At 46.8% G+C, this 113,057-nt stretch overlaps 1 protein-coding gene across 1 annotated transcript; it reads left to right on the forward strand.

Annotated features, from left to right (window-relative positions):
* The first annotated feature begins 16,108 nt into the window (after positions 1-16,108).
* Positions 16,109-83,833, forward strand: TAF4B (TATA-box binding protein associated factor 4b). The gene is given in 19 exon segments (XM_086472765.1): positions 16,109-16,412; positions 20,256-20,322; positions 20,421-20,500; positions 30,235-30,383; positions 31,168-31,275; positions 35,535-35,702; positions 35,810-35,932; positions 38,078-38,167; positions 41,416-41,994; positions 47,160-47,295; positions 47,884-47,989; positions 52,853-53,050; positions 53,220-53,252; positions 53,755-53,768; positions 55,586-55,716; positions 60,921-61,046; positions 62,069-62,125; positions 73,122-73,241; positions 83,666-83,833. Coding segments are annotated over 19 exon segments (2,757 nt in total).
* Positions 83,834-113,057: the final 29,224 nt, after the last annotated feature.

Here is a 113,057-nt window from a genome sequence, read left to right on the forward strand (position 1 = left end):
CAGTTGGTTGCACCGGCGCAGCCCGCGCTGGCGGCCGGGCGGGACGGGCGCCTCAGGGCGGCGGCGGGGGCGGCCGGTCCTGCGCTCCCCGGGCGGGGCCGCGGCACCGTCGGGCAGCGTGAGGGGAGCGGACATCGCGGGCCCGGTGCTCCCCGCCGGGCGAGGTGCCGCTGCCGCCGTTTTGCCTTTCCGCTCGGTCGGCAGCGGCCGCGCTGCCGCCGCTGAGGGGAGGGGCAGAAAACACCCCGTGAGGAAGAAGTTGTTGAGGGGGCGGCTTTCCCGACCCGCCTCGGCGGCCGCAGCTTCCCCGAGCGAGAACGAAACGGAGCAAGGAGGAGCTGTGGCTGCTGCAACTTGAAATTACAGACGCTGAAAGGGCCAGAATCGGCCTTGGATTTTTTTTCAGTGCGGCCACTGGAGGGAATATCGGTTTCGCCAAAGAGTCTCATGTACAAGTTTGCGAAGTATAAGACTATTCTTTGCAAGGGTGAGAGTTTCAAAGGGTAGTGGTACAGGAAAGTTAAAAATCCCCAAATAAAGCATTTAAAACCTGCTTTTTCCCAGGCACGTCCCCTGCTCAGGCTGTGTGCTTGCCGGTGCCACACCACGGCTGTGAGGGGTGTCTCCTTGCCAAGCTGCGGCCTTTTGTAAACTGATTTCTGCTCTTGAGGTTGACAGAAGCGTGTGTTGCCGTGGCCGACGGGACATTCACTACCCGGTGACATGAGACCGCACCACAAAATGTGACTCTTGTTCCTTCCTGGGTGCATTGCTTGCTCTGTTTCTCAGCTGTTGCTGGCTGAAGCCCTGGCTCTTCTTCCCTCAAGACCTTTTTGGTTACAGCACATATTTGTCAGTGGCATCCGTGGCCACCCCGTGGCTGTACAGCTGCTTCCCAACTGGCATGCTCTCTCCTCAGACTGTTTCTAGCCTGGCTCCATTCCCCAGCCCCATGGAGACTCCTGTTCCTGGCTCTGCTGTCCTAGGATTTACTGCAACTGCCCATCACCCCTGCTTTCTTCCCTCGGCAGCCAGTTCCCAGGCTCCTGGCTCCAAGCTGTTCTTGCGTTCCTACAGCATCCCTCTCTCCAGGGGCCTGCCACCTGGGCCTGATGCTCTCCCTTACCAGAATGGCACTGCTTCTGCCCCGTCTCTTCGTATTATACAGGACCCCGAGTTGATGTGATGCTAATCTGGCTTGCTGTCCTCTCCAGAAAATGTCTCTGGCCCAGTCCTTGCACTGTAGGTCATGCTAAGGAGGAGGAGTGATGCCAGCATATCCATTAGGCTGTTTGTGTTTCTATCCATTTCACTCATCACTATGGTATCTGGGTCCATTTTTTGGACTAGTTGAGTGTCTACATTTACCGCATACCCAGGGCTGAACTGTACCAGCTGCTCTGTCACCCACTGACCCCTCACCAGCCGGGAAGGGGAATCAGGAAAAGGAGACCAGACCCATGGGTTGAAGTGAAAACAGATTTAAGGAAACAGCACCAATACCAACAGAGGTGCACACAGTTATACTCGGCCAAAGGAATACGCAGCAGCCACAACCGACAGGAGAGCAGTCCTTAGAAGCAGCAGGAACCCCACAGGAGCTCCCCTGTCTCCCCAAACCTCCCCCTTTACAATGCCCACGACGTTACGGTACAGGTACCCCTGCGGCTCGCTCAGGGCAGCTGCCCTGGCTGACTCGAACTGCTCATGGCCTGCCTGGCCTGGCTGGGCTGGGGTTCTGTCCCAGCCAAACCAGGACATAGGGCTGCTTTTTTCTGTCTCTCACACACTTTGCTTAGTCATCGCTATCATACTTGTAGAAAACAAAAAGAAAAAAAAAAGAAGGGGTTGAAGAAACCTGTTTTTTCTGAAGTTGATACACTTCATGGTGATTCATGGTTATTGTTGTATCATGTGGGAGTGAACTCACAGGATAACCCTTGTAATAACTCTGTGCTCAAATTGATACTATTTCTAGTTACTGCAAACGGCAGCAAAGAACGCCGTGAATGAAGAATGCAAGATAGCCGTGGCCAAACCAGCATGTAATCAGAAGGTACCATCTCCTGTCCAGTTGCAAATAGTATTACAAGGACTTATTTCCTTAGCTTAAGTATATACTTGGCTCTGGAGAACTGGTGAGGTGCCTGAAAGTGTCCCAAGGCTGCAGGCATCTTCAGCAACTGGAGGGCCAACAGGTTCTCATTAAATACTCTGAACGCTGGGAAATCCACAAAACATTTTTCTCTTCCAGCAAGTATAACTTATCTTGCTCTTATCCTCTGGTTACCCAGCCACCATTTATAAAATATTTTGCATTGGGGTGTCTTGATGATCACAGCGTTTGGGACAACGTGCGTTAGATGTCAGCCACATACATACTGCCTTTAAGATCTGAGTGTTCCATCATATTCTCCCTCATTTTCAGGTTGGTTTTGAGTAGAGGAAGAAAAAAATAGGTTTGCGGGATGCCACAGGTGAGGAACCTTAACATGAAAGGAGTAATCTCCCATTGTATTTCTGCAAATGGTCCAAATTAGATATGTGACATTTTTTAGTACATTTTGATTTCCATGCAAAATACAGGAGAACACTGTTTGGAATTCAACTATCACTTTTTAGAGGAAGAGATACACATAAGCTTATTTGTTGATAGTAACTAAAACCATCTCCTTTGCCTGATGATTAAATGAAAAAATCCATTTATTCCCCTTTGTGATGATTTTTCATTCATACATTTAACATTTTGGACTTCCACACTCACAAATAGCAACAGATCTAAAGAAACGTTGAAAAGAGAATCCGCAGCTCCATTTTTTTACCATGGAAAGGGAAATTCACACTCAAGAATCAACAAATAATGTCACAGATGGATACAAGCAGGGAAATAGATAGCTACAATGGAAATGTGCCACATGTCTCAGAACACATAACCACAACAGGGTGTCTCTTTTATGACTTCCTTAATGCACTGCAATATGCCTAGATATCAAAGGACATATGGTATATTTTCTCTTTAATTGCACATTTCTTTGCTCTTGTGAGTTACTCGCAACCTTAACATTATTTAATTGTAATTTAGATGCGTAAATCTAGATCATCACCAAGAGTTTCAAATGCAAATATGTTTCAATCAGATCTTCTTCCACCTCTGTTCCAGTGATCCAGTCTTCCAACAATTTGGAGAAAAAATGGTAAGCGATCTTCAGTTTCTGTCTGTGTTTTCTGCCATTTCTATTATCTGAGTTTCCATAAATTCTCTCGAGTAGGAGAGAGAAGTAAGAGAAGGAACCCACAGACATTCCCATCAGCAGGCAGGATAATACAGAGTGCTGATTCATCATCATGTTCAAATTTGCAATTAAAACTTCAAACTTGTCATTTACGAAGCGATACATACCGGAAAGAGGACAGCAAAGAATTTTATGGTAGCACCATCTGCTTAAACTTGCTTGACTAAAGGTCTTGGTGTGAAAGCTGAGAGTCATTCCTGAGAGTCAGACGTTTCTTAGAGAAAGCCTTTAACAAGTTGGTGACGGCACCTCATTTGGTGCATTCACTTCAAGCTGACGAAAACCCCACCCGCTTTCTTTACTCTGATAGAGTATGAGAGCTCAGGCTCTGCTGCTAACAGGATGGCAGGGTGAATTTGAGCCTCTTGTTCAGGGTAGACTACTTTTTCATCTTGCAATTTAAAAAACCCCAGGTGTATATGCAGAGTTTTGTACTATCAGCAATACAATCAGGTAACAGAGCAGATCCCAAGGAGGATGGAGGATCCCATCTCTCAGTGGATGAAAAAGGAAGACAGCAAAAGGAAGGAACGCTATTTGTGTTTGGTGTTTCTTCACCAGCTGAACCTGGTGTGATCTCCTGACTTTGGTGGCATTTCCCACATGTCCAGTCTCCATGTTAATTCACCTTGTTGCAAAATGGCACTTGCACCAGGAGGTCTGCCTGTGTACATGGTTGAGTCTTGAAAATGGTTCCAGTTCTGCTTATTTAATAAATAGTCATTTATTATCAAAATACGCGACAATATTGGGATATTGGTAGGGTAAATGGTGCTTTTTGCTTCCTAGAAGAGTTCTCACTAACAGGATAAATTTGTCTTGAATTTATTCTATCAGCTTCTTGTCTGTGGGTTGTTTTTTTTTTTTTTTTTCCAATTTTCTTATTTATATTCTGCACTGGCTGTTGTAGAGAATTTTAATAAGAAGTAGCACCTGAAACGCAAGCCTCTGTGTTCTGGTATAAAGTGATGGGCTCAAACAGCACTGCACGCTACAGGGATGGTGTTGGCTCTGCCCTGTTCCAGAGGGGCAATAACAAACAGAGAAAAAAATCATTGGGTTACTAAATTTTCGTTCTAGTATCTGTCATTTTAGTCTGCAAATATAAATATTTAGAATAAAGAAGTTCACAGCAGGCTCAGCAGTTTGCTCTAAGGGGAGCAAGTGCAACAGCTGTGGTGAGGAAATCTTTCTGTGTCCTGATTTTACTCTTCAAAAGGGAATCTCCAGCTACTAGGAATGTATGCCATAAATATAGAATAGCAGAACATCCAATCTAAGCCTCCTTAGAGCTGAAAATTCTTCAAGGATTCTTAGGAGTTTAATATTCTGGGACACAGAAGCAAAGCACTGCACTAACTTCCTCGTTGTTTGAACAGAAAGCTGAAAAGATAAACATGAGAAGGCACTGCCCTACAGAGCAGCAATTGTCCTGATGGTGTGAATATTCGTGTCTGTGAAAGGCAACGCAGTGTGCGACTGTATGAACCCCATAACTCAGTGCGGGAAGGGGGGAGTGAAGGAAGGAGTTGGTGGAGAAAATGGAACTGTCCTTTTTTGTTGGTCAAACCATTGCTATCACCCACTGAGGGTGCAGTTTGATGTTACACCTAACCAGCTGCTACGGAAGAAAATAGTCCTAAACTGACTGATGGGATGCCACGTGAATTCTGTCTTTTCGGTGAGTTGCCACAAAGTCGTGTGATTGTTAAATCCGGTTCAGGGGAAGCTGCAGGGATGTCTGTGTGGAAGTGGTTGGGAAGAACACAACTGCTTTTTGTGGTGGTCTCCATTTAGGTCGTGCTATCAGGATATGAATCCGTCCTCTTTGCATGCATTCCGAAGGGGTGAAAACAAAACTCAGTTTGTCAAAAAAAATCAAGTTTTGAGTTGGGCCGACACACTGATCTGACTTAACAGCTGCAGGACAGCTCGTCCCAACACAGGGAGAGAATTAGAAGATGTGGTGAGGGACAGGAGAATCTCCTCTTTTGATACCACTGTGGTCTTAGATTGGCTGATGCTGAACATGCTCCCCAAAAAGGGGATTCCATGTGACAGAAGAAATTTTCATCTTTTTGTAGTAAATGGCTCACCAAACTGATCCAACTTAAAAACCCAATAATTAAAATTATGTTTTACTTTCGGAAGCTGACTGTTTTCACTGTCAGTGGACACAGCAGAGTGCTTCTCACAAGCAGGTGGATTTGAGAGAGAATTGGAGATGAGTGAATAATTGACTAGGAATTGGGAAATCGGGAACCTACTCACCTGGCTTTACCGTCAGTAACGTTACAATGTGAAGCTATGCCTTGGATTTTCTTGTAAGGAAGAACTCCCCCAGACCTGTAAGTGTATGTGCCTCGGTGAAGGCGAAATCAAAGATCACATCTGCTTTGAGGCAAAGGACTGAAGGCCGTAAGGATCCTTTACAGTTTTACACTGGTTTTATGTATGTTCTGCATATTTTATGAATTTCTCTCTGTTCACCAATGAAATAAAAAAATCCAAAGAGAAAATTGAATGGTGAATATCACTTCTGTACTGACCTACCTTTGTTTCCAAGTGGATAGTTTTATTATATAAGTATTTCTCAGTACTAGTTTTTTATAAATTCTATATTTTTGCCCTTTTTCTTACACCTCTTAATGCTATTGATGGCTTTACCGTAGCTGCTAGAACTGGCAAGTAAGTAAACACTTTGCATTGTCTCTATTTAAGAAACTTTATGGGGTAAGTTGCCTTTTAGATAATTTGTCAGGTAACAGCCATTCTTGCTGTCAGCATTATCTCCCTCCCAGTTCCCTTTTGTACTGAGATTTGGGTTCTTAACTTGGAGGTTATGGACAAAAGGTAAGGAGAAGTCCTAATTCCTTCTTTCCTCCTTTCTTAATTATCGCATGTTTGGTCGGTTGGTTGTTTTTATTTTTCCCAAGGTGAGTGCACAGTAGCAGAGTTACTTACCGGTGCAAGTGGTAGTCTTTTTGCTTTGCAGCCTTTTATTGTTCCACACTGTGAAGTGCACATCGCGCCTTGGTTCTGTCCTGCTGGGACCTGCCTGTAGTTGCCTCTTATTCCCCGTTTTTTTGCCTCGAGGGTGTAGTTAATTGGATTATGGTTCATGTTCTCTGCTTGATTCCCAAGAGCCAGAAAGCAGGGAAGCCCTAGCCACCATCTGCTTTCCCCCCGTCCTGTGGATTTCTTTCATCTCTAATGAACTCGGACCAAAACACAGACCACTGTGCTCATGAGCTCTCACAATACTTCAAAGGCGGTTTTGAGTTAGCTGGGAAAGAGTTCTGGGGCACGCAGATAGACACTGGATAGATCAAGCAATGAGCCCGTGAAAAGCTGAGGATTTACAGAAGCTGACAACAGGTTTATTAATGACAGTGTTGTAAACATGAAAAGAAGAACAACTTTCTGAATGTACTTTTTTCACTGTAAACAGTGCAAGACACCATTCTTGGCATCCTCATTTTAATTTCATGCTGATGGAACCTTGTCTGCAGGGTTGGCAGAGGCCACCAGGGAGACAGTTAGTTGACAAAGTCATGGCACGGGCGGAGATCGTCGTAATCAGCTCCTCGGTAAACCCAGCTGAAACTTCTGCCCACCTTCCACTTCCCTTTTAAATGAACAAATGTTAGTGATGTTTTTACTATTATTAAACTTCAGAGAGGGAAAGATAATCCTTGAATCACTACAAATATTTATTCACTAGGTACTGCAAGAAAAGACACTTGCCCCAGCACTAGAAGCCAGTCTGGCACACCAGGTCACATGGACACTCTTCGGTTCACCAGGAAGCCGATTTTGATGCCTCTGAAACTGAAAAAAGGTTTTAATTCCAATTGAGAGAAACCCTGTGCATGCCTTTTTTTTCTCCTCTGATGTAAAGAAATAGGTACCTCCAAACAGAACTTCTTGGCTTTTTGCAAAAAAAAAAAAATTAAAAAAAATCCAAGCCATGGCGTTTGTGAAATGCTGAATATAGCTCTGTGTTCATTACTGAAATATTCTACATGCTGGCTTAGTCGGAATGCTTCTCCCATGGACAGAATTTGAGTTTCTTCAACTATTGCTCACAGGACTGTGTTAAAGGGTTTTGAAATTTCTGTCCTTCCCCTAGTTCTACATCAGAAGAGGTTTTGGCAAACACAGAGTTGCTGGAATAATTTACATAAAGAAAAAGACGTGTGGCAGGAAAAAGTAAAGAACTGCTGTTCTCATATATTTATATTCCCAGAAACCCCAAGATCAAGTATTGAGACATCAGCAGAGTCCAAGTAGAAGCTGTGAGGGGAAATCATTGACCTGGCAGAGAGGCATCGTGGTAGTGAGGGAATCCCAGTCTGAAACGTGCACAAGCGTGTGCAAGGCTGATTACAGCAGGTAAGCTAATGTATGTTGTGGTGAGATTTACAACTTCCTTTCTGTCCTCCACAGGCCAATGCAGGTGGTGGCAATGCCAAAACTGGGCAAGGGTTTTTGGGGAAGAATTACCCAGAAGAAGCTACAGGAGCTCAGAAGCTAACTAGCAAGCAGATTTTCTAAGCAGTAATCCAGTGCAAAGCACATGATAAATGCTTCAAGGAAAGCTTGGGCTTCTTTCCTTCATGAAAATGTAAAATGCTTGGTAAATATACTGGTTCTAATGAATTCATTGTGTGCTGCGCTCTGAAATCTGGCGGAAAAAGCACTGGGCTTGCTATTATAAGGAGAAACCAGCCACCACAGGTATGTCTTAATGACTTTGTAGGAAACAAGTATATAACTGGTACACAGAATCCTCTCACAAAAATTATTCCAGGTGACACCTGTGCATTCAAGCTGATGTATGAAATCTCCCCTAACAGCTGGTGGTATGATGTTAGGTGCCTTTTGTAGTGTCTCTCTAGATTGGTAGTGCTGGGAGCTATACTGATTGCTGCTAATTCCTGACACTGTAAGGCACTGCTGGGAACATTCCGTGCAGGAAGCAGTGTGGGAAGGTGTACGGCAACATCCTACTTGCGTGGGTTGTGTGAGACATTATCACTGGTTTTGAAAATGATGAAAATGATAGCAATGTTTTATCCTGTAGTGATCCTTATCACAGTATTTCTGACACGCTGTGGTCCCTTCACAGCTTAATAGCTTCCGTTTCTATCACAAGAGGAAAATACAGGCTTTAGAGCATATACAAAAATTTGCATTAAAAATATTGTCAGAATACAGTATTTTCATTTTTTTGGAACAGTTACTTTAATACTTACTACATACTAGAAGGTATTGCCAGCAGGCTGAGGGAGGTGATCCTTCCTCACTGTTCAGCACTGGTGAGGCCAGCCCTGGCGTGCTGTGTCCAGTTCTGGGCTGCCCAGTACAAGAGAGACATGGACATACTGGAGAGAGTCCAGCGAAGGGCCTGGAGCATCTCACCTGCGAGGAAAGGCTGAGAGAGCTGGGGCTGCTCAGGCTGGAGGAGAGAAGGCTCCGGGTGCAAAGCGGGCAGAGCCAGGCTCCTGGCAGTGGTGCCCAGTGGCTGGAACTGAGGTGCAAGAGGGCACAAACACACGGGAGGTTCCCTCCGAACATCAGGAAATACCTTTTTTTTCACTGCCGGGGTGCCCGAGCACTGGCACAGGTTGCCCAGAGAGGTGGTGGAGTCTCTCTCGTTAGAGATGTTCACAAGCCGTCTGGAGATGGTCCTGGGCAACTGGCTCTAGGTGGCCCTGCTTGGGCAGGAAGGGGTTGGACCGGAGCACCTCCAGAGGTCCTTTCCAGCCTCCGCCATCCTGTGTTTCTGTGATAGTTTGTGGAAAAAATAAAAGACATCATCTTCAAAACTGTGTTCGTTGTTCCAGCTCATCATGTTTGGGGGTTGGTTTTGGTTTTGGTTTTTCTCCAGTAACTCTCAGGTGTGGATGGAGAGGAGGGATGGACTCAAATTTACCTGGCCTGCCTTCAGGTTCCGGGGGTTGCCTGTTGACTGTCTCTAGGCCTTCAGCTTGAATTTCAAATTTTAACATCGAGTGTGTGCTTTGGAATTCAGCGTGCATCTCATCTCTCCCAACGCAACAGCACAGTGACTGCCGCTGGGGCGTTCAGGAAAACAGCACGGAGGAAATGGGGGAGGGAGCAATAGGTAAACACACTTTCCCACATATGTCAAGAAGTTAAGCAATTAATTTGCTCTGCATTAATGCTTTTGACATTAATTGGACTATTTTTTTAGTTTTAACATTTGCTCAAAGTTTAAAATATCTCTCTGCTCCTTCAAATATGAGAACGAGGGGGGTGGGGAAGGGGAGGAAGAAAGAAATCCTTGATCTTTATGTTGTCCACCGAAAGAAGGAAAATGAAAAATCCAGGTGTTCTTTGCAGGCACTTTTTATTTTTGACCAAGTAAAACCGCTGGTTTGAAACACCTGTGGAACTAAAATAAGGAAGGCGGATTGCAGTTCCAGGTTCAGAAATGGTGTATTTCCCTGCTTTTATGCTGTGTGTGTGCTGAGGGTGAATCAAATTGTGAATTCCCGGTGGAAGGCCAACAGTTCAGCTGAAAAACATGCACTTGCTTAATCCAAGATGATATGCAAGCACAGGGAGGTGGAAATTAAATGCACCACTCCAGCAATTGTTTCCTACAATGTGATGCTTCGGAGGAGAAAGGAAAACAAGGACACAGCCTTGTCTTTTGAAGGCGAGCCATGATTTGCCCTGATGAAACTGATTTGCTATGTCCCTTTTCCAGTCAGTAGTGGCCTTTATCTTTTTTTTTTTCTTTTTTTTTTTTTCCCCAGAGAAAAGACAACTGTACTGCACGGAGTTGCAATACTGACCACAGTGTTAGTTCTGGAGTTCTTTTAGAAAACTCCTTAGTTCTGTTTTCTTTTAGAAATAACACTTTCCGATAGCTGGCATAACTACTGATGTCTTTATAAAATGCTGATGAACAAAATTAAATCTAGCACTTTTATTTTTAATTTTGAAAGTACCTAGTGGAGTATAGTCCCACCTGACATCTGAGCTTGTTTCCTACAAGGCCACAGCATGACAGAACAGGAAGATACCCTAGATGCTACAACAGAATTCCAGTCTGGTGTTAAGGAGGTAAATGAACACTCACATCAGCTGTGACTTGTGTGCAGCTGGATTTCAGATGTCACCGGTGTAGCCTGTGTTGCAGCTTCCCCTCGGCCTTGTCATGGCTGGCGTTACGCGGTGGGCAGGGGGCGTTCAGCCCCTCTGGTAACTCTGCCGTCGGCTGCCGGTGGTCTCTGAATTCGCCGGGGTCTGGTTCTGACTGTCTGCATCGCTGTGCACTGCTCTATAAATATACAGCAGCACAGCGTTTGCTGTGGAACGTAACTAAATAGGTAAGAGTGGCACAGATGGAAATCAGTGGTATTATCATTTTGTCTTACTCAGATTTTTACTGCAAAAAATAACTGAAAGTGCAAGGTGCACAGATAGAGAAAAGAATCTGGAAAGGAGAAAAATACCTAGGTCACAGAACAATTATGAATGCTGTTGTAATGTTTTTGAAGTTCTAAGAGGCGGTAATTGTGCACAGATTAGGTGAATGAGCTTGCGTCTTCCTCAGATGAGTTCTGCAGTTTCCCTCAAACCGGATGCAAACTTTCCCTGAAACAGTTGTGCGAAACCCAACGTGCTTCTCCGTCCTGCGCTGCGCAGAGAGGCATATAGTCACATATTCTTCTTTTTCTTCTTGCACGTGTATTTGCTGAAAAACTTACTGACGTTTCCCAGGAGCTGATGATTGCCCTGGTTAGTGTTGGTGCAAGATACGTAAAATCTGTCAGAATCCCTGGTTTTTTTCCCTTTCCTACTGTAACTTTTTGCAGTGGGATAATTACTGCTCAGTGGTATTGTGAGTCCAGTGAAGTTCTGGTTTGTGTTCTCTCTCATTTACTAAGTGTGGCAGCCTTGTACATTATTCATGAGAAACAGATTAGCAATGTCACTTCACGTAATGCTGTATTATTACAGGCCACTGCAGCTTCAGCGATAAATCCGCTTGCTTTCAGTGGACTTTAACAAATAGCAAATGGTATCCAGTACTGCATAATACAGGTATGTGATTCTTAAAATGTTAAGTCTTAGATTAATTTTTATCACTCTCTGTCTTCCATTGAGAATCTATTTGTGCCCAATGGCTAAGCCTTTACTACTGTGAATCTTTTTGCAGAGGCATTTTAACTGTACCTGCTCCCTGTTTCCATTTTCAGCTGCCCATTTCTATTGCTTGTGCCCATTCCTCTCTTCTTTCTCCCTCTGTTCACTTGGTCTGATCTTTCTTCCTCACGTAAAGCCTAGCCTGTGAGGTGTGTGTGCTTCCCCAACCTTCCCACCTCATTTATCACTTCTGTGGCTTTGAGAAGCAGCTTTGGGTTCCCCAGCCCAGCAGGAACTGGTGCCCAGCCAGCCAGGCTGTCCTCTGCTGGGACCTGAACATGCTCCGTGTCCCGTTAGCTCTCTCGTTATCAGTAGTTCAGTGTAATCAACCAGCTTTGCAGCTTAGGACAATATGAAAGTATCTGCCTAATCCTGTTGTCGTACCTTCCTGCTGTACCTTTAAATGTTCCAGAAGGTTTCAAAGCTGCAGCGTATTGTACCTCATGGAAGAGAGAGTTTGACTTATTTCTGTAAGTGCCATGTTTAGCTTTGCATTTGTGACCTGAATTGTCCAAAAGAAGAGGCGCCTCCATAAAAGATTGTGAGTCAAGAGAGCAAAACCAGGGAGGACTGTAACCCTGACTATATATTTTTTTTTTTTTTAAATCTACTCAAATTGTAAACTTAATGTAGAGGTGTGGTTACTGAGGATATTAAATAGCCAGTTGTGATCTCACTCGGTCGTTTTCACTAGTAAATAAATTCACATTTGCAACTGTATTCCCATTACTTAATCTTTTTGCTCATCTCTTCTATTCCTGCATTTCCAACTAACTCATTCTCGCTGTTTTTTAAAATGAAATTTTCTGTTCCTGATTTCTACTGCTCTTATCCACAGTATCTCCTTTCTTTCAGCATCCTTTCCTGAAGAGCTGGTGTTCTTTGTTACTATTTAACTTGTTTCATGGTAAGATTTTAATATTTCCCATTGAAATTGACTATTTTAACTAATGACATTAAATCTTTACTCATATTTCTTCCTTTCATGTTGCTGTTACACGCATAAGTTAATCTTGTAGTGCTGCCAAGTCTCTGTCATTTAAGAAAAGCTTAAGGCAAATATTACAAGTTTCTCATTCCAGCTAATTTGCTGGTTGTGTTTAATTGATGATTTATCAATCAGAGAGAAAATAAAACTTTTGTAAAAAGGACCACTGACAGCTTAAAAACCCTAAAGCATATTAGACGGATGTTACAGGGTTGTAGGAAGCTGAACCCTGTGTTGGATGGGAAAGTGACTGAAGCCCTAAGGACTTTATAAAGGCCTGTCTTTGGAAGAGTCAAGGCCTGCTGCCTGGAGAGAAATCTGGAGGGTGGGGAGCTGGTTTGTGCTTTAAATGTGCTGTTTGAGAGCCTCAAGAAAGCTTAGACCAGCAGAGACCGATTGAGTGTGCCCTGGTAAGTCTGGGCTGCTGGGACCCAAGGCCAGGCAGCAGATAACCGAACAGCTCCTGGGAAGGGAACGTGACCTGCTGTTTGCAGCAACACCTTCCTCTGCCCGGAGGCAAAGGAGATCCCTCTGCATGACTGTCCGGTGAGCCCATGCACGGCTTATTTGAAGCAGCAGAGCAGGTCAATTTGCCAAGGCTGGGCATCCGTGGAACGAACAGCTAGATGTACCTTCCGCTGGCCTTGAAAAGCAGTTGCCATGCTTACCAGTATCTCTTGGACACTTTTTTCCTGTCTTTGGGGGAAAAAAGTTGTAGCTAAGAGCAATGACTTTGAGAATTTTTCAACGCATGGGGTTTTTTTGGTGGTAGCAGTCACCCAAGAAAATAAAGATTTAAAAAAACCCCCAAACCTCCAGGCAGTGACGAAAGCAGCTTTCCTTACATGTGCTGTAACCTGTTCAGTTACAGAAATAGTTTTAAAATTCCAGATTCTTTATTCCTTGTTATTCTCACCAACTTTTTGCATTTCTCTTAACTTGGGTAATGAAAACTGCATACTGGTCATATCCAGTCCTCTATAACGATACATTTTTCCAGGTGGAAAAAGGACTTTTATTTGCTGGGCAGTTTCATAGAATGATGGGTGCACCTGCTTTGTTTGGAGAGGACACCCATGGCACTTTAATTTAGGCCAGTATTTTTTTTAAGATACACATATTTCTAAATCTTCTGGACTTTGTTCATTGTTATTTTTCTCTTTATTATCATTGTGCTACAACTTCTCCTTTGTTGTCTTTCGTATCACTTCCTTTGCTCCTTTCGCCGCCTCCGTATGTTTTTCTCTCACTATGCTCTATTTTCTACTCCCTTTTTTCAGGCTCTGCTGTGCCTCGCAGCTTTAGTGCACACACTTCTGTCTTCTTCAGCTGCTTCTTTGTGTCTCTTCCAGATCCGCTTTCACTCCCAAGCGTTTGCAGGGAGGTCTCAGAGATTCCTCCAGAAGTTAAACGACCCAAGTAATACGCCAACTCCGTTCTTCCCAAAGCCCAAGAACAGCGCACAGCATGCTTTCCCCTGGATCCTCCTCCTCCTGCCCTCGGACACTGTTGCTCTTTGCTGGAACTGAAGTTTCCCTGTCTCCTGGTCTCCGGGCATCCCGTGGCACGCAGGAGGGAACTCGCTGAACCCTGGTTGTTACTCGGTGTGTGCAGCACGGCTCCGTATGCGTCAGCAGTGAGGTAATTCGCTCGGACTTGGCAGAGCTCTTAGGGGTGCAGGCTGCCTCCCTCCCGTGTTACCCCATCGCCTCCTCTTCCACCGCCTCCCTCGCCTGCTCTCAGACTTGGGAACTGCAGCCGCCGCCTCTTTGGGATTTTGGGCTGAGTTTCTTCTGGAACGGGAGGCGCCGTGACCGCCGAGGCAAGGTGGGAGCCGCGGCGAGGAGGGAGAGGGGATGCTGTGTGAGAGAGCAACTGCTGTTTGGATCCTAAACCGGGGCTTTTGGCGTCCCCGAATACAGGCTTCTGTGGCACGGTGTTCCCTACCTGGTACGTGGCCAATGCAGGTGCAAGAGCTGTGCTTTCTGCCGCCTGTTACAGGTACCAGAGTAACAGCAGCGGTGAACGCATGGTAGAAGGAGCCTGACATGTCTGCAGGATTAAGGCACTTACCCAGCTCGTCCGTGCGACTGATCTTCACGCCTGCTGTTCCCTGTGCTAGTGGAGTTTGGGAGGGTACAGCTACCGGTGGCGTGACCACGCTGGAAATTGAGCTGTGGCCACATGCTTTCAGTCCTCCTCTCAAGTGACTTCTGTTCTGCAGCTGTTCCAGTTGCTGCTGACGGCGTTTTAAAGCAGTAGCCCTGTGAAATCAAGCAAGGTTGTGAACTGAAACGGTCAGCAAGAGGAGTGTTTCCTTTGCTCCTGCAGTCTGACAAACCTGTGGGCAGTAGCGCGTGGAACTGTCTATCAGGCCATGGAAGAACAGTTGCCTGTTTTTTTGCATTCTGTTCACATTTTACATGATTTTCAGTGTATCCTCAAGTATTAGAATTTCTTGTCTACATTTCTACCTGAAAAACATGGTTGCAAAGGATGTTTAATACAGGAGTAATTAAAATGAAAGTTATTTTTTACTCTTACAACATTTCGTTGGATTTTGTGCATCTTGTACCACTATAACACACTGCACACCGGGTCTGGTTTTGTCATCCCTTGTGCTGTGCTCAGCCTGGTCAGATGAGCCAGGGAAGTTTTATGGGTAACGTGAAGCACGTGCATAAGCGAGGTTCAAAACCTACTGAAATTCAGCCCAAACTTAGCTACGATCCACAAAAAGCCCTCAGAATTCCTGAAGGTCGCGCTGACATCCCTATCCAGCGAGCAAAAGCGTTCAGTTACGCTCTGAAGAACCGTTCCGAAAAGCTACGCCGCGGGTACCCCCTAACGACCGCGGCTTCTCCGCCAGGGGAGCGACCGGCGCGTCCCGCCTCGGCCCCGCTCCGGGCCGGGCCCTGGCGGGAAGGTCGGACCGGGCAGCGCTGTCCCCGCCGCACCCCCCGGCCCGCCAGCCGGCCCAGCGCCGGTCCCCGGCAGATCGCCACCCGGGCACGGCCTCCCGCTTGCCGGAGCTCCCGCCGTTCCCAATGGCAGCCCAAGGGCGCCCGCACAGTCCCCGGGGGCAGCCGGCGGGCGGGCCGGGGGAGGCGCAGCGCCGGCTCTGCCGCCGCCACCCGCGCTGTCCCTGCGGACCCCGGCCCCCCACACCCCCCCCACCGCCGCGGGGGGGGCCCTCGGGGCGCCGCCGGCTCCCTCCTCAGCGCCGGCCGTCCCCGGTGCGGCGGCGGGGCGGGGGAGCCGCGCCTCGGCGCCTGCGCGGGGGGGGTCCGCATGGCGCTGTAAACAGGGCGGGCGGGGGCGCGCCGCGGCCGGGCGGGCTCGGAGGGGCGGCGGGGCCGGGCCGGGCGCCGCCGCAGTAGGGCGCGCCGGCGGCGTGGGCCCGCCCTCCGCCCGCCCTCCGCCCCGCTCCCTCCCGCCGCGGGCAGGGGAGGCCGGGCCGGGCGGGCACACGTGCGCGGCGCCCGGGAGCCGGCAGCGCGGGGCCACCATGTGTTTCCGCGAGCGCGCCGGCGGCCGCGGCGGCAGCAGCAGCGCCTGAGCGTCTCCCGCCCGCGATGCTGCGGGGCGGCGCGGAACTCGACGCGACGCCGCCCCCCCCCGTCCCCTCGCCGCCTCCTCCTCCATGAGCACCTCGGCGGCGGCGGCGGCAGCCCCCGTCAGGCTGATGCCCGGCGGGCAGCCGGAGCAGGCGGCCGCCGCCGCGCCGCCCGCCAGGCTCCTCTGCGCCCCTGCGGCGGGCCCGGCGCCCGACCGGGGCAGCCCCGCCGGCGAGGTGCCCCGCGGCCCGGCGCCTTCCGCCGCCCCGCAACCGCCGCGCCTGGCGGCCGGCCCCGGGAGGGCCCTGGTGGCGCGGGTGGTCGCCCCCGGGGGCCCGCGGCCGGTGGCGCCCAAGGGGCCGCCCGCGGCCACCCTCCAGCTGCCCCCAGGTGAGTGGGCGGCCGCCCCCCCCCCCACCCCCCCCCCCCACCCGGCTGCCCCGGCTTCGGGCTGGGTCCCGTGTCGCGACTTGCCTGGCATGTCGCGCTCCCCGCCGCCTGGGAGCGGGTCGGGAGGGACGGGGTGGCCGCCGGGCGTCCCGTCCTTGCTGCGGGGGGCCGAGCCGTAGGGAAGGGCGGGCAGGGCGGCGGGGGGAGCGGCGGCTGCCGCCGCAGGAGGGGGTGTTGCGCGGGGGTGCACGAAGTTTCGGGGCGAGCTGCTTTTTTTGCCCCGAACTTGTGGGAGCTGGGGTGTTGGTCTGCCCTGCGGGGCGTGGGAAAGCTCCGTGGGTGCAGTCGGTCAGCGCTGGGGATGCTCGCAGCATCGGGGATGCTTGCAGCCTGTCTGGAGGATGGATCTGGAAGTCTCTGGATTAAGGCAACTTTTTACTTTGCTGGATAGCACGAGGAGCAGGAGGACCGAGTTACCTTAATTTGCGACTTGGAAAAAAAAAACGAATTGAGGCTTTCGTGGAACTTGGATGAACGAGTAACGCGGGAAGCGTGAGCGTGGGTGAGCGGCTGCAGAGAACTCCCGCTCACGGTGCGGGTCGGGCTGCTCCCGCTCCCCCCGAGGGCTGTTCTGGGGGAGTTGCCCTCTCTGCTGCGACCAGGCCGACGTGAAACGTTTCTGAAACAAAATATCACCCGGCATAAGGAGCGTAATGGTGAAATTTCACTAGAAGTTGCCCTTTGGAACGCTTTTTTCTATAAAGCGTGCGTGGGAAAGGACTTTAGAGAGATCCCACACTGAGGGATGCACCTCCTATAGCGGCAGAGGAGATACCAGTGTAGGAATTGCGTGGTGCTGGTGAAGGCGGCTTAACACTTTGGGGAGCAGCAGGGCGTGAGCCAGGGCTCCTGCTGGCGCTTCCTCCCGAGGGGGAGAAGTTGGTTCTGAACTCCCCGCTCTTCCCTGTCAGGCTGTATTGAAATGCTTTATAAAAAATAAAGTGGCTTTGATTCCTCTGGTCTTGGTCTCGCTGCATTGAGACCCCAAGATATGTAATCGCTCTATTGCTGTTGTTGCTATAATTATTTCCTGCCAGGACAGTTCCTTTGGAGCATCTGTTGCAATTACTTTAAGGTAGGATGTTGCCGAAAAGGATGACTGGCTTTACATTAATTCGTGTGCTGCTGGTGCATATTTGCATTTTTTCTTTCTTTCTTTCCTCTTTCTTTTCCCCATGTCTTTGATAAAGACATGCACCTCTCAAGCAAACATATGATGCTAATGTAATTTTTAAAAAAAAAAATACTGTAATCAGTTTCACTGTAGATTTCCCAGCACTCACATGATGCTATAATGTCTGGGCACTCAGCAGTCAAGGATGAGTCTAAATCCTTGCCAGCTGTCCTCTGAAATGAACCGTGATGGAAATATATTAAATTTTGTAGCGGGGCCCCCCAGATCTTCAGGTTTTCTATCTTAATATTCTGGCTTTCTGGAATGTATTGGCATTCAATTAAAACTTCTTTCTGTGAAGGTGAATGCTCCTGTGAGTTGGCTGTAGTTTGGAAACTGCAAGTTAGCAAAACTTTTGTTGTTCGTAGTAGTTTGGGTTTGGATTCATCAAGGTGTACTGCTGAACGTCATCTGACCTGTACGGTGGCAGTAACATCAGCTTGTTTTCCTTGCTCCTGGGATAAGAAACAAATCAAGCAGACTTGGTACTGGAAGTTCAGAGTGCCAGGAATGTGCAACATTGTGCCTAGGGAAGTGTTTGAGTTCCCACCCCTGGAGGTATCTAAAAGACATGTAGATGCTCCCTTCAGGACATGGTTTAGTGGTGGACTTGGCAGTGTTAGGTTGATGGTTGGACCTGATGGTCTTAAAGGTCTTTTCCAACCTAAATGAGTCTGTGATTAAAAGTAACTGCATGGAGGAGTTTAATGCTCCAGAAGGAGCATAGAAGTTGTCAGATTTCAAATGGATCAGTGTTTTGGGGAAACTTGTCTAAATACTTGTCCTAAGGATGGTTTAGAAATGCATTCTGGCTTGAGTAAGTGTTAGTATTCTACCTCTGTCTTCCATGTGAATTCAATTTATAATAAATAATAAAATCATTCAGAAAGTTAAATGCAAATTGAATAGCATTAAAGCTACAAGTATCCTTAAAAAACAAAGTGGAATAAACCACCAAATTCTTAGGCTTGAAAAGTTTGTATTTCAAATAAATTGCAAAATCCAGCCATGCAGGATAAAATACAGAAGGGGGAATGCACTTGGCTTTAAAATCATGGCATCCAGGCAGTGGCACCTGCTAAGAAAAAATGCCTACAGAAAGCGTCCTCCCCTTGAGTTTTGAAGGGAGATACTTGAACTGGTTTGTTCTGGGGAAGGCTGGACAGCACTGCCTGGAGCAGGCATTGCTCCTGTGCTCCTGCAGGGCTGCAGTCTGGGGAAGGAAGGGTGCCAGGGGAGCTGCAGTTCCCCCCGTGGCTTGGAGAGCAGCGGAGGTTCATGGCAGTCATGGGTTTAGGCCATTCATTCTCTTCCATCTCTACCTCCCCATCCCTCTTGCCCGGAATAAAGCCAGGAGGATGGAAAGGCAGATGACCGGGTATGACTCCTCATCTCTGTGAGCATGGGTTGTCCCTCTGCCAAGTGACACTTTACCTGGTTACCCAGGAAGGACCATTGAGCTTTGCAAGCTCTCCAGGTGTTGCAGAACGCAGGCTTGCTCGTGAGTAACACGGGTTTTTCATCACCTTCCTGTGTTTTCCTCTACAAAGTGCTGTTAGACCACTGCTGGTACTGAAGGCCTTCCTCCTTCACCCTCAGGGTTATCTCCTGTACTAGCAGTCAGGAGGAGTGAGTCCATCCCTGGCTTACGGCTGAGCACCAGTGGGGCTTTTAGCACACAGTACGACTCCAGCTGGGGACTGTGTCCTTTATACACCATCAGCTGGACAGATTCTGCCTTGAAGGTTTGGTTGTGGCACTTTGACCTTACGTACCATCAGCTCTTAGACTTCCTAAATGGAGGGGACTTGTGTGACCTGCCAAAGGGACCCTTCCTCAGTTGTCCTCTGTTGACAAGAACACGCAAGCAGCGTTGCAGAAGGCTTTGCATGTAGCAAGGTGGTCTGGGGGACTGGCAGAGAGCAGCCCAGCACGGCAAGAGCAGGGCTGCCTCAGCCCAGAGCCCTGCTGGTCGTGTGCTCTGAACTGCTGCTGTCTCGTGTCATGGACCATCTGCTTAACAAGAAGGTGTGTCCTTGGTTAACTTGAGCTTCGTGTTGGGTGGAAAAATGGTTGGGTTGTGCTGTTAACAGGAGGAAATAGTGAAAGGCTTGGGAAGGGGAAGGAGCGAGAAGGTTTCCATGGACTGTGACAAATGTGTCTATAGCTCACCTTAGTGTCTTTGGGACCCACGCTGCTTTGAAGAAATGGAGAGTAGAAAAAGAGCATAAAAATAACAAGGAGAATATTGTTCCTTGCTTTCCTTTCTTCTTTACTTTTCTTGAACTTAGTTTTTTGTCACTTCTGTGTCTGTTCTTGCAGCTTTCATTCTATCCCTGGCCCTGGAATGCTCATTACAGGCAGGCAATTGGCAGATGTATCTGCTTGTCTTGTGGAGGGATGAAAAAATACAGAGCTCAACCAGGTGCTAGGGATCCTCTGTTGTTACCTTCGGATCTGCTTACAGCAGGAAACTCTTCAAAAAGCTGGCCTGGTGCTGCTGCTGCTGGTTACAGGGCTCTGACAGCGTCTGCCGGCACTTTTCCCTGTAGCATCAGCTGCCTCTGGTGTCTGTATTTCTGTTTGACGCTTTCCGTTATTGCTGACAGCCACGGGCCTGAACAAGCGTGGTGTCGGCAAAGAGAAGTTGCCCCAAGTCTGCCTTGATTTGCACGAGTAAGCTGGGGCAAGGCATGGCCTCCGTATGACATTTGCTTTGCACCCGACTTGGAGGGGCATGGCAGCGGGTACAGGCTCTTGGGTTCTGTTTGCAGCTCCCTTGGCTTTGCTGGGATGTTTTGGCTTGTCCCTGTCAGGTTTTCCACTGCCTACGGCTTATCTGGGCCGGTGGTGGGTAACTGCTCAGGAAGCACAACCGCTGCTCGTGGCAGGTGGCCAGGGCTGCGTGGCAAGAGGCAGGCGGTTGGCGTGCGGACACCTGGGGGTGGGAGGCACAGAGCTGATGGGGGCGTCCCAAAACTGCTTTGGGCTGGTGTGGAGCCTGATCTTGTCGGGTTTCTCTTCATTCGATATAGAACCTAAGGTAGCCTGAGGAGGTAAGGGCTGGATGCTGCCACCTTCTGCTTTTGAAGTTGGCACTTCTGTACTGTACAAGTACAGTGCTCTGCATCTCCCTCTTCGTGTTGTAGTTGTTGTTTCTTGGTTGTAAAACTGCAGGAGGAATTTGATATTGTTGTATTTGCATCTCATCCTTCACTTGGAATAGGTGGAAGTGCTGATTTCAAAATACTTCTCAGTTTATGTTGTGTTTGGGTAGGAGGAGGCTATCTAAAGATTTCTTGTCAAGAAGACAAAAAGACCCTAGAAATGCCTTCAAAGGCTGCAATTTCTGGATGCCGATAATCTCATGAAGTCTAAGCGTAATTCTTGGGCTGTGGGATGACCAGTAGGGGCTAAATGAAATATGGCTGCAACCTTTTATATCTGCTAGTGTCCTCTCTTTAGCAGGTTTATCAGGATGGATTCTTTGCAAGCTTCTCCACATTGAATGACACCAGTCAACTTTTTTTTTTTTTTTCCTGAGGGGTCAGCAAAGCTTTGGCAGGCTTGAGGAACTACGTCAAACTTAAAAAATAGTGAACAAATGTCTTCCACTGTAAGCAGTAGAAATTTCAGCTGCTCCATAGGACTTGATTTTGCTTTCAGGACTGAGTGTGTCTAGCAAAACAATGCCTTCATATCATTAAATGCAAACCCCTGTGGGAATTAAGATTTACATCTTGGCAGAAGATATAAGGCTAACTTCTAGATTTACGATTTTCACAAAAAAAAACCCTGATGCATTCTGAATACTGAAGCACTAAAATATGATGCTCAGTAAAATTAATGTTAAATGCTGTTCAGACTTTACAGTCAATTGGAGTGTATTGCAAAGAATTACAGCTACAGGCTGGTGAATAGTAAACTTTTTTTAATCCTTAAAGAGAAAGAATGTGAGCTTGACTTGCGTTGCTTTTGCAGTATTTAAAGGACACTTCAGCTTGTAGCAGTAAAAATAGCATCATCCCCACACAAATGACAGCTGGAAGAAATCCTAATTGTATTTCAGTATTCTTTTTGCAAAGATGCTAATAAAATAGGTAAGCTCATGAGTTGTTGTTCTGAGTATTTTGCAATACCAGATTTTTTTAAAGTTACCTTGGAGAACCAAGTATTTGTCATGCCATGTGGTAGAAATCTGTGCTGTGCTTAGTGGGTAGGATTGTATGTGGCAGTTGTAGGTGCAAGTTTTGCTCTAAGTTGCAAAGTCTCTGGTAACTATCAAAGAGGAATAATTAGTACTGCCTTAACCACTTTGACAAAAACCCAAAGGCAAATACTTTTTTTGGAATTCTTTTTGTATGAAGCTACTTCTACTATGTAGAATCATCAACCTACTGTGATGATTTCAGAAGAAAAACGTATATAATTTGCAAAGTGGAAAAGATCACAATGGAAGTTTCTGAGTGGCTTGCTCTTCAAATTGTCAGGACTAAGGTCGGTTCTGACATCTGGGTCACCTTGAGAACAAAGTCCACCAACGGATCTTTTCCACCAGTGTCTGGAGGAAATAGTCTCTGATCACAACTGAAGTAAGGTGAAAATGGCAGCAGGTGGAGGATCCTTGTTGCTGAACAAATCTAGGGGCTGTTAAGGCTGGAGGACTTGTGAAGCTCAGTGATCTTACTGGGGTGGTTTGGTGAACTAGGAGTCAGATGTTGTGATGGCACTTGTTTTTCAGGGCTCGTGTTTGCAGACCTCTTCTAGCGCACGCTGCCAGTTTGGTGGAGGCAGAGGAGGTGCCTTTGTTAGTACTGGCTGCTCCTTGGAGTTGCCTGGGACATCGAAGTTCTTTGTGTGTGGATGTCCAGCCCAGACTGACAAGTGGGTGAAACAGCACGCCCTGGTTGGCACAGCACCTGAAGGTTTTCGCTTGCCGAGTGGCAGTTGCCATCTAGTTCAAGTGGAGCCCTCGAAGCCAGGCCCAGCTGACCGCTTTGGTGGTGCGTGGTGTATTACTGGGCAGTCTGCTTGGGGCCCTCATGGTGTGTAAGTGTATTCAGAACACCTTTCTGTATGGCTTGCACACTGGCCACTTGACAAATATCACACGTTCGGTGACTGTTTCCACAGTATCTGTGTAGACAGAAGTTAATGCTTCTGTGAAGTTTTTGCTGTCTTCTACAAGGATTTTTGTTGCTCAGTCCTGCTTAAAGCAAGGTGGTAATCAGTGTTAAAATTAAGCCCGTGCTTGCCCTTCTGAAATGAGTGAAAATCCATCCAACAGAGGGGTGAATATGTACTTTTAGAGGAAATTAAGTAGAATTCAACCTTCTACTGGTCCCCATGTGAACGCCAAGGAAACAGGTGTCCCATTGCAAAATTGATCTGTATTAATTGAGCTGATTCTGCTTGTATTTAAGGGAGACACAGATTTAAAGGGGGCTGATCTTGTCCATTATTAGAACTCTACCAAGACACCAGTTATGTTTTTAGCATCTCTTGGTTTAAAATTAAGATTTATAGTTCAACACTCTTGTGTTTGATTTCTCTGTAACAGCTTCGTAGCTCACAGTGTTCTAGAAGTGGTAAGTGCAGGGTATGGCATGCCTTCTGCTCCTTAGAAAGCCGTGTGCTGTATATACATGGCTGCAATGTGCCAAGCATCCCACTTGCTATTTAAAGAATTTAACTCCAGTGGATACGAGGAGCACACAGCAAAGTAGAAGAGGGTGTGGTGTATAGATTCGGTGCCTGATGCAGTGCAGTAGGAGTTGTCTTAAAATTAAGGAAGTGTCACTTTGGCTCCTTGGAGGTACTATTTCACTGCCATCAGCTGAGTCCTCTGCAAGTACTTGAAGCTTCTTCATGAAGTAACTTGGGTTCTGGAGAACTCTTCATCAGATCGTCTTATCTGTAGACAATCCTGGAGCTGTCTGATTGCTCAGATAGGAAAGCAACCAGGCCTCAAGTAGCAAAGCTGAAAACCACAAAGATTAGATGGGGAAATGCCGATGGGAAATGATCCTGGGTGCTGAAAGATGTGGCCCAAGGACAAGAGCTAGATGTGCTTACGATACCAAATAAGACTCTGCCTTGTGGAATGCAGTGTTGGCTGGGAATCCAGTATGCCTATCTACAGTAAAAACAAAAAAAATCTTGGGATTCAAGTGTAATAAAAACACTTTGAATTCAAATAGAAACAGTAGTGCCATCTTGGAATTCTGCCCAGAAAACATTCCCTCCAAGAATCAATGCAATGGCCAGATTTTCTTTTGACAGATGGATGGTATGGCCATCTCTTGTTCGCTATAAATAAAAGGTATGCTACCTTGCAACTGGGACAGTTATGTTTCTGCACAAGAGTTCTGCTACAACTGTAAAATTGCATGGATATAAATGTATTCTCAAGTAATGAAGCTCAGCTGTGCATGCAGTCGAGGAGTACTCTTAGGTCTAAAACCTGGGCGTGTATTCTGCGAAAAGGCATCAGCACTATGGGGGCCCAACTGCTGGTCTGTTAGAGAGATCCGCCTGGGCACCAGAATGCGTTGGTGAGCAGGTAGCCTGGGTAAGACTGGTTAAGCAGTGTGTGAAACTTGGCTTCAGATTTTTGCATTTTCAGCACTTTGTGTCTAGTTCCTGGAGGAAGGGAGAGAGAAGGGGTGTGGTTAGACTCTCCAGAAAGATGCATGGCGTCTGTTATTCCAGACTATTTGAAACAATAGGTTATCAGACTCTGCTCCATCCTTCTTAGAAGAGACATCTTCATCCCTTTCCTCACTTCCTATGCTTGAAAAGGCTGTGCCTGTACTGGGCGTCTCAGGAGCTGGTGCCCACTGTTAGCACAGAACCTTGCTAGAGAAAAGTTAGCGTTACTGGAGGCAGCAGCCTTCGCTGTGAGTGTACGTCCCTCGAGCTGTTAGTGTGACCGACTTGTGGGTGTGTGGTGGTTTAAAAAGCTGCTCACAGCAACCCAGGCAGTCTGGGAAACAGTAATGCTAGTGAAATGGTGCTGTCACTGGTCAGTGATGTCTGCAAGTAAGGCTGGTCCCTGGCTTTGGAAAGGCGAGATGTCAGACATCCGAGGCTGATGCAACCTTAAAAGATGTAGACCAGCGTCCACAAGAATCTGCAGTGTGGTGTTTGTGCAGTTGGCAAAGGTGCTTTCAACTTCTTTAAAGAACTTGAGGGAATAACATTGAATTGTATTTTATTTGGGCTGTGTTCTGTTGTACATACATGTTGGGATTATGCCCTTTGAACTTTTCTCCTGAAGTTAGTAAATTCCATATCTGTGGGCAAAACAAGGTGCTTTTCGTTGGAATTCAAAATTGGGCCTTTCATAGTGACACTACAATATCTGCACACCAGTCACTGGTCCTGAGCCATTGCTACAGAGGCCCATTAGTACAGAAACTTCCCTGGAACAGAGGGAAAAGGTGCAGAGGGTGATTTCTGAGATATGTAATTATTTGGTTAGTGAAACGACATATGAACAGAATGAATTGGTTGAGGGTCTGGGTATGAGGCAAGTGATTCTGGTTGCTGCCATAACAGTGTTGATTATGGGCTGATCATTGCTGAATTCCTCTTGCATCAACTAAAATTGACTGCCAAAGGCTGGAATGATTTGTTGTATGGAGTAAAATGCTTTGTGGGTGTAGTGTACAAGCTGAGCAACTCACCTTGACCCATATGGTGTAGATGAGCCCTCTATCCTACTTGTCTGGGATATCTAAGAGCAATCTGATGTTTTCCCAAGAAAAGCCCCAAACAGACCATCTTAATGACTTCCCAGAATATCAATTGTCGGAAGTTAGAGTCCATCATTGGGAGCCTGCGGTGAGGCGACCTTGGGTGGCTGCCAGACCTTCATTGTAGCCTCGTTCCTAAGACAGCGAGATGTTGCCTCTAGATTGGGCTGTTTTCATTTCTTCATCTTAAATACATAAATCTGCAGTAGACATCTAGGAAAACCCGGGTGCCAAGTGAGGGCCATGGGGAATAAGTAGTTCTCCTACGTGCGGTACAGCCCCTACTTCATCTGAGAACATACGGCCCCAGCGTATTAGAAGGATTATGCGAGTCATGTAAAAGTTAAGTCACTTTGGTATCAGACTTACCGATCCTGTCTCTCACGGTGTTCCATTAACACTTTTTGCCTCTTTAGCAGTCTTTTAGAGCCAGTCTACAACATAACGCACCTTGATCTGATCACGGCCTAAACAGTGTATGTCTCTAATAATGCCCATTCTGGGTCTGTCTCAGTCCTGTAACGGGTTTTTGCAACTTTTAAGTGACCTGTTCTGTTGGCTCAATAAATGGGGCTGAATAAGAAAAAAAAGCGCGTTTTTTAAAAGGATACCTTTAGAGAGAAAAACTATTTTCAAAGCTGTTGCATGGATTAGTCATTACTTTCTAGCTGCCATTCAGTTTCCTACTAAAACATCCCCTTTAAAGCTTGGTCTTGCCTTGTAACTGCCTTAAAAGCTATCCCTTTGTTTTGAGTAGTTGAGTGAAAGAATGAGATTTGTTTAGGAACAGAGAGCACTGAACCATTACTGTTGTTTTAAAACATTGTTGTTGTTAAGCTATTTGCTTGCTGACTGGGGACCTGAAAGTCTCATTTAGCTCTGTATTTTCAGTTGGTGTTAAAGCGAACCTTACTTAGGTTGGCAACATGCCTGATGCAGGCACCCCTTGTCTTGAAATAAGCCTAAACGGACCCTTCCTTGAAAGCGGCTTTTGTAACTCGTGTTCTCTTAAATGAGTTGGGTCTAGTGCCGTTGGTTCTTGCTTGGATTTTGTTTTAGGAGCAAGACTCTTCATTTTGTCACGTTGCTCCCCAGCCAGCAGTTCTGAAGAGCTGTCATGTTGAACCAGTTGTGTTGGAAACCAAGTCATTGAAGTGGTGGCTTAACTTGACAACTTCAGCTTCACGTGTAACAGCATGTGGTGTATCTCTACTGGAGCACACCTGGCTGGTTATCCCAGGAAATTCCTTCTGGATGTTCTCCTTCAGAAATGGCTTCAGCCTTGTCTTACGTGGTAGAAATTTAATGGTGGAAGTTGCCCTTATGGTGGGATGCTTTTAGCATACGTTGGTGTTTAGTGCTGCTGGAGGAAACCCCGAGCTTTGGTTGGCAGCGCAGCTTTACGTTAATAACAGTGTGGTTTCCTCGACGCTGTTCCCCGAAATACAGTGAAGCCCATGCAGGTGGCCTTATGTGCAGTGGCATAAACAGATCTGTGCCATGATCCCGCAGCTTCTTGTCCATATCTCTGGTGAGGTTTTTGGTTCTTTGTCTGTAGTTACAATGAAAAGGTATCTGGAAGTTGCTCCTCCTGCTAACCTGTGTTTCTTGATTCCTGGGTTGGATGCTAAACAGAGCTACAGCTTAGAAAATTTGGAGTGCATTCTAACCATTTCCTTGGCTGGTGGTACTGGGAAAGCAAACATTTACAGCGGGGGTATCTCAGGTGTGAGCAGCAAATGGAATTTTAATAGAAGGCATCTCGTTTTGCATGGCACGTGCTGGTGGCGTGCCTAGGTAGAGGCTGTTCTGGGTGGTGGCTGCCTGAGCTTTGCAGGAGTGACACCGGGCGCTCTTTCTGGAGGCATGGTTCCTGGGGCCCCTGTTCCAGGAGAAGGCAGGCCACTGGGGAGAAAGGGTGTAGATCTCAATGAGACCCCTTCAAGGTGAGAAGCTATAGCGTGGCTCCTTCTGTGTAGCTTTGGAGGAAGCTGAGCTGGGTTTTGGTTGTCAGTTCCTTCCCCCCCAGCCTTCTCTGGCAGTCAAGAAGAATAAATAACTTTACAAAGGATGTTTTTGGCAGGACAGGCAGAATATCTAGAGACAGAAGTCTATATTTGTTGTAAACAGGGCTGTTTGTTAATCTGCAAGAGACACCCACGTCCGCCAGTGAAGCATGTAAGAGCTAATCCCTGCTGCTAACTGGTCACTCGGGTTTTCCGTTTGTGGTCTGAAAAGCAGAACAGCCTTGTAGCCTCAAAGGGAGGGACTGTGCCTTACTCCTCCTGTCAAAGTGCACGAGTGGTGAGAAAGTATCTCCTGTTCTCTGAAACAACTTCAGTGAAGCCGTCAGGCTGTGTATCCTGTAAAGGGTGCTTGCTTGGAAGGGCTGCCCAAGAGAGGGCTCCTTTGGTGTTACAAAGCTGCTGGGCTGCTGTTCAGTAACTACAGTTGTGCTGATGTTTTGGTCGGGTTGCAGGTACCTTTTCTATTTTTAAATGCTGTGTTGAGCGGCATTATCTGAAACTTCACTGTTTTGGCTGTTCAGAGGTTCCCCCACTCCCTGTTTTCTTGTGGAGTTGCAACAACTGCGAGACCTGATATGTTTTCACATTTAGTTTATCAAAAATTGCCTTCTAGTGAATGTGAAAACAGCTCTTGATAACAAACATCTTTTTTTTTTCTTTTTCCCCTCAAGTGAAGAATATGGATGCTCGCACTTCATTTCTGATAGTAGCATCGATTCTGTGTACGTGACCTTTCTATGGAGAACCTCAAGGTTATCACCTGCTGTTCCCTCATTTCACACTTGTTCAGCTGTACATGGTGTATGAGACTTCGGGCCTTGGTTTTGAGTGCTGTGGAACCTTTTCTTCTGGCAGAGGGCACCTGTGTCTCCTCTTGGAGTCTGCACTATTGACTTCAGAGTTGGGTAGTTGCTTTTGTTTCAAGGCAGAAAGGGAGAACAAAAGGATTTTAAGTTGTGAAAAGTATAAGTAAATTTGGGCATCCAGAAGTAAAACATAAATGTTGTTTTCAACAGCGGAGTTGTCAGATGGAGTAACAGTATTTTTCTGGATATGCAACTGTCTCGTGCATCTGCCCCATGTAGTAAAGGCTGCTTGAGAAAGGAGGGACTCGTGTAGATGCTACTCTTGCAGTCTCAGTTGGTGTGCTAAGTAAATGGCAATATGTTGACGTTACAGAATTTTACACCAAGTTTTGTGTTGCCTTGCAATATCCTCTTATGCTTTTAGATGTGGAGGATGAAAAGCTGTTTCTAAGCATGTGGTTACAGCTTGATCTTTTTTTTTTAAGAAAACAAAACTCAACTCATGGAGCTTGTGGCTTTTCTTGTTGAATTCATTTGAACTTGGACAGAAGCAGTGTTTTAGGCTGTATTGTACAGCAACATTTTGTCAGCTTCCAGACAAACCAGGTAGCAAGAAGACTATTTCATTGATGCAGTCTTGTTTTACACTAGGAAAGATCCTAAGCATGCACAGAAGATCTGGGATTCTTCAGCTACTGGGTAACTTCCAAGAAAGTTTAATGCAGTCCTCTGAAAATGTTGAGGTGCTCTTATTCACAGATCTGGCATTGTCCTGTTCTTCCTCTCTTTCTTTTATGTGAAAGACCTTTGTGAAGCGAGGTGTTCGAGGGTGATGGTCTTAGTGGTGGACTCTGCAGCAGCTGCTGTTGAAGGTGAAGGAGGGGAGGCACCAGCAAAGGTAGGGGGCTCTGTAGCTCCCTCGAAGGATCTGAAGCCGTTCAGACCAGGGGTCCAGCTGGCATTTTGTATTTGTGAGCCTGGTGAAACGTCTGGATTTTCCAGAGCCAAGCCCTTAGGGGGCTGGGGAGGAGGAGGAGGAGGCATTGGCAGCTGAGTGGTTTCCAGGCTCAGGGGAGACAGGACTGTGTTGTGGCATCTGACTGATTCCCCTTAGGGTGATTTTAACTTGAAAGCTTTAGTAAAAATACTCATTGTTTGTTAACTGTTTAATTGTTTGTCGTTACAGCTGATGGGGTAGGAGAGAGGTGGTAGGAGTTGAGTCCTGATGGGCTGACATTGTTGTGGGTTTGAAAGGAAACACAAAAAAGCAAGGAGACAAGGCAGAAGGGTGTCCTCTTCCCCCTCCCCTTTCTTTCCCATTGCAATCTCCCTATTTGGCTGTAAGCCACTTTGATTAAAACCGTGCGTGTTAATGCTTTTGGACAGACCCTTGACAGAGGGACAGCTTCAAATGCCCTTGACCTTTCTTTGGAGACCACTGCCCTCTGACTGAGGGGTATGGTCTTGATATAGGCAGGGGAACTGGTACTAATCAGGCTTCAGTTCCTGTTGCAGGTTTTCTGTAAACCATATCTTCATCTGTAAGTACGTGCCTAAATGCTCAGAAAGTGAAGATGTATAGAGGCAGCCACGTGTGGCAGTGGGGATTAATTCTGCACGTTGAAGAACTGCTTAAAGTTACGCTTAAAGTAATCCCAGAGTGTGGGTGTGGGATGTGTGTCTGTCTTTTTAATGCCCGAAATATCTTTTTGACTCAAATGATGAACTGCTTTGCAATTTGCATCTTGTATGCACATAGTGTTTTGATGTGGCTGTCTAGTTAAGTTTTTCTCTTGACTTTAGGAATTGTTTTCTGTCATAAAATGCAGAGGAAAGCTGAGGTACGCTTCGCTCTTATGTTTCTTTGCAGCTGTTCCTTGGAGTGAGAAACTAAATATTACATTATCTTATCGGTGTCGTCTAGTTATTTCTTCCCCAGAAGCATAGGAAAGCAATAATATTGCTTTTTCTAACAGTCTGGTTGTTTTTCTCCAACAGGAACTGTTCTTATCAGAAGCAGTAGTGGCCAACTAATGCTAGTATCTCAACAAGCAATAGCACGAGCTCAGAATCAGCCACAAAATAACACAAACGTGAGACCATCTGTACCGACCAGCACACCTGCAGTCAGAATATGTGCCGTACAGGTAACTGCTCTCATCGCTTTCATTTTTCATACAGCTGTATGTTACGTAGTTATAACAGGGTTTGCAAGTAAGCTATGGAGGGTTAAATAAACATTGGGATGCTTTCTGAATAGCATGATGGTGTTTGGTTTTGCACATAAATATCACTAAGTGTTTTACTTTCTCAGTTTGAAAAAACTGCTAGGTGTTACGTATGATATCGTTCAAATTAAGGAATTAATCTCTGGTGATGATGATTTAAAGAGTTTTAAGGAGAGGAAAAAACCCCACTGAACTGAACAACCCAAACCCAAAAAACCTACCTAAATGGTTGCTGCTAGTAACTGCAACCTTGTGCTCCCCTGGTGGGATACTTCTCTGAAGCTGAGTGAAGCTGAGGACCTTTCACAAGTCCCATGTCCATTCCTTCTTCCCTGAGCTCTGCTGGCTTTTTGCTTCCATCTCTTGTAATGTGCTCAGCAGAGAAGAGTAAGAGTGGGTACAAAAAAGTAACCATCTACGTGTTTCTTGCCAACATTCTTATCCTTGAACTGTTTTATGGTGATTAGGCATTGTGTCTAAATGTCTCTGAGTCTGTTGTTGAGTATTAAACTGGTAGACAAATAGCGTTGTGGAACTCTGTTTAAACTCTATGGGCTAGGTGAATGATGCCTGTATTGTTACTGCAGGAGTGGGTGTCTTGGTTTATGTTGGTCAAGAGCAGGTACTAACTTCAGTGTCTGTTTTGTCATTGACTTGTCTGACAACTGTTCTCTGCACATGTTTAATTTAATTTTTGTTTTAGAACTCTGGCACCCAGTTATTAAAGAAAGTAGCAGCAACTCCTGTGAAACCATTATCTCAAACAACTAATGCTGTGGCTTCTACTGTTCAGCCACCTGCTGCAATACAGGTAGGTGGCAAGCTTTAGAGTGTGGTGGAGTAAGAATAAGTGACAGAGGGAACTGAAGGAAGTACGGGAGCATTCCTGTTATTTCTAACTCTAATTGGTTTTCACTGAGCTGAGAACATTTGTCCTCATGATAAATTCTTTCCTGAATGTCTTTTTTTAAATGCATAATTTAATTATGCTTCTGCCAGTGTGTGTCAGCTCATCGTCTCTCACTGCATGAACAGTGGATAAAATAAATAGTTCAGAGAGCCAGTTCCAGTGCTTTTGTACCCTATGATGCAGCTCCTTCCAGCTCTAGCTGATGCTTTTCTGGGAGATGGAGACTTTCTAATGCTCGCTGGTTGCCTGATTCCATAGGGGGGGAAAAAGTATACCTGGGACGTTGTTGAAGGGAAAATGTGCCGTCTGTACTGGTCGAGCTGTTTTTCAGATCTATGTGTTTTTCCCCTCATTAAAAGCTGAAGGAAGGTCATAGCTGAAGACCTCTCTTCTCCAGTTTGGTATCGAGGTTCAACAGATACGACTGTAAATAGACAGTGGTTGGAAACGCGGTGTTATTTTTAGGTAGTGGTTTTTGTCTTATTTCCTAGGTCTTATTTCTCTTTTTCTGGCGAAAAATGTTGTAGGACTCTTCTGAAGAGGATCTTGCTACCTGTAGAGTATGACACATCTCCTAGATACAGTTCATCCTCTGTTCTTGGGGCCTAGAGTTCTGGATAAGCAGGTGTGATGAAAACAAAACTGCTTCTTTCTGCAGCTGAAATATTCTGTCCTCCTCATAACCCAGAGGAGAAATCGGGAAGAAGTCTGGCTTGTACGTATCTTTGGTGAACACGCGCTTGAAGGAGCCTGGGTTGACCAAGCACTCGGTAAATGGGCAGGATCAGTCATTCAAAAAACCATGCTTGGACATATGTTCTTGACCCTGGGGGGGTTTGAACGACTCGGGGATATGTTTGCTGACAGTGGTAACTAACAGTCGGACTTACAAGTTTGTCATCCTGCTGTTCTTCTGTATCAGGAACTGAACACTACTCACAGCTCTGACCTTTTTTTCTCTTCCTTCTCACTACAAATGGATAATATTGGGGCTAAAGGGGAAAACCCAGAGGCCCCTCTTAATGCATTTTCTGTTTTCCTTAGAATGGAAACAACATATGCTTTGTGTCTAAGAGCAGTGACGGGTATTCCTTACCCACTGTTATTTTGGAATGCTAGCTTGCAAACCGTGTGCTTGTCATCTCTCCATAGAGATCTTTAAGGGTATAAAAGCAGTAGTCAGGCAGTGGACTACCCTTGCACTGGGGAGCACAGATGAAGGTGAAGATTTCTTCCATCAGACGGGTGAAGCTGCGTGCACCCTCACACTCTGATGTGGATAAACGTTGAGATTCATCATGCTATTAACTTCTACTTTTTTAACTTACATCTGCCTGTGACTCAGTTCTGTACTTTCTTAGTTTTGATGTAATTAATTTAAATGTTGTTCTTCTGAGATACTTCAAGAGGTAGACATGGAGTATTTTTTGTAAGCTGTATTTTTTTTTTGCCATTGTAGAATCTTGAACACTTCTAATAAGCCATAGGGCTGGATTTAAACAGCAGGAACAATGACTCTAGGAAAAATTAATGGCGCTGTTTTGTTTGGAGTGGCTTCCTTGGAGCAGAGGATTGCCAAGCCCTCTGTACAACCTCCTCGTACAACAAAAGAGAAAAGAGGCGCGATAGGGATACACCCTGCCATTGCAGGGCCACTTCCCTCCTCACCCTGGGGTGGACAAGGGAAGGAGTGCTGACAAGGGAGCCTGTGCTTGAAGTTGTAGGAACTGTCTGGGGAAAGGAAGAAAGAGCCCTTGGCTCTGATTTCCTTGGCACCGATCCATTCGTCAGTCGTGAAAGAACTTGATGTTAGTCTTGACAGTTTTTGAGGTCAGAGGAGAGGAGTGTTGGTGTGGAAGTATGATGTCATCACAAAAAAGCAGGGGAGAGTGGAGGGGAAACAATCCTTGGCTTGGTTGTGTATGTCCTACCTTGTGCAAACTACAACTTGGAACGCTACTACCTGCAAAACTCTCTAGTAACTGACTCCAGGATTACTTTCCTCATCTACAAAAAACATTTAAATTTCTTGATGTTCCTGGATGTTTTTAAGTTCTGAGGTCAGACAAAATACCTGCACGTTTTTATTTTTTACCTTCTTCCCAGATGGGGTAACAAAGCTGCAAAGTATCTAATTAGCATCATGCTGGGGCGCTTTCATTTAGATGCAGAGCGCTGCTTCTCTTGAAATTACTTCAAAATATGCAGGATTAATGCCATTTCTTTGGCGACTGTTTCTCTGTTGTTCGAAGTGAGAATGAGAATTGTCAGTAGTGAAAAAGGTTGAGGGCAGGTGACAGAAGTTAATTCCCATATAGTCATCTTCCTGGGAAAAGGGTCCAGCAGACGTCCTGTTGTTCCCTCCCTCGGCTGATAAAATGCCGTTCCAGTCTTGATGTGTAAACATGCTGGAATTTGCAAGAGATCAGCTCCTGAGAACCTCATGTTTTCAACTTTTAAGAGCCCAGGGCATTGCAGCTTGACAGATCCGTTCTCCGTCCCCTTCCATCTTCCTCCCGTCCATCTGTTTGTGGGATTCTTGTGCCCAGTTTGCCTCCCCGTGGTCTTAGAGCTGCTGAGCCTCATCCTGGAAGAGGCAGTGGTGGTGGCAAAGATCCTGCAGAGAGCTATTAAAGTGTTACCAACGGTGGGAGCCTAAGCTGGAAAGCTTTCTGGTACCTGCCTGCTTCTTTCATGTCAAGCTGGCAGCAGCTTGGGGAGGGGGGACACAACTCACCCTGGGCAAAAAAAATATTATAAATAAATGACAAAAGTGCTAGTGTTTTGTTTTAGCTTTAAATGTTTGTTCATTCATTTTCCCTATCCTGAAAGACTTAAAAGCCCTTTGATATTCTATATGATGCCTGTCCAATTCTGATTAGTTTTTGTTTTATCCATGGTAGGGTAAGTTACGCTCTTGTGTTACTGTCTTGTTAATGCAATTAACAAGTATTAATTTGGGATTGTTGGACTAAACTGGGGTGTTTAAATGTGTTAAGAGTTAGTGAAAACAACTGCGTTGTGCAAATGTGAGCCTAGAATTTGGCCTATGAACCCAGACTTTCCCTTTAGCTTCAGAGGTTTGGAGGAAAAACGACACCCAACTTTGGGTTTCAAATGCTAACCTGAAACTTGCTTTTCTGTAACCTGCAGGTTCAATTTCACTTTTTAGTTTTCAAATTGAGAAATCGAAAGTTGTGGCTTTTGTAGAGGCAAAGTCTTTTACTCCTGTTGTATTCTGTTGTATCAGAACAACGGTATTGGGTTTTTTGGGTGGGGGGGTTGTTGTGGGGGGGTGTGGGGTTTTTTCTTTCTTTCTTTCTTTAAAATCTGAAGTAGAAATACTTCAATTTAGTAGGTTTTCCTCCTGAAATTATTATTAGGCCTGATTTGCAAAGGAGAGAGGCAATTGTGTTGTTTTTTCCTAAACCACCATTATTCTTTCACTGCTGGAGCTTCTGAATCTGTTGGAAAATTCTAATGAGATGTTAAAAAGAGATCTCAAAATAACTGAGTTCTGTGACGATTTGTGTCTGGGCAGAGGAGAGATGGGTCCAAATTGCTGCCCACAAGGAAAAAGCAGGGAGCACTTCTAAGGTGCATTTGCTCAGCTGTCTGCTTCTGCTGGCACACGCGGCCTTCCAAGGTGGACACAGTGTCTTCTGCCTGCTGTGCATGTGATAGGCAAAGTGAGGGATATTGCAGTTGGGAGAGGAGATGCAGGGGAAGGAAGGAAGACAAATAATCGCTTAAGGACCTATTTCTCTTCAGGGTGGTATAACTTGGCTTAGCATTGTCCAAAATTCATTAGTCTTAGAGTGTAGGAGCATGGCAAAGTTAATGTGTTGGTTTCCTCAGGACACCTTTACCTTTCTCTCTTCATTTGAAGTTGCAGGCAGTGCTTCCATCTGGGTGAGCCTTTGTCATTTCTTCCCACTGCCCTTGATTTAAAAACAGTTATGGCTGGGGGGGGGTTCTGTCACTCACTGTATTAAACAGAGCCTCTCAAAGCAAGTGAATCCAAACTTTTAAAACAAAGATAAAAATAATTTATTTTTTTAGTAGTAGTGTGGAGGGAAGGTGCTACCTGACACTCTGGCAGAATATAGTATGTTTGTCACGTTAGTCTTTGGCTAAAAAGTGTTAATTTTTCTTTTCAGCCAGCAGCTGCAACAGCTAGTGTTCCTGCGGTTGCTGCTGTAAAGCCTTCGAGTACTGGAACACCTGTAAAACTTCCAGTTACAGGACCACCTGCACAAGCTGTCTCCCAAAAGGCAGTCTCTGTGAAAGCAGAGGGCACAACAGTAGCACAGACCAGCGCTTCGACAGTAAGGGAAAAAAAAAGTTTTTAATTAAAAATTAACATTCTCTATATTCATTAGAGGTTGGAGAGCCAGTGCAACATCTAACAGTCTTCTCTTTATTTCCGTGCTAGGAGATGCTAGAGAATGTGAAGAAATGCAAGAATTTTCTTGCTACGCTAATAAAACTGGCATCTAGTGGAACTCAAGCCCCTGAGATGGGGCAGAACGTGAAGAATCTGGTGCAAAATCTGTTGGTGAGATTTTTTTTTTTAAACAAAGTCTGCTTAATTTGTGGGGTTTTTGACATTGACTTCATCATAGTTCTTGTGTCTTCTTTTAAACAGCTGAAGAGTTGGATTTGTGCTGGCTGAGTACATCTTGACTCTCTCAAAGCCTTACATTATACCTCTTATTTTAACTGGACCCCATGCTGTATTTTTCCCCCCTCACATTCCTGTTTCATTTTATGCACATGGGTAACTGACAGCAGGAGGAGCTGATAGTGTTAACACAGCTTCTGGGGCTGAGCTGCCTTTTTTTTTTTTTTTTCTCGATATTAGGGTAGTTTTGAGTCCTTGACGCAAGAGCATTACCGCGGAGGTGGTGGTACAGTGCTGAGTCCACACCGCGGCTTTACTGCAAGGTGGAACGGACTCTCAGGTTGACAGGGAAGCTCCAGTGGAAGCAGCATGACGTGACCTAGGTGTTTAGACAATGGGACGGAGAAAATAACGTGGTGGCTGCTGAGCTCGCTCTGTCCTTGCAGGTGGCTTCCGTGTGCTGCTTCACGCTGTACCCCCGCCCCGCTGGGTTTTCTGGGTAACGATTTCTGCTGCCACTTCTTGTCTTGGCGCTTGACCGCAGCCGCTGTTTTGTTGTTGCTCCGTGGCAGAAGGCTGTGGGCTGGTGGAAGGGGGTGGCTTTGCTAGTAGTACCAAAGGACTTTTCAGTCTAGAAAAGCGTGGGGTAGACAGGGGTGCAGTTTCAGAGAGCAGATTGTTTGAAGATGCAGCCTTGCAAAAACTTGATTCCTCTGCCTCTGTGTCCCTGCTGGACTATGCACCTTGCTTCTGTGAGAAAATGCTGGAGTTGTTCCTTCTTGTGCTTGCAGTACTTTTTGGGGTTTTTTAGGAACTATTTTTGCCAGACACTACTATGTCGTTACCTGTGCATTTGCTTGCTTTTTGTAGTATTTTAACAATGCTGTTCTTCTGCCATTCAGTATGTGTATATGATTTAAACACAAAATAAGTTGATGTTTCGTGTGTATGAGGGAAAGGAGTCAATGGCAGCTGTGAAGTAAAATGGTCCTTAAAGCAGCATCTCATGAAGGGGGTGTCAGGCGCCCTGTGTGCCCTGAGATGTACCAGATCACCCCATCTGTATCGGTGAGACCTCGGTGACCTGTAGCCACAGCTGAGTGGGACCTAATGGGCAGCAGATCAAATGACTAAACAGGAGAGCCGCTCTAAGTTCTGTTTGTCTGTGCAGCCCTTAAAACCCCTGCTCTGGTCGTGTGCCTCCTGGGAATGGTTACAAAGGAGAATGTGGGTGAGAGGAGTAATGTCTCTGCAGGACAGAGATGGGTGCTGGGATCCCTCTTCAGTGACTGGCCCTTCTTGGAGGGCGTAATGTTCTTGGTGGGGCAGAGCCTCACCTGGAGGATGAGAAAAGGCAGCAGTGTCTGGGGCTGCCCACCACCTTAGCCCCGTGGTAGTGGCACTGAATTAGTGAGTGAGGGGTCTCAGAAGTCTGCTGCATCTTCCTAACCCTCCCAAGCCCTTGAGTCGGGTGTTTGTGTTTGGACAGAGTGGAAGGCGTCAAGGAAGGAGGCTGTACTCTGCAAGCCAGAGGGCTGTTGCCACAGTGGTATGCAGAAGTGATGCTCTGATGTTCAGTTTCTCCTGCTTTTGAAAGACAGTGTTAAGTGGTCTGCTTTATTATGCTGTGTATGCATTAGGCTAGAATTGTCTTACAAACACTACCGAGTTGTCTTTTGTCTCTGTCTCTTTAAATTGATCTTTATTCAGGTAAACTACCTTTACAGGAAAAGAGTACTTGTAGAGGATTTTAAGTATCTCTCTATAAGGATGAGGTACTCAAAAGGATCAGTACTACTTATAAACTTGTTTCTATTGGTTCATTTCAGTGTTTCAACAAGTATCCTTAAGTATGTTAACTGTCTGTAGTTGAAGAAAGTAATTTAATTTGATAATACTATAAATTACAACATTGTTCTGTCCTAAAACCTTTTGTTTAAAAATACAGGAGAGAAAAAAAGCATTTGAGTACTGAAATTGAACACTAATGTGAATTTCCATGAATTCTTGATACATCTGTGAAAAAATGTGGTAGATTCATTATTATAACTGACTATTGTAATTATACTTTCCTCTTAGGAAGCAAAAATTGAGCCAGAAGAATTTACAAAAAAGCTGTATGTAGAACTCAAGTCATCTCCACAACCGTATTTAGTTCCTTTTCTCAAGGTAAGTGTCTGATTGTGGATATATAATATGTAATGAGGGGAGGGAGGAGGACCCAAAAAGGAAAGGAAAGAGAGCATTCAAATAGATATTTGCTCAGGTCGGTTGGAGAAATGGTGTTTAACCTAGCACTGTGTGACTGTTGCTCTTGGAAAGACAATTTTTTTGGGGGGAGGGAGGATCTCGGAGGAGTAATTTATGCTGTGTTCTTAAACTGGAGAGTAATTATCCTCTAGTTGTTAGTGGAGGCTAATGTTTTGGAAGCTGGTGCATCTACAGTAGAGCAGCTATACCAAGATGATCTCTTTCTCATCAGAACTGCAGCTGTTCTGTGTTCTAATACATCAGACTGACAGCAGTGGCTGTGCACAGCTTATGCAGTATTTAAGCTCAAAGAATCTACATAAAGCTATTCCTCTGTCTGCTGATTTGTGTTTAACTGGAGGGAGGAAAAACCCCACCCCTTTCTCTGGAAAGGGTCCGACAGGACTACCGCAGCGTAGGAAGAGTAACCCAGGACAACTACCTCCGTTCAAGCACATGCGTGTAAATTAAAATCTGTTCTTGTCACACTTTTCATCATGTGGTAGAACAGTGTTAACAAAACAAAAATGAACGTCTTTGTGGTACAGCAAGCATTAAATCCTAATGCAAACATGGAAAACTTGGTTACGTTTACTTAGTTGCATTGTACTTAGTGTTCTTGAGCTTCATAGACCTGTACTTTTCCTGGGCATTCGTTATAGACATGGTGGAGAATCAAGGAAGAATAGCTAAGGGGTAAAGCTGGCACAGAGGTTTTCTGGAGTTTGTCCTCTTCCTTAGTATTTGACAGCACGTGTAACAATATAATGTTGATATTACTTTGGATGGCAGGTCTTAATGTGTTCAAGGGTGGGATAAATATTTTTGTTAGAGGGGCAGCCTTTAAATGCTTTGCTGGCAACTTTGCCATGAGTCTAGAAGACTACAGTCATCTCTGCAGGGCTTGATACACCACTGTCATGTTGGTCAGTTCCTTGTTCTCTGTTTAATTCCCTGGAGGCTTCTTAAATGCCCATGCAAAAACTAGGAAAAAACCCCAGACAGCTCGGAGTATGGTCTGTGCTGCTGCAGCGCAGCTGTGGCTGCAGGAGGAGCAGGCTGTGGGTGCAGGGTCAGCGCTCCTGGCAGAGGTTCCTGTGCTCTGGGCAGAGCCTCGGCAGAGCTTTCCTAGCGACCAGGGCAAGGCTGACTCCAGAAGCAGCGCAGGGCCCTGGCTGGTGAACCCTGCTGGCCGTGCCGGCGTGTTTCCAGCTCGGGTGCCGCTGTGTGGCCCACCCAAGACAGCGTGGGTGACCCTCAGTAGCTCTGCGCGGACCCAGCCTCAGTCTGTCACCGCTGGACCTTGTGGGGCTGGTGAGCCCTGGCAGCCCCGGACGAGCTGCTGCAGGGGAGCCGGGGGGTGGCTGCGCTGCACTCGGGGCTTCCCTCCCTTCAGGTGCCCCAAGGGTTTGGCCGGTCAGGCGCAGAGCTGCCCTCGCAGAAGGGCTCCGCCGGCGGCGGTGAGCCACCCTGCAGCGCGGAGCGCTGCCCCGCTTGGGCACAGACCTCGAGGCGGTTCCACGGGGTTACCCTGGGCTCACCAGTGCGGGTCAGGCCTTGACCCACCGCAGCAGAGCTGTTGCGTGTTTCCCCTGTGGCGTGCTGGCAGGTACTGGTATGGTCTCGGCGTTCCTGTTTGGGGCAGCATCCACGCCCCGTAATCCTCGGCAAGGTGCGCTCTCCCCTTTGCATGCTACGTTAACGGAGAAATACTGGGACTTCAGAGCCGTTGTTTAGACATCGTCAGGGTCAGTTACCTGGCGCTGCAGCGTTACCCATCCTTTAAAACATCTTGCACCCTCGTTGCTTTTTTCCGAAACACCTTAAGGATGTGTAGTTGGTACGCACCGGTTCGGTCTGGTCTGTCGCTGAGCAGCTGTGACAGGACCGAGGGCCAGATGGAAGCTGACTTCAGGAGCGCTTCTGTAACGTGGCACGAGGATCGGTGCTGGCCTTGTTTGTTGGGGAAATGCTTGCAGCTCGAGTCTGGAAAGAAACAGGACACGGCTTGTTGCCAATTCACTTTTAGCTAGCAAAGTGGAGTTCTGGGGAGGACTCTCTGGAGCTGTCTCTTATCTTTGAGCTGCAGGTTTTTGATGAAGTGGTTGCACATGTTTTGTTTTGTCTGTTCCAATAGATAGAAAAGTACAGTGACTTTGGCTGTGAAGCCTGCTTGATTTTCAAATCTGCACTGAGTACTTCTGGTAAATAAATTGCATCAGGAGCGTGAGGAAAGCGGAGCAGCCTTTTAAAAGAAAAGGAAGTGAACAGTAAAGATAGGTGTGCCACAGAAGGTCCAGATCTGCGTTTACTCCCTTGGTATATTAGCCTGAGAGACCTGTTCCTTTTGCATGAAGCCCAGAGAACAGCGCTATGCTGGAGACTTACAAACTTTGGTAACTGCCAAGGAGGGGGGGGACGAAATAGAACATACAGGTAGCTGCAGAACTGATTTCCCCTGGTTCTGAGCCGTAACAGATTGTACATAGTCAAGGAGAAAAATCTGTAGAGGGCTTGAAGATTATTCTGTCCATTAACTTGCTCGAACACAGCTGTAGTAAAAATGAACCGTTGCCAGATTCCTTTCCTGAAGTTCTCCTGCTGGAGAGAACTGTCTGGCTGAAGTGGTGCTGCTGCAGCTCTGCAGACATTATTAAAGTGGTATCCCCCCCTAGTGTGGATACAGCTGTATTGGTGTAGAAGTGCTCATATCTTCAGAGCTTCTTTCTGACTTTATTGGATGAGTTGTAGTTCTCGGTCAGACAGGCTCATGGAATAAACACAGCTGTTAGGATAGCAGGTTTTTTTTGGAAAACAAGGGTTTTTTTGAGGTAGCAAAGCAGTTAAAATGGTCTTATTCTGAAATAAAAATTTCAAACTGAAAAATCTGAACAAAAAGTTATGGGTGCGTTTCTCTATAGATGGGATTTGCTACGTGCAGTGAAGCTGTGGTGACTGTTGACCTTTGCTCAGCCTGTGTTGGTGATTCAGTATTGTTGTCAATTTAAGAGTGCCTGAATGCTAGTGAAACTTGTTTGGAATAAGCAATTAATTGTTTCATGAAAAGCTAAGTTGGAAGATGAGGAAGAGAATTCAGTAGCTCATGTATCAGTATTGTGGAAGACTCTGCTGATGTTACACCCAATGTTTTTTCTTTTTTCACCTAGAAAAGCATGCTTGCCTTACGGCAGCTGATGCCCAACGCTCAGAGCTTTATCCAGCAGTGTCTGCAGCAGCCAGCTCCAACCCAAGAAGCTGTTTCGACCTGCACCTCTGCAGCACCAGCTCCTTCCATAGCAGTGGCAACCTCAGCTGTAGCAACAACGTCTCTTCCAGTTGTAAAACCAGTGTCTGCCGCTGGAACAGTCACAGCCTCCCCGGTCATAAAACCAGCCCTTGCCAGCGTGTCGGCGACGGCGTCAGTGCCGGCTGTGAAGCCTGTTCCTGCCTGTGCGGGGGTGACAGCATCCCTTCGGCCTGCGCCTCCCGTCAGCACCACCGCGACGGCGACGTCAGGACTGACTGCTCTGCAAACGGGCAAGCCAGTCTTCACCTCTGCGGTAGCAACGTCCTCTCTCCAGTCTGCAAAGCCGGTGCTGGTCTCTACGGTGGCATCTTCAGCCACAACCCCTCTCCAGCCTCTGAAACCAGTCCTGGGAACCCCAATCAGTATTAAAATCTCACAGCCAAGCTCCATCGTTGCGCAGTCAGTGGGTGCTCGCCAGGTGGTTAAGGTGAAGCAGTTGGTAAGATGAGTTTCTCTGCTGTAGTTTGAGTCTTAACTATTCTGTAAAGAGAATATCAATTTGGACGTTGGGGGGTTTTTAACGTATGAAGTTAGTCTGTCAGGAGTTAATCAGTTATGTTTGCCATAACTCAGGGCTACTGAGCCCTTGCTGAAAGGTGAATCTAAAGCCAAGCTGTAAGCTCAGTCTCTTGCAAGACCTGCTGACCACCATTCCACCAGGCTTAACATCACCTTGAGACACAAGGAATGCGAGTTCTGACCCCTGCTGTGTGTGCAGCCAGGCTAGGGTGGCATCTGAAGGAAAAGGCAGGAAATGCTCCTGTCAGAAACAGATTGCTGATGGGATGCTTACGCTGTTAGATGCTGTGTTAGGGCTGTGCCTCAGCTAGCCACCAGGGATTCCAGTCTCTCTGCCTTGGTAGTTCCTACCCTGGATACTTCGGCTGAGTGATGTTTAGTGATACGTTAACCGAAATGTGCAAACTGGCCCAAGGAGCTTTTCGGAGCAGAGATCTGACCTTCAGATTTACTAAGGCATGTTAATTATGGAGTCATCCGAAAGTGAGCTTTTTCTATCAGGCCTCATCAGCTAATAAATTCCAAGAGGAATAAATGTCTTATTAAAACAATACCCTCAAAAGCAATGTGTTAACATTTTTTTTCTTGGCACAGGTTAACTTCTTGCTAATGTTAGTGTTAAATACTGACAAACTGTGGATCCCAAGTACACCCAAAAGAGCAACGTTGTGAAATACATTATGTTTGATTTATGGGTGTTCGAGATACTGAGTAGTATGCTCTCTTAACTGGCCTACCTGTACGTCATGTTCTCAAGTATTTTGAGAGAATAGTCTCCCTTTGGCAGATGAAGAACTTAGTTCTTGGATAGGAATTCCTTGTGAAGATTTCTTCCTTAAAAAAGAGCGTTTGACTTCCTATGAAGCTAGGTTTGCTTTCCACAGGTATAGTAGGGCTTCTAGTGTGTGAATTTCCTTTGCAGTTTGTTTATTGTGCATACTTGTTATAACAGCATTCAGACCCCTAAAATGTTTTGCTTTTTTAAGTTTCTTCCTTTCAAAGGGTGTAAGGTGGATGTAGTACGAGAATCCAGCATTCCAAGTGAAGAGCTTATGCTACCAGCTTTTCACCTTTCCAGACTTGCTTAAAAAGAGCAATGCCCTCAATGATATGGAGGGGATGGCAGGGGTCCTTTTTATAAGTGCTTTTCTTTGAAAAAAAAACAAACAAAAAAAACCCCAAACAAACAAACCAAAAAACCCCCACAAACCAAAAAAACCTCAACCAAAATGAAAAATAACCCATGCATTCCCCCCCCCCCAACCCCCCCCAACAAACCCACAAAAAACAGTCATCAAGCACATGCACTGACAGTCTTTGACAGCAGCAGCTAAAGCCAAATTGGAAAAGGCATTGGTACCCTTACTGTCTTTGAGGACTAAATCTGAAATTCCAGCCAGAAGAAAATGAGGGCTTCTTAGGTTGTGCAAGGGCTGCAGAGCAGTTTGTTGGCTACACAGCAAGCACTGTAATCCGGGGGAAAGGTTGACCATCTGTACAAATAGACAAGGAAGCTTAACTCGACACTGGGGAGTCAAAACACTTCTTAAATATGATACTGGTGAACTCAAGAAATGGCTTCTGCCTCCTCCACTACTGCAGTGTGGCAGCCAGTTGCAACTGCTTTTCTTTGCTGTCCCTTACAAACACTGAATAGCACACAAAGCATGTTTTTTATCCTCGTTTGAGTAGATCCCAGGCACAGTGATTAAAATACTTGCTTTTAAAATACCTATTTGATTTTGTTCTTGGATGTAGTTGAAGGGCTGGGTTGACCACTTTGCAGCGTAGCCGTATCAGGAGCTTGTTTGTTCAGACAATCTTGTTAGCGCAAAGAGAAAGTTAGTAGAGGTGGCTGCATCTTCTAGGGCTTCTCTGATGCTTTTCCTTGAAAGGACAGAGGGTCTGTTTCCTCCCACAAGAGAACAAATCTGGATCTCCTCTCCCTAAGCAGAAGGGTCCTGCTGCCAGCTGAAAGGAAGCACATGCCAGCTGTGCAAATCTGCCCGAACGATGGTGCCAGCAACTTCTTTCCCTTTCCAGCCCGCAGGGCTGTCGGATGCCATCCGCTCCCTGTGCGTGCCCATTTCTAATTTAGGTTCCTTGTGCTTGAGGAACACAAAGTGAACTTCCACGTGCCAGCTCCGCTGTGCTGTTGGTGGTGCTTAAGAACGCAGCTCTGCAGTAGTTCGGTAAGAAACTGTGACCAGAGTGATGCCACATCTAACGTTCGTTTCTGTAGCATGGTTATTGGAACTGTGGGTTTGTGTGGTGGACACCGAGGGACCTGTTCTTCAGGGATGCTGTTGGGGTGGAGTGCACGCCTGTGCTGTGGGAGCTGCACGTTTGGAAGGGTTCCCTCCTGGTGACTTTCTTAACACAGCCTCATTTAAGGGCATTGGCTTACAAAGAAGTTTCATCTTAGAAGTAAAGCTTGTCTTGCTGTAGTATTGCTTTGTCTACTGATAAAGCACAATAGCTGAAAATTTATGTTACCAGCCGCTGGCCTCCAGTGGTGAGGAAGCTGCTGTGAGACTCCAGCTTCACGTGGTAAGCGTAAAGAGCAGGAGTTTTATGTGAGATGCGCTCCCTGGACATTGCTAACAGTTGAAGCAAGGAGTGAAGTGCTTGTGCTGTTCCAGCTGCTTGTTCTTAGTGAGTTGTTAGTGTCAAGCCCCCTCAGAGCTGAGCTTTCTTGAACACAGAGTCTCCCGTTATTTTTCCAGAGGTTTTTTGTCCTGGATGTGTGCTTTTGCATGCAGCTGGTGAGGCTTCGTTCATGAGGCAGTACGGCACTCGTGATGATACACCTCAACACCTCTCTGCTGATCTCTGAACTCTGCTTTTTGAATGTAAAACAGGTTCAAGTAAGGCTAATCAAAGTCTCTCTCAGGCAGCCGCCTCTCTCTATGCTGTCAGCGGGATGCTGCATTGCATATTTTTTACTTAAGAGTGTTGGGTGATTTTCATTCTGATGTCTCTGTCAACCTACTTAGCAGGGCACGAAGAACAGTCTCTTTTCTTTATTACTCCGTGCTACTAATCTGAAGAAAAGAGACAATAACTTTTTCTCACAGATACTACCTATTTTTGTAATACTTCTTTCGGGCATTAGATCCTTGTTGAATTCTCTAGGGTTGTTGCCCTCTCGTGTTGCAAGTCCCAAGGACTTCCAGCTTTTGTTAGTCTAGCAGCTAGAATGGCAAACAGAAAATCGGCTTTACTGCCAACACATCCTTTTGGTTTCTCATTGGTCTGCTCTCCTCAGTTGCTTGACTGACTTCCCAATCTTCACCTAGACTATTGATTTAGCATGGCCCGTCTCTGTTCTTTTGTCTGCGGTGCCTTAGTCTTGAATGTTTCCTCCCGTGCCATTTCAGTGTGCTGCATGCTGAAGCATCGTTCTCGCTGGTGGCAGGGAGGACCTCTAGGTACGTGTCAGCGTGGGGCTGGTGGAGCCTGCGAGTCGTTCGTCCAAGCTGGTCGGTGGCTCGGTAATTACCTGGACGCGTAAATGATGCCGTTACCGTTGTTTGCGACTTCCAGCGTGTGGAGGCTGGATCTTTCAGACAGATCAAGCTGCGCTTTAGTGAAAACACAGAAGTAAACGTTGGTGTCTGTACCGCTTCGTGAGGCAGTGCTGCACGTGTGAGGGAGCCTTGACTCTGTCTGCAGTCTGTCCCTGTGCTCCTGTGGTCCTTTGCTCTTATGGATCTTACGTTTCTTCTCAAGAACTGTCTGCTCGTTATCTGGTTTTCAGACACCACCTTCAGCTCAGTTGTTCTACATTACCGCTGCTGTGCCAAGCCATGGTGCTGTTAATTTGGGGATGGGTGGGGTGTATCTTGACTAATTGATACACAAAGTACCTCTTTTGTGAATGTGTGATGCTTATACTGATGATGTTTACTGATAAATCTGAAGTTAGATGACAGAAGGAGACAGCCTAATTTCTGAAGTATAATAAATGTCGCATCTTGATTTAATTAAACTTGTGCAGTGTTGCTGTACAAGCACTCTTTAGACTTTCTGCAGTTAGAATAAAAGATGTAGAGGAGAAAAAGTGGTTTCTTGACCCTGAAAATTCCTTTGTATTAGCTCTTTGCCGCTACAAAAATAGGATTCAACCTGAAGATGTTGATAGCTTTATGGTAAAAGCACATCTTTCTACTACCTATAATCAAGAACTTTTCTAGAGGATGTATCAAAAGCTGCAGACCACGTTCTGCTAGCTAGGAGGCTTAGAAATGAGGCTTTTAGGGATGCGGCAATTTTATTACTTTCTTGCATTTTAATAGCTGCTGCTGAAGAGGAAGAATTAGTATTTATGGGCTGTGCCTGTAGGTCTGTGTTGTGATGACATCCTGCTGTCTGGCTTTGTTTCTTTCAAGAGCCTCTTTAAACAAAACTATCAGCCCCCTTCCTTTTTTTAACCCTTCGGCAGTGTGCTGGTGTTTGTGTGTGAAGGCTCTGCTCGCTGGAGGCGTTGCTAGCTGTTCCTTCGTGTTCCCCCGAACTGGTGTGTTCAGGGTACTTTTGCTTAACACTTCAAAACTCAGCGTCTCACTGTGCAACTGCTGTTGGGGCTCCAAAAATACGTTAGTAACTTCATAGTCTGTACTCGTGGTTCTTGACAGGAAAAGGCTTTCGTGCAAGGCTGCCGACTTTGTTTTGGTGTTCTGCCTTTGTAGCCAGGTGTAGGTGGTACTTACCTTTCAAACTTCTCGGCAGGCAGACTCAATATTCGGTTGTCCGTTAAGACTTGGGGAGAGGAAAGCCTTTTAGTGAACGGGTTGTGTAACACGTGGTGAAACTCATCAACAGGGTTATCAATGGAGAGCAGGGACGAAGCATGTGTTAGAGCTCGCTGAGTGAGCTGGAGCTTAAAGCTCACCACCGGTTGTTAATATTTCTCGCCATGAAATTAAAAAACGAGGTTTTTCTGAGCGTGCTGCGTGCTTCAAACTGAAAGCTAGACGTACATGCATGTCCAGCGGCACTTCTGCTAAATGAACACTTTGATACTGTTTACTTCTCTGTATGTTTAGCTCTCCTCAGTCTTGATGTTGGATATTCTACTTCCAGGTGGTCCAACAGCCATCAGGAGCCGTTGTAAAGCAAGTGTCCACGCTCCCGCAGCCCTCGGCGCTGGCCCTGCAGACGTCGGCTGAGGAGAGGATGCCGGTGAACGCGCTTGTTCAAACGAAGCAGTTTCCTGCAGGTACAGTGGAACCTCTTTGGTGGAGAAGGGAGAGGACTGCAGAGGTGTCGGAAAAAGCGCAGGCTGTTGGTAGATGGTAGGGATGTAAGGAGGTGGTTGTCTGTCAGGAGCAACCAGCGCTGTGCGCTACGTTGAACGTCATCACTGCCTGCTTGGAGTTCTGATGAGAAGCTCGGGGCCATGTCTGCTGCTGGTGCCCGCTAAAGGGCTGTCAGTCAAGCTTTTGTACTTGTTTAGGTACTGTGAGCTCTTGGCAGTGAACTGCCTTTAAACCGTGACGCTTTGGAGAGTTGTTTCGTGAGACTTTGCTTTTTCCTTCAACAGGTCCAGGTTGATGCATGATGAGAATTTTGTCTCACATGGCCAGTTTTCACTAAAACTTTTCACTGGTCAGCACAGAGGAGGTGTTTGCTGAGAGTGTGTAGGGGCTTGGCTGTGTAGAACTAAGACCTCTAGAGTGTCTGATTTTCAGATGGACCTGATTACTTGTTCCTGCATCTGCAGCAGCTTTTGCTAGAAGTATGAGCTGATTAAACAGTTGTCTTAGCATTTTGCTTTCTCCTATGGCATGTTCTTCGTTTGTTTTAGGTTCCATTCTGAAACAAATTACCCTGCCAGGAAATAAAATTCTGTCGCTTCAAGCTTCTCCTGTTCAGAAAACTAAAATAAGAGAGAATGGAGCAACATCCTTCAGGTAAAAATAAACAATATCAGAAGTTTACTATAGGAAGGAAGAAAAGGAACAGACAGCAAGTATAGAGGTGGGAACAGAGCCCAGATAAAACCAACTTTCTTTAGAAACTTGGTTTTGATAGGTGTTTTTGATGTTATGCTACTAATTGGCAAGGGGGAACCTAAAAATTTGACCTCATAGCAGATGTTAATTATTCTTAGTATAAGAAAACTGTGCTGGTGAAGTTGGATTTTCATTGTGCTATCACAAGAGTGTAACTAAAATTACACAAGAGTGTAATAAAAAATAAAACCAGTGTGCATCAATATGTATCAGTTTCACTTGTAGAGCCAGTGTATTGATCTCCATCCTACGAGTACCATTAACTAATGTAAAGCAAAGGTACCTTGTATTAAAAGCTCTCCATAGGATTAAAGCAGATATAACCTCTGTTTTTTACAGCTGGACAGATAGCATTGAACTGTGATTCGGACTGGCTTGTAACCTGTCTACAGCTCTGTGCTGTATTTAAAAATCTTTTATTAGCTCCTCTTACAAGCTTGTTCCTGTATGCAGAGGTGAAAGTCTTTGACTACACCTTTAATTATGGCTTCTGGCATGTTCTCCAGGCCTTTACATTACAAGAGTGCTTAAAGCTTTTAGTTCTGGTAACTGATTAACTTTTCAAAAGCAGAAATTAGTTTTGTAGCCCTGAAATGTAATGTTGGAACAGAGGTACAGGCTGCCATACGCATTACTGGCCTTATGACTTGAAGCTGCTTTTCCAGGAATAAAAGCAGACATGGCATCTTTGTCTTGTGACCAGTTGACTTCTCATCTCTTGAAAGCTGCAGCTTTGTGTGCACTGATACAGACCGAGCTGTTGTTTACAGTAACATACAGCGAGTGCTTAAAACACTGGTAGCCAGAAGTTGAGAGGAAAAGCTGATGTTAATGCAAAATCTCTGTTCAGCTGCCGCAAGCTTTTATGAAATATACTTCAGAATATAATTTGGGATGTAATTTTGGGTAGTGGTGTTTGGAAAAAAAAATCGCATCATAAATATCATAATTAAAAAAACAAAGAGTAACAAGCAAACTAACTCCTACAAAAATTAGAAACTTTTTTCTGTGGTCTTCCAATGAGATATATCAGTTGTCTTATGTGAGAAAGTTTGAATTCTTGATGTTCCTTCCCTGCATTGTTAAATTCTTAGTGTAGGAAAAACTGTGCTTTTACAGTGTGATCCAAGATGGATTTCTGTTCTTCCTTCTGCATTACAATTTTCAAAGTAGCTTAAGTCTGTGAGAATTCGGATTTGAATCTCTAACGTGCCTTAAATTATTCTAGCAATGGATGTCTTTGGATGCAGCCCCCTGCTGAGCTTCTATTCACTGCTACAACCGAGCTTTCTGAGTTGGAAAGCTACATGCGAGAATCTTCGTATATATGGACCTGGCCAGCGGGTACCTGAGCTTTTGGCTTCCCGAGCTTTTGGCTTCCCGCAGTCGAGGCTCGGTGTTCTCGGAGCAGGTCGAGCCCCGCGCAGTGTTAATCCGGGTGTTCCCCAGTCAGCCGTGGTTTGCTCTCCGCACTGTTCCCAGCACAGCTGTTCCGTGGGAGCTGTGGTCCCTCGGCCGCTGGTCACGGGCGAGGCAGCCAGGAGCGCCGTGGCCCGTCGGCTCCGGCGGGGTTGGTGATGGGCAGAGCGCGCGTCCGGTGCTTGCTGGGACTGCGCGGGTGGCGCTTCCGACTGCGGCTCTCGTTGCAGCGTGTCGCCGCGCCTGACTGCCTCTGCCCTGGTGTGACTGGGTTGGGTTAGGCTTCGAGGCTGGGATACTCACTAAGCTGTGCTCAATCAGCTGCAGTTGACCTTGTCTGCTCTTTAATGAGCTGTTTCAGGTTGAGATGAGCAGTGGGAAAAAATGGTGATTCCCCCTCCCCCCCAGTTAGAAAAAAAACCTCCCAAAAATTATTTCAGCTGAGTGTGGGCATCGCTGGCACTTGGCTGCCCCATGGCATGCATTGCAAAGGGCAGTCTGGTTTAAAAGCATCAAGATTTTTATAAACTGCACTGTGTCCTTCTGTAAAGTATATGCTAGAGCACGCTGGAAAAAATAAGACATGTATTGGCATCTTCCAACATTTGTCTTGCATCTATTCTGTTTCATAGAGCTCTTCTCCAAAGCACGCACAACTGAGTTGTGCCTTTTGCCTGGAATGTGCTAGCAAACAAACAGGAGTGAGACAGCAGAGTGGAAAACATCTGGGCAGCTGCTCCTCCTGCCCCGCGGTGGTAGTGAGTGCTGGTGGTTCTTGCTCAGCTGGGGTTGTTCTGCCCCACGTAGTTGCCCGTGGTGGTGCACGGAGGTTTGTGTTCTGGTTTTCCCTTTGACTGTTGTATAAAATGGAGTAAATAAACAGATTCAGAGGAGGACACGTGCGTTGGTCAAACACCAGAGGGTGCCACAGACTCGCTTTTCAGCCAATACAGGGAAGGAAATTCGTAGCTGTAGCACTTTAGTAGGATGATTTTTATAGCTTACTTGAAGTACATGATAGTGTATGTAAAATGGTTGAGGCTTGTTTGAACAGCAAGGCAAAAAGAATAGTAGAAAGTACAAACTTAACGTGGCTTCTGAAACTTAGGTTAATCTTTGGTAAGCACTGCTTCTGAGGAAACGTAGTGATGGTTTCTTTGGGTGAAGCAAAACAAGCGCAGCAGTGTTTTCAGAGGTGCAAATCCATCTTTCATCAAGCCTAGTGACTCACTGACTTAATGCAAACTTAGATCCCACAGTGAAGAAGTTAGAATTGGTCCTTAAAAACAGTACAGGTAGAGATGTCTACTTGCTTGTAAGCTTTCGTGTGTGCGTACTCAGAGAAACTGTGTGCATGGAACTATTAAAGAAAATAGTAACCTGATAAAGGTTGGGTTTAGAGAACTGGAACTTGTGTTTGAGTATTTGGAGCACGTGGCCAGATGAAAAGCTAAAATGATTTACTAAAGCTGTGTGCTGTACAGTTGTACCTGAGGTGTAAGCGTCCTTGCTTGGATTCCATAAACAGCTCCATCAGGGTAGCATCAGGTTCAGCATCTGTAGCTTTGATAGCTTGTGATCTGTGCTCTTGGTGTGCTCATTGTGCCGATTTTGTCATCTCCTTTATCAGCAGATCCGTGGCAGTCACTGCGCTTGTCTGCCACCAGCAAAGACTTCTCTGTAGTGGCTGTTAAGAAGAGGAAGCTGGAGTGTGCTTGTGAAGATCAGTTAGCACTCAATTAGCGTTCGGTGAAGCTTCATTCACTTCTTGAGAGATCAGGGTCTCTGTTCGGCTGATAGAGCATGAGTATAGCCTGGAACTGCTCGGCTGCTGGTTGGGCAGGGGCAGGCGAGGGAAGCTGTTCTGGCAGCGGTGGCTTCGGCTTTGAATCGTGGCTGCGGTCAGTTAACCATTCGGGTCGTCCTGGGGCTTAATGCTTTTCTTAGCGCGATGGAGGGGGGGCAGAAGCCTAGTCAGGAGGCAATGTCTAGTTAGACTTAATGAATTCAGTTATTTTGAGAATCTCTTGGGTCTCCTTTTCCCTGAATGGATCTGGTAGAAACACCTAGCTGTGAGGGCACACAAACGAGCGGCAGGAAGAGTAGGGGAAGGCTGGGCTCCTCTCCTAGCCAGCCTTCTCTCTAGAAGTTCGTAGGAGAAGACTTGTGCCCTAGAAACCTCTTGAAGCCCAAAGGAGAAAATGCATCTATAGTTTAAGAAAATATCCCGACACTCTGTCTTTTGGGTATTTCTCAAACCCAACCCATGTTCTGATAACTGCAACTTCTACCTGTTGCTGGCCAGAAGACAGCCTCCAAAAGATCCCTTTTTGCCTAAGAATGGCAAGTTTCTGACTACCCCCTTGTTCAAGAGTTATGTAGGCCACGCAGTGTTTCCTGAAGATGGACTTTATCGAATCTTGCCAGCGAATACTTTTCGGGAGAGGTGCGTTTGTGGTTTGAGTTTGATTTTCTTCTGTTTTCTGAATCTAAAGGCCCTCAGATTGAGTACTGCTACCTGTCTGTGTTAAGATGGCATCCTGTGTTCTGGTTCTAAACCCCTGAAGCCACCATTAGGGCCTTTGTCTCTTTGTGAAGCAAAAAAGGCTTTCTTTTGATGATCTACACTTAATTGAAAATAACTTTGGTATTTTCATTGCTAAAATCTTGCAAAAAGTTTTCCCATATAAAATTAATTCAGTATTTTACCTAAAATGGTATTTTCAAAAAACAAAACAAAACAAAAAAAAAAACAAACAAAAAAACCCAAACAAATAAAAAAAAACCCTGAGGCACATGGGCCTAACATGAGCTTTGCCATGAATTACAGCTGGTCTTAGTTGTGTTAGCCCTAAGCACGCCAGACTTAAGTTTTTATTTTGAACATGTAGACAGAAGCTGCTACGGCAGAATCCGGTTAATGGAGGGATGTTGAGAACTGGGGCATAAGTTCAATGTGTCAGTATTCAACTTTTATTCCACGCTTGGTTCTACCTGGTGAATTAGCGTTTTAGAACAAATTTCAGGCTGCAAGAGTGGTGGTGCAGGGTGGGGGACTTTTACTCCAGGTTTACCTCAGTCCTCAGTTTCTGAGTTTGCTCAAAATTTCAGTTTCATGTGAAAGGTTTGCACGCCTAGCAACTGAGGCATTAGTCAAGCTAATGTTTGAGGGAGGCACTTCACTGACGTGTGAAAGTCGCCTGTCCCTGCCCACACTAAACATCTGTTGTATAGGGGTAGCCTCCAAGATACGTGAATGTTGCTATTTGTTGGTAGTTGAGAGGCTTTTCCTTTGTGTCCATTCTGAATGAAGCATAAAATGTTGTTTTTTCTCTTTAGTAGGGATGAAGAGGACATAAACGATGTGACTTCTATGGCTGGGGTCAATCTTAGCGAGGAGAGCGTGTGCATTTTGGCCACAAACTCTGAAGTCATTGGTACAGTGATCCGCTCTTGTGCGGATGAACCTTTTCTCTCCTCGGAAGCACTTCAGAAGAAGATCTTGAACATAGGTGAGAACAAAGCATACCTTACAGATAGGTATGGATGTCGCATTTCCTCGCCTTGTTTCATCAGCCAGCCTCCAATCTTTGAAGAAGGAGCTGGAACTATTAAGAGATGCCATCTCAATTAGTGTGTTTCTACTAAACTATACTGAGTTTTTACTTCCCCTTCTGGAAACGACTGTTCTCTAAAGTTCTTAGAGAAGTAGTCTGAAGCACAATCAGAAAAAATGAAATTGGTGCCACTTTTACCTGAGAGACCTGAGCAACTTTATTACTCTTAAAGTTAATGGAACACGTAACAGTCACAGAGATGCTAGTGTCAAAGCAAACGCTTAAGCGTTCTTTGCTGCTTCTGCAGCTCCGAACTTGATGCGTTACACTGACTTTCCTTGCAGCTTTTGCGTTCCTCAGCCTGCTCAAATAGAAGTACTCTATTGACCAACATCAGAGATCTTGCCCTTGTGATTAGGAAGAAGTTTCAAACCACCAGTATGCACAGGGCAGACCTTTGTGACTCCCTCTGTGGAAAAATCTTTCATTAATTTTATGCAAAAGAGATATTAAAGCTGTTTGTATCAGTGAATAGTACTGTGGAGTGGATGTTGAATGGCTGAGACTAACCTGTAATAGGAAATTTTTAGTGTATGTATCATCTCAGCTGTTAATTTCTGAGCAGAATAGTAACTATTGCTTAGCAGTGTTGTGTTATGTCAGAGCAAGGAGCATGCGCTTGTGTAGCACCACACTGACAGGTGCCATTGCTGTCTGCAGCAGACTGGATGAACGTTGCGCAGTTGCTTGCTCCTGCTCTGTGCCTGGTGGCTTGTCACACTGGGACAGTGAGTTTGGCAGCTGAGCGTCCAGGAAAGCTGCAGTTCACACATCCAGTCATAGTTCTGTCCTAGTGGTTTAACTACACGATCGCAGCCTTCCTACGTGCAACTTGTTCTTAGTCCAAACTAAGCAGCGAGCCTGGGATGAGCCCGTAACCTGCGCCTGCTGCCTCCATGCATCCCGCCCTAGTTAGCCAGGTATGCCCCGTACGGCTCAGGTGGCTGTTGGGTTGGGTGACATAAATGCTGTGCTGCTAGTGGAAAAGGGAAAATATGCATTGAAACTGGTGCCCAGAAGCTGCTCTCAAAATCCAGTAGAGGGTTAACTGGTCATCCATGGGAAGTAGATCTAAGGAAAAATAAGAGCTCTACTGAAACATACAGACAAAGTACTTCTAGAGCAATTGTCTGGTTTGGGGTGTGGAGACAATTCATTGAAAGGTGGAAAATACAAGCCTGGCTGTTTCATGGCTGGCGTGGTTGCTGTTCCACATGAATAATAATTTGTGTCATAAATGAGAAGTGTTTTGATTGCAAGGAGAATGAATGCTTCGACTCTTGAACCGAGCCCTCTTTGGCTTAGGAGCTGTGTGTGTGTGTGAAGGCAGGTCTCGAGGTTGGGGGGATTTTGGTTTGAGTTGACGTTTCTGTATTCTGATAGTATAGCGGGAAACCGCTGAGGAAGCGTTGAAAGGTGCTTGAGCAAAATGAGCTTTGCACTCAGCTAAGGTACAGGCCAACGCTTGCTGGCCAAGATCACATAGCGGGAACACTTTGATCATATTTGGGAAAATATCGTTGATTCTCCCTGTCTGGTGAGGTTGTTACTCGCTTTCGGTTAGGGTAGCAAAGGCAAATGAAATAGGTGATTAGTTGTTTTTTACAGTGTACTGTTTATCCATTCTTAACACTCCGCTTGTCAATAAATACCGAAATGGGTTTTGAAGGCGTGCTGTATATTGCACCATAAAGTATTACAGCCGCTGTAAAGGCGGCGAGGGCCGAGGAAGAGCGACAGGTACTGCGTGGGAGGCGTGGGAGGCTGCTGGCCAGGGGTCAGGACGGCTTCTCTGTCCCAGCCCAGCTCCGGGCAGCTCTGCCTGGGTTGCAGCCGCTGAAACGCGGAGAGGCAGCGGCAGCCCGAGGGAAAAGGCTGAAGGTGATGGCGTGGTGACCCCATCTGGCCTCGGACTGGGCTGTCCGAGCTGCTGCCGCGGGAGCGTTGGGTCTGTCTGCCCTGTGCCGGTCGGTCAAGGCAGGTGAGAGGGTCCCGTGTGCCGGGACTGTGCTGCAAAACCCATCCCTGTTCGTCAAATAAATGTCATGAGTTGTTAACAAGCACAGTGTCAAGCAGGGCAAAATGTAATTCTCTATTTTTTTAATTACTGGAATTAACAGAATATGGCACTAATTTCTACAGCTACCACTTCTCCCCCTCCCCGAACATGAAGCTTGATTTGTGTTCTTATTAACTTTGTCCTATAAATGACCTTGCAAGGAGAGTGGTTCTGGAGGCTAAGTGAAACAATGTCTATATTTTCTGAAGCTCCAGGCTAAGTTTTATTAATGTAATGTCTAAGATCTTTGAAGTTGTGACTTTACCAGGAAAATCATAATCTCCAAACCTTTATTCATAATGGGTATGACTTCCAGGGGGAACAGAATACCTGCTGTGCTAATTATTTCAATTATCAGCTACTACTAAAACATGTAATGGATTTTCTCTGCTTCCACAGGTAAAAGGCATGACATTATGGAACTTAACTCTGATGTTGTGAACTTGATCTCCCACGCTACACAGGAGAGATTACGAGGGCTCCTAGAAAAACTAACTGTAATTGCTCAGCACAGAGTATCAACCCACAAGGTAAAGGAAATCATTAAGCAAGTTTTGCACCAAAGTTTTCCTGCTTTACAGCCTTGAAGGTAAACCTCTCCCAAGTACAGGCACATCATATGCAATATGTGCCTTTTCAGTATCTACCAAAGGCTGGGTTTGTTTTAAGTGTTTATAGCCTCTAACTGTTCCTTACAGCTTCCCTTCAACTTGTTGGATAGGTGCTCTTAAAACCCAGCATAAGAATAAATGTGTGTGTTTCTCCTCTTCCGTAGAAGTGGTGGCTGTTAACAAAATCTGTCTTGCATGCTAAATGTAGAGCTATTTCTGTATGCTCTTGGTGATCTGGTTGATTTAGGGGCTCGTGTTTGCTTTATGCGTTTACTGTTGGTGGAACTGCAGTGTTGGCTCAGTAAAAAGCCTTGGGAAACTGAACGGTGTATTTTATTTTTAGAAAGTGCTCCATGTGAAGGCAGAGACCCCTTTGATCTTAAAGTTTCTGGAATGTGTTTTCCGACAATGCTACTTGAGATTCCATCCTTCCCCCTCCGTCTTGTGTTGGCTCCATTCAGTCTAAAGTATATTGGGTTCCAGTGAGCCAATATCCCTCAAGATGCTTGTGTGGTACAAATGGGAAGCAGTAACTTACTAGTGGCTGAAACAGCTTTTTGAGGCTTTTTTTTTGTCATTCAATAATAAGGTATTAGTCCTTACTTTTTTCAGTATCAAACTGGTTTAGGAAAATTTGGAAGTTAGAAGCAGATTATCTGTCAACTCTGAATTTCTTGTTTGTCTGTTTGTTTGGTTTTTTACAGAAACTTTATACTTAATGAAACTTAACAAGAGCAAGTAACTGATGGGATAGGAGTTATTTTTGTACTGAACACTTTTTATAGGCTTTTAAGCACTGGAGAAGCAATAGTAAAGAGCAGGAACTATTTGGAAACTTCCAAGTATTTATAGTGATGTCTGGAGCAGTTATAGTATGCTGTTCATTGCCAGAAGAAGATGCAGTAGAAAAACAAAATCTATAGAGAAAAAGTGTAGAAGTTTTTATGAGAAGTCTTTAGAAATCTGCACGTTCTGTGTTGTCTCTCTGAAGTGGGAGATCCAATAGTGCTCATGAGCCAAAAGCAAGGTGGAAGCTGAAGTCCTGAGTAACCAGTAGGACTTAGTGTCTTGCAGATACCAAGGACACAAGGAAATGTTTTTGGACAGTGGGCTTGGTGGGGCTGATTACTTTCTCATTGAACTAAAGCAGTAGAAAAACTGATAGGTTTTTGTCTGATTGAATTGCTGGAAGCAATGATAAGATTGAAAGACTGCAATAAGATTGCTTTCTTTCCCTGTTTCTCAAGAACAAAACAAACAAACAAACAAAAAGTAATCCTAGAGGCGCAGGTACTGTCTTTTGTTAGGAAGGCGGTGTTACAGGACAGAGGAGTCTCCTACAGGATTGCATTTGTGAGTAGGATTATTGTGAGAGATGCTTGGCAGGCTCTTAGATTTCTAAGTTCAAGGACAGAACACTACAGGCTTTTGGGGCCCTGTTACAGACTTGAATATGTATTTTGGCAGCCCTGTATTCCATCTCCCCCGGTGCTTGCCACTGTCCTTTTTTCCCTCTAAGCTATCGATAGGTACCAGTGTGCAATGTCGGCTCCATGTACTTGAGAGAATTGTCCAGAGCCTTTCCAAGAGGATTTGGTAGTTGCCCTGCAAGGCTTTGTATCGACCTGTCTTCAGTACAGAAGGACGGCCAGAAACAGGGATAGGTGTGGTGAAGTCAAGGTAACGACTGTTAGGGTGGAAGTGCATGTAAAAAGCCAATAATCCATGGGATCGTACTCAGGAAACTCTTCTTCCCAGTTTGCTCTGCTCATGCCTAGCAGCTCACATCTGATGGGTAGCTCTGCAGAACCAGTGAGTTGGCAGGATAAAAGCTTCATAACGTGCCACCATGTAGGCTTGCCACCTTTTGCCCTTTTTCACTAACTCAAAGAGGAAAAAAAAAAAAAGCCCCAATGATATAATTGGAAGTTACTAACTTAATTAGGATAAAACTATCGTGGTGGTCTCTATCTGAAGTAGGAATAGCCTTTCAGATTGTTGTAAGCTGCTCTGTGCTGTGACTCTTGTTGCAGTGCCCTTGGTAAGACCATAAAAGCAAAGGTTGAGCCTCGGTAAGACCACAAAGTGTGGAGGAACACATTTTGTAACCAGATTGTATAGATGCACTAACGTACTGTTGTGTGAAAGCAGCGACTTCTTTCAGGGTAGCGGAAAAACTTTCTTTCACTTTTGGTGAACTCCAGATTAAATTTAGCTCAGTTAAAGTAAATATGACTTTTTAGCTGTCAGATATACAAGGTCAGCTGTGGCACATACAAATCTAACCATGCTCTGTATTGTGGTTACGTGCTTTATCTGTCATAACTTAAATCCTGGCCTCGATGATGCTTGTAACTTCAGTGTTGTTGGGATTGCACTGTTGAGGCTGGGAGGACAGTTTGTCCTTGTGTGAGGATGTTGAACTGTTGTATGGACAAACACTGAATCCAACTTACTTCATCATATCACGAGTGGCTACAGGTTATGAACAGGTATACAACATAATGTTTTCTGTCTAAGGAATTCAGTGCTAAATGATCACAGAGAACAAGTTTGAGTAGGACAAAATAGAAATGCAGGTGTTCCTCTTCTAAAAATTCCTGAAATAAGGTATCCTAAAACGTTTGTCGATGAGCTGGAATACTACTATGGATGCACTCATGTCTTGTCCCATAAAAGCTCGTGGTAGTGCATTGGAGAGCTTCTGGTTGAGAGGCTTGCATTCCTAACTGGCGTAGGGTCTTGAATTTGGCTTTAAAAATGTAAGTATCTGACTCTGACTTTGGGCATTCCAAAGCAAAACACTTCTAAACTTGAGAAAAAATAATCTTCTGGTAATACGGCTTTCTTCTTTGTCCCTTTAAAAGGATTGCAGCATGGTGGTGGATTATTATAAACTGCTGCTTCAAAACAAATTGTACTAATGTACTGAGACTGACTCCAAGTAGGGTATGTTTTGTGGGGAGCAGTGGAAAAAAAATCTCAAGCAGTAACAGAAGAGGGGGGAAAGGCTTGTTGGACTCTTGCAGAGCTACAAGCCCTGCTTGGGAAAGAAAGTCGTCTTGGTTGCAACACATGGTGTGGTCTGAGCCGCTACTGGTGATATCACAGAATGTCAGGGGTTGGAAGGGACCTCGAAAGTTCATCCAGTCCAACCCCCCTGCCAGAGCAGGACCACCCAGAGCAGGTCACCCAGGAACGTGTCGAGGCGGGTTTTGAATGTCTCCAGAGAAGGAGACCCCACCACCTCTCTGGGCAGCCTGTTCCAGTGCTCTGCCACCCTCACAGGGAAAGACTTTTTCCTGATGTTCATATGGAACCTCCTGTGCTCCAGCTTGCACCCGTTGCCCCTTGTCCTGTCACTGGCCATCACCGAGAAGAGCCAGGCTCCATCCTCCTGACACTCGCCCTTTAAGTATTTATGAACATCGATGAGGTCACCCCTCAGTCTCCTCTTCTCCAGGCTAAAGAGACCCAGCTCCCTCAGCCTTTCATCATGAGGGGGATGTTCCACCCCTTTAACCATCTTTGTGGCTCTGCACTGGACTCTTTCCAGCAGTTCCCCGTCCTTCTTGACCTGAGGGGCCCAGAACTGGACACGCTATTCCAGATGGGCTCTGTGACAATGTGGTGGCTCACTGAAAAGGGCCCAACTTAATACCAGAAGAGGAGTTGATTTCATGCTCTGGCTGGGTTGTAAGAATTCAGACTGGGAGGCAATGGTGCCCCACAAGAGGACTTTTACTTTCCTTCCAGCTTCTAAAACTATATGACTGGGTGTGGGAAGAAGGGTCTGAGCATGGTGTGTTTGAAAACCAAAAAATTAGCAACTGAAGTCACTGATAGTCCATATACTGAAAATACAGCCTTGCCTAAAATATACCTGTAAACCATGCTGTGCTTATTCCAGAGCAGCTGGGTGTCAAGGTTGCTTCATTAAAGTGTGAGTTTGGGGTAGGTTAGAAAGAAGGGTTGCTGAGAGTATGTGATGTGTTTGGCTGGTAAAAGCCCAAGGGTAAATTTCGCAGGAAAAGGCAAGTTCACGAAGTAACATGGGAAGAAGATGACTCTAGGATGGGCATTAGAGAGTGGTATAGAGGGGTGGGCTCCCTGCCTTGTGTTACCCAATGCCCTCTGGCCAAGGCACGGCTTGAAGAGCAGAGTAGTAAAACCAAGCATTTCATTGCAGTTGACTAGGTTTTAGACCTTTCCTTTCTCTGTCTTATTTCCTATCTAAAGTAAACTCAGACTTTCTAGTGAGGGCAAAAATAGTATGAAAAATTAATTACTGATTGTTACTTTTCAGGCCAAAAGGACTGTAGTCTTGTTTCAGTGCACATGTGTTTGAGTTATTGTTGGAACTATTCATTTGTATTCACTGGCCCAGCTTTGCACAGGGGGCTGGACCAGGTGACTTCCAGAGGTCACCTTTCAGCATAAACTATTCCATGACTTGAGAGCACCCACGGAGGCAAAAACATGTATTCCTAAAGCTATAATAAACCATGTATAAATTACATGACTTTCTCCACCCCCAAAACTGATTGTAACTACTTCTAAACAACCTCTCTGCTCCATGAAACCTCTTTGGAAATACCAGGTGAGGCTTATTTCAAATTTTGGATTAAATGGGTGAGACTAGAACACCAAACACCAGAAACTTAAAATGTCAACTTTTTTTTTTTTTTTCTTCACCCCTTTCTCTTTAGCAGGGAAAGGATTTGATGTTCTGCTGCTTTGCAGTTCTCTTTTTTTTTTTTTTTTTCCTCTTAACCTGTCCAGAAGACAGTCTTGTGCGTAAGTTTACTGGATGTGAAGTTGCTGTTGAAAACAAAATTTTAGCCTTTAGACATAAAGATTTTGTTGTTGGTACAGCCAATATAGACCAGATGTTGTTAATGTCAGTTGTTCCATAACCTCTTACTAGTCACAGACTCTGGGGAACATGCTTCGGTGGAGAGGAGGTGTGTAAATGACTACCTACCACCTGAAGTCTTTCTAAAACAACCTACGCTTTTCAGCTTTGAAAAAAACCAGTGTTCTTTTAGGTTGTTCCCATTGGGTTTCTAGCTGTGGTGGTGTATATAAAAGTCTGGTTGTCTATAACAAACTTCTCTTTCCAGGGGAGCGATAGCTACATCGTCTCTAGTGACACCAGAGCACAGCTGAGATTTCTTGAAAAGCTTGATCACCTAGAAAAGCAGAGAAAGGATGAAGAGGAACGTGAAATGTTGCTTCGAGCAGCCAAGGTAAGAACTTCGCTTCTTGCTTTCCAGGGAAGTAGTTGTGAACATTTTCAGGTTTCTCCTATTTCTGCATTAAGTGTAGTAACCATTAACTCTGTAACTGGAAATCCGTAGTGTTTAGGATAGCTTAGGCTATGCAGAAAAAGGATTTCAGCTTTTTACATTCTTTAAAAAAAGCAGAGGGGTGCTTTCAAGTGTGTGGTGGGGTGAATTCTTCCTTTGGGATTATTCCTGCTGGTCAAAGTGAAGTAAGAAGTATTCACCGCTGTAAATGTCCTTTCTGCCTCTGGAGTTGGTATGCCTTCCTCCGTATCTGTGTATGGCACTTCTGAAAATAGGGGCTCACTGTGCTTGTTCAAGCTGGAGCGTGGTGAGATCCACCGCCCTGCCAGGTGTGTTTGTTTTCTGTCGTCAGATCAGAGGGCTGGCCTCAGAGCTGCTGCCCTGGCATCCACAAACCCCTGATGGGGCCACTGCTAGTACAGAGTAAGTTCCCTTCGTTCCCCTTCCCTCCCCTCAAGAATGGGAGCAAAAGAAAAAAAACCAACCAGTAGAGGCTGCCTCCCTCAGGTGTGACCTGATCATCTTCTGTTTGCTGGGTTTTTTGGGTTTGTGTCAAGCTGAATTCTGGAGCCCCTCGGGTGGCAGCCTGGTCTGGAGCTGAAGGAATCATGTTGTCCTTGCACGAGTGTGACTCCCTCTTTCCCGCACTTCCTGTCCTTTTTAAGTGTTGGCTGCTGACATGAACAACATCATGCCTAGACTGGACCTGACTGACAGCGTTAGCATCATTTTCAGCTTAATCTTGCTCCAGGCTAGAGCAGAGGCAGCCGGCCCAGATGGGGGGGGGGGGGGTGCGTTTGCGCGTGGAGGGGGAGGGAAGCCAGTCTGGACTGAGGCGTTCACCCCTGGAGCGAAATCTTTCAATCACCAGAGAAAATTGTCATTTATTAAATATTTAACGGTTACGATGGTGTTTGGGCGCCAGGAATTTCTGTTCAATCTTTTTCCTCTTCCTTTGGTAGAGCCGTTCCAATAAAGAAGATCCCGAGCAACTGCGGTTAAAGCAGAAGGCGAAAGAGGTAGGACTTCCCGTTACCATGCTTGCCTTTGTGTGCTGAGAGGAGGTTGGCAGCCTTGTCCTGGCAATTAGGTCAGGGTTTATTTTGCTGCTGCATACCATTTGCAGAGGCCTTGGGGAAGGACAGGAACTGCCACAGGCAAGGGCAGTGCTTCAAATAAGGTCAATGAATTATGTGCTCTCTCTTTTTTAACATTTTATTTTCCTGGTTTCAGTCCGGTCTAGAAACGGTCCTTTGTAAACTGCAGCAGTACACTTGGTAGGAATATAATGTGGGATTAGGGGGGGGAAAAAAAACCCGAAACTTTGAGATTTAGCATCTGGGACTGTACAATAGGCTACATTTTTCCAGGGTAATTGTTCGTTTTGTAAATCTGATACTGCTTATAATTCTTTGGCTGGGAGGCGGTACTGGGATTTAGTTTTAAATGGAAAACGCCTCTGGCTTTTAATTTTCTGGGCCCAGCAGTTTTCTGTTCTGGAATGGAGCCCTTGTTTCACACAGTTCATGTTTAGCTGCAGGGGTTTTAGTTTATAGCTTAGACTGGTTAAGCTTTTACTCCCAGAGGCCTCTGCATAGCAACTGTAGAAATCAACAAATAAGTTCATTTATGTCTGCAGCCTCCTCTCAGTAGCTGACTTTTTACATTTCCCAATATCCATTTCCTGACTTTTCTAGCCTGAGAGAAAAAAGCTCCACTAATTGGAGCTTATTTTAATTGAGCCTTAATATTGGATCTCACTGGAGTTGCCCCCAGAGCTACTGGGAACAGAATGAAATGAAAGTACCTAAGGTTGAAGATGTGTGTGCGTGTGTATGTGTGTGTGAAATTTTTCACTTGACCTACAGATTCTTTTCCCTGCTGAATAAATCATCAAGCCTGTTCACATTTCTGATTAAGGATCTGACAGCAGACGATAATAAAGACAATTGAGGTGTGAGACGTGTGATACAGAGCTGAAGAAATTGGTTTCTATAGTTACTTGACTGATTTCATGCAATTTTTAAGGATCTTTGTGCTAAATGAGAGTGATTTTCTGAGCAACCTTTTTCCTTAACTGTGCCTCTTGAACTATGAAATTTGTTGTTGCTTAACATTGCTGCACTTGGCTCCTAGGTGCCAGCAGCAGCAGCAGGTTATTTATGAATGCTTTAAAGGCCCTTATTGTTTGGATTAATGTAGGAGCCCAGGCAAAACAAATGGAAATCCAGTAAAATAGTATTAGAATCAGTGCTCTGGATTTGCACCATAGTAGGAGAAATTCGTAAAGAGGAGGGAGAAGGAACTTACCTCACTATCTGTCTTTTAATGCTTTCTTTCTGCTTACAACTCTTTTCTTCATGCTTGCAATCTGTGAGTACAGAGCTGCCCTAAAGCCCTTCCCGGTTTGCCTCTAGTGCCACCAGGATCAACAAGCAGCGGGTGATGCTAACTTGTCTTGTTTTGTAGGTGGCTTTACCTCTGCGTCATCTGGTTGTTTCTAGAGGTTCTTTCTTCTGCTGTAACACTGCAAAGCAATTCGTTTATGCAATTTCTTTTCTCTTTTCATCTGAACAATAACGTGTAGGATCTTGAAAAATATTCCGTGATTTGGATTATTTAGAACAGGAAGAAGTCAGATGTGTGTGTGCTTTGGATCACTTTTTAGATTGGTTGGTATTGTTAGTGAGATCTCTTTTAAAAACTGACATATTTTAAAAACTGAGATATTGGTGTGCAAAAGAGGAGCCAGCAGAGTGGGGAAAGGTGTCTGAGATGAGTACTTAATGTTCTGTTAAGCGCTTGAGTTCGCATCCTTCAGTGCATCTTACCTTGTGCCAGACTAACAGAGCCTTCATCGCGCCTGTCCTGCCTATTTCTGCACGCTGCGCTGCTCCCAGGGCGACGGTCCCCAAGTGCTTCGCCAACAGAGGAGGTGGCAGATGGGCCTCTTGGGGCAGCACGGATCTCTGTGTCAGTATTGCTTTGCCCTCTGTCCTGCTGCTTTGCTCTCTGGAGAATGAGGCAGCCAGAACGTCTTCGGGCTTCACATGCCACGTGGGGAAACCCACCTTCTGTGCCAGGGGTGCTTTCTTAGCCTGTGAGACCATCTCAAGCTTGAGTGGGAATGAACCCAAATGCAGCCAAGTCAGTTTTGGTGCTTTATTGACTCTCATAAATCCAGGATGTGCTGTCCTCCAGCAGCTGGAGGCAACATCTTAACATTGCTGGAAGTACATCCAGAGATTCAGCAGTGCATTCTTTTATCCAAGAGGCTATACGTAATTGCTGTGGCCTTTTCGTCCCTTTTTGCGTGACCTATTGCCTCAAACTTCCCCTATGCCAAGTCATTTACTTTGCTGTATTCTTAGTCTGTGTAGCTTGCTATGCATTAAGTCTTCATTTACTTCCCCCTTTCACCTGTTTCGCCAGATTTTAATACCTATGGAAAGCGCACATTCCTTCTGAGGCAGCTGCAAGGCTTGCCCCAAGCTGCTCCTTTGTGCACTCAAGAACTTTGTCCTTGCTCACCTCTCTGTGGGCCAGCTCTTTGTGCAACATCCTTCCTGAAGTCTGGTTAAATTACCCCTGCCTTTCATTCAGCCTTACCTGTCACTTCAAGCTGAGAGGATACAGTCCTCGCATTGTCCCTGATGCTTGCGCTCTTAAACCATAACTTTTTTTAGGTGCTCTCTGCTATTTCCTGTTCTACTTTCAACTCTACTTCCAGTTACAAAGAAAATGTTCAGTTGGTGCAATTCTTGTAGCTGTATTTATGGTTTATCTCAGGCTTCGTTCCTTTTCTGAAGTGAGATCACTTAAATGGAGCAGGTGTAGGATGCTGTCAAATGCACAAGCATGCCCTGTGAACAGTGCATCCCAGAAGACTGTAAAAATGTCAGTATTGAACAGTGTGTACTGTAAATTTAAATATAAACCCTGGTCTTCTGCACTGCTGCCTTTCATCTTCAGAAGTGACTGTGCTTGTACTGTGGCTTCAGGAAGCTTCAGGCTGAGGCTGAGCAAACCTTTCGGGTTGTGTGTGTGCAAGGCTGCTGCTTGGGGTTGAGGAGGTGAGCAGGTATCGTACTGAGAGCACCTTCGCTTCTGCCACCATAGCTACCTTCAGCTCTGCTCGACCTCGTGGCACCTTGCAGCGTCTGGTGGTGGATGAAGGTTGGTGGGACAAGCACCTGCTGGACGGCACTCGCCTGCCCGGTCCTTGCTCTTCCAGCAGCTCTGTTCATGTAAGGCTGCACAGGTCTTCCCAGCCCCCTGTTCCCGCCTCCTTCATGCACTTGTGCGTGTCACCATTACGGTTTGACACAGAAGTCACAAGACGGCAGTAGATGAGGTGCTGAGAAAATTCAGTACCTTTAGTACCAACTGACTGGGAGGAAAATGGCAAGTGTTAGGGTATCTTTGTGGAGGCAAAACAAACCCTATCAAAATATCAAACAAAAAGTCTGCGTGATTCCAGCGAGTTCCTGGGTGTTATATAGTAATGACTGAAATTTGGTTGTTCTGTAGTATCTTTTTCAACAGTAAACTTTTCTTTCCTATTTCATGTGTCCATCGTTCCCTTATTTCTTCTCACATTCTCAGGTAACAAGTCACTGTAACCTGGTTCTTTCTGCTCTTCCTACTGTCTCCAACCCACATTTTCAAGCTGTTTGTTTCCTTTTTCCTCCCCACACCTCTTGTGCTGCTTCTGTATTTAGTCTGCTGGACCTGATGGTTCAAATTCTTTAAGACCACTCTTGTGGTAGGGGAAAAAAGAAACTCCCTAGTTAACCGTAACCTCTCAAAAAAGCAAACAAGATGCTGCGAGCAAAATAAGATCTCATTGCGATCAATTGGCTTCTTATGAGCCTTCAGTGACATCCTGACAGCTTCTGCTTAATTATCTGATTTATATTATCTTTATTGTTCTGTAGTGTTTCTTACCTGCTTCTGCATGTTTTGGAAAAAAAAAACCAAAACAACACGGTTATTGAACAGACATAAATTTTGTTACTCTGCAGTGCAGCCCTACAAATAACAAAGGGCTGTTATCAGAGATTTGGAGTCTTGCAGAAAGTCAGGGGTGGAAATCCTGTGAAGTGTTAGGTTATTGAGCGAGCTAATAAGTGACCCAAATCCCTGTTTGTGGCATTCATGTTGGTGTTTTGAAGGAGCATGAGAAAAGAGCAGCATCGGATACCCTAAAACCAGCTGGCTGGAAGATGATAGCAACTACCTCTATCTAGTGAGAAACAAAAGCCCTCCAAAACTCCATGAAGCCAGTTCTTGGATTTTCAAACAGCCTTTCCTAAGTTTCTATGAGGGGCTATAATGGACATGTAACCAGCTGAAAGCGTGGCCTTGGATTAGAAACTTGCTAAGAGAGGAAATTTTAGGACTAAAAGTATGACAGAAAGATGATAATGGAGAGCCAGAGTTCTGTGCCAAGAGCAAGTGTTGGATGGACTGCACGGTGGGATGGAGAAACGTGCAGGTGGAAGCCAAGTCTTAAACGTTCTCTAGCTTTGAGACCTCAGGAGTGAGTGAAGGAATAGGCAGTGTTACAGCAGCTGAAAATCGCTCAAAATACCATGTGTTTGGAAAAACTGTGGTTGGTTTTACAGTAATGTCTTGCCAGGGCTGGCCCCTGTCCTGTGGTGGTGATGCAGGTCTGCTGACAGTCACTGAGCAGTCCTCTCGCGGGTGGTTGCATCTGAAACCGAAACGACAGAATATGTTGCTTGGGCGTGGGGTTCTGGAGCCTTTTGCTCGGCCTTGCCGCAGCGGGAGCCGGGGCAGCGTCCGCAGAGCGCTGGGTGCTGGGTGCCAGGCGCTTCCCGGGGCGGCCAAGTGAGGCCAGCTCATGGGACTGCGCAGGGCAAGCGAACTCCGGAGGCTCTGGGATACGCAGAAATGCATCAGTATCGGTTAAACAAAACAAAACTGGTAAAAGGCAATGCACACTCCACACCTGGGAAATTCTTAACAAGAATGGGCAAAATAAGGGATCAGGAAGTCACTGCACCCTGGGTTTTTTCTTGAATTCTTGTGGGGGGTTGTTTGTTTACATATTAGGGAATGTCAGATGTCAACTGAAGGAATTTTATAATTTTTTCCCTATGCATAGATGACTTTATGACTATCCTGGAAAAATTTTCTGTTGTTCTCCAAAACATCTTGCTGCACGTACCCTTTAGCTGTAGACAGACAGGACACCTGGCCTTGGGGGACGCAGCCACGTCAGGGCCTGTTCTGCCACTGAGGCCTGGAGGTGGAATATTGACCTGGAAGAAACCTACAGTATTCCTTCCAGCCCTGTTATAAGTTAGGGCGGCACCTCAAACCAGTGCATGCTATTCTGCTCTTCTGCTGTTAAACCTAAATTACAACGGAGGGAAAAGTCAGTGGAAACTAATTGTATGGCTAATTAAAACAGTTTGAAAGGAAGCAATTGCAAGAAGAGAAATTGCATTATAGGCAAGAGGAGGGGATGGTAAATGTTTAAATATGCAGCCTTCAAATGTCAGTTCTCCTCAGAGAATGTCCCCCATATGAGAAGTCTGGTATTCAACTGCATTCAACCTGTAGGGCAGAAAATTTTGTATAGGAAAGGTAGAGGCTGGAGGCAGTAATGCTCATTGAGTTTTATGACAACCAGCACGAGAGGCTTGGGATTGAAAACAGATTTTTAAGGTTTATTTTTCATTTTCGTCACAAGTTCCTTAAAATGCTTAAAGGGAAGGCGAAAAAATTGGACTTCTTTTTTTCCAAAGACAATGAAGGGAGAAGTGACTGGGAGCAGTAGAAAACTTTCAAAGGACTAAATGGAGGACACAATGAAACCCAGTGAAACTTTGGAAAAGATGGTCAGGAAAAAAGAGTGGATAGAAAGAAGTCAGCTCAGTGGGATAAGTGGCCCCACTTAAGAGGTACCTTAATATTTAGTTCTTTAAAAATGTACAGTAAAGAGCAGTAGTAAGGAGCTGTATAGGTGTTCAGGTTCCTTTTTTACTGATGCAAGCTAGAAAAAAGTAAATGTTGATATTTGGTCATAATTGCTTTGTTTTTTAATATTCATTAATTTATTGTTTAATTTCTTTATTGTGGGAGCTGACAGAATCAGGGGCTTCTGCCTCTTTTGTATACTTGTATTCCTTGCTTTCAAACCCCCCCTCCCAAGTCTTATACAAATTCTTGTTCATCTACTTCAGTGCTTTTATTAGTCCTGATGTACTTATTGCTGGATAGGACACATAACCCTTAGGCATACATTAACTTGTCTTCAGCCTTCCCTGGTTTCCTTTCCTGCCAGTTCTTCTGTTACTTTAAATATTTATTTAATCTATCCCATAGTCTGTCAGCCTACAATGTCATATGTGGAGACAGCCCCAGTTTTGTCTTGATATTAAACCCAGTATCTTGTACACATGCTTTTTAGTCTTTCCCTTATAATAATTATAACCAAATCCAGAACTGTGATGTTTAGTTTCCCCATCTGTCTTTCTGTCTTACCAGCATTTCTTCTGAGCTCATTTACATCCATACGCCTGTATTTATTTGTTATTGCATTGCCAAGACTATTTTTGGGTTTGTTGTTTTTTTTTTTTTTTCCTAAACATAAGTTCCTGGCACTTAAATCCGAGAAGCAGAGAAAAGAATTCTCTCATTCATTTATTTCTTAGTACTCTGTATATTGAAGCTCCTGCGGAAGTGGGCAGTGGTATGAAATTCTTGAGACACAGGTATTCTGCCAGCATTGTGCTGGACAAGTGCCACCTGTTTGGCTTTTCTTTAACCTCAGACCTGTTACCGCTCTGTGAGCCCTGGCCAATACAGATGCTTAATTTCTTGTTTCTACCTCTAAGAACCTGGTAAAACTGTTCTTGAGGATCTAGATAGTAAAGGTTTTGTGTGCTTTGTCTTCTATGAACACTTATACCAAGTACCCTGCTCTGCTTTGGGCGCTTTGTGACCAGACATGAGGGTTGTCGTTACTCCTTTTCAAAGGTGAACGCATATTCAGCTCTTCTGTTTCCCACCTCTGATGATACAGCCATCTGCTGCTGTGCGCATCGTGGATTACCTGGTGTGAATTAGTTGGGTTTATTAGTAGAGTGTACTTTTTCCTTTCTTCAGACGTGTTTGAAGGGATTCTTCTTTGCAGTGTTTAGGGAAAATCTTAGGGGATTTGCATAACTTGAATTATTGGAGCTCTGATAATGCTGACAACTGCATATTGTGTACTTCGTAACTGAAAGTGTTTAAAACCAACTTGCAGTATTCCTTTAAAAAAGTCTTGGCATCTCATAGCTGAAGTACTTCTTGCCATCCTATGCAACTTGAAATCTAATTTTTAATAATAAAAAGACGCAAAAATATCGTTGGTGCAGTAGTAAAAATAGATTTTGCGTATTTTCTGAAATGTGGAGTGTGAGACATAAGTGAGAGAATTTCTGTGAGCAGGAAAAGAAATATTTTTCTCAGCAGAGGATTGAGCGAGGAACAGAGAGGTCAATTTTAAAACCTTTCATTTTGTGTGATTACAGCCATGCTGCAAATGCCATTTCACTATAAGGGAGAACTTTAAAACATACCTTACTTCTTGATTTGTGCTGCAGGTCAGATTAACTAAAATGGTTATTGTGTCACCCTAGAGATTCCTGCTTGCTGCAAGACCAGACTTTAAACCCTATTTTTATTATTAAAAAGGCCAGCAGCAACAAAGACTATTTTACAAGTTCTGAGACGTTTTCATAGCAATTTGATCTTTATACACAGGTTTTTAGAACTCTTTGTACTGAGTTTCTTAGCGTATGTGAAAATCAGAAAGAGGGGAGAAGGAGCATGAACATTCATTTGCCTCTCGTCTGGAGACTGTCCCCTCTCAGCGCTCTCCTGGAGCAATGAGTGTTGAACAGAATGTGTGCTGGACTCCTGTGTCATGGTGGAACAGCAGCATCTTCCAGCAGATGAAGTAGGTCAGGTTGAGGGGAAACAACCTGCTAGTTTGTGGGTCCAATGTGTGGTGCAGGTTCACCCCTGTTCCTCTTGAATTGCCCTTACACACTTCTGTCTTCAAGGGAAAAAAAAAATCATCTGTTTTTAAGATACACACCTGTGTATGACAGTTTCTATTTGTATCCTATTTAGTCAGACACCAATATTAATAAAACTGCCCCCTAGAAGGGAAGCAATACTAGATGCAGCTTCTCTGTTATATTTCAATGAAGTGTACATGCTACTTTTACTGTCTTTCCCTTGCTGCAGTGATCTTTCTGCCCTAACTTGTGTGCTACAAAACTGTCTGTTAAAGAAAGATTTGACTCAACATAGTTGCCTCTTGCTCTTTCCTAATCTTTTTTTAGGAAAATCTGGCAGTAGTTAGCCAGCCAGTATCCTCGGGTATCCCTTGATGTTATCTGCCTGTCTTCTCCTTATCCTGTGCTTTTAACTGCTCGCACAATGTTTGGACATTTAATCTCACACTTTTTAATGGAACAAAAGTTGATGAAAAGATGATTTTGCTGGCTTCAGCAGGGTGATTTGGATGCCTGCCCGTATCGCTTAATGGGGATCTGTTGAGTCCATTATGGCGATTGAGTGTTTAAATTCATTTGTCTTAATTATGTTCTCAGAAAAATCCCCGAGATGCCTGAAATGCAACAAGACTATGATTTCTTTTTTTCTTTTGATCCAAAAACCCTGGTGAAATTCTGCCTGATTTGAAAAATCCTTTGACTGGTTGCGAGGTGGAAAATGTGTTGGGGAGAGCAGACGATGGTAATGACACGTGTTTGTGGCATCGTGTTGGGAACCGTGTGGCCGCAGAGACATCAGTTCCATCTCTAGAAAGCACATCTTTTTTCCATACTGTCCGGCAAGTGTCATCCCGCCCTCTGTATCGGTGGGTTTTCTGCCGGCACTGCCCTCCAGCAGCAGTGCTTGCTCCTGTAGGACATCTCTCGGCATGCTTTGTCAGCTTGAGTGGCGTGGGGTAAAGGAGTGGTGGTGCCCAGGTGCTGCCTCGTCCTCAGCCAAGAGGCGCTCAACCCACCCAGTTCCCCCCACCCAGTTCGGACGCCATCCCAGAGCCCCCTCAGTGTTTAATCCCTAGCTCTGTCCGTGGCTGCCCATCGGGGTCAGCTGTAAAAAGGAGGAGGGGTCTGTCTTCGTGTGCCTCAAGCCAGTGACCAAATGTTCAGCAGCCACCCCATTTTGACATCTCTCACTGCGGTGAAACTGGTTTGTATGGGTTTTGTGGGGCTGAGGGAGAGTGGAGAGATGTTTTCTAGTGGCTCCCAGAGATGGAAGCACAAAGTTAGGCTAATAAAGGCTTTTGTTTGGTTTTGCTTTTGTTTTAAGTTTCATGGTTTTAAAAGTCTTTTTCATTTTAAGTGTAACGATTGTTAAAAGTAAAGCAAACCATCTTTCCTCTTCTGGTTTCCTTTGCCCCGGGAGCCTTTTGGAATTTAATCTGCCCCCAGCGGGATGCCACGTGCATGGCGTGCTGCAACGTCTCTTCTCATGGCAAGAAGACTGTGGTGCAGGTGTGACCGCTGTGACGACTGAACTGCACTGCTAGCAGGAGGGTGACTCCGCCAGGGCTGCTCCGCAGCTGCCTGTCAGCGGGGCTGGCTCCGGGTGCTGGAGGCCTGGGAGCTGGGGCTGGAAGCCGGTACCTGCCTCTGCCAAAGCACCTCAGCCTTTGGTTGCTCCCCGTTAATCCGGGCAGTGATGAGGACGTCACATAAAGATAGTTTCCAAGCCTCAGTGTTTCCCAGAGTTTCTGACGTTTCAAGTTACTTTTGTGGATTTAGTGTTATTTCCCCCATCCGTGATGGCTTGCCATGTGTTCCTGAATATAAATATACATATTTAAGACTAAGATAAACTTCTCTTTAATCTCAAACTTTTCATTGTTTAAGCAAATAGGCCAGCTGGAGGTAACCTCACACAACTGCAGAACAGCAGTAGTTTTCAAGTTTAAGGGACATGAAACCTTATAGTCTCCAAAATATTCTTGAAAGCATTACTGTATACTTTGGGGGGGGGGACACGACAAAACACCACAAAAACCCAAACAAAACCCCATTCAGAACTGAGTGAATTTTGATAAATAAGGTTAAAAGTGTTTATACTGCATACAAAAGCAAGAATAGTGTGTGTGGCAAGTGAATGAGGGTATCTAGCACTGAAGAAGTGCTACTACAGTTCTGTAAGCAAAAGCCTACGACGTGTGATCAAGGTGGACTTGCAAACAGTGTTATTTTCATAACTGAAGCATTTGTCTCATTTTAAACAAAACAAAACAATACCAAAGCCACCACCAAAGCCCCCCAGACTGACTGCTCGCAACATATGCACGTCAAAGTCTTACATTCCCTGCTTTCTGCTGAAAAATCTTTACAATGTCCGTAGCTTGTCTTACAGGAGAGGATGTCCTTTTAGGAATCTTCCACTGCACTACCATTTTTCTTTAAATAGCCCAGCTGCTGCAGTACTTGAGGTGAAGCTGCCAGCATCACTAAAGTAAGAACAAGTCTACCTTTCTGACGTGAAATAAGACTTGCAAAAAAGCCCACCCCAGCTGATTCTGAATTAACAATACGCTCAATTCACAGAACTTGGTTGCTTCAACTTTTAATGCTAATCCAGCCTCAGAAGCCAGTTCTGATCAATATTTTCTGTTAATCAGAAATATCAAAGCTTATGAGCTGAGGAGCCAGCAGCAAGGCTCCTGCTGAGGCCACGTTGATGCCGCAGTGGGGTCTCCGTGGAGTGTTGCTCACACAGTGCTGTCTATAGGGCCGTTTGCGTTTCAGAGCTCTAAGTATGACTGAGTACTGGCATCTGTCAGAAGGGTCCAGAAGGACAGGAAAAGATGCTGTGAAGGTCGTTGTTTCAGTTGTTTCAGTAGGGACTGCGCAGCTATCTGAAGCGGCCATCAAGAGAACCAAGACCTTCAGGGTGCTGTATATCGTCATTAACATTGGTGTTTTCCTTTTAAACTAGATGCAACAATTGGAGTTAGCACAAACACAACAAAGAGAAGCCAACCTCACAGCTTTGGCAGCCATTGGACCAAGGAAGAAAAGACCATTGGATTCATCAAACGTTGGATCTGGGCCGGAGGTACGGAGATGAATTGCGTGTTGTTGTATCTTCAGATGGAATTATTTTTATCTTTCCCTGCAGCAAGAAATGAGAATTCTCTTACATGAAATGGTAGGTTACATACGGTAAGAGAACGAGTCTGGGTGTTATATGCTTGAAAGGATTGTTTCTGGTAAATTTGATGGGGACGTATATTTGTGTGTAATAGGAAGAACTGTGGATGAGAGCACTGTGTGTAAGGGACCGAACGAAATGGTGGCTCAGAGAAACTTCCCTCTGTAGTGGAGGGTAACAAAGCTGTGGTGGTCTTCCACAGCAGCTAGTTGTCGTGGTCCCTCAGCTGAAGTCGCGGTGGCTGTTTTGGATGGCTTTTGAAATGGCCCTTGCTTGGACATTTAGCTGTGGACTTTCTTCGGTTTTGCATTTTCAGTGTGCCTTGGAGGCGCAGCTAACAAATCTTGGTCTGACCAGATCTCTGAATGTTGTGCTGGAGGGTAACAGTTTCCAGGGCCTGGGAAGTTACGGAAGTTCTTCCCAAGGAGACTGACAGCCTACTTCTGTGAGCAGTCATCTTGGCTGGGGACAGGAGAAACGTGTGGCGGGCTGTCCTGCAAGTGGTGGTGCCAGTTCTGCCCCTCTTTCTCGTGAAGCCGCAGCGTGGCTCAAGTGAACGGCTGGTTGGCTTGTGACAGGAGCCTGCAAAGTGACTCTTATGGAAGAAGTGGTGGTAAAGTTGTCCTTCCTGATAAAACTTAAGCCTTTTTCATTCATGGGGCCTGGGAAGGTTAATAGATGCTAGGATTGAAAATACGCCGGTGTTTTTGCACCCTGGAGTCTGGAAGGACCTTGTATGAAGCGCAGTTATTTGCAGCGTAACTGAGACGGTGCTGACATCTGTGCTGTAGGTTTTCCCTCAGCCTGGGCTGTGACAAGAGACCTCTCTAAGGAGGTGAGGTAGACTTGTTCCTCTGATTTTTTTCTGATGTGGAGGCACAATCAGCTCCTTGAACGCTTCATGGTTATTGCAAGTGAACTGAAGGAATCTGTATCTAAACAAGCTGCAGAAAGCAGCGTTCCCAGGTTTTGAGCAGCTATTCTTTACTTCTTTTGAAGTGCTTTTTAATACACTTTCACATGAAGCTGAAGGTATAGTTAATTTTTTTTATAATACCACTGGAAAAACTTGAAAAAATGTGTCTAGCACAAGAACAGTTTTCCCCATCCCTTTCTCCTCTTCCCCCAAGCTTCTATCGAGTAACTATTCCTGTTCTTCGTAGTGGTTTTCTGTAATTATTGCCGGATTTGTTTCTGAATATTTAACAAGTCTGCCTGTTAGGTACTTTTCAGTTATTTCTCATCGTCTGCGGTGTGTCTGCTTTATTAAAAGCTTCATGAGATTGCCCCAAAGTGAGACAGATAGCAGTGTTGCTGTTGAAAGGTGGTGATCCATTATTTACATTGCCAGTTTAGAAGAACGTGGACATAACATGCCTAAAACTTACCATAAACCTTGGTAGCATTTTGTTGTCACAAATTCACCTGCTGTATTTTAAGATGCTTCTTGTATGGGTTGCCTTACTAGACTGAGTCGTAAGGGCAGTAGGTGAAAGTAATTCTGCCAGTGAAACTACTTTTTGTTTCTCCCATGCCATCTTCCATTCCAGTGCCTAGTACTTAGGCTTCTTGCTACCAGAAAGCAATTCTCTGTGGACCTTTTTTCTTTCTTGTGAAATTATGCAGGATAGCAAACTCGAGAAGGATGTTTAGACTTAGACATTTAAGTGTCCCAATATATCTGAGCAGGATTTATAAAAGGCTTAAGACTTCTCATGTAGAATAAAGAGTGGTTTTGACAAACTCTCTGGTTTGAGAAGCAGAACATTTGTAATACATTCATGATAACATGGCAAAACATCCTGAGCAGTAAACAACATTCCATTCTTCAGAGATGAAAGGAAGTCTTTGAAACTGAAAGCAAGTACAATATGGCCTTAGGCTGATACACATTTGGGCATCTTTAAAATCATCTTTTTGGGCAACCTGTCTGAGAATAATTTAAACAGGCAGGATGTACTTTCTCATTTCAAATTGCAAATACAGACAGCTTTACTCTCAAGTAATCTTAAATGTCAGAACTTCCTGACTGTGCAATGGCAAGGAGTAAATCTGTGCATAATACTCTTGTGACCGTTTTGGGGTTTTTTTAAAGCCTATTTCTTTGTAGGCAGGTGTGATGGAAGAAGTTATTCCTGAATATGGATGATCCCTTGACAGTACTAAATGAAATCACTGATGCTAACTGTATTTGGTTTTTAACTAAGACTTCAACTTTCCTTGGATAATGTTCTTTGTACAATGTTTGTATCTCTCGTGTCCGTGGTAGAGCAAAGTTGACTCTGTTCAGCTTCTTTCTAGCATTGCCTACTGTAATAATTAAAGGAAAGCCATTATTGATGTAAACTGGAGCCCTAAGGTATTTGGGGAGACAGGGGAGAAAGAATCAGTCACAGTATGTATAAAAACGTGAAACTCTGTAAGCAAATCTGTTAGGTATTTGCCTGCCTTTATTCAGTACCAAAACGTACGGGCTCTGGCGGCGTGCAGCGTGGCAGATCGGGTTGGTATGGATCTGCTGCCTTCTGTGCAGGAACAGTGAGCATCAAGGGCTATAGGCACAGGATTTTGCTAGCATGCCGTGTTTCCTTTCTGCAGAAATAAGTATCTGTGTTGAACTGGGGTGGTTCTTCAGCCCTAGGTGTCTACTTCCTCTGTACTCTGCCACCTGGCTTTGCACCTCTTCTGGAAAGTCTTTTTCCTGGGATAATCGAGTGCCTGATTCTTCCATATTCATCCTATCTCGTTCTCTGAAATTCTGCTTTCTTTACTTGGTCTTTTAAGGAGACCTATTATGGGTTACTTTAATCTGGGCACTAGAACATGTGATGACATGAGCACGTGCTTTACAGCTGGAAGCTGCCTCACCAGCACCACATCACTTTGTAGTGTGGCAGGTAGCAAATAGAGAAAGAGGTTCTTGCCCCAAGGAGTGTCTGTCAACTCATTTGGACTAAAAGCAATATTAAAAGGGTAATTTGTATTTTGCCATGATTATTGCTAATGTATCGCTAAACTAAAATCCATGAAGATCATGGAATGAAAAAATAAGGCTAATGCTCTCGGCCTAATTAAAAAAAAAGGCATAAGTATAATGGGAATTCTTTTCTCCTTCTGGCTGGGAGCACTTGTTGGGGTAGTTCTGCATGTTCACTACAGCTTAACATTTGAATGGTATTGTTCAGAAAGAGTAATTTGAGAAAGCCCTGGTAAGAAAATCCCTCTATTGTGAAAATGTGTTAATTGGTGCTACTTGTATTCCAGAGGTGGTGATATCTTCATCTCTCATTCTCATCCCTCTGGACACTTCTGGATACAATGAGGGAGAGAGGCCTTTGGATTTCATTCATGTGTGTTTTCGGGTTTGTGTATTTGTTACCCATGTCTTTTCCTTTTTGGGGGGCACATGTGGTGAACAGTAATGAATTAAAGTGTGGGAAGAATTGAAAAATGACTTGTCTTGAGAAAGGAGAACACTTCTAAAACAAATGAGAACAAAGTAAACTTGAAGCCACAGACTTATTTTCCTGATTCTGTGTTCTGTTTCATAATTTTTATTGGTTGGTAACATGCTCCATAATGTTTTCAATGCTGAGAAATAGTCAAGGATTATTTTGGAATAAGTTTTACTGCTTTTCTGATGACAAAGCTATTTTGGAAGCAGATTTGTCTCATTCTTACTGTAACAGGAGTCTTAGAAGTCTGAAAACCCTTGCAGATACTTCAAGCGTTTTTCCTGTGAGGAAACCTGCTGCAGTTCTGAGTCCTTAATCTTTCTTTCCTTCTGTCCAAAAGCATCCTGGGTCCCAACTCATCTTTGGCCTTGAAGTGAGAGCAGTATGTTTGTGCGGTATCATGCAGAAGAGAGGGAAAGAAGTCAATACATTTTTGAAAGTAGAGTTAGGAGACTGGCTGTTACTCTTATGGTCAGCTTCTGAAGACTGTGGTTGGGCCATTCTTCTGCTTTATACAGGAACACTTCCTAGGATGCCTGCACTTCTGTCTAATTCTTTTGGGGAGACTGCTTGCTTCTCATCCCTTTTCTGGCTCAATGATAAGACATGAACTACTTGGAAGTGATGCAGTCTATCTTACCCCAAAGTGCTGTTGATGGTGTGTCCTTCACTTGCCTTCTTCACGTTGGTCACGTTGATTGACTCAGGGTAAACCTTGTGTCGTCTTTCTTTTCACCTGACCCAATGGCAAAAGGAAATTTCCTCCCTCCAGGTACTGCTGGTGGCTGTTCTGTCCCCCACCGAGACTGGCTGGTCTGTCACTACCTGTGGGTCTTGCCTTGCTACCCGCAGTCTAGCTCTGCTGTGGAAACTGAGGCTGCTGCAAGTCGCTGCTGCAGAAGAAGGTGGTGCAGCTGGAATCCTGGGGTCAGTGCAGAGCCGTTCAAGTACTTTCTTTCTGTCAAACTCCTTGCTCTGGCCAACGTGCATGAAGTAGTGTGATACTTCTGGGGAGATGCACATCTTCTAATACAGCAGTCCACAAATAGGGTTGTATTCTCCTTCCGGGAAGAAGTTTGGCAAAAAGAAATGGGAGAAATGTCTTGTTGACCACCGTTCTGTTTTTAGTATTGATTAGGGGTCGAGAAAACAAGCTTGTTGTCTTCTCTTTTAGGGCAAGTTCACTCTGATCACATTAGCAGAACTTAAGCTTACCCTTCTTGCTTTACAGCTTAGGATGGTGGTGTGCATGTTGATCGAACGTATTCTGTATGTGGTGCGTGCTTAAGCTTTGGAAATGCTCCTTAGGCTGGCCTGGGAAGAACCAAGCTTTTAAGCAATAAGTCCTTTTCTGCAGAATGAAAGAAAACCTCAGGTTTTCCAAATGTTTGGGGAAGGGAGATGTTCTGGTTCTTCCACTGTGCGGCAATCAAATCCTTTGGGTTTTTGGTGTTTGCGGGCGGGATGTGCGGTAGTTACGGGGTATCTGGCCTTACACTCTTGTAAGCGGTAGCTGTAGAAGTTACTGCCACCTTTCTGGCCGTGAGCTCCTCTGCTGAGAGGACATGCTAGCATCATTCATCAACTTCAGGGTTGGCATGACAAGTGTGACTGTGTCTAAATATGGATTAAATGCAGAAGTTGGCTCTGTAGCGAACGGACGATAGTTTGCCCGCTCCCTGTGTATCCGTGGGGAGCAGAGAGGCTGCTGGCTGGTGCTTGGTGCTGGTACATGATAGTCTGCTGAAGGAGTTTTTTAAAAGCTGCAGAAAATTAATTTAAAAGTAGTCACTTTAAATTGGACCTATACTACTTGCATGTAAGTAGGTGTTCGGAGCCAGGCTAGGCTACAAAATCTGTTTATGCTTGAGGGGTTTCCCTTTCTTTCTGTGTGTGCCTCTGTTTCTACCAGCCTGTTTTGAGATTTAGGTCTGAAGTGATACAGGAGGATTATGACTTTTTTTCTATTTTGCATATGTTTAACTTGTGCCGACTCTTGATTTCAGTTTCGGGTTCTTACTGAGGCTGTCGGGACAACTGAAGAGTCTGCAGAGTGGTCATACCTTTGGGGACGAGGGGAGCTGAGAGTGTTACTGCAGTTATAAAATATGGCTTCAGCATCTTACTTAGCTGCTGCGAGACCTGCGTACAGCCCTGTCAGCTCGCGAGTTTCCTTTCCAGCGCTGAATTTCCTGGCTGCTGTCAGTCTAGGCCATACGCTTGATGTGAATTTTTCCCCATGTAAATAGGCAAAAATATTCTCGTCTGCCATTCACACACTTCAGAAACACAGTTCGTTGGCCCATATCGTGCCTTCTCTGTGCTGGAGATGAACTTAATTCTTCTTATGTGTGAAAGATATCTGCAATTTAAATGACTAATTGCATTGTAGCTTTAGGCTGAACATATTGGTAACGCACAAATGTTGATGACACGTGAAGGGTCAAGAGATTTATAATTTAGTTGACAATACATTGCTTAAAATGATGTGGCAAAGAGCCAGAAAATTTCAGCTTAATAATTGTCTATTAACTAACATGACATATTTGTATAGTATTTGTTACCTCCAGGTACAGATTAAGCATCTGATGTAGCCATACGAAGTGACATGCGTACATGAATCTTGGGCGTAATAGTGAATAAACTGACATTACATTTGCAGTAATTTGTTTCAATATGTAAAACATGTTGTTGCCTACATTTGAAAGGACTTGTAGGAATGTTGCAATGAAATCTGAGGAAAAATGCGTAGTGGAATAGAGTTCTCTGTTATATAGATCTGACAGCTTTGTGAGGCTTCTTTGTAGGCTGCAGATAACATCATAAATATACATGTTTGTTTTCAGCTGCATGAGAAGCAGCCTGGAAATAGAGATCTAAGCCTTTCAGACATTGGCTTGATCTACCTTAATGGTCTATCAGGTTAAAAAAAAACCAAAGCCCAAAACGCCAACCACCTAACACAACCAACTTTATTTTTAAAAAAGCATCACATAAATATTGAGTAATGTAGTATTTTAGTATAGTGAATGTGGGAGTGTTTCTGTCAGACTCAGGCTTGTTAGAATAGGCAGCATCAGTAAGCTGGCTTATCACCAAAGTAAAATCAGCGTCTTTCGCTTTGTTTTCTCTGGTCTAAATTAGGCGCTTATTTGTACAAGCAAAACTGTCACAATTCTGACAGGGTCACTTCTTTCCCCCTTGCTGCTGGGGGAGACCCAGCGAAGTGTTTGGGCACTCCACAGTGTGTTAATGGCTTTTTTTAACCTTTTCTTCCTCCTGTGAGACAGGGATTTGTCTGTGTTTTACAGCTGGGAAACTAGTGTCCAGGGTACACTAGATGTGTGACTGCAGGTGACAAAGCCGGGGGCTGAACCTGGATGCTTTTCCCCAGACTCACTAGGTGCTCTTACCACCTTTCGACACCGTCCCTGCTGCACGCAGCTGTAATTTTTCAGTGTGTGGAGATGTCATTGAAAACTGTCTCGTGACTTTGCTGCCTTCTGCCAGTGGTATTTTTATAACGTGCAGCTGAGCTGGATGGGTGATCTGGGAGTGGGGTGCGTTTATGCCACCCCAGAAATTGAAAGGGGAACTCTTGGCTTGTCTTTTTAACATTTGCCCCCCTCTCAAGAGTTTAAAACTTTGGATGTGATTGGTGTGAAGCCGTTGAATTTGAGAAGGGACCGTGTACTCTGCCAGGTCACGGAGCCTGACCTGAGCTTGGTGGGAAGGGAGGTGTCCGCTAACCCCTCTGAGCTTTGTATCAGGGCCTGTAGACCATCTCTGAGCACCTTTGATATCCTTGTCGGTACCAGTGATCCAGACTTGTAGATCACATGTTCCAGATACCCTGGAGATGAGGAATAAGGTGGTGATGGGAGCTCAGGTAAAGGAAGAGCCTTGTTGCAATCTGTGGCTCTGTATCAGCTTCAGCCTTTTCACAGAGATGTGGTATTTAATTCCTGGTCCAGCCACTGGAGAGAGCTCTAGAGATCTTAAAACAGGTTTCGGGAGCAACCTCTAGACGAAACTAACTGCACAACAGGCGTGGGGCTACAGCAGGATCTCCACAATGTCTTCTGCTGCTAAGATCAGTGAGAGCAACTGATAGTGCTGTAAAAGGCTCGAAGGATGAAGAAAGGGCGGCAGCGTGCTGCTTTGGCAAAGTTGCCGGTTTGACTCGACTCTGAGGATCGCCCAAAAGCAGGGTTGCTGCTGTTGCGGCCTCCTGGGGCTGGTTTTAACCAGCTGGTGGTGTCGGTACTGTGAGGGCTGGTTTCCAGGGGCGCAGAGCCGCGTTGCCGCAGCACCTTACCCGGCTGACGAGCAGGGTCTGTCAGCTGCTGGTACCGAGGCTGCTGATACCCAGGTTGACTGGCAGTATTTGTGCTGGTCGCTGCCCCTCCCGGGCTGCGTGTCTCTGTATTGGTTTTCTTTTGGAAGGCAAGCGGGGTGCTGGGGCTCCAGTGAAAGGGATCCTTAGGATACGGCTGATGTCTTCCCGCCCACGGAGAACAGATGGCATCTTAACTTCAAGTGTTCTCACTTTGGGTTCTCTAGGTGTTTTATTACAGGCAGTACATAACCCTCTGCAGCTTGATCCGAAGCCCAAAACAAACCCATGAAAGACCAGTGCTTCGATGCAGCTGTGGAGGACAGCAGCTAAACGGAGTTCGTGCTCGTCCCCATATAAACTTAGTGCAGAGTGAGTTGCCCAGCGCAGTCCCAGTCTGGACTGGAACGACCTAGGCTGTCTGCTGGCTTCTTAAATGTTAAACCATCCTGTGCTTTGAGAGAAGGACTTTTTCTTTTAACTTGGATGCGGCAGCAGCTGTTGGGTTAGATATGTTCAGTAAGTAGTCAGAGAGCCCCTGGCCCTTGAAATGCTGTGCTCAGCTCTGATAAGCCGGTGTGATGCTACGTGAAACTTGGAAGTATGAGCTGGCTGTCTTGGCAAACAGGAGTCCGGGATAAGCTTTGGCTTTGGATGCGATATTACAGCATAACATCGCTTTACATCTCTGCACTGGGCATGATGGGTAAGAACTGAAGAATAAATGAATCCATAACTCTGTCTCAAACGCAGGCAGCTGGGCGCTTCTGCCCTGTTGTGGCATCTCGCGGCTCCAGCAGCTTCCAAAGCGGGCTGGGGGATTTGCGTTCTCTGCCTCCCTTTTGTAAGGGAGTGAACAGGATGGAGGTGGCTTTGTTTGGTGTCTTTTTAGAGGTAAGACTTCTAGTCTAATGACTGTTTGGAGAGAAAATACTTTCACCTCAATAAAGTTCTTTGAATTATAAAGGGCATTGCTGTTGGGTTACTGAAAACCCTTGGGGTTTGTTCATTTATAACGTTGCCTCAGGCCTTCTGCTGCATCCTGTTGGACTGACCTCCTTTTCAACCCGTGCTGGCAGCTGCATTGCAGAGCTATCTTTTCCCTGGATCCTTCAGGGTTGTCATATGACAAACTTGAACTGTGACCCTTTTGTGTCTTACCAGGACAGCAGTGCCCTCTCTGTACAATGTGGCCAGCAGTCTTCCCCACGCACACATTTGTTCCAAGCCATTTAACAAACTGAAAGTTTCAAATGATGGCATTTCATAGTGTTTAATAGTATCGACTGTAAAGCAAATGAAATGGTGCTGAATACCCTGCATGCTGCTAGTAAGAAATACAGCTTCCATTTCTGCAATATGCCCTGGGTTTTCTGTGGTTAGTGTGTGCTCTCTGGTGAATCTCTTTATTTTTTTATTAAATTTCAATGCTTAGCCCCTAACAAAAGTAGCATTCACTGCTATAGATAGTCCAGCACTGGTATTTGTTTCTAATATATGGGGGTTTTAACCAGATTTCTCTAAGCAAAGTGGGCAAAGTCATTTTGCTGAAGTCTTGCAGAGAGTGTTAGGGTAAGAATTGATATAGTTAACACGGCATCCAAGCAACACCATCTCCAAGTGGTGTTGATGCTGGCAGGCATTGCCTGGCTGAAGTTACAGAGACTGAGCACTCCTATTTGTACAAATTGCATTCATTACCACGAACCCTCCAGTAGTGATAAGAGACTGGCTGTGTAGCATAGATTGGCTCCAAGATAAGTAGCCAGTCTATTGTGCAGCTCAGGGTAATCTTCCTCCTCCCCACCCCTAATAATAAATCTTGGGGCATTTTGGAATGCGTGGGAGTTGCTCATTCCAGTAGCCTGCATGTATAACTACCAACATCATCGTCTCCTGCCGACTGGGCTTTCATAACCAGGCGAGGCAGCAGGCTGAGAGGGGCAGGCTCCGATGCGGTGTCCCGAACACGTGGGTGCTTCGCCTGCGTGCGTTTGTTGCTCCCTTAAAGGACGATTCGCGGGTGATGGCTGCGGTAAGAGTTTCTCCTGGCCGTGTGTCAAGGCTAGAGCCCACTCGCAGTCAGGGTCTGCTTCAAGGGGAGATGTGGCCATCTGGAGCTTGGGGGTTTGCAAGTGGGAGTCAGCGCCGTGCGCAGCCTGGGGCTCTGCGTAGGGCCCGCGGCGGTTCCTCCTCCGTCGTTAGCTTGTCCGTGCTCAGCGCGAGCGGCTGCATCGTGTGACTTCAGTGAAACGGCAGCTGTTTGTCTTACCATAATGATACAGTTTTAAAGAAAGATAGAATTTTCTGGTTGCTTTGACTGAAATAAACCATCAACTGGCAAGCGCTTGCTTTGTCTTTTAAAGTGTCTAATGGGCAGGGACTTCTGGGCTGCTGTTTTTCAACATGCAAAGCTGACCAGAGCAGGCTAGTTTTAGGCAAGCAGGCAGTACAAGCCAACCAGTTTGGTTAAAAACTTGTGTTTACATGGAACTCTAATATTGTATTTTTTCTCTCTCCCTCCCTCCCCCATTTAGGGTTTGAATGGCAACGGAATTGCTCCTGGATCATCGGGTTTTAGCCTTACGAAACAGCTGCTCTGTCCAAGAATAACCCGTGTCTGTCTCAGGGACTTGATATTCTGCATGGAACAAGAGAGGGAGATGAAGCACTCTCTAACCTTGTACCGTGCTCTTCTGAAGTGATTTGAATTTTACATTTCACCTTGCTGTCTACTGCCAAAGAAAACACTGAAGCATTGTTGCACTGTCTTGAAATTCCAATTTCTGGAAAATGATCCGTTGTAAGGATAACTCTTGTTTACAGATAAACATTTTTATTAAATACCTAACTTAGCACCTGTAGGGTTTTTAATAATATTTGGCTTAACCAGTCTGTAAACCAGTGAACACACTGAGCTGCACACACAAGCACCTGACTCCCTGCTTGCATTTAGCCGTCATGCAGGCTCCGAGGGCTTGGTACGTGTCCCTAGTTTGTGTATGTCGCTTGCTTCAGTACTTCAGAGTCTGCAACATCTGTTGGACGTGTAGTGCCTTCTTCTAATCCAGCCCATTTAGGGAAACCAGTAACACTTCAAAGGCACTGCATAGCATGGCAACTGCATTTAACCACGAACCAGCAGTCAGTCAACGTGCTGCTGTATTGCCTGTCTGACTGAGCATCTCCTTCCGTTTTCTGGGGTTAGAATTACTACTGGGTGCTCGTTTGTGGGGAGCAAGGTAGCAAGCAGAAGGAATAAGGAGTGCTTTCTCCCCGCTGCCTTGCCTCAGCTGCCCTCCCCCTTTCCTCTGAGAAACTGACGGCGGGAAGGTGAACAAATTGGTTGTTCTTGTGGTGGAAGTACATCAGGCAGAGTAGTTAAGGCATACTTTGATGGTTGGGGAAAATTTGGAGCTGTTAAACGTGAATACAAGGAGTGAAAGAGCCTCAAAAGGAAAGGTAAATAGAAGAAACAGTTTATCTTTCTGTAGATATAAAAAATACCATTGAACTTGAGCATAGGTGTAGAAAGAAATGAATAAAAGCAACCTGTGCTGACTGCAGAAAAGGGAAGACTCAAGATGCATTGAAACTTTTCAGCTGGAGACCCTCTTAACGAGAAAAGCAGTGTTTGCAAAGCCCAAGGTTCACTGCTTTATTTAGCATGTTGGTTTAACACCTTCATGGGGTATAACAGAGAAGCTTCCCGGGTAGAAAGTGTTTAGACAGTTGCCTGGTTTCCATTCAGTGAGGAGGAGGACTCTGAATTATTAAGACCGCTGGAATAGATTCAAAGATTTTCTGCTTGCTGGTAAAGACTGCCTTGTGGAGGAAGGAAAAGCCTCTGGGTCGCTGTTCTCCCCAGCCTCCAAACGTTTTGCCTCCCATGACGCAGTGCTGTATAGCATGGCTCTTTCCCAGGACTGGTGGGAAAGGCACCGACTGTATGGAATGGCTTCCTGCTGAAACTTTTTTCTTTTAAGGAGCAAGCTTCCTACGGTGATCTGGCATGCTGCTTCAGAACTTGAAGCGATGATTCACACGCCCTCCACTGTCAGAACCACTGCAGATAGGTACCAAATTCAATGTTTTGAATTGGTTATGGTTTTTGTTGGAACAGTAGTAAACAAATCTAGTAAATGAATGCTGTAAATTATTTATATATGTATATATAGCATAGATATATATATATATATAAAAGAAAAGCAGTACTTTGACTAAGCTATAGTTTGCAAGATATTGATGGCATCAGGCAAAATTGTTTTGTATAATTAAATGCTTAGCTTTACTTTTTATGTAAAGTGCAGCATTTTCCATATTTGTGTACTGTATCTTATTGATCAGATGTTTAAAATTATTTTAAATACTGCATTAAAGCAATTATTTTATTAAAAATAATAAATCAGTAACTCTGTTTCCTAACCTGAGAAATGCAGCGTCTGAAGCTGTCGTCACCATGACTAATGGCGTGGCTCTGAGAGCGAGCCCCGGCTATCTGCCCATCGCAGGAACTGGCACGGCTGCCCCACGTGACGTATTAATGATAAAAATCTATATTTTAAGGTTTTTAAACAGAGCTAGGTGACAGAGCAAAGGATTACTTGAAGTGGGGATGGGCAGGGAGAAAAAGCAACCTCTCATTTCTCTGATTTCTCCCAGTCAGCCGGCACAGAGGCTGGAGCTGGTTTTGGTTTTTAACAGCGGGGTGAGGGGAGCACTTTGCATGTGTTCGGGGAAGTAAAAACACAGGAACCGTCTCAGACTTCAGCAATGTGCAGTGGAAGCATTGTCCCAAAGGATTTCTAAAGCAACTCACAATTAATTAAGGGCAGGTTGGAGAACAAAGAGGAGCATCTGCATCTCGGCCTGCCTCTACGTCTTCTTTAAACCAATGCGATACTAAACTGAGAGATGTTGGAGAAAATAATTGACAAATAATCTGTGTGTAAAGTACGATGCATGAGTCACGGGTTTTTATGGCCTGCGTGGCATGCAGATTGCGTGCCTTCATTGCTGCCAGAGCAAGCTGTCTCTTTCAACAGTATTTCCTCCACGTGTGCCACCTCTGCCCAGCCCCACACCCCCAAAACACACCCCAAACCCTGAAATTTTATGCTGTAAGGAGTAGCAGACATTTTCAGAAAGGTTTTTCAGAAGGTATTTAGGCCTAATTTCAGACAGGGACAGGTGAGCCCTTGGTGCAAAGGCTAAAACTACTTTTCTCCTTCCCAAAGGCTCAGCCTGCCTCATTCAAGCTCAAGTGACCTCTAAAGTGGCACTTGGGAGACGCTTGGGCTTTGCTCAGCCACACCAGGAGTTAAAGGAGAGATGGCCAGGGGTTCACTTTCTGCCCCTTTTCCCCAGTCTTGCTGCCCTTTATGGGAATACTAAAATCCCAGTCGCAGGGTGATGAGGACAAACCCTGCCATCGTGCTCCCTTGCCTCAGTCCTCGGCCTGCTCGTGTCCCAGCTGGGGAGCCTGGCAGCAGAGCTGCCTGTGCCACCGGTGCCGCGAGGGGTCTGGAGCTTGCTCCGGGCACTCTTGCTGTCCAGGTGGCCTGCTAGCCAAGGGGCTATTTCTGATGCACGGAGCTCTCTGGGAAACGATCCCTGCCACTCGAGTGTTCAGCCTTTAGAGAAAACAGTGTACACAGAGGTGGGGGGAAAGCTGTTGGTGCTGGCTCTTGACTACTACTGTCTTAGCAGTGTGGTGTGCAGAGTTTTGTATGTTACATGGTGACAGAAGGGGCCCTGTGCTCTCTCTTCCAGCTGCTGCTTTTTCCCTCTATTGCCATTTTCGAGTCTTACCACTGAATCCAGCCCTTTGCACTGTCTCTGACTCCAGCTTTTCCCTTCTCCCCCTGGGAAAGACCAGCCGGAGCTCACTAACACAGCCCGCAGCTTTGTTCGAGGTTTAATGAGGAAAGTAGTGGGGGCCCGTGAGACGTTGTTGGATGATTCCTCAAAGCCATTGCGCTCTCTTGGACACTTTGACACGAGTAGCTTAAGGCTACTGTCTGCATCAAGTTGTTCCAGGCCCACTCTCTTGTAGGCACCTGTGTCCTGCCATGTGAGCGCACTGTGCTTGGCAAAAACGCTGTCAGCGGTTCTCCAGGTTCATCTCTTTGCCCTGTTCTGTGCTTTCCTCTTCATTTGTAACCACTGGGTGTAAGAAGAAAGGACTAAAGCAAACGAGGATGTCCTGCAGGGGCAGACAGTCCAAGTGATTGAACTTGGTGGAAGGGGCTTGCTCCCAGCAACGCTTCAAATGAGGGCTGCGGGGTTTCTGGAGCCGAGCGCCGCACACACTTCCCTCTGCGTGTAGCACACATGATGTCTACATATACTCGGAGAACTGGATCCAGCCGTTGTTATCTAAAACCCCGTGGCTGGAGCCTGCAGCTCTGGAGATAACTACACTCTGCAGTGAAGGCTTTACTCCTTTGATGAGTGCAGAATTTGAAGTACCGAGACTGAAGGATGTAGCACACCGGACCTCTCTGTTTTGCCACTGTTGGTGTTGGTCTGGTTGCTACGTGTCAGTGGCTTGTCCCACCCCCATCTGGCAGAAAGGCTGCCTATGTGCAGGCCACAATGCCGGTGTTTCACTTGGTGCAGGCCTTTCGTAAGCTAGACGAGCGCCCCTTTTGGCTTTGTAACACCTCGAAGGAAAGCAAGAAACCCATGTCTTTTCCTTCCAGATACATCAGTCCATGTTCCTGCCGCCTCTTCTTTGCTCTTCTACTATAGGCATGAGCTGGTCACTCCTTGCCTGCTCGCTGTAGCTATTCTGGTGTGTTACCTGCTGACTTTGCTACCCAGTCTCTCCTCAGGATCCCTTGCTTCACAGTTCACAGGTTGCCTCCAGGCAGCCTGCTTTTGAAAGGGTTGTTGCTGTGAAGGAGGATCTCCATCCTGGACTTGAATGGCTCTTCTGGAGCGGAAGGAGATGGTGGTGCAGGTCAGCTCACAGCCCTGAGGCTGCTACTTTCTGTGCAGGGAACAGATCCTCGCAGGAAGTTTGTTTCGTGGTGGCCAAGACCTCTGCCATTGAGTCCTACTTCGGTCAAGAGTTTTCCACAAGGTATTTCCCAACTTCCAAGGGATGTTTCCCTGGCAGAGCCACCTAAAGTTCCTGCCAGACACCCCATCAGAGCCGGTCATCCCTTCTCTTCCCCAACTCCTGACTCACAGTCCCACAGCTCTTCCAGGTATCTCCTCTTCAGTCTGTTTGTCTCGGGAAGGGTATAGAGCCATGTCTCGCATGATTCAGGTGGGACATTGGGTGGTATCACGACCTGCACTGAGGCCCCAGGGGGTGATTAGTACGTGTTTCCCCAGAGCTCTGCCCATCAGCAGCGTCACTGAAAGGCTGCCTCCCCTGGGGCTGTGCCCTGGTGGGAGGGAGCAAAGGTGGGGGTCTGCTGCATGGGTACCGCTAAGGCAAAAAGGTCGTCTTCATCGCAGCAGCTTGGCACGCACGGTCCCGCTCCGTGGGCTTTACTTGAAGAATTGGGAGTTATCGGTAAGCAGTGACTTCCTCCACCAGATCACAGGGAATACTATTTTTAAATCTATTTAGAATGAAAAATTATCTGACAGATCATCTGTATCTGTTTTTGAGAGCTAATTCATAATTATGTGTACTTCCCCAAGCTTCTTGAGATATTTGCACTTCCACTTTGAAGTGTTCAGCGTGACGAGGTTTATTATTTACAGTTATTTGAAGGTGTTTCTTGTTTCTGTCCTTAGTAGCTGGCAGGGAGGAGGGGAAGTATTTTTTTTCGAGTAATTATGTGTGAATACACATGTACTCTGTGTGTATAAGGATGGCTAAGTAACTTTTAAAAAGAAATACCCTACTTCTTGTAAAGACTGACTTGTAACGGCTCCCAGGTGTGAAACGCCGGCATCGAGGAGGGAAGGAGACAAATTCTTGAAGAGGTTGTAAGTTTTAATATGTTTAAATCCTTTGATACCTTTGTGCAAAATTGGGCAGAGAATAAAGACTCCCTTGAAGAGCTGATCAGCGGGACTTCTCAAGAAGGGAGGGTAGGAAAAGGAGAAGAAACTCAGAGGATCGAAGACAAGAGCTCGCTTCTCTCTCCAGGAGCTTCGGTGATACCTTTATGTGTGTTCTGGCAGAGGCTTTCATTTACAGAAATGACAGAAAAGGGCCTTTCTAGAAAAAAAAATACCTGTCAAAGTAAGTGGGTGTGTGTATGCTGGCTGTTTATTTAATGAAGCAGACTTACCGAGGCAGAAATCCGTAAATCGTTGCTTCCTGTACAATGCAGTTTTCATTCTTAACTTCATGTCCCTTAAAATTTGGATAAACCCTCTCTAACCATCTCGTCTCTCTTTGAAGGCCTGGCAAGAAGGGCTATCGCCAGCTGCAGCCCAGTGCCGCACTCCAGTCACAGAGCTGAAGCACGGCGGGACACGTGCTGGCCGTGGGGGTCGGCGGCCTGGCTGGTGCTGAAAGAAGAGGCTGGAATGAGCAGAAGGTGTGTAGATACAGTAGGTACCAGCAGAGGTGTAGATGCAGCACGGGCTGTTCAACATCTCAGAGCTGAAGCAGCTTTCCTCTACTGCTGTGAACAAACCACGGAGGGAGGCTGACAGCCCGTGTGTGTACCTGCCTTGAGTGGAGCCGACATGGTAAGCAGGGTTGTGCTACCTCCTGCCAGGGCCAGGGCTGTAGTTGTCTGCACCCTGCCTTTCACCACCCAATTCATTAGCCCTTTGCAGCACGGCTGGCCGGTGGTGCGAACTCAAACAGGCCTCGTCTCACACAGCTCTCGGAGCCTTTGCTTCTAATTTGAAAGCTTCAGCCTTCTTTATTACAGGGGAAAAAAAATGGAAAGTGACCCAAACTTCAGGTACAGAGGGCAAATATTAAAAGCAAGGTTGCTTTTAGCCTTTGAACTTCCTCGCTTCTTAGAGGCTGTTGGTGAGTGATGCCCCAGAGCTGGGGAGGATGGCTCCAGAAAGAGATCCCCTTGAGTGTGCAATCAGCCCTTCGCAGCAGTCTGCTGGCGATGCTGAAACAGAAATCAGTGGGGTTTTTTCCCATGCCATAAAGAAGAACCTGTGGGAAGGTTCTGCCTGTGTCCTCACACAAAACCAGGATATCCAGTAATTAGTGAGAGCTCCCTCCAGGGCAAGCTCAAATTTTGCAATACTTCCCAAGGCAGGGAAAATGCCCTGGGCTAGGGCAGTCTTGGGAAGAGGGTGAGTCAGGAGGCTTTTTTTTTTTTTTTTTCCTCTTTCTTTTTTTTTTCTCCATAGTCTTGATCAAGTCAAAACTTAAGAAAACTTTGCAGGGACCCGACTCTTCCATATCTCCCTATACCGGGGTGAGGCTCCTCCACCTCCTGAGGCAGACAGCCGCCCTTTCAGGCTTTACTCTATAGCTTGCTAAGCTTTTTGCCGTCCTGAGCTGCAGCTGAGTTTCCAATGATGGCTGGGAGCGGGGAAGCCGAGCTGACCCCAGGGGCACTATCCCCCAAGGGAGAAAGCCGGGGAGGTGCAGCCCAGCCCTTGCAGGGTGGCAGGGACAGGACGCTGCCTCTTTTGGTGCCTTTTTCCCCCCAGAAACGCAGGTCTCTGCTCGAGAAGGGATTTAAAAACCCTGTAGAGCTGTCACCTGCCTTGGGCGGCGGATCGGCACGTGGAAGAAGTCGAAGGGTTTGGACAGGGTGGGTGGCACAGGGGTAACGGGCGACAGGAGCCGGCGACGGCTCGCCCGCAGCTCCCGAGTGGGGACCCGGCCCAGGGAATGGCTGGCAGAGGCACCCTTGGGAAAGCCGCCCGCTTGGCGGAGGGCCCGGAGCAGCCAGCACCACCCCGCCGCCCCGGGGCCGCCGGGCATGCCCGGCCCGGCCCAGCCTGCTGTGGGACTGCCCTGCCCCTCGGCGGTGCCGGGCGGGGGTCCGGTGGCTCTGGGCCAGAGGGTGAGCTCGTGGGCGGGCGGGCAGGCCTGGCTGCGGGGGCTTTGAGCCCTTGCTGGGCCGAACGGTCCCCCTGGGCGCTCCTTGGTGGGTCACGGCCTCCTCGGTCATGCCCGACGCTGGGGAGGTCTCCTTCACAAGCCGGTCTGCATCACGGGCCGTACGACAGACGTCAGGGGCTCGAGCTCCTGGCATCGGGGTGCGGCACAAACGCTCCCCGGCTCTTGGAACGAAGATCCTCGGAGGCGTCCGGCTGAGGCGCGGGTGCAGTGGCCCAGCTCGGCTTTCCCACTCGTGCCTTTCGTCCCCTCCGCGTGGTGTCTGTGGTGGTCTATCTCCTTCCCGCCTCTGCTTTCCCCCCCACCAGCTGCCTCAGTCTCTCATTTTGCCCCCGTGCTCGTGCCTTGCGGCACAAACGTGCCGTAGCACTGCCTGCCTTCCCTGGCTGCTCTCCCTGGCCACTGCCCTTTCTCAGCATTTTAAGCCCTGGGTGTGACCTCTAAACATGGAGAGAACTGTCTGCTTCATCCAGGCACCCTCTGGCCTGGCTTTAACTTCTGTGCTCAGGTGGAACCCGAGTGAAATGCTCATGGCCACACAACGTCCAGGCCGGGTGCTCCCACCCTCGTCTTGCACAGCTTGTTGGGCACTTCTGCTCTTCCCAAAAGCTTGCCTTCCTCTTCAGCGTCCATGGCTGCTCTGGTTCTCCTCCCTATCCCTCAAATAATCTGTTTCCCTTCGATGACTGCCATCCCTTCCCAGCCTTCTTCAGGCTCGCTGCCTTGGTTGCCTTCTGTAGGAGACATCTCCTGCACAAACAGCTCCTCAGCTGCCACTTGTCTGGGCTAACGGCTCACAGATCTTGATCCCAAACCTGTTGTCCTCTGCACAGGCAGAAATTGTGAGCACCTGGAGACCCTCTGGGCACGCTGAGACATTAAATCAAATTCAACAGGGCTAAAATAGGGCTCAGTTACTTTCTCTTCCCATGATCTTTGTTAATGACTAGGCTGTATCATTCCTGTTGCACTTGCTCTCTCAAGAGTTCCAAATGCTGGACGTGATCTCTGGAGAGCCTTGAGGAGTGCTGGCTGCAAAGGTCCCCACCATCATCTCCAGCTTCCATGGATGCTGGAGGTGCAGGTTCCTTTTCCCTGGGGGAGGACAGCCAGGGTGGAGCGGTTTTCCTTTCCTAGACCCCTGTGTGCGCCTGCTGCAGAAAGCAGGTGGGCTGTCCCAGGCCTCTGCAGTGCTTTTAAGATATTAGGCTGCTCCCTTTCGGATGTCTCCTTCAAGTTGGGCTTTGCTGCAATGCCAATAAAAACTCGCTGTTGTTGGGCTTCTGCGGCATCACAGCAAATGCCGCAAGAAGGAAGCGCTCGCTTCTCAGCCCGTAAAACCCTGCGTTGGGGCTTTCCCTCCATCTAGTTTTGGTAGTTCCCCTTCCCAGTGAGCCATGCTCTGGGGATCTCCTTGGCACATCGCTTGAGGCAGTGGAGTCCCAGGGTAGCAGGGGCTATTTATACCTCCCTAATGTTTACCACAACAAAGCCCTTTCCTGAAATTAGCTGCGACTTCCAAACACACCAGCAAGGCCACATCTCGTAGCGCCTCCCGTGTCTGGACCCGCCTGTTTAGATCGTGCTGCTGCCCAGTTTGGGGCTGGTACCCTGCAAACCGTCTGCCTCGCAGAGGGGCTGCCTTTTGCTCCCTGATTGCTGCTCTGTCTTCAAGTGGGCTGGAATCCCTTGCAGGGAATGGAAAACAGTCTCCACTCCCATGGGTGTGGGGTTTTGCCGTCTGCCATGCCAGCAGCAGGCTGCCTATGGGAATACAAGCGGTGCTCAGCACCAGCTTCAGATAATAAATACTGTTTCTTTGAGCTAAGGTAGCACTTATGCCCCTGATTGAGATCTGCGGCAATAAACATACAGTCCTTGCCACAACTGGACAAAAAACAATATTTGAGAGGCAAAACCAGGGGTTTTTGCTACCTGACTGAATATGGGTCCAAAACTCTCACAATATCCCAAAACAAAACCATGTCCAAAAAAACCCCAACCATTCAAGAGAGGCCCTTAGATGCTCTCCTAGGGGTTTACGTGACTGCGTGCACCCCGGACCTCCCTCCCCAGAGCAGCTGGTGGGGGCAGGAGCTCAGCTTTCCCACAGAAACACATGGGGACAGACAGATCATGTCCACCACAATGGTCCAGGGCTTGTCCGCCACCCCCAGCGTGGCTGTGGTGGTGCAGCAGCATTTTGCTGCTGCTCCTTGGGGAGAGGAGCCCTTGTCCAGTCCATCCCACCCCACGGCAAAGCAAGAGCAGGGAGGAGTCGCTCCAGCCCGCCATGGTTATTTTAGCCTATAAAGTTGTGGGGGATTTTTTGTTGTTGTTGTTTAGTGAGCAGCTCACTGTGAATTTAATAGATGAGTTTTGCTATCGGTAACAACTCCCCTAACCCCCGAGCAGTTTATTTCGTGTATACAATAGCAAAAAAGGGAACAGTAAGAACACCTCTGGGGAAAATAAGGGGTTGGGAAATGGCTGCAAGTGCGAGCGCAGGATTGCCAAACCCACACGTTCAAAAAGCATGAATCAGATCTCCAGGAATCACAAGACTGGTGGTCTGAATTTCAAATACGAAATCTGGGCAGTTTCAGAAGGGTATTTCCCTCCATGTTTTCAATGCTCCAGGGGAAGCTGCGTGCCCTCCATTGGAGAGAGAGTGCTGACAGGCTGGAGTCAAGGCTCACACGTGCTTATGGGAACCCATCCTCCCTCTGCTGGAGCCTCAGATGGTCATCCCACCCTCCCAGTCCCCTAAGCCTGCCTCACTGCAGCGCTCTGCACTGCTGCAGGGCATCGCTGCTGCTCCCTCACACCCCTGCTGAGCTGCCTGGAAGGACGGCCAAGCCCCAGGGCCCACCTCGCCATGGTGGGGAACAACAGCCGCTTGCACCGGGGTCGGTCTTCTCCTCACGGGTAGGTGGTGAGAAAGCAGTGCCTCTATTCTGTCCCACAGACTTTTGATAAGAGAGAGCCACTGCTCTGGGTAGTTCCAAGGTGTACGTAGCTTGGGCCATAAAGCCAGAGCAGCACGGCCCGAGGTAGGGAGAGTTGCCCACAGTGCCTGTTTTGGAGGGACTTGGATGGCTTTCCACGCTATGCAAGAGCTCGCTGTAAGACAGAGCTGAAGATACTTTATCTTGGGGTACAAATTAATACCTCCTCCCCCAACATCACCCAAAAACAACCTGAGAAGGAGAGCGCTGTGGCAGACTTCCCCAGTGCTAGGCTGAGTCGCCCAGTTTGTTGGCACCTGAGCCCCCAGGCAGCGAGCAGCCTGCACCCACACCTCCAAATACGGACGTGCTGGCAGGAGAGGGAAACTTCCCCTGCCTCCTGCCTCACTTGAGGGCCTCTAGATCTGCAGCTGATCTAAACTGCTGTTGCCCAACTCAGCCTTGCAGAGTCAGCTTTGCTGCAAGTCCTTTCTTGTCTCTCCCGCTGGAGTCCCTCAGCCACTGCCAGCGCTGTGATGTTGGTCCTTGCAAGCCCTTCGGTCGCGCTGCAGCTGCTCAGCTACAGCTCTCCACACTGGAGGACCAGCAGGGTGACGTCCATGGGAGAGGATTCCCAAGAATGATTGCCTGCACAGCGCCATGAGATGGTCTTCCCAAGCCCACACACATTAGCGTTGCCTCCCTGCCCTGGACCAAACTCTCTTCTGCTTCAGCAGAAGCCACCCTCCTCCTTGCGCGTTGCCCCTTTGTTGCTCTTACGTCCCAGCTCACAGTTACAGGAGTGTAGCCGTCAGGACTGGTTGGTGTGAAACCTGGGGAAATCCCAGGCTGTACGGCTCTTCCCAAGCTCCCGTCAGGTAGGCAAATGTCCTGGTGCAGGGAGAGGATTCAGGAATTAGAGGGAATCGCATGCAAATGGGAAGAGCAACCAAAAAGCCCTGATTCTCCCCAACCTGCTGAGGCTGACGCCTGCAGTCGGCAGTGCACCTGCTCCGGTGAGGGGTGGAGCTGCAGCCGTACAACCTCACAGCCTTTCTCCTTCAAAGCCGAGCGCTGTGTTTGGCTCCAAAGCACTTGCACCACCCACCCATGGAAGAGGAACGCAGGAGACTTCCAACCCGATGGGCAGGGACAGCAACCAGCGGGCAGCGAAACCACTCATGTCTAACAGGAGCAGTAGATCTTGCAGCGGTAGCTCACGAGCAGGAGCTGGTCGGCTTCCAGGGCAAGAATGACTCACAGCCGGTTTATGGTTACCCGGGAGCCGTCGTGCCCGGCTCCGGGCTCCCCAGGGCCTGGTGCAGCACCGTCTGCTTCCTGAGCTCTGTGGAAGGGAAAAGGTGCCCGGCTCCCGATTGATGAGCGTGAATGAATCCACTCTTGCCCTAGGTTGGAGGTAATACCGACAGCACCAAGCAGTCCCTGCTGCCGCATAACGAGCAAGTGTGGGAGCATCCTGGCCTGAAGGACCAGGCACATTAGCCTGACCTGTAAGGGAAGTGTCTACATCAAAGAAGAGGTGAGAATAACATGTACCTGCACAGCCAGCGGCAGCGGCACCTCGTAAACATGTCTGCTTGCCTCGTTAGAGGCCCTTTATCTGGTAGATGGTCTCATTTGCCAAGATAAACACACACTTGCTAGTGGGAGACAAACAGTGTGTGTAGTGCTGGAGAAGCTGAAAGAGCAAAATGAGCCCAGCGCATGGGGAGATCCCAGGGAAGGAGCACCACCAGAGCCCAGCAGGACAGACCCAGCCATGCCCCAGCGTAGTTCCTGCTTTGATTCCACTTCTCCCAGTCTCTCTTCAACCACAGCTACCTGAGGGGGAGCGAGAGACCAGAAGTCCTTCTCGGTGCTCACTGGGGTCACATACAGCACATCAGCCTACACTGTTGGTTGGAGCAAGGTGATGAGATCTTTGCTCCCAAGCTGACTCTGCGCTGTAGTGTCTCCAGAGGAGGAAAGTGAGCTCTCTCTTCGCTCTCAGTCCACAGTTGGCCCTTACAACCCTCTCTTGCTTGCAACAACAGACCAGCCCATGTGGGCCATGCTTCCCAGGAGATCTGCCAACACAACACGTGGGCCTCCTGCTCTCTCACAGCACTGGCTCCAGGGGTAGAGGATGTGGAGCACCACAGCAAAGCCATCTCTGGCTGCTCCCGGCCAGCAAGAGCTGTGCTACAGCTGTATCTCCGTCTGGATGCTGCTCCAGGGCAACACAGTGAGCACCCTCCAGATCTGTATGGGGTTCCCACTGTTCCTTGGGACCAGGAGAGGACAGTGTGGGGTGCAAGGCTTAGCCTCCCAAGCTTCTTGCCAGTGTTGCAAGCCTGGTGAGTGAATTCTGCTTGCTCAGTTTCCTGACAGGACTTTCCATGCCCAGAAGCTGCCTGCACCCCAGCTGGTGAGCCATTCCCTGCAGCCCCCTTGCACACCTCTCCTAGGTACCTCTCCCCTGGGAGCTGCGCATGGTGGTTATTCTGGGATTTGGAACATCAGCCCACGAGTGTTAAGTGAGCGCTTTTACTGTCCTAGGCTCCCCATCGAGTTCTCCAATGTATGCAGACTCTGGAAGAGCTCTCAGGTTGTTTTTATGAAGAAATTGCCTGTCTGGTTTTAGCTGCATGTGCCATCGGCCTGTTGAACTCTCCTGCTTTGAAGGGGAGGGATTTCCCACCCTTCACTATGAACTTTCACTGCTCACAAGGGCAATTTGGTCTGGGCAAGATGGCCTCGGAGGGGCTGGCTCCGTTCTTGATTTCTGACTACCGATGACTCTTTGAAAGACTGGATTTGCTGCTCGGTGTTTGCCCTCGGAGCAGCAGCCCTTACCCAGCTAAATTCAGCTGGGGGAATTCCACCTGTAAGACGTGCAAGTAAGGGCAAAGACATCCCCTGCCTTGTCCCTGTCAAGTTTCTGCTCCCCAAGGCCTTGCTTTCTCTGTTGGTAGTTCCTGCATGCAGTAGCAAGTCTGCTCCCCATGTGTTTCGCCGAAGCCGAGATGCCCACACATTTTTTCCATTGTGAACCTGGCAACATCCCTGCCAGCTCACACAACCAGCTATTGTTCAGTAATTGAGTCATCCACTGAGCCCACGCCCAAGCAGGCTTTTCGGATTTAACACGTGGGAGATTCACTACTGTTGGCGTGGCTTTGGGGTACTCGGCCTTCTGCCTCTGCCTGGGAGGGTGACTGCCACAGACACTCCAAATGGGCTGAATGTGGCCGTTTTCATGCCTGTCCTTGGGTTCCCAGCTCCAAGCCACCAGTAACAGAAACTTAATGTGATACAGAAGAGCCACCAGCTTGTCCCCACGCTGGAGCTTGGCTTTGCCTCCTGATGCTGCTGGAGATCAGAGGTCTCCCTTTCCCTCCCTATCCCCACTGTCACTACCAGGTAGTGCAGAGCAAATATCAGAGCTGCTTCCCCCACCAGTGATGATGCCTCCTCCTGATCCCTACTTGACGTGTGGGATTTATAGTTCAATTTCAGTTTGGCACGGTTGCTACTCCCCAGCTCCAGCAATTAGAGGATTTGAGAAGTGCATTGTGGGGCCCTGATTTTTCATATGGTCATTCTGGCTGACACCACCCTTCTTACCGCCTTTGTACATACACAGCCAAAACGCTCGGCACATTTTCAGAAGAGAGAAGATTAAAAACCCAACCAAAAAAAGCCCAGAAAAAAAAAACCCAAAGTGAATTACTAAAGTTTATAAGGCTAATACTTTATAGGGCTAGTATGCACAGGCCTGGGGCCTTCAAGATAATATAATCTAATACTCGGAGATCCCCTGATGAAAGGCACTATATATGCAAAGTGCTTTATAAACATTAATTAGTTAATGTTGAAAATTTTGCCGAGGGCAAAAAAAAAAAAAAGAAAAAAAACCTACCAAAAATCCCCCTTCCCTCCCTCCCTCTAGTCCCTAACTATACAAAGTTAATGATTCTGTGTGTGCAAACTTAGAGCACATTTTAATTTCTGTTTACTTCTGGGGAGATGGAAGCACTGGAAGTCCTTTCATATACATTACGCTTCTGCAAGCATTGGTAACATGGCTGCTCCTCCTGTCGTGTGATTTAAGCTTCATGAATGAGGGCACCTCGACATCTACAGCGTAACCTTCACCGCAGTGTTTGCGATGAAACCGCCCAAGCTCTGCTAGCTCATCCCTTCATCCTCTGTAAACACCACCCAACCAACCCATGTGTGAAGGTCTTTGCGACGACGGCGTTCCTTCCAGACCACCTTTCCAAACGTTGGGGAATCTCAAGCACACGGCAGCTGAGTTCAGCATCCTCGCCACACCACATAATGCATGCATAGAGAGCAATGGGTGAAGTCAAACGCTTGTCAGTTATTGCAAAAGAAGGGAAACTGGGCCGTCTGGAGGGTGAAGTAGACCTTGCTTTTGGAGCTGATTGCATGCAGGATGAGGTTGTGTTTCACAGCAGCTGGTGTAAAAGGCAGCAAGAAGTGAATTTCATCTCTCCTTCCTGATCCTTGCTGGAGAAGCATTCAACTTCTAGATAGTGCTACAGGGGCTGCTTTCCCCTGAAGCCCGCATCTGCGCCGGTCTGCTGGATTCTGTGTAGACCCCCTGGCAGAGTGAGCAGGGCTCACTTTCCAGCACAGTCCTTCCTGCTCCTTTCAGAGCACCGTGCTCACCTCCCTGCTTTGCAAAGCTTAGGGGCTCTTGCAGGCAACAATTTCCCCCCAAAAAACCCCTTTGCATCCCTGACAAGGCCCTTTCAGTCTCTACTCAGTCCAAGCAAGTCTGCACCATGCATGCTCCTAGAACGACACAAACGACCCACCGGCTTGCCTGCCTGACTTCTCCGTACCACGTCCGTCAGCAACAGACCAGCAGGCCCCCTGACCTGTGGCCGGGATGGGTGACCACCTCCCACCGCTCTCCCTGCAGCTGCGAGGGCAGCAGAGACCCCGAGGGAAGCAGAGGCGCAGGCAGCCCACCTCCCTGCAAAGCCAGGGGTATGTTCTGGAGCCCTTTCCCCGATCCGTCCTGTTTGAACCCCAAACTCATGCCTGTCAGCCCGGACGCTGGGGTAAGTGTGCTTGATGGGGCAGGAGAAACTTTAGTGCTGGAGTGGCAGAATACAACCTGCTTGCAGCAGCACGGTCTGGCCCAACGCTGTTTTTCAGGGCTGGGCCACCCGGGTCCCCGTGGCGGTGGCCAGACGCAGGGAGACCCTTCACTCTGCATCTGCCGCCTTCCCTGCCAGCCGGGTTTCTGCACGAGCTGCTCCTTTCCCAGCACCCAGAGCAGCCGGGGCTGCCTCCCGGACAGCGGGCCTTTGATGGGGGACGCTCTCCCGTCTCACTCGTGGGTCCTGTGTGTCTCTAGGGCTGCTTTCGGCATTCTAGCTTCCCACGATGCCACCCAGTGAGACGTCGCTGTGCCCCGGCAGCAGGACACCCAGCTAGATGTTGCCATCGGCCTGGACGGTCTCTGGGAGGGGCAGCACCAAGGGATGAGGCCACCATAAGGTCCCACCACTTCCCTTAGCCTGAGACTTGGTAACTGCAAAGTCTTCCTATGCCAAGTCGCCCAAATGACCACTGGCCACACTGCCGGTGGCTGCCTTGTGCCTCCAGCACGGCCTTCCCTGCCACCCCGTTGCTTCCCTGGGGGGGCCGTGCAAAACCTGCACTAGCTGAAGCACCGTCCCCGGCTCAGCACACCTCTGATGGGTCTCTGAACGCAAATCCCACTCGCTGCCAGCGCTTCGAGTCTTGCTCTGGCGCTCCCATAATCTCAGCACCCGCACCATGCCACGGACGCTTGTGGGGGTGCCTCTGGCCTGGCCGGCCTCCTCCGGGGCCTCTCACCCCATGGCTCAGCAGCCAGGTGGGCGCACGGCCCGAGCATGCGTCCCCTCCTCACCCGGTGGGTTATCGGCATGTCCCCTCCTCACCCGGTGGGTTATCGGCGCGTCCCCTCCTCACCCGGTGGGTTATCGGCGCGTCCCCTCCTCACCCAGTGGGTTATCGGCGCGTCTCCTCCTCACCCGGTGGGTTATCGGCGCGTCCCCTCCTCACCCGGTGGGTTATCGGCGCGTCCCCTCCTCACCCGGTGGGTTATCGGCGCGTCTCCTCCTCACCCGCTCACGGAGCGGCGGGTTATGGCGCTCGGACGCGTGTTGGCGTGGCGCTGTGCTCAGGCAGGTGAAACGACGAGGCCACGAGTCCGACGCGCTCCCAAGGGCCTCAGCCTTACCGACAGTCCCCCTTGGCATCACTGACAGCTATCGAGGGCATCTGCGGGGAACCAAAGGCTGCGAAGGTTGGCCCTGGCCTAGCCCCATCGCTGCCACCGCCGGGCATAGCTGCGGTTCGTCTCAGGGGGGTTTTGCCTGCACAGGAAGGCACGGTCGAGCCAGCAGAGAGCAATCGCTTACACACGTATCTAATACAGAGGTACCTGAATGAGCTAAACTAGACTTTCATCTCGTGCAGTTAAGGATGTTTAATTTTAATCCTCCGTCAATGGGAAGGGGGAAAAAAAAAGGTATGAAGTTCTAATAAATAAATCATGCCACCGAGTGCTCAGATCAGCACATCCTTGCTAGAAGCAGTGCAGGAAAAGCCGCCTTCCAGCACTGCAGCCTTCTTTAAAACATCTCCTCAAATAGACGCCGTCGCAAGCCAGTGATACAGCAGTGCTGTTGTGTGGACTTCAGATCGCAAAGCGTTTGCCATTCTGAGGGTGTGCAACACTGAGGAAGAAGAAAATGGTGAAATATTTAGTAGGTTTTGATGATCGACTTGAGACCTCTGGTTTTCCAACACCATGGCGCATCCGCTCTCAGACAGCCTGGCTGCTTTCAGGTGCCCCACGCTGGGCACCTGCCAAGGCAGCTGCTGAAACCAGGCGTCTGCTCGGAAAATCCAGACGCGAGATTGCGATGGAGGAAACTGTCTACGCTGCTGTTGCTGAAGCTACTGATTTTTACCTCCTCTGGTTTTAAATTACTTGGCGGCATTGTTTGCTCTGAAGGAGACAACTGGAAATTTAAAATGCGAGAGACGACTTTTGTAGTGCAACAGGCAAAAGACTTCATTTTCCTGGGATTTCTTGAGTGCTCAGACCCTGGTTAGGCTCCCACGATAGCAACTAGCACGGGCAACTATTGCATCTCAGTCAGATGCTACCAATTTCACCAAAGCCGCCAGTCTGTGCCGCAGCAGAATATTTGCAATATGTATTAGGGCAAAAGCTGTTTACCACCCACTGATGAGCTTTTATGTGTAAAACGTCCCTTTCACTCTGTGCTGAAGCAGACGCTTGCTTTGATAGTTATATGAAATAAACCTTAACTTTGCTTCAGGATATTTATAACCAAAACATGCAGAACTATTGCAACATAAAGTCTGCTTCACTGGGTCTTGCTGATATAAAAAGGAAAAAAGGCAGAAAACCAAGGTTAATGTAATAAAGAAAAAAGACAGACGAGTTCATGGAACACAGTTCAGATCTACAGCACTATGTTGTCCCAGCAATGCCACCAATTCAATTTAAATCCTAAGGAAAAAGCTAATGCTATTGAAGTGCTCAAATTAACAACGGCCCTGGCATTGTACATCACCCCTCCACGACAACCGGCACATCAAACACCTTCGCTGCTCTGCGCGGATGCAGAGCGGAGGAAAAGGAGTATGAAAGCGAAATGGTTTCTCATCCTCTGCCCTGCCAGAGGCAAACGCCAGCTCTCGCTGCTGTAAACGGTAAGGCAAGGCAATGCACGGTGTTCCGGGAAGACAGCGAGCACCACACCAGCAGGCAGGCGGGCAGGAAGGCGGGCAGAAGGAGACAGAGGTATTTTTAATTGATGCTAGACGAACATAAATAGATGAAGCTGGCATTAAGCAGCACAGCCCTTTTTCTCTCTTTGCCAGGTACCCATTTGCCCGGCCTCATAACCAAAGGCCAACATGACATCAGGAGCCCTGTGGTGTTTTGCCTTTGGGCAACAGCCGGTAAAACTGGTTTCATCTGGCAGGCGAGCATGTGAGCTGAGGTAATTGGTGTGTTCTTTTCTGCTTCAGATTCCTTATCTCACCCTGAATATTCCCATAACCTCCCTTTTTCCAGCCCTTTTGTTTCTCAACAAAAAAAATATTTACATTGAAATAAACAGTGGGAGCCTCTAGATCGCATCATGGGGAGACGCAGGTGCCGGTGACTTCCCGGACAAGGAGCAGTGCAGTGCCAGCTGCACAAAAGATGAGCTGGAAATGGGGGACTTCTGCTAGTGGGACATTGCCTGCTGAGCAGACGGGGTTTGGACAGACAGCGTATGATAAAGCAGCCACGCTCAAAACCAGCTGCCACTCCATTTTTCTTTCACTCCTGAGATCGGTTTGGATGATTTTTCTGTGGTGTTTTGCAACTGAAGAATAAAAAACCAGCTGAATGTGGTGGAAGCACAATGTGGGAGTCTTTCTTCCTACACACCAAGGCTGGAAACAACCAGGGCTGACTACTTCCAGGGCTGCAGTAGCAGGGCTCTGCCAGCACAGCCCCCCCAGGTTATGCAGAGGTTGAGCGGGCGTCCTGCGGGCGTCCCTCGCATCAGTCCCTGCTTTGCTGGCTGAGGAGAGCGGGGTCACGGGGTAAATCCTGCCAGCCAAAGCGTCTTGTCCAGCACATCCCTGAACGTACGTTATGGGGTTTTTGTTAGCTTAGCTGTGTGGATGAGTGGCTTCACCCATCGCAGCTGCTGGTTTGGGATGGCCACAGCACGGCTACAGGACACACATGCTCAGACAACTGAGGCAGCACCGCAGTCAGGTAACGTGTGCGTGTGCGAGCTGGGTGATAAGACAGACGTTTCTGGCTTGTCTGAAACACGTGAACCTCTATGAGGTGCCCCTGGAAAGAAGTTGCAAGGCAGAAAAGATTTTCTCCTTCCTGCCAAACATACTACTGATAAATATAAATGTAGTAGAAGGACTGGGCATGATGCCTAGCAGAGACTCACTGGAGATAAGGTCCCTGCTCTCTCTGGATTAAACCAGGTAGGATGCTTCCTCTGTCCCCTGTAACCTAAGGAAACGTGCTGGGCTTTTCAGAACTGTTCTTTCTACTTTGGAAGGGGACTCTTTTGGAAGGGTTCCCGCCTGGAAGCACGGAGTACCTTGGGGAATCTGGCCACAGACAAACCCAGACACTTAGTTTAGCCTCTCACATTGGAGCATTTTGAATGTTTTTCTCCTGCTCCTATGGAAATCACTGGTGAAGCTTCCCACTAAAGTCGAGCTGGATCCCAAGTCTGTAAACTCTGACACATTAAGAGGGAGAAGAAAATGCAGAACATAAGACAGAAAAGGGAGCCTTTAACCTGCAGAACAAGGCTAAAACACAAATCCAGTGGTTATGTTAAACAATCCAAATGAAAAGTATCCAAATGTACAGGATTATAGGAGAAGAAAGAAAACAGACAACTGGAAAGAGATGATGAAAAATGGTCTAAGGTAGGAGGAAGATATAAAAGGTGGGAAAATGAATGGGAAAATCCACTCCGGGATGAGGGAGGCGCCAAAGAAGATGTGAAAGGAGGACACAAGTGGAGGAAAGTCGGTGCTGAGCATGGGGATGGACACGCGGGCTTTGACATCAGGGTCTGAGCCCCATGGATGACACAAAGAGACTCCCCTGAGGAGTACTGACACCGCCAGAGAGGCTGGAAAATGTCTGAGCTGTTTGTGGTCACTGAGGAAAAAGACGTCGGGGTAATGGGGCAGGGCAGGAACGGAGCGGGGGGTCCCGCCGTCTTGCCCACCTTGCTGGACATGCCCCAGGGACCAAGCCTGGGCAGGTGCTGCAGGACCCCCTGCTTTTTCTTGAGGAGCTTTGGGACTTGCTGCAGCGCTGCAGAGCACAGGGCAGGGGCGTGCGGCACGGCGAGCGGGGCAGACCCCGGTGGCTCCTCCGCCACGTCCCCCCCTCCCCTGACCCACACACGCGCGCCCCTCTTTGCGCCACCCTGCTGCTCCCACCCCGCCAGCCAGCACCGGGGGGTACCCGGGGCCCAGGGGCCGCAGCGCTGCGCTGCCCCTACCCCCCGACGTGGTCCACGGGTGTTGGGGAACCAGGGGGCTTGAGGGGCCGCTGGGTGACCCCAGGGGGGCAGCTCTCCCCCAGCCCCAGCCCCACAACCGCGGGGCAGCTCGGCGGCAGCACACACTGCTCCTTGCCCCCCGGGTCTGTGGTCTGAAGCTGGGGGCGCAGCCTTGACCCCTCCTGGGTCTGAACTCTCGCCCGTGCTCGGAAATTTTTGGGCATGGTTTGGCAGCGTCTTGGCAGCCGAGCGACACGCTCCCCCCCCACTGTTCCCCCCTCCCTTTGGTGAAACACTGGCCAGCACCCCGCTTTGGCACGGAGACAGGCACCTCACCTTCAGGAAACACATTCTGGACTTTTAAGAAGAGTGAAATGAGGCAGCTGCCCACTGTGGGCAATTTAGCTTAATGTGATACTGGATTCAGCTGTTTAATACACCCAGATGCTCCAGCAGTGAGTGTATTAAAAAAAAAAATCTTCAATAAATAATGGAGATATTCATATGTTTGTTTGTTTGTTTCCTTTTTTAATGAAAATGGCAAAACCAGTAATTTGCTACTGTACATCTGCATCAGTTATTTAACATGACATCTTGCTGTAGTAACAATCCATCAACATCCAGTATTACATATGGATTCATAAAAAGGTTTATGCTTGTGTTGGTGCATTTGCTGTCTGCCAAGCCAATTATATATATTTTACAATAAATTATACATATTGAACTGAGAACCTGCTATGTTAATTGCTCACATTTTTATAGGGGAAAAATGTGGTCATGGAGTGACTTTTTAAGCATATTGAGAACACGGCAGAAGAAGATGCTGTGTCTTCAGTTTTTCAGAGCTGAAAAAAATCAATATTTAGCCCTACAATCAGCAAAACAAAACCAGAAAGAACAAACTTTGGGGAAGCTTTCTCTGGTGTCTTTTCATCCTCTTTCCTTTAGGCATCTGCATCTGGCCTGGTGAGGTATGGCAATATATGCACAATTCCAGTACTGTGAGTGTCCCATTGGAATGAAGACTAAACTTCTAGCTTCCCGACAGCTAAGGACACCCTGAAATGCCTTCCCAAACCAGGGCCCCACAAGGGAGCTGTGAGGAGCACTGGGTCTACCTTTCTCGAAGCTCTGCTGTTCATTTGTTCATTCTTCATCAACAATGTCATGTAATTATTAGCTGCAGCTTTGTTGTTCACAGAATTTCTATGAGTAATACTTTAAATATAGTTTATTACATCCAGCTCATCACTGGCACCTGATGGCTTCCAGCCCCCGTTAGGACTGAATCCCCATTCTGTTCCCTACTGAAAAAAATGTAAAAAAACCCCTCTCAGTTGAAAAAAAAAAAGAGAGGACAGAATCAAACAATTAAATCTCCAGATAATACAACAAGGGGATGAAAACAGAACGAAGTGATGTCTTACTTTTACGAAGTGATTCTGTGATTCTCCAGAAATAAACAGTGCTACTTAAGGGTGACACTTGGAGGAAGACATGCATTTGTGGCCTCTCCGGATCTCTAAGAAGTGCAAGGAAGCATGAAAGCCCTTCCCTCCTGCTTTTTATTTTTGAGGCAACTCATGCAGACTATTCTGTTTCCAACGCTGCTCGAAAGGCTCTGGTTTTATTTATGCTTGTTTCCTGAGAGTTCCTAGCTGTCGCCTGGGAGAAGAGCTCTTCCTGCAGCGAGTATCAGCCTTATCCCACCGCATGGAGCAGAGCCGTTTTCCTGCGCTTCCCAAAGCAAACCTTCCCTCAGACTCTGCCCTGCCCAGGCTCTCTGAAAACACGACCAAATGCCAAGGTGGGGGAACAGACAGACACAGAGCCCGTATTCATTTTTAAGAAAAACAGTCATGTGTTAGTGTAAATAATGACGGCTTCTGAAAAAAATCTATGTATTGTTTGTGTTTCTTTTGATGAATTTTCCTACAGTCCACAGCACATGTTGAGCAAGACAGAATGAAGTAATGGCCAGGCAGAAGATTGACTTTCTAATTAATGTACAGATGGTGGCAGGAGAAAATAATAAGAACATAATCTGTAACAAAACAGGCTTTTTCATGATGTCTCTTCTTTTTTTTTTTTTTTTTTGCCCAGCCTAAAGTGGCTGGCCTGTATTTTTTGTTGCAGTAACAGGTGCAACAGTTAAGTTTTTCTTCTTTAAAGAATGAAAACAATATCAAGACGATTTTCTCCATGCACTTTCACTCGAATTACTGTCCTTCTCTCGCTCTGGCAAGCTAAGGAAAACGTATGGGCTAACCACGTCCTCGCACGCACATTTCACTTGCCCTTGTTGTTCATCATCCCCACATCTTGCCATCGCCAACCTGGATTAGCAAGCGGCGTACAAAGCACAGACCTAACACCAGTGGCCAGTGATCCCGAATGCTTCACCTGTGGCATCGCCATTAGCCATTTTTGATGACTTCGTTTTCCCACATTAAGACCCTTTCCTGTTTACACAGAATTCTTCCTCCCGTACGCTACCTCCACCCTGCAGAGCTGAGCTGGCACTGCGGAGCGGCAGGACTGGGCCCAGGGCGCTGAGCCCCCCACCCAGCTGACTCCTCCAGCACCCACTCATGGTCACTCGGGGTCGCAGCTGGCCCGTCCCAGTAACGCCCTGCTCACACCCCTTCGTGCTTCGCCAGCACCCTCAGCCCCCCGTGCCTTTCCACGACCGGCTTTGATGCCCTTCTCCAGCCTAATTGTTTTTAAACAAGTCTTGCTGGTTTATTCAAGGTGCCGTGAGCACCACGTTCACCGAAACGCTGGTTCATGCAGACGATGCTTTTCCTGGCCCGGCTGCACACTTCGGTAGCCAGCACTATGGTAAGAAGAAGACCTTGGTGGCACCAAGGAGCAGGGTAGGGCCACATTTCACTCTCCCCATCAAACCTTTTCATGTCTTAGCCAGGCCAATCTTCTTGGAAACAGCAGAAACACAGAGTGGTTGAGGTTGGCAGGGACCTCTGGAGACCATCTGGTCCATCCACCCCCTACTCAAGCAGGGCCCCCTTGAGCTGGTCACCCAGCACTGTCCGCAGATGGCTTCTGAGTGTCTCCAGGGGACCCGCAGGATCTGGCTGAGGGTGGAGCAGGGAGCGGGGCACCCAGGCCCGCTCCATGCCAGCAGCACCCCTCGCACCCCCGCAGCCTGGGCCGGCCCCAGCAGCAGGCGCAGGAGCTGCCCTGGCCTGCAGCCCTCCCTCGCTGCTGGGCGGTTACAGCCACCGCCACCTTCTCCTCACCGGGGCTGCTCTTGCCGCGCTCGCCCACGCAGCAAGGCCCGGTGGGGTGGGGAGGGCGCCGTGACAAAGGGGCACTTGGCCACCCGTGCCAATCGGTCCCAACGTCTGCTGTGCAGAGCACCGCCTGAGACCGGACCAGGTGAGACTGCTGCAACAAAAGTGACGCCAAGCCAAACACTGAGGACAAGGAAATGCCCTAATTTTTAATGACATGCACCGAAAGAGGCGGTTCATCTTGTATCGCAGCTGTTACCAGGCCAGTGAGAAAGACAACAAAAAAAAAGCAACAACCAAGGATGTGACTAAATCTCTCAAGTTAAAAAGTAGATGTATATTTTAAATGAAGGCATAGTAGCTAAGAGAGACCAGAAAAAGGCAAAGATAAAGGGTAACATTTACTACCAATATGTGCAGAAATGTCTTGCTCGTCAGCTCCTCATCACGATACGGCCCCATATCATATCTTTGATGGAAGAGATCAGAAAAAGACCCATACACACCAGGGAACAGGAAAGAAGTGTTTCCTAAACTTTGAGAAATTCACTTTTTTTTCCCTACCAAAACAAGCTATATGCTACTCCGATTGATTTATTATCCCAGCAGTGCCTTTAGGGCTTAGTGGATATATTAACATTATGCAGGTAAAGACTTAAGAATAATCTTAAATAGCGCTTACAGCAGTTGTGGATCTGACTGATTTCTGCTGTTGTATGGTGAAAAAGACAGAAATGCTCCATGAAATTTAGGGAAAGACACTCGTGTGTTAGTGAGAAGGTGGGGAGACTACGTGTGGCAGTGAATTTGCTGCCGAGCCGGTGCATGAGCAACGCGGTGCAATTGGTTTGGTCTCTCAGAGAAGGTCCGACCACTGAGCCTGACACTCGTTCGCTCTCCAAAGAGCCACTGGAGGATTCTTCCCTTTCAGAAAGCGGCAGATCAATCAGGAACAAACCCGAATGCATGAAACATGTGAAAACCACCAAGTTACTTGCACTGTATTTGATTTTTCTCAAACATCGTTTCTTTGTACGCCCTCACTAGCCTTCAAAGTACTCCAAGTACTCTGCTCATGCAGTATCTGGTTTCAGGCAAACCAGCGTGGCAGTTTGCCTGAGCTGAGAAAATATGCTTGAAGTCGGCATTCACAGGCGGCTTCAACATCCCGAGGAAAATGCTTTGTTTTTGTAGCCTGAAAGTATGTCACAAACATGAATAGAATTATACGCTCGCTCTCCCTCGCCCTCAATCCTCTTTACCTTAGGAAAAAAATTATACACTTCCAATTACAGGGCCAGTTAAAATCAATACAAAGGTGGGAGAAAACAGATCATTTTTCTTATGGAAGTAACCGTTTTCATTAATTTTTCATTAGTCCTGCTTTTGTTGTGCTATCCATCACTGAAGGAGCTGGTATGCAGTAGATTACATTTAGGTTATCTTACATGCTTCCAGGATTTAGTAGATATTGCCTGATAAAGCTGCGAGCTTTATGGCTTTAACTTACATCTATCAATAATGCATCAGAAGAGAATTTTTCTGCAGAACAGCTGTCCCTGAGCCAAGCAGCTTTCTCCTGGAATAGCTGCACTGGTTACGGTGGAGATGATAGCACAGCTTTTAAACTACTCATCTAAAGGCTACAACTGCGAGAAAGAAGAGCAGATGCTTAAGGAGGGAGATAATCCGCGAGGGTTTGAGCCCTAGTTTCCCGCTGTTGTCATTTTTATTTTGCAGCGTTTGAAGCCAGGAGCCAGCTGTGCCTTGCCCCATCTCAGCAACCACACCTGAAAATGTTCCTGCCGTCAACCGCCCTGACGTGTGTCAGGGGTTTGTTGTGACCGTTATGTGAACGACCAAAGCGCTTTCTCAAATAGATTCTTGTTGCTATTCCCCAGCCCCCACTCGCCCCCCAATGCCTGAGCTCTGTGGTAAGGAACCGAAACATAGACAGAAAATTATAGTCACTACTGAAGAGCTGAGCCAGAGGAACGAGACGAAGACATCAGCAGACTCTACCCAAAACATGAAAGGTGAAGGGAATTCTATTTCGTTTGTTTTTCTCCCACTGGGGAAGGAATTAGAAAAAAAAAAAAATCCCAAGGGTACATCAAGCCTAACATGGTTGTAGTGTCACTTCTCAGGGATGCCTTGCACTTGCTTGAATGGCTTGCAACGCTCAGCTTTAAAAGCACGTGTGTCATAGCACCTCCCCAATTCCAACGGCTTTCCGTACTGCAACAGGGGTTGTGAAGTGAGTGGCAGTCGAGGCTCTTCAGCCTCCCCAGCTGCAGGATGAGCCTGTTGCTGCCTTCTTCCCTTGCAGGTGGAGAGGTGCTTAATTGAAGGTTTGTACAATGCTTTGAAGAGACCAAGCACTGCGTTAGGGCCAAAATTATTACTCTTGAGCTGCCCAGACACAGCCCCAAGCAGAAGAAAAACAAGCCTCCTGAACTGGAGAAAGCGAGGGAAAGAAATGCACGGCTGCTTTTGTTGTTTTCTGGTAATAAAGCGTTTTCAGTGTGAGCCACCCACAGCTGAGCATTCAGAAGCAGCAGGGATTCATGAAGTCACGGCTCCAGATCTCCAGAACTGGTGTCCACACGCTGCTTGTTTTGTCTCTTGTCTTTGCGGCTTCTTGGAGGTTAATCGAATGAAGTATCAAACACCCACTGGTGATCCTCACTAAGCCCTTTGCTTTGAACCAAAGCCAGAATGAGTGCAGCACGCCAGTTTAGGGGACTTCAGCACGTGCAGTTTTTGTTTTAAGCCAATGCCCACGTGCCCTGCCCTCCTAACGGCGCGTAGGCAAGGCCAGCCATCCCACGCTACGCGCCTTCTGCAGGAAAATTAATAGCAGCACTGACAAGCTACATAATAGAACAGAAGCTAGAAGACCATTTGGGGTTGTAGATGAGATCATTTATCAGTCCCAGCTCCAGAGTACAGAGACAGACCTCCCTCCCTCCATCTCTGCCCAGATCAGCAAGGCAGAGCTGTGCTCTGAGGACCAGGGGATGGGGCTTGCTGGGCTGGGCAAGAGCACCAACACCCCACACTCTCTGAGGGGCACAAACCCAGCCTGCTCACACCAGCGACAGCCTCTCCAGAGAGAAGAGCTCATGGATGTACAGTTTCAATGGGGCTGAGAGGGAAGAGCCTGATGGAACCACGCTTCCTCTGACCTGCAGTCGAAAATACACTATTTTATATCATACATCACAATATATCACGACAGAGATGACGTACGATAGTGACAGCCGATCGCCACGCCATCCTGCTTCTCATAATCCCTCATCCATAAATTCAGCTCACGATGTGGGTGTGGGGCAAGTTCACCGTGACTACAGAGGGCAGAAGATGGGATCTGGCCCATAATGTCTGACATCAGCTGAAAGATAGCACGCTCTTCGTTATTTTAGGGGCACGGGCCTCAATAATGTATTAGGCCCCTAAGCAACAATGGTGAAAAAAAAAATCACAGATTGAAGGAAAAGTGGACTTTTCCCCATCTGTCAGAGGACACCTCCACTTCTGGAGCTCATCCTTGCACAAACAGAAGATGTTTCAGCAGGTTGGCACTAGGGTTTTCCCCCAGCACCAACGTTTGGCTCCCGGTTACCAGCTAGCAGAGCTAGCTCACCTGACAAGGGGATAAACTTTTGTACTATGTGCCTGCATCTTTCTCTGAAAGAGGAGCAGGAACATGATTTTAGCAGTTTCATTCTCAGACAGAGGATCCCAAATACTAAGTCAGTTTTGGGGTCTTCAATAACCAGATCAATGAGGCAGCAGCCAAAGCCAATACGCGGACCTGATGCAACATATTGATTTTTGGTTGTGGCGATCCCTCCAGACCCTCAAGAAATAATAAACCACTCAAACTGAAGTCTGAGAAAAAGCAACTGGTCTACAGGCCCTAAGGATGTCTTGGTTTCATTTCCACTGTAAATAAACCTGAGGCAGCATGAATGCCGACGTACAAATACCAGTTGTCCCTAGAAATAATTTATAATATAGAATTCCACAGTCAAGAAATGACAGATGGAAATAAATGTTTTTATTTCTCTGAAAAACTGACCATTGGTCAATAAAAATCCTTTTCTCACCTCTCCCAAAATCAAAGCCTTCCTCCCCCTAATCCCCCAAAATGTGAACACTAAAGAAAAATGCACTTGACAAGTATTCGGGTGATGGCAAAACCCCTGTAATTAGTATAGCAATCAATTTTTAAAGGTTGCTGCAAAAAATTATGCTCACGAACAAAATGTTTCTCTTCAAACTAAAATCCGTGCCTGTTTAGCATAAAGGAAAATAATTGAATGGGTGGCTCAGCTTTCATGTTTTCAGAGGGTAGTAGGTTGTCCCCATTGGATTTCATTATGGATTCTATCGGGCATCCAAAAACAAAGCCTCAACTATACCTGCTTGTGCCAGGCAAGCACTGAAATGATCAGCTTTCTTCTAGACATGTGGCAACGGAGAGGAAAAACACTCACCAGGCCAGACTACCTGGCCAGTAAGTACCTGGAGACGGAATAAATTAGCAGCGCCTATTTACAAGTACTGCTTGTGGAGCGAGAGATTAACCGAGTGACTAAGCGGGACTCCACTTTCTCCAGCACGGGGTAAATTAACCGAGTCTTCAACAGGACGCTCAGTTTAAAGGTTCACCCCAGCGTGCCAGGATCCACGCTCACTTTACGCAGCTGTTGGTACATTAAGGAAGCGACAGGGGAAGAACTAAACCCTGGGTCAATGGTTATTGCAGAAACCCGGCGTTCACGTTACCAAAAGAAAAGGTGAAGACCCAGTTCCTCTGCCTGTGCCTCCCTGTGGGAAGGGGTGTTGGGTGGCATCTGCTATCTCTGCGTGCCCGCAGCAGTTCTCCTGGCAGCTGCTTAATCGTGTTGCTGAAGGACAACGTTGGCAGCTACTGCTCACTGCAGCTCTTCCTCTTGCTATTAAACACAGCACCACTGATAGCATAAAATGGAGTCACACTTTTTAATAAAAAATTAGATAAATTTAAACTATCGTACATGTCAAAACGACTAACCTCCAGAAACAAGCTGACCATAATCTGGTCCTTCTCGGCTCCCCCCACTCCCCCCTTCCTGGATATATTGCTCTGTTGATCAGTTTTTCTAAAGAACATTTTAAAAACCCATGGTTACAAGCCTCAGTTGCAAACAGGACCAGTCTCATTTGCTCTCTGAAAATCTACGTCTAGGTTATTCCTGCATACATTTTTCATCAGCCATAGCTTTGTTTATTCATGACCACTTACTCCATGACCACATCATAATTACAGAGACATTTACATTCAGGGTCTTGGAGTGATTTTTGACTCCGTCAACAACAAACACGGTCTCAGTGGGAGGGAGAGAGGCCAGTTGGGGATTTGGGAGGAGCACAAAGGTATCCTCAGTGTCACTGAGTCGGACAGGTACGTGCTGAGCAAGCAAAACCACCAGCTGAGCACAGCCCGCCAGCTTTGGGAGCAACGCCACGAAAAGCCCGGGTGGCAAAGCTCCTCGCCCTCCACACCCAGCCTGGGCAAAGGCTGTGGGCAGCGCGGCCATTGCTGATGCTCC

This window comes from Leptosomus discolor, chromosome 13 (assembly GCF_034619465.1).
Source record: "Leptosomus discolor isolate bLepDis1 chromosome 13, bLepDis1.hap2, whole genome shotgun sequence".
Lineage (NCBI taxonomy): Eukaryota > Metazoa > Chordata > Aves > Leptosomiformes > Leptosomidae > Leptosomus > Leptosomus discolor.